The 144,179-nt window shown below is 40.6% G+C and overlaps 1 protein-coding gene, 1 long non-coding RNA gene and 2 other non-coding genes across 7 annotated transcripts; 2 read left to right on the forward strand and 2 right to left on the reverse strand.

Annotated features, from left to right (window-relative positions):
* Positions 1–1,946: 1,946 nt before the first annotated feature.
* Positions 1,947–111,929, reverse strand: LOC135493212 (uncharacterized). Of its 4 annotated transcripts, none has more exons than XM_064780305.1 (19): positions 111,786–111,929; positions 110,937–111,191; positions 65,299–65,431; positions 49,016–49,049; positions 37,412–37,509; positions 20,111–20,381; positions 19,661–19,725; positions 19,238–19,312; positions 18,922–19,001; positions 18,608–18,722; positions 15,968–16,059; positions 15,040–15,289; positions 14,658–14,684; positions 12,927–13,128; positions 12,640–12,704; positions 12,380–12,487; positions 10,289–10,465; positions 9,913–10,140; positions 1,947–9,771 (listed from the first exon to the last, which is right to left on the reverse strand). In XM_064780305.1, the coding sequence occupies exons 5-19, from the start codon at positions 37,479–37,481 to the stop codon at positions 9,524–9,526; spliced, it is 2,073 nt and encodes a 690-aa protein (XP_064636375.1). In that variant the 5' UTR covers positions 37,482–37,509; positions 49,016–49,049; positions 65,299–65,431; positions 110,937–111,191; positions 111,786–111,929; the 3' UTR covers positions 1,947–9,523. The 4 variants fall into 4 exon arrangements, with proteins under 4 accessions (XP_064636375.1, XP_064636373.1, XP_064636376.1 ...); XM_064780303.1 differs by having other exon boundaries at positions 18,584–18,722; XM_064780306.1 differs by lacking the exon at positions 14,658–14,684 and having other exon boundaries at positions 18,584–18,722.
* Positions 108,284–109,519, forward strand: LOC135493864 (uncharacterized). Its single transcript, XR_010448306.1, has 3 exons — positions 108,284–108,365; positions 108,666–108,731; positions 109,143–109,519. It is a non-coding gene; the product is annotated as an uncharacterized LOC135493864 (long non-coding RNA).
* On the forward strand, positions 110,429–110,500 carry Trnap-ugg (transfer RNA proline (anticodon UGG)). Its single transcript has one exon. It is a non-coding gene; the product is annotated as a tRNA-Pro (tRNA).
* Positions 111,930–136,973: 25,044 nt separating the features above from the next.
* On the reverse strand, positions 136,974–137,046 carry Trnat-ugu (transfer RNA threonine (anticodon UGU)). The gene has a single exon. It is a non-coding gene; the product is annotated as a tRNA-Thr (tRNA).
* Positions 137,047–144,179: the final 7,133 nt, after the last annotated feature.

Below are 144,179 nucleotides of genomic sequence, written 5' to 3' on the forward strand. Positions count from 1 at the left end.
TGCTACGGTACTGGTCAAAGGAGCAATTTATTATCGATGGAATATCCTGTCTCGAAATTGGGAATACACACACAATATCAAAATATTGAGCTGATTTTTTAAGTTTTTATAAGGTAGACCGATGTGATGTTATTAGCGTGTGTATTCTTCATCGAAAGCTTTGATAAACAGCAACCGCTATGGGCTGTAACCCTAAAGCCCATTAAGAATATTTTATGGGCATATATCGCGCTAATTAGTTGATCCACATTATAAAGTTATTGTGGAATGCTTATAACACTTACAGCATGAACACATCAATAGAAAGTTGTGAATATGTCAATCGGAGTGGGCCATATCGTGATGGGAGACATCGAGAATCAATCGGATATATTTCCAATATAGCGTGGTCAGTGTTATCATACTGGAGTGTTAACTGTCAGAAATCGATCCCCGTTTTTTTTAGTTGTCACCAATTCGCCCTCATATCCGTAGAATCGACTGCCGTGAGCGCCTCATGTCAGATGTTGTTTGGCATGGCTTTGGCATCATCACAATACACCACCATTACAGTCCGTGGCAACTTCTCTCACGAGAATATCCTATGTGCAGTGGCCAAGTCATAAAGAGTAAACCACCTTTCCGTATGCATTAATTATATCAAAACATCGTAGGTCAAGATGCCAGGCGAGAAGCTGCTCTAACTCTATATATGGAGTCTCTAGATAGCTGTAATCCCACCCGTCTAGACTATATCTCAATACTTACATCATTGTCAATATGGTTCAAAGGTTTACACTCTTTGTGTTCTTTGAGCCCAGCTACATGTGGTTTGAAATATACTCCGCCTCTCGATTTTGTATACGATGTAGGAGTGAGCATCAAAAACCTGTATCTCCGGATGCTTATCCAAGGGATAGATCAGAACGGACGCGAAGGAGGTTAATAAAAGTGGCCTAACTAACCCATTCAGACTCCTGAGTTCTTTACATGTGAAAGAAATGTATTGGTCGTTTCAAGGAAGAACACTTACTACGAAATATCAGCATTTAATGACCTTACCATCACTTTTTCATCACTGACTGTTTTCTTCGGCTGAGCTCTCTCGCCACAGCTAACACGTTAGAGAGTCGTAACTGACAATAAGGCCAGACCTCAACTTAAAATTTTTAACACCGGATAAAAACATGATCAATTGGCCTTCAGCGTTAACTTTCACTAGCCAATTAAACTGGAAAAGCGTGTAATATTGCAAAACCACCTTGCCAAGATATCAAAATAATTTAAATACCCCATGTACACATGCTCATGCACATGCATATATCGGCACACGATTACTACACTGTCTGCAACTACTTGTTACGAATAAAATCTATATATAAAAGTTCCTTTGAACTGTTAAAAGGTTTTTGCAAAATCTTGTTTTTGTTTTGGAATTTTGCTTTATTCCGTTACGTGGTTTAAAGTTTTGGTTATTAATATTAAGGGCAAGTGCAAATTAAAAGGTTTTAACGATTATCCGATCAATTACCTTCCCTGTTTGAAAACATGCAAGTTACTCTCGACGCTTTTCCTATTCCGTGATTCCGGGCCTGCCTGGGATGGAGATGGGTGCCTACGGTAACATGGGACTTTCTCCTTACGTTTCTTCAGCATTGACGTATTCTTTAGATTCGTTATATCAAGCGGAGAAAGCACGTCCATTGCTGTCGATGCCAAGAACCCATAGACAGATCAAGGTGCATTTTTACAGAAGCCAAGATTATATTGACAGATCAAAGTGCATGGGTAAAGATACCAACAACCCATCGACAGATCAAGGAGCATGGTTATCGAGGTTAAGAACCCATTAACAGATCAAGGTGCATGACTATAGGAACCAACAAGCCCTTGACTGATTGAGGTGCCTTGCATCGCAGATCGACTCCCCGCTTTCCCCAAGAACAACAATGAAAGCAACTACGATATTCAACAAAGTTTCTTTTATTTCGTTCTTTTATAAAATATGCGACATATCATACATCCTATGATTGTATGCGTTTTGAATGAGTATATCGACAGCCCCCATAGTACATTTTAAGTAAACCTATCAATATTTCGCTATTATTTTCAGAAGTTTATCCATTCTCACACAATCAATTTTTCTTGTTTGCCTTCATCGGATGGACGATCACTTTACCCAGGTTTTTCTACCAGAAATATATGTTTCTCAGGGAAATCAAAAGCCCTTCGAGGGTTTTCACTAGGTCAGAAACTTTTAATGGTTTTCCATTTTCCTGAAAGATACTTTGGGATGCATACATATGTCTGCGTTGGCTGAAAAACCCTAACAGGCTTTTAAACGCTCCGAACCCCTTACTCTTCAGAGTGTAATGTTTTCTGCTACTTGAAACGTCCCACCCAATATCAAATGCGAATCTTTTTTTTTTCACCAAATAATACATTATATAGACCTCGGAGGGATCTAACATTACTGAACAATTACATAACTGCATGCGCACATTTGATTTGCAGTCTTTAGTTTACATTGTGTGACGTTATAATATGTGCAGGAATATATAATGAATCTTTCACATTTCATGCTGGGACATACCGAGCCTTTCCCCCGAAGCATTTCCCATCCAACCTCGTTCAACTGGAGCACGGCATTATTCCAACACAAATTGTTACATCCCAGGAGAGTGGACCGTGACGACATCAGAGCCGAGGAACTACGATGCATGTAAATACTATTGGCATTATTATATGGTATGAACTCAAAAAGAATGATGATATCATCACGTTACCTCCTCTCTGAATGTACACCCCAAGCAAACGAAGTATTAAGCTAGATGTACATGTACATGTAAGTGTATGTCATATTCAATACATAAGAACAGAAGACATTTTAGTTATTTACAGTTGACCAAAATGGCCAAAGTTATCTCTGTACAAAACCGTAGATTATTTGATGCTGTTATGGACTTCAACTTCCATATAAAATCATGGGCTATTGTACAAATTTCGCCTGCAAATTCATCGGACAAAATCTCGAACTAAGTGGTTGAATGTTATCAACAAAGAGGCTGTGGTGCTGTCTATCAGTTGTTCGAAATGACTTCTAAAGAATATAATATTTCGAATTGGTGACAATGAACATGAAATATCACACATATATAACTTGTATGCGGCTGATTACCCTGCAAAGGAATCGATTTATACAGTTTTACAGACGGATACAATATATAATGATAAGATTGGGAAGCAAATTCTGTATAGGTATCTAGTCTTTATCCATGTTATTGAAACTGGCATTGCTATAGATCTGTCCTCAAGTCATCCATTCATGGATTTCAAAGAGCAGAATTTTGAGGCTACTTCCGGTGAATTTGCTAACCAAATTGCCGAAATTTGCATCTCCGGTGATATTGTCCGATCAAATTGCCTAATTTTAGAGCTATCGGAAATCGGTGGATATCATATAAAAAGTTGATCTTTCTCCGACAATACAGAGGTTTAGTAACGTATTACGTTACGAACCATAGGGCGGTTCTTTCGATCTTTTGTATACAAAATGACAATAAAATCATAGTCAGTGAAGAAGAATACCGGTTCTCAGCGCAAACGAACGTCAACATAGTTTGGAGTAGATATTAGGAAGGTAAACCTCTCCATTCCTAATGACGAAAAATGGATATCATAAGAGCTATGATTTGGCGGCGTAGTACTTAGTTTGAAACCTACTTTATCAACCTCCAACAGCAGGCATTTGTATCGTTCTTAGAATCCAAAGGCTTACTATGAGAGGATGTATCCACATATATAAAACTTATTTACGAACTACATGTGAGCATGTACAAAGGTAAGTTACACTACAATGTACACAAAATTGATAGGTAGAAGAAATGTATGTTCATTTTCCAAACGTTGAGAAGGTGTCGATGTCTTCTTCGGGACTACTCAAATGAACTCATCAGTGTAACATCTTTAGTTGTCCCTATATTTCAGTGTTTCAGTACAATAGAAAACTAGAGAGACCGTGACTTTCCAAAGGAGGAAATGGCAGAAAAACGTGCCAATCTACGTTTCGGTGTTTCCAAACAATAAGGAGAGACACTGAGAAACGGAATCACTTAAAAAAGTTGCAACTGTCTGATTTAACATTTGAGTAGGAGAAATATATAACATTCATGTACGAGTCCGACTAAGATGAATATTTACATAATTTTGGCCATAATTATTGTAACACTCAACACAATTCCAAACCGTGTCCCCAAAGTTCTATAAAAGACTGAATAGATTTTTTGAGTAAAGTATTGGGGGAAGAAGACGCTATTGAGCCTTGGGGACCAGGTTACCGTGCTTATTTAGCGCCTATAAATTCAAGAACCAATCAGCAGGCAGCCAGCCGGGTAACTGGTGTCCAATAATCGGCAAATGTAACCGTGTGGCAATAGAATGTGACCGTCCAAAACTCCCCCTAGTACTAGAGTTTTGAACTGACACGTAAAGACGATTCATTGTAAATCGGCATGGAAAACAGACGTTACATGTAATTGCTGCGGAACAGTGTCGAAACAATACCAATATGTTCGAAGTTCGAAGTCAGATGGACTAAAAAGACAATTTTCATATTTGGAGTATCTTCAATTGGTAATATCGTCATACCTCTTACTGTGTATCATTTAGTGGCAGAAAAGTGACTTAGGGTAAATTGTGGCAAGTCTGATTCAATTGCGGCAAAAGCAGCATTTCAAACGGTTACGATAAAAGAAAATTCATATACTCATTATACACAGTAAATACCATATAATGTAATTATGACATACAGGATGCATCAGAAAATGCTAACTACTTCAACCTTGGAATAGATCAAAGTGAAGAACATTTTGAGGAACATTTACGCGAAGGTGTGGTGATTGATATATGAGTGTACAAAGACACCTATGTTGCAGCATTGTTCTTGATGCCTCCTGTATATCAATAGAAAATCACGGCTTCATCAACGCAAAAAAACGTACGATTGAACTAATGATACTGTATATCCCAGGCGCCCAGGAAGGATATCTCAATGTAAAATCACTAAAAAAAGCCACGAAAATAAACCCACACATACCATTCAATAAGACCGCCACGTTTTAATTTGTATCAGCTGGAAGTATAAAATTTATGCACAACTTTAGGCGCTTTTGGTTGTTTTGAATGTAAATGCATAAGCCTCGTTCTGGTTGCATGATTGTATATGTGTAACGGCTTGAGTTGAAATAAAATGCTAATCTTCATTAGCAATATCTGTTAAACACTAATTTTATCACGCGATATATTCGGAGTAGAAATCGATATTTCGATATTCGTTTTCTACAAAACACCGTTAGGAGGAGCTGTTACTTCACTGAAAACTTCAGCAAAGCGCTTTTGATTTGGTTTCATTTTAGTGCCACTCTTGTGACCAACCAAAACCGCCAATTTTGAATTTCAATTTTTGATAAAAAACGAACTGATAACGATGGTTTTGCTGAGAAAACGTAAGACGACGAAATGCTATTCGTACTTTTCCTGATAACTTAGTATCATCAAGACTTATCTCAGATAATTCATAAAATTGGCTGAACTATGCTTGTCCCTTTTACAATGTAGCAAGTCCTGAGTTAAAAGTGACACAAATTCGAACAGAAACAACGAGCAAGTGGATGATGAAATGACAGTTTAGCCGGTCAGAGATGTCAGTTTTAAAAATCAAAACCCAAAGTAAACAATTTATTTACGGATTTAAAGTAAAAGATTAAGCAACTCCATTCTCATTGAAAGTGACAAAATTTTATCGCCTTTCGACCCAATATATTGTTATCTAATAAATGTTATGTCATTTAAGACAGAAGTATCACGTATCCGGAAGAAGAGACACCCAGATGGGGTGTTGCAGTTTAAATAAAGAATGCTGTAAATATGGTCAGGGGCCGTTGTGGTGTTGTCGCCTTAAAAGTTTCGACAGGTCCTGGCCAATTCCACAGCCGTAGTAGCATCGATTGGTCTCCACACAAATTACAGTAATATACAGATTATATAACATAAATATAAAAAACGGAATAAATACAATCTACGAACACGTGCTGTACTCTTTGCTCCACCAGTAAGCAATCCATCCTAACTTCATGCCAAGACATGCAAACTTTCTCTACAGTCGAGTGCACATGTCTTGGGTCAAGTAGAATATCACAAAGCCAACATTTCGTTGCCCGATTTTAGCTAATCGACCAATGGAGCGTAAATAAGGGATACTGTTAGTACAACTATGTTTTCTTGTTTTTACTTATAAATACATTCTTTTAGCTAGTTATGGTATTTCTAAATTAAGTATGCCTCATAGTCTATTGGCTTTTGAAACTAGTTTTAAATGTGACTAAGTCAGTGTATCTACATTGTGTTTTGTGATGCGGGAAGTAGTGCCAATAAAATATTTTGTGATTCTAAAGTTCGGAAATAAATGCAGAGATATTTTTTTCGAATAATCACCCGACGATTAAGTGGTTGCTGATAGAAGATTTTGGAGTGTAAATATTTACTAGGCTCCTTGCGTCGCCTGCATAGAAAATGTCCGTATCATGTTTTAATGCAGCAGTAAATCCATTGCGTATAAACACCAAATAAACGAATCATGAGCCGATACGAACTATAACTGAATTGGCAATATAGACGTACATTGTACTTGTATTTACGACATCGTATTCCCACAGACTCTTCTTTTAGCAGTTTCTCTTAGTTCCGTGTTTTCTTGTGATGCGCTACAGACAATGCAAGCAATGCCACAAGTCCACAAGGAATAGCCAATGGACGCGCCGCTTCACAGAAAGTGCGAAAGTGGATCATGCTCCGGACCGATTCACAGTATCAACACACTTTTGTTTAGAAAAAGAAATAGACAGCGCAATAAAAGATAGCTGAAATATTTCAACGAAATGCTCCACCCGTTTTCGGAGTTCCAAATAACAGAAACTGCCAGTGCGATTAGGAATATATCATTTAAAAAACAAATAGTTTTGGTAATGATAATGTATATATATATCAATACTTCCCACACTCATTTGAATTCCTTCACTTCTGAGGTAATCAACACAATTCTAGGCTAACTATATAGGGCTATAACGGCAGCTTAAAGAAAGAAATTATGACAATGGAAAGCCCACGTCGGGGTCGACGTTATAAAGATTTGCCCTGAACCCATTGATAAGACAAAAGAACAATGGAACTTTAGATCAGGTGTGAGCGGGCTTTGTTTAAAGACAATAAACGGTGCATTGAACTCGGCCTGAAGACCATGATGATTTAAGGCATTATCGTGCGTCAGTGTTTTATATAAGGGAAGGTACCCTATATGTGCATTAATGTATACCTTTAGCTACAGCTGTACTGCGGCTGTACTAGGGCTCTATTAACTGTACTTTACCTTATCTAGAGTACACACACAAGATTTTCGGTGGCGGCGAATTTCGATTTGTTGTCATCATGACACAAGAACAAACTCAAAAATAGTCAGTGTTTTGAAAAGTAAAGGCGTCTTCAAAGTCAAGACTCAAACAGTTTTACATAATATCATTTCGGAACATTACAACCCATAGAAAATATTTACCAAGCAGTATGATCTGTGCAGAAGCGTAATCTGTGCTCTGAAAATACAGTAAAAGGGCTTTATGGGTTCTGTAATATTCAGCGCCATTCGCACATCATAGTAGCCTTATTGATATAAACTCAGTACACATAACACACTGGACAATACTGGACTACTAGTTTCAAAAGGTCTCAATAGGCCTACTAAAGTCCAAATGCGTTATCATCCAAACCAAAAGTCCAAAATATCCGACACTCATTTTCAGAAACTAATAATTTGTTTCCATTGTTTTTATTGATTTACAATCATTGTAAAAACGATCAGTTATTACATAGTTTACAAAAGATTATGTGGCAAACTGTTAGTCGCCTTTCACAGATTTATAAACAAGAGAGTTAGTTCTATTCTACGTACTTGACACCGACATCAAATCTACATTTCAAGTTCAGCAGTGAGTGACTAGCAAACCACATTTCGAAATGTCAAGGGACAAGCAGGGCGTGAGAATTCTTCATTTTCCCTACCCGATGGTTTCCAGTAGACAGGAACACTGAAAAGATATGAAACTGCGCCAAACAGTAGGCCTGCCGCCAATTTATTTCCAAATCCAACTCACAGACACTTGTTACAGCTTTGCCAAGGCCTCGCTAGAGTATTTTAAAATTATAATACAAGCAGCACCGCCTAGTGGCCTTTTGGGTTATTACTTATTATCCTCCAACGAAATAAATCCCACGCCCAAATTGTTCCTTTAAAGTATGTTCACCATATTAATATGATTGGATTTCACGTGCAGTCAGAGTGAACATGTGTGCTTTACTCCGTACACATTATACACTTCGGAGTTTAAATCAATCTGAAATGGTTCACACATCGGAGTCGAGTTGCCTTGGCAGTTTTCTGGGGTACCATTTCCCGACTTTACGAGCGTGACGTCATCATGACGTCACGGTCAATCACGTGACACTGTTAATTGATTCATGAATCACATGACCATAAGACACACATTACATATATCAATTGTCATTGGAGATACCTTTGCTGTTTTTATGCATTGATTAGCAATTAATACGATTAACTTGGAACAGAATGTTCGCACATTGTGCTACGTAACAACTTAAGCTCGGAGCACACAGAGAAAACATCCGTGAGATTGTGTCACAGAGGTCTTTAAAATCCCTTAAGATCGTGGTGCCTATGGTCAACCCAGAATAACATTTCTGAGACATGATATCGCCGACATTTTACCTCTGTGTGCTTCAAGCTTTAGGCCGAACTATGTCTATTCTTGCCTTTACATAACAGACAGCAATAGCACTGTGGCCTAACTTCAGACTGAGTATTTTATCAAAATTCACAGGATCCTTATTGAATCCCAGTGGACGCGATCTCAGCAGCAATCCTGTAGTTCCGAGAACCTTTGTCATTCTGCATCAGTCTTGTTCCTCATTCACTGACCACCGAAACCCGTCCCAACTCGGGTATTCTACTGCTCTGCAGACACTTGTCCTGTCCATGTGCCATGTGATGCCAGCTTAAAGCTACACGAAGCACAACCAACCCAATACCGAGAATAAAGCGGCAAGCTTCATCGAATATATCCTTGAATAACCGTTCATTCTCTGACCGCTTTACGTCCGTTAGTCTACTGAGCATTGGGAATGCATGCCAGTGGCGACTTTCTTGCTTAGTCTTTCAAGAAAATGTTAAGACTGCAAGCATGACCAAGTCTGGGAAACAAGTCTGCATATATCATGATATCCGAATTTCTAAATGATGTCCACTTTTAACCCATGAATGTGGTCCCACAGTTTGCTTCTCCGTACTTCTGCTTACATGTACCAACGCGTCACATTGCAATGGTGTCATGGAAACATGTGGCTCCCTCTCTAGGCTTTCAGTTGTTCCGAACGATAGTTAATTAATAGTCCATGAGCTCATGCATAGGTGTCACTACTATCAATGTGCCGCCATTTTTGTAAGAATTGCTAAAAATACTACTAAGATTACGTTTACTTGTACACTACTCGCAGAAGTTCGAACAGATCCTGGTTTTTGCACGTCATTTTTACCGTCAGTACCAGTTCTGCTTTGGTCCTTGGGCTCCTTGCTCATGTCATCCTTACCAAATGGTTTGGTGTTTTTAGACGAGGGCGTCGTTGCTACTGCTTCGGTTGTTTTTTCAAAGCACGTTTGAGTTCTCTTATCTGGAAAGGAGAAACAGATCACGTAAGGAATAAATGATCGTTAATAAATACAGAATTAATTAGTCAGACAAACAAGACCCCCTTTGGCCATGTGGAAAAATTTGCATTCGTGTTTTGATCTCGTATTTCGTTTAACCTTACCTTCAAATAACTGATAGGTGGCAGCAGGAGGTTTTTTCGTCGTGACTAAACTAGATGTGTCGGGGTCACACTGCGGCGAGGGCATCTTGTAAATGACCTTGCTGCCATCGCCATTTCTATGGATAATCCAGCAGTTAAACACTTCACTATTATTCTTTGATTGTGTGAATAAGTAGGAATCTGAATTTGCGTCTCCTTTCGGATTTATTCGAGCAATGCACGTATATTCTGAAAAGGGGAATACAAATTTGATTAGTATTAGGTTTTCGCTGGCAGACTTTCGTATTTCAGAATGCACAATTATTGACATGAGAAATTATGCGAACCATTTTCACGAAGAAAAGACAATGGAAAAAGAAACACTTGGGCTACTCACCTTCAGATCGCTTCAGTTTTGGGCACTGGTTCAGCGTTACTGTGAGTTCACTTCCCTTGTTGCATTTAAATGGGTCCCAATCAGATATGCTTCCTTTACATGATGTATCGCCGACGCTCGCCGTGACGGGTGTGACGCCGTATATGTTGCAGTTGGTGTTTTTAATCTTGCTGCGAGCTGTGGGATTACAGAATGAAGTTGTTAGAAGGAATGTGATTATAATGTTAGCAGGAACAAAGGACTTCATATTTACCGATCACTTACTATAGTATATATACTGAAATGAATTGCTTCTTTTAAACAGCCTTCTACGACCATACTCCTTAGAGGACTAATGCTGCTACAACGTCGTTGAAAGAGTACTACTGGATCATTAAAAGCACCCACGCTACTTCGATGTTACATCTACCAGCTGGGAGCAAGTTTCAAAACAGCAATGCATGTGCAAGTACACGTACATGTACAATGTTCCCAACGATGTTCTCAACATCGTAACGATGTTTTCAACAACGTACCGGTAACGCAATAGCAGGAAATCAAAATTGTTTTCGATTTGTCACTACGACACTTTGGATTTCCTCTTGCGTTGTGTTTTTGTAATGTTTCTTGTTAGAATATAAAATTAAAACTGTATGTGTCGTTTAAGTTGTTTAGTTTGGTTTCCTTTCTTCCTGTTTGATTTCTGTTCTGGATAGTAACAATTGAGAGCATGATCGCTATACGCTTTAGAAACTTTTAAATTCCAAATTGATTTTGAGCATGCTTTTATTTAATTTTTTAAAAGTGTAGATGAAAAGGGAGAGCGGAAGTGATGCAGGTAGGGGGTAAATTGGGGAAAAGGGTCAAAGCAAATAGCGTCTGACAAGTTTGCTTGATGACTTGATAATCATTTTGTAACGCCATAGTCACTTTCAGAGAGCATTGGTATCGGTGTTACTTTGCGTACTGTTAGTTTATGTAAAGCTGAAGCTAGCGTTGGAGGGGTTGGAAAAGCTAACAGCTGTTAGTATGGAAAGTACTGCTTAAACGTTCTATGAACTATGACAACATTCTATATATATATTCTAGACGATAGGAGTTCAACTTTGTAAATATCAGATATTCAGTTATTTCTTTGAAGGTGGTTCCGGGGCATAGACTACATTGATAAGACAATGAGTGAATTGTGGTACGGGTATCAACCTTTTATTCAATGCGCTTCGAAACGAATGAAGCAACGTAAATACCTCTATAAGACTAGTTAATGGTGAAGCATCACATATTTGGCTATAATTTCGGATAACAGATAAATTTCGGATAACTGACAATGAAAGGCAGTAAAAACATGATTTCGGAAAAGTGTGAATACGTGCAAAAACTAAGTTTGGATTTTTGATCTGTTTTTTTCTCTTTTGATGTTTTTTTGGGAATTAAGAGAATCAGTCTAAGTATGAACAAATAAAAAAGGACGTCTCTGAAAGTGACATGACAAAGGTATTTATGTAAGGTAATTTTACCCGGAACAAGGTGATACTTGCTCTCCGGTGAGTTAGCAGGGTGGAATGAAAAAGCAACTGAAAGAACAAGTCAGTTATAGTTTGTGTGTATCAGACTATTCAAATTTGACTTCAATGAACTGGTTTACTTAAACGTTTTGTTGGCATCTTGAAGAACTGTGCGATAAGCTTTATGAAAGTGTGCAGGATTTTAAAAATCTTCTGGGGTGTCAAAGTTGGTGTAAGCGGTGCTCTGATAAATAATTCCATAATAGGTATGTTAACTTTAATTAGTAATTTAAGAAAAAGCTAAAGAAGGTTATTGTCGTTGATTCAGAGAAGATAAACCACCGTTGCTGTCGTATGACCCGTCGTGTGCTTTGTGCTTGAGGGTGGTGTGATCTTGGGGGTGGTTTGGGGTTCCACCTCCGTCGTCCCCATTTAAAACGCCCTGGCGAGCCAGCAATCAAACTTGTTGCATTTGATTTGTGGTGACGTTTCAAAACTACCACTGAGTGGACTTGATTTTCACGCACTTTTTCTTAGTGTGAGTTGTTAAAAAAGAAAACGAACAAGTCCAACTCGGCAGTAAAACGATTACTCGAACAATACTCACTGACTAAGGTTTTCATGTGTTTTCCTCTGAACATGTCACCGAGTGGTTCTGGGTCGTCCTTAAACACACAGAGTTTCTTGAAGTGGGTGTCCATCTTATGACTCTCAGCTGAAACAAGGAGGTTAATAGTCGTTTATAAAGAAAGTAGTCCTGACCAGTAATTATTGGTTATGACCCGTTCTGCATATTCGCGACCACAACTAATTTTCAATCCTGTAAAAAAGAAGAGGTATTTCCAAAATATCAGATCGGGTACTTACATAGTCTGTACTGCAACAAGTTGTCTGAAGGAGTGGCGAATTCCATGCACGTATACCTTGGGCGGCTGCAAAGGGAGAGCATTGATCAGTACAAGCAAGAACTCTACTTTTGCAGTTTTTTGCCAAAATCTAAGTCAACAACATGTTGTTCGGGGTCATCTAAGAGGCATCGCTTTACCATCTCTAGCTACGGTTTCAACTGCTATCCCGGTCAGATGGATTTTAAGATACATATGACCACAGGCAGAGATATAGACGTAAACAAAGAAACAGATATATAGACTTACCATCCATTGAAGTAAGTGGCAAGTACCTTGTACTTGGCCTCAGCGTAGTCCTTACTCTTGCATACGAACTTTCCAAGTGTCGTAAAGAAGACGTGCCTCTCTGTGAAGGCTACGTCCTCCACTCTGTCTTTCTGGTAGAGCTTCCAGCCTCCCTGATATTCCTTGGGGAAGAGGCATTCGGCCTGGCCGGAGGGGTCGTTCTCTGTAATGGAATTGATCATGAAAATAATGAATTATCGGTTCAGATTAAAGGTAAGGCGAGCTACCCGAGTCAATTCTGTTATCAGTATGACCATGCTTTGATGCCAATGGTATAGGCTCATATAAGGTACGTTCGAAGATGGAATCGGACTAAAGTAGGGATGTGACAATCATTATTAGTGTAATGGTCGGTAGAGTGATGAACGGAAGCAAAACTTTTTAATGGTAGAGATGGATAATCTTGGCTGTTTACTTATAAAGTGTTTTTTCTAATGGCATTTATCATAGGTTATGTTATACTGGTCGACACTCACAACCTCAGCTTATATTTTTTCTCACTTGTCAAGTTTGACTTCGTGGCTGTCCATGAAAATGTTGAAGTTCTAGTCGGTTAAACACCCGAAGGAGTGTTCACTTCACAGAAAGAACGTTCAAGTACCGGTATTTTTCATTCGAAATTTATAACATTCTTATAACAGACTGTACTAGTCTATCTCGTGCGTGTGACTTATCGTAAAGCTATTTGCGTGATATAGCCATGCGATAAAGGTTTTTGTGTCAGTTTTTGTATTTTAGAACAAGACAAGATTGAAACTGCACGTCTCATGCAACTGTTATTGCAGATACAGAGAAAAAAAATTCAAAAACCAATTAACATAGCAAAATATCAATGAAGTTAAATTTCAATGTGTTATAACTTGTTTTTTGTCTTGGAGCATTCATGTTGTAGGTATGACATACACACACCATATACATGTGTAACAGCCGTTCATGCAAGTGCAGTAGAAGATAAAAGCCAATAGTATTAAAAGCTACATTTCCATGGAACCTGGAATGCTTCAAAGAATCGCTGACGAGGTTCTTGAGAACTGTCGTTTTTTTGTATCATTGACATAGTTCAGAGATTTATCGCGATCGATGCACTTTTTCTACTTTTCACTCGATTATGTTGACCAGCAAGTAAGGTGCTGTGGTTCATTCATAGCTCCTGTACACCTATACACTATGTATGCTTTTATGTGTGCTGCCAACTCTGGTTTTCACTGTAGGAGTTATGATTGTACCGATGCTACACTACTTCACCAATTCACCTTAACTACTTTTGCAAGCAACTCTACTCTCCAAGCGATCAAAGGCAAAAAACTATTTTCCGCAAAAAGAAAGCAAAAACGTACTTCGACTATGCAATACATGTAGGTTATATGGGTGGGTTTGCATCAAATATATACCGCCACACCCAAAGCATTGGTGAGGTTAGGATAAAACGGGTTGACTTAAAACCGGCCTTTCATATCGTTATGGGGCATTTGGGAGATTGGGAGTCACATGTGTGTGTGCACGAAAAAGCACGCTTGGAATTGGATGTTGGTAATTTAGCACCGAGGAACCAGACCTGCTTTGGAATTGCTTTGCCGCAATATTCTAGTAAAAGCATTCTGTAAAGCAAGAGGCATAAAGGCATAGGACGTGCCGTTATTTCTGGCAAATCTGCACTCATCTGGGAAACTTTACAAAAATGTCTCGGTTTACCTACTGAGATAGATGCGCCGTTTCTGTCTGAAATTGACAACATTAGTTATGCAAATGTGCAATGAGTAGATGCAAGGACGTAAGAAGGGGAAGGTACATTTAGGCAGGGGGCACGGGTTCATGCCGACTGGTAAACGTGTTTTTCATGCAGGTTATATGCCTTTTAAAGGTAAAAAACAGGTGTTCCGCCCCCTCCGCAAAAAACCCACTGGCTATGGGCCTGAGATGCTATACGTAGCCTAGCATCCACTTGGCCTACAACCGTATGGCATATCGGGGGCCTGTTCACAACCTTAGCTTCTTCGAATGGGTGGCCAGTTCGAAATGAGGGACATCATCTTAAAAGCGGGGTTCAAATAGGCTTTGAAATTACTAAACCTACCACATATTCTGCACGATCTCTTGCAATACTGTGCGTATTCATAGCGAGGACGGCTGGTACAATAGCCTGCTCGGGCGAATTCTTGACACTTGTCACTCTCATCCGTACACAGGGCAGAATCAGATCGCTTCATGCTCATCTTGAAGTGTTTGACACCATCTGGGGGCCTTCCGTCAGAAGCCGTGGGTGCGACCAGTCCTTTGTAGAGGAACACATCTTGGTTAGAGCCGCCCAAAATAAGGGGTAGACGCTGAAAAAAGCAAAGGGGAAGTAGAACTGACATGATATTTAGACGCCAGCTGCAGGTTTTTCATCAGAAGCTTGGGCGCCAGGTGTTGGAGTTCAAGAGTTGGAGCCGTCAGAAACGAAAGGCTGACGCTGTAAAGATAATGAATTTGTGGATATGATGTTGCTTAGCTAGGATATTCTACGTCAGAAAGAATGAATGATAGAGGTTGCACAATGTCCCTTTGGCCCTTGTTATCTTGTCAGAATATCGACATGCTAGAATATGATGGATTAACCAAGTCCATGGGTCGAATGTCTGATCAATACACCAATACTTCACTAAGTCGTGTTTGGACTTTTTTGTATTTTTCTTTCTGTTGCCTGGCTTTGACAACTCCAAAGCTTGACCCACCCTACTGACAACGTGGCTAGAGGGATAAATGGGTCAAAGAAAAAAACTGTATTATGTTGAACTCTCATGAGACCGTCAAAATTGAGCTTTGGAAAGAAACTGGCTGTACTTGTGACCGAATCAAGCATCTGTACGAAAAGGGAACAAAGGTTAAGTGTGTTATCTGGAGCACGCTACAGTTCAAATGGTAAAAACAGTGATAGTTAAGAACGTTTGGTCGTCGTCCAGACATCGAATGACTGTAGGGGAATCAAGACCTCAACGAGGAAGCGTATTTTATCAACTTACCATCGAATATTTTGGAAATTCGCCTGGGATGTTCAACATGACGTATTTGAAGCCATTTTCCTCCCAATTACCATAGCAGAAAAGCCGAGTTGCTGAAAGGTACAAGCGAAGAAATGAATGGCGGGGTAATTGGGCGCCATCGTGGTTAGTATGTCTTCGATGAGATGGCGCTCGAGGTGACGAGAATATGGCTACAGTATATATATATAGTGATGCAAAAAGGAATTGTAACTAGTTCGAGTTTCTTATTGGGAAGTTTGGCACGCGCTTGCCTGTGAATTCATCCGGAGGTATGGGTTTGAAATACAATAGAATATGATTTAAGGATCAGTAAACGTGTCTTAATGCTTAGAAAATGACTATGTATCGTTAGATCCTTAACGAAATGATGGAAACTGGTATATTAACAGAAGTTTATTAGAAAACTCGATGGATCTAAACAGTTGATATCAGATTGTGTTGGAGTATTTTATTTTCTTGTTGACTGTGTTCTGATGTTGTGTTTTTGTAAATTTGTTGACTGTGATATGCTAAGCTGATGGCACGATATGTATTGATGAATAAGGAAAATTGTCGAGGAATGGAATGCACATGCATGTAATAAGTTTGAATTTCGTTTGTGTTATAGTTAGTTAGAACTCAAAACGTTAGTGGTAAGACCTGCTGCATTGTAGTAGATGATTAGAAGAGAATTCGATACTATGATCAGTAAATTGATAATACTGCAAATCAATGCACATTAACATACTAGTAGTACGGCTTTGGAGGGAACTGAATACATTTAGAGAGAACAGTCAAGAAAATAGAGCCACTCATTTTGTTAGGAAACAAAAAATCAAATCATATTATATATATTTCGGTCTGTATTCTTGAAAAAATAGAGAATTTTTTCTATATCAAACGTATTGACCAGTGGTGCTTCGGACTTTTAAAAGGTCATAACATTATGAAATTGAAAACGAGCTGTCGATCATGCATTCCGATAATCAATCCATCATGATATTTTTCGGTAATGTATAGTTCCGTATTTCGATGTGATCGAGAAAACTGCGTGGAAGTGACACCAGTGAGACTGAAATCACTGGGTGATTTGGAAAGAGATCCAACACCAGGAAAGGGAATCTTTGGGCTCTGCGACATTTATTGTGGTCATTGGGCGGGAATCTTTGGGAACTGGTAGGTTGTTTCCCTTCTGATACTTTTCATTTCTTATATAACTAACCCAACTCTGCCTATCGCCGGCAGAGCTCGGCAGGTGATCCTGTAACTCTCAACACGATCCCATCAAGTTCCCATCACTTCCCGTCATTTCCAGTAAAGTTGCCCTCAAAGACGCCATCGCGAAGACTCGCGTAGACAAAGTTGACGGGAGCTTGTCGGGAGGCTTAATACCAGTGTGACGGGCATGTGTTGGGAAGGTATCACGAAGCGGTTGATCCCCAGACGCCTATTTTCTGTCGGGGAATGTGACGGCAACGTGGTCGGGAACTTGACGGAAAGCCAGTGGATCACCAGCACTTCAACCACAAGTCATCTGCGAGATGATCTAACAGCAATGATATAGTTCTTTTGATGGGACTCGTAGGGATCTTTAACTTTCAATCAAGCATCAATAAGGAAACAACCTGTGACAGCTATCCTGCGAGTGGCAACAAAAATCCCATTCTGTTCGTCAAGGAGAAACGATACTATCAAAAGAATATGCGGGAGCTTGGGGGTGATAAGCTATCCACCAAGGAAGCACCCTTGTCAGGTCTGGATGTTTGGCTTTTCCAATACGATGCTCCTTGGAGTATGTCTTGAGGTCAGTGGATGGTAAAATACTACTATGATTGTGTGATTGTTGATGCCACTTGCACACAAAAGAAAGGATGTTGTTTAGTATCAAGAAGATTCAACATATTATAGGCATATCATACCAGGGTTTTCATCAACATTTCATGCATTTTTGGGTCAGCCTACCACATGTAACAAGGACATGACGGAGACGGTCAAATTGAAAGAATTCATTGATTTCACCGAGCAGCCGCCATGTTGGTTGCCTCGTTGAAGAGACAACAGTGTGTACATTTCCCTGCACAATTCTGTGTATGTCAGCATCAAATTTCTACCAGGTTCTGTTGAAACCAAGATGGCGGCAATATTCATATCCCGCTTTGGATTCAATGTGTTGTAAAAAGCTTTGTTGGTTTCAACCCCGGTACGATATCTCAACAAATCGATAGTTGGAAATGGTTAATGGTAAGAGAGAGAATGTATCCAGCTTCTGATATCTGGGACAGGAATCTTAGGTTGGTTAGAGATTAGAGACCATGGGAAGATCATGCGACTGTGGCCCTTAGAGATCCTGGTTGAGGGATGTCCTCATTGGCGAGGCCATCCGAAGTTGTGCTCGCTGCACTGACATGATCCCAGTCGGGAGGTTGCTTGAGATCAGGATCCTCAACACCCAGGCCCGGCCACAGTGATGATGTCCCCATGGTTATACCTACTACCTAGGCATGCAACGGCCCTCCACCGTGAGGTTTAGCAAAGGCAGTTAGGTGTTAGTCCTTTTCAGCAGAGCTCATGCAGCAGGCGGATAGCTTTGGAAGTTCATAAAAAAATCTCTCTTACAATTTTCGGGGGAATCAGACATACTTTCTGTTTCCCAGAACGGGTTGCACCCCGTATCAGGAAACATGAACTCCATTCCTTCTCCTTTCATGCAGTCGATCTCGACTCGGGATAAACGCCATTCCGAGGGGCAGATGTCCTGGAAATGGAAATGTGGAAAGGTCAGCTCAGTAGGTTTCTCATAGACAACTATCTGAAATACCTAATCATTTATCAACCGATTTTCAAGTCGAATTACTTAATGCATGCAGTGAAAGAACATAGGCGAAGGCGAGGGTGATTCAGGGATGCGAGCTACCTCTCTTTCAATAAAAAAACAGCATCGTTTATGGACTTACCTCCTGAGTAGCATAGCTGAATGTGTGGAATTCGAAACCTCCAACGAGGGGACAGAAAGTCCATTCCTTGTGGTCCTGGGCTGTAAAGAGAAAATGTGTGCTATAGTGGCTTTTATATCATTCCGAATCAACAGCAAAGGAGTGTAGAGTACTTGAATTTGGTCAGGATGCGCATCCGAACCATTACAATTTAAAAACTATCATCATGTCAAACGTCTCCATGTCTCCCGGCAACAACGTCTTTAGCTGCACGTCCATTTCGCAAGACGGAGATGTCATGTAAAAAGTTAATAAATGAAAAACTAAATATACTTACAAACCCAAGGCCATTCGTCTCTATTCAGTTTACTTTCGATACATAATGAGTCGTCCATCAGAGAGCTGGTCGGACCTACACGGCAGAAAGAATAAAATATCAAGTATGGTCCTATATTTGGTGAAATTTGGCTACGACCCATGCGTTACGGCCTGACCGCGACGAAGCCTGACTTCCCGTTGACTCCATCTGGAGCACAGGTCGTCCGCGGTCTTCCGCAATCTCCTACGATCTGGTGCTGCTGCCACATCTCGCAATGACACCTGCAGGAAGGACCGGGACACGCGGTAGGGGAAATGGAAATGTGCTTGTTTTAGCATCTACCCTGAAGTAACCTAGCCTGAGAAAATACTATCAGAGAACTCGGTAGTAGTTCAACAGGCAAAGCACAGATAGCGCAAAGAGACGTGATGCTAAACTTACCATATTTTACTTGTAAAACGTTCTTAGTCTTGGACGAAACGTGCATACAAAGATATTGCTCCCCTCTGCAAACAAAGATAACAGTTTAGAAAACAGTTAGACAGGATACTTCAAAGGTTTAGTGAGCCGCAGTAGTGTAGTTGCTTGGCTCTTTGACTGGCGAACACGAGGTCCCTGGTTCCATCGCCACTGTCGGGGTTGGGCTCGAGGTGGGTCTCCTCGCCAAACCTATCTTATCAGGTGTATGTCCGTGAATTGGTACCGGTTAGAACGGCACAGGCTGTAGCGCTGGCAGATATTTGCAGCAGATCTGAATTCCACTGAAAGGTTTCGGGAAGTGCGAAGTCCGATGATAACCTCTCCCGTTGTCCATATCAGATTATATACCCAAACTTTCAACTTTTGTGCATGGAAGTTTAAGTCCACAATATATGGATATCAATGACTCACCGTCCTGTCTGTTCATGCTTGACAAGGTACCTCCCCTGTCCCATATTTTTCACACAACTCCTCTTATACATTGGCAGCACCCTCTCGCACGCCTGAATGTCATCTTCGCACTGCTTCTCCACCTTCTCGTAGGTCATGCTCTGTTCTTCCACCATCACGTGTATCTGTTCACGCCAGTAGTTGGCTGATGTGTAATAGTCTCTTTTGGTGATCCAGCCTTTCTTACTTGGTGTTTGTAACCATTCGGGGAAGGTGCATTGGCCGGCTATATCTGTGAAGATAAAGGAGAGAAACCTGGTTAGTGAAAGCTGGATACTCGAATCAACAGTGGATGATCGCTGGCACTGATGGAGAATTAGAAGAATCACGTCGGAAATGCTGGGAAGAAACCTTCAACGACAGTTTACAAACATTTGTTTATGTCTGCAGGGTCCACGTTGTCGGTTTCGCAGAATGCCTCAGTAAGATGCTTACGTACCTTAACCAAGTATTTTGTAAGAGAGGCATTAAGCTGGCGTACATTGTACACTGTATCTTTGGACGAAGCAAAATGTTTAATTTGATAGGGCTCGCGGGATGGATACGACAATGTCAACCTAAAGTGTTAAATTTGCCAGGAGCAAGCTTTTCTTCAGTCGTTGATAAGCAGATGTGACGGAAAAAAACTCTCATGACGGATGGGTATACTTCGTCCATATAAGAAAGTAGGGGTTGGGAATGTATTGTACGTTTAGTGATAAAAAACGTTCCAGCGATCATCCACTGATAGATGGTCAGGCCGTAATGGACTTAGCCTTTGAGGTGTCACTCGCACTGAATCTATCAATGTATCAGGACGAAAAAAAGGCAGTGCATTCTGCTATTCTGTTGATTTGGAGGTGTCTGGCTCTGGCAAAAGAAGCTTGGTTGGAGGTAGGGCTTATAGACCAACCTAAATCCACAAATTTATACGGTTTTGCGGGATATGTGGGTTTTTGCGAGACTATAGACAAGAGTCAGGGGTCCGAATTATAGTCTCCAGGTCTAAAATGCACAGATAGTTAACTGTGGCTGGTCACCAGACTAAGTAATCTGGTGAAAGAACTACCAATCGCTACCCAAGCGAAAACCATGTCTCTCAGCGCAATGTGACAAATCGCAAAAGTACTCTGTTAACACGATAAGCTAGACCAAAAAGATGCAATGTTAGAAAGGTAACAAGAGTACGGCGAGCTCTTTGAAGTTCAATACCTTCCTACACATCATTACGGTAGACAGATATCTCTCTGTAGAACCCCCCAGTAACCTGGTTGTCATTGTTCTAGTTTTTTCCATTACCGCCACATCTATATAAGCTTACCTCGATAAAACATTTTCGTTCATAGTGTATAAAACTTGAGTCAGCCACGTGGGAGTTTATCACTCCGCGATATTAAAAGACTTTCTTCTTTTTTTGTTAGCTTTGAAGATTAACTAGAAATATCTCGGGAGTGTTTCACGTAAAGACATGTTTTGTCTACAGGATTTTTACAAGCAACACCTTGCCTCTGCAGAATCTTTGCTGCTGCACTAACCTAGACAGCTATAGTCATTTCGTTTACGTTTTGTCCGCATTGTTTTGGGCTCTGGGGCGCGAACTACTGTTTGGATTTCTTAGTTGAAGTTATTCGTAACGTAAAAACCAACAACACTTTTTGATGTAATAATCCTAAAAGCAGCTATTTCACCCTGTATATAGCTGAGCGATTAGATTCACTAGCTGGGCTGACGGATTAACCTAGGCGACCTTGTCCACCTTATGACCACTTGACCCAAGCAGTCCAATAACTCCGGACTAAACGCGAATTATCCCTTGCTGGCTACGGTTTCATCTATCTTCTATCTCATTATCAGTGATTAAGAGAGTAGCTAGGGTCATCAATGTTGCTAATCTAGCTCGGATGATCGTAGCGCCGAGGTTATACGGGGATCAATGTGGCTCTCTGGGCCTTCCTCTTGTACAGCAACGGTGAAATGAAGTACATGTATTCGCCAGATGGAGTTTTTCACTGCCACCCCGTTGCAGAAAGCAACGACATCAAAAACTGAAGAATCATGTAGACATGGTAAAGTTTCTTCAACTTCCTTCATGAAGTGTCATTACGTTCCCCGAAGTTAAAATAAATCAGGCTTAGCCCAATATAATACGCGGTCTATTGTCTTTAAACAAAGCCAGCTCGCGCAATGGCCAGAACTCCCATTACGAGACAGCTTTCTTGGGGGTCGATATCGCAAATAGACGTAGAGATCATTACATGTGACTGCTGCTTTTACAAGCCGGCAATAAAGAGTTAACAACACTCTGGTGTACACTACAACATCGAGCGAGAAAAACAACGGAATAATTTCCGGGGAAATTGAGATGCAATCAATCTCGTCGTCAACAAGCTTGTTGGAGCGATCAAATCAGATCACTGATGTGATGATATGTAACCTATCATGTTTGTATCAGTGGCCAATCAACCTCGCAGTGTGGGGGATATCGATATAGTGTGGGGTGGTCGGTGGAATCAAGTTGCGACGAGACGCGCGGGGACAGATATTGGTGACGGCTTGTCCTGTTTTTAGGCGAGAGCTACCGGAGATGGAAACTGGAATCAACGTCAGGAGCCAATCAACCTCTTAGTGCGAGGGGTATCGACACTAGAATTGGATGATTGGTGGGTTATTTTTGCATGCAGATCAAAATGCAGCAGATATTGGTGACAACGTGTTGAGTTACGTCTTGTTTTCTGGGCAAGGCTAGCATTGTTACTGATCGCGGCTTGGGAAAAAGACACTAGAAACATCGTAACTAGGAATAAAACGATTTAGACTCCTTGTTTTTTCCCATTTCGTGTTCATTTATTACCAAACAACCTCCACAGAATGCACTTTTACACACAGCTTCCTCATCACAAGCCTGTGGATACATGGATAAATTCCGCTCATCTGATTACTAATCACATAAAATAGATTCTATATGATTGAATAGTAGACTCTTCCACATGGCCAACATTCAATTTTCTGTGTTCATCATGAGCCCTAAGCGAATCATAGTGAAAACTGAATCAGTGTTTTGTCTAACCAAGTGGACATTTATCAGATCGTCTATTTAAGATCTCGATTTATAAAGTTTATTACTGCTCTATAGTCCATTTCAAGAGAAAATAACACTCGGAGTTTGTGGAGAAAGTGCAGCAGATGGACACTATTTCATCTTCATCTGAAACTTCCGAGGTACCTCCTCCACACTGGTTTATGATCGTACAAGCCCCAACGTATTGACGCCGGAACCGTTTCGCTTTCTTAACCTCTCAGTTGCTACACACAGATGTTTCTCCAGCGCAGGCGTATTTTCCCGATTCAGTAACACGCGCCTATCACTTAATCCTCATCGAGTTTCCTCCACAACAAGATCTCACCGAATCCAATTGTCCGCCTTATCGTGTCATATAAACGACACTTGTCAATTATGTAAAAATCCTTGCCGGCAACCGCGTCACCTCGTTGGTTCGAGTGAGCAAATCTGCTGCAGCTTGCGGTGATTAAAAGCTCTTGCCCTCTACTTGGACACCCCAATCCATCTTCTATTTTCTGTACCGAAATCGAATGACTTTATCTAATGGAGCCCGATTCGATTTGGTTTTGGCTAAAGCTCGCTTTATCATGGCATACTGAAGAAAATACAGCCCAACTCCAGGCCAGCTCTAAATAATCGCAATTTTTTTTCCAATATTTTCTTTAACCAAATGAATGTTTCTCTTATCCATTTGCATATCACTATTCTTTGAGCAAAATACGGGGAATCAAAGCAAGCGCATTGTTATTGCACTGTTTCTTTAAGTAAAACTCGGGCAAGGTTTACTTCGGTAATAGCCAAGGGGTTTTAGGCCGTCACCTTTACCCCCTATTATGGTAATGAACATGGTCCGATTCTATTGTTTTCCTTGTAAACCGGAAGAAAGTGGACCAACGACACGAATTACTCCACCGGTTTGTGCGAGCACTTCTTGTCAGCGTTGTAGCATTGTCTCTGGTCCGCTCAAGCCAACTACAAGAAGAAACTGCTATTGAGTGATGATTTGGTATTCTAGTTGTCGTTTTAATTCGGCAGCCAGTTGGCTCGTATTCCGCAGGGAATGTCCCTAGACGTCGTAACCAGCCCTGATTAAACTGTGCCGTGAAAACAGAAAGAGGTTTACGGGCCAGACATTGGCGGACTCTGCAGAGTGATGCTTCGAATTTGATATCTCTGGGTATGTGGGCTTCCAGAAAACAAGGAAAATGCTTTGGGGACTTCAAATGCATTACATCGTACCGAGTTTTTGGTTATGTGACAGGCCATATTAAGTCAGGTTGTTGTCAAAGAATGGTCAGTTCATCAACAAAAGCCAGAGTCATTATCAGCTATCCATATAATACACATATCGCACTTTTAAAATGTGTTTTTTTTCAGTCTCTACGGAGTTCAACTGTTGATTGGTTTCATACGTTTTTGCCATTTAGAATATATTATCTTCTAAAAGCTACTTTATGGGGCCAAAGCGGACCTGACTGGCCGCCAATTGCCTCCACCCCAGGCAAAAGATACCAAAATTGGGGAAGCAGAATCTGACAGCGGTATTGCCAAGGGAGCGGTTCCGGCTAACACGTAATTAGAAATCGATGCATAACTAGAAGGGTGTAATTACGCGGATTCTGCACGCCATTTGACGGGGCCTCCAAGGAATGACGATGAGCCGTTTGTTTATGCGCTTGAAATCAACAAGTCTGTTAGCCAGACTGGACTTGTTGCATATTACGATTGAATCAATCTATGAGTCAATGGCACAGTAATAGGTGTTGAGTAACGCTGCCTCACAAATTCTTCCACTTTCACGTAAAGATAGGCAATGAATAAAACGATATCAAAATGACATACATGTAGTGGTATTATCAAATTCAGCAATGTTGGCGTCAATTAGGTCGGCAATCTTAACCGCTATTACATCAGCATCACTCTCACAACATATTTTCCCCAAGCCTTTCTTGAGGCAATTCATGATTCATCTCCCGTACCATCATCGTAAGTATCTAATTCGCAAGAATGCTACATAATAAGGATATATCGCAGCAATGTTAGTATAAGTTTGGTCAATTAGGGCCGGCCTCTGGCACTTGCGCGTATTAATCACAGTGTTCCACTCTGTCTCCGATCATGTTATTGCCCCGGCGTAAGAGGTCGAGCGTGATTGGGTTAGAGTTACGCGGTGAGGTCTTATTGATAGCAGTTTCAGGAGATTGAATTAGAACCAAGATCGAGAAGTGAAGCCATAGATTAGGTGCGATCCTGCCCCGAGCATTTCATCTTTAAGAGAATCCACGACTACTTTACCTCCCTGTACATGTTAGTGTGTCTGATTTCGAAGTGTATGTAATTTACTTACTAAAAGCAATCATTCAATAAATTTTGTATTTGCTTATAGAATTGGATTTTATCCATTTTAGACCAATCGGGTAATTTGTCTGTTCGACTTGAGAATTGCGTTATGTTGAATGACGCTTTAGTTGCTGTATTTACCCAAGACAAGCTTGAGTTTGAATACATGCATGTAGGTGAACGTAGTTATGAATCTCACATTGCCCCATAAATCATGATAAGGATATTAAAGTATCTGATGCTGACGTGCATTCCCGCTTTTTGTGACAAACTGTACAAACAATTCACAACGAACTTGCCCATAAAACACACACCATTGAATCTATCCACAACATCACAACAGAAGCCATATCTCTGCAATCGCATGGAATGATATTATATTCTGATTAATCACAATACGACGCCATTTTTTCCACTCATCTGCAGACCGAAATCCCACGGAGGCCGGGGAACGCGGAGTTATTTGTCGTTTTGTGTTATCATAAAATAACATTATCAAAATTGGTCGCTTATTTTGTCGATTAGTCTTAGTTATGTTTTTTGATGAGGTATCAGTGCAGGGATTAATCTGCCCAGTCACGTAAATGACTCTGAGGACACCGATATCATATGGATTGGGCTCACGGGCGTACCCTGCATGAACTAATGTATATTTGCGCTGGAATGTCGTAGCATTCCGGGTTATTATCCTTGGTATGTCCTCATCAATAAATCAGGCTTGACATAACCATCGACACTCAATACCTGATCTACAGATCATCCTGTCAATGACATGATTCCTTTAGCTAATCCATGGCAGCTAATCATTCATGTCACCTATTATTTCACAGAATGTCCCCAAAATCCCTGACTGGATGAGCCATCAGCAGCCACGACTGGCATTCGATCTGGTAAGCAGCTCAGCGGACGCTAGCTTTCATTACAACATTTTACCTTTTACCATATCTTATGTCAGAAAGACTCATACAACTTTTCAACCACATCATTCTTGTTCATGTATTTTTGTGTATCGTTCAATAGAAAACGTTGAACAGCTTATAGATACATCTTCCTTAACTGGAAGTACAGCATGGCTTACGATAGAAATTCGCAACCGTCTCCTCGTTTATGAAGAAGATATTATACATTTTTATGAATGTTCGAATAGAAACAGACTCAGATTTCCAACTGTAATCAACAGGTATCTATGTTTCAAAAAACAAAACTAAATCCTTCTATTGTAAATATCCGCAACAAACTCCAACCACCATGAAAGCGAAGGACAAAAATCGTCTGAAATCACTCTGAATGAGTCATCCATTGTGACATAAGCCTCCGAAAATCCGCCAGCTACAAATGCCAAAGAGGAAGATGACTGTAATCTTGGTTATTATGGCAAGATTACCAACATCAGCCACACAAAATGCCCACACCGCGAGAAAAAGTCCGACACATCCTCCAATTACTTAGGAAGTCCATTACAGGGAAACCGCAATGCGGAAGACGTTAGCCACGAGTATCCTCTCGGCAGTGATTCCAGACTTACATGGTTGGAAAAGACGTACCTTGTCTGCATGCAATGTACATGTGATCTGATAGATTTCCGGCAAGGACGAACAAGAGGTATAGTGGTACATCAGCAACATAACAAGCAAAGGCATGATGGAGGTTATGGTGGGGAAATTGGTCGTTTATTAACGTTCCCAACTTCGTGCTTTGTGCATGTCTAGACTCTGTTGGCCATTTATAAGACTGAGTTACTTCGTAACGTGGTAACAACTTCATAAAATACTGGTTATAGATAGTCTTACCAATGTTTTACGGATATCACAAATTGATGACAGAGTTTCTCTGAAACATCATACGTTTACGAAGTAAGTGTTCTGCCTACAAATGAATTGCTTTGCCTGTCCATAGGGTGGCAGCTACAAAGTCACCGTTTTACTCATGTTGTCATTCTGACTGCCGTACCTTATTGAGGAAGTATCCAATCTAATAGCAATGATGTATCTTCTGAGACTCTACTTCATCCAAACGGCATTACCTAGCATTGAAGCAGTTGAGTTATGATCACTGGGAACACGCCGGGCGGGTGTTTGGCTCTGACTGGCTACGCTCAATTGATATTTGAGCCAAACAAATTTGCTTCACGTTTCGGGTAGATCATTAGCACGTTAGGGAATAGCATGCAGAATTATGAGGTTGGGCTGCGGAAGAGAATGACATAGAATTTCCGGCGATAACTGACACAACAACAGTTTTCCCTCTGTTTTAACTGTTTTTGAAAGAGTAGAATGGGACTAGAATCAATGGTGACAGATAGCTAAAGCTAGAACTATGTTTAAAACATGCTTCACCGGAAAGATGGCAATGGCTTGCACCTCGACAAGAAGTCATCATTTATTTGAAGTGGCGCTTTCACGTAAAGTGAGACGTATTCGCATTGACTCGCGATATAGTCAGCCAGCGGCTTCAGTGGTTGACGGAGCCAGCCACGTTCCAGGGGTTCCTTGCTCCACATGTGTTGACACAAGTATGCATATCTAGTACTTAATATGACCTCGGGGATGTTATAGCCTGATCTTCGATTCGGTGGAGGGATTCAGGGATAGGAATATGCCTTATGACTTATGCATGTGAATTATGTATGCATGTATAGGAGTTGGCGGCCAAAATGGAGCATGTATAGTTGGTGATAGATGTATCAATGGGTCAGGGTCGCATTGCCAGGTTTTTGATGGAATGATGTTGTTTCGTCTAGACTGTTCTTCGCTTTGATCCTACGGGGCTTATAGCACGCTATCATGTTTTGAGGTGATTGCTTAACTGCAAATCCTCGGTGATATGTGATCGGAAACAGAACCACGGAATCTAGTATTCACCAATGCAGTACAACGTTTAACGCGTTTTGGCTGTTGCATTTCCATCTACCGTTCAGGGCAAGTTGTCCTTACGGTGAAAGTTATCTATTGAGCAGATGGGAATCAAACGCTCAAAGCAAGAATATGCAATCCTTCGCCAAGTTCATTTCATATTGCACTGCGTTAACCTCTTATGTCGTACGCACTAATGAGCTGCACAACGAAGTAAGGAATCATCCCCACCAACATGACACATGCACATGGAACAAACTACAAATGACGTTTAACACTACAAAATACGTCACTCTAAAGATGGTTGCTTTTATCTGTCCTGACGTGTTACATGTCCCTAAAGACCTGTAGCGCTGTAATAGCTTTTTCAGTTGCCTAATTGGCATCTTGACTTATCTAGTCACAACTCATCTCATTTATTTCAATCATGCACGAGAGACGCCACAAAAACAGTCATTAAAAACAACCGTGGAATCTAATTAATATGCCATTCCGTAAAAATATTGATGAGTTTATTCATTAGTGAACTTGCAACTGTGCTGCTATATCCATAGCTGTCAAACGCGATAAATGGAGTTGAGTATGCAGAGGAATTTGTACTCAATTTTTGCAAGAACAACATCAAGGGCAGACAAGGTCATGAAAGTATAGAGATCATCTCTCTCAATTTTGCAGGGTCAAGGCCGGAGTACGCGTTATTTTATTGGACATAGCAATGCTCAGCTTCTGTTGTGCTTCTCGCCCGCAAGGCGGCGCTCATCAAAGCTTAATTCAACTCGACTAATCAGTGTAAACAATCAAGCAGAAAGTGAGTTCATGTACTCGAGTGAACATCACATTATGGCCCTCGGGAATTCAGATTATCATCCGTTGCAGAGTAGAGATGAGTCAACTAAACCGCTATGAATTAATCCGAAGAGACATCTCGTCACCAGAGGATCCGCCGCCATGTTGGAATCAACAGGAGCCCGTATGTCAACAAGTTGTCGTCTGCGTTCAGTTCGCGGCTTGAAGTGGGAAATGCAGCGCGAAATAAGATGCAAATTGTGGTCTTGATAGGAAGTCATCCTTTGAGAGTGAGCGGTGAGACAGTTCAAATCAATGATAATCGAATGGAATCCGATCAAACTGGTTGGTGTCCCAGTTAGTAAACACTCAAAAGATTATTGGAACGTCTGCTGTTTTCATCCGGGAACTCTAAGACACGTTGGTTGGAACTGTTGTTTGTTTTGGTTGGACTGTTCCAAAAAATGTCAATATGTTAGAGGCAGTGAACTTAATAAAAAGAAGAAAACTATGAAGATAGCAGGACGGGTCCTGTCATCATCACACACAATCACAAATTGTCACCTCTGGTCCAAGAGATGCATTATCCCTACTCCTTTCAAAAACCGATATCCAGATCAGTCAAATTTTGACCAGATAACGAAATTGGCGTTCAATTGCATATCCTGGAGCTCGATTCTCTTCTACAAAACCAATGTTCAGAAACCGAATGATTTTATGATTAACGAGATTTGACAGTCTCATCAACTATTGACTACATGTAGATCAGTGATGTAAATAGAGATGAACCACTCACCACGAATATTTGGAAATGACAACTTGTGAGGCACCTCGTTTTCCAGTCCTGGTTAACTTGACAAGACCGACGCAGTATCTTTTCTCAAAAGGTGGGTTGGAATAATAATGGATCATGTACTTTATTAAACAGGCTTATTCTTGCCGCTTTTCCTTCGCTGATGAACGGGTTTTGTCCTGTAGTCAAACCTATCTACAGATCAAGGTCCGGTATCAACCTACCGGCTCACCCCGGGACATCGAGGCGAGACGAGATATTGGCATTAAATCATTAAGTGAAGTCAATGCGATGCGCAGCAAGTACGTGACACCACTTTAACGGAATCAGTACGTCATCACGCTCAATACAAAGACCCCTCATTACAACCCGATGACACCTCTGATGAGTCTAGTGGGGTACCAGCAGATCTATCTCTGTCACAGCCTAGCGGTGATACCACCAATTTGCCTGTCCTTGTTGAGGATAATGGTGGTCCAATCATTCGCGTTGCCGGGGTATTGGTACCCACTGTGACAACCCATCTTATAGGATGAAGTAATTGTGGCTTTAAACCCACGGCTGGCTTACTGTGCACCGCAAGAGGTGAGACACTTCCAGCTGCATGACAACGGCTTGCAAATGATGACGAAGACTATTGGAGACATATTAGAGGTATTGAGGTCGTCATATCACTTACAAAATGTAGATCGTCCAAGTCTTCCATCAGAGCAAAGGTTAAATCATTTGGCCGTGACACCAAATTTGTACAAAACCTCGATTGCTGTAAATAAACGTGTCTCTAAAGATAAATGCTATCTCGTCAAAGTCAGCAGGCTACCGCTTCTGACTGCGCAGAATCAGGCTTTTGGGGACGGTTATGTAGTCACAATCCGCGGGGCAGTGAGAATGTCAACTTATCCAAAATCAATGTCCTTTCTCATCGAATCTCGATCCGGAAATGTCTCTTCAAAATCAATCAGTGGCGATCAATCCGCGATATTTGATTTTATTGATTTTTATTGAATGGTCATAGATTAGTATTTTTAACTGATTGCCCGAATTGTTGATTGGGTGGATGGGCTTCCATCAATATTCGGACGAAGTGCTGTCTCACAGCCGACCTTAGACATGTCAAGTTTATTTATTGTCAGTTAGTCTTGGAGTGGCTCTTGCTTGATTTGATTATGTGGGTGTAGGCGGCCAACGCGTAGGTAATTGGCAAACTCTATCTGGGATAGGCCAGCACGTACAGCGCATCTTCGATCTTTTGAAACATTCGCTGTTTGATCTTCTCTAATTTTCTCGAAAAGACCCCATCTTCCACAGTTTTGATGATCCCAATAAATGGTAGATTAAACAAGGGGCAGTTACGTGCTGGTTGATAAAGTTACATGGTAAAACTCATGATGGTTTAAGGTATTGGTAATGGTAATGGATAATCCTTGCTTTGATACCAAGGACGGTCTTGACCTGAAATCTGTTCGGGCCAATGCTTTTGTACACACGAATGACAGATTTTTCCATGACTGGAGACTTGTCCTCAGATTTTTAGTGTCGTACCAGTTTGAATCAATTAGTATTCAAAACTGGAATTTTATGACTCAGCGGAAAGCAACTGTTAACAATTGTTCTCAATTAAACACCGGGTTTTAAAAAATACACTCTCAATTGTAATAATTGGCACCCAATTTGCTTCCGAAAATTCTCACTAGCGGTTAATTGTAGCACTGCAGGTGATGGGTGCATCATTTTAAGGTGACTCACTAAAAGCATGGGAATGGTATTATTGTCAATTTGTACGATAATGGTCTTAATTGGTTTATTTTGAGAAAAACATCATGTTAATAAAACACGGCGGCGTCAGTGACGTCCGGGAGGAGCCTACTTGAAATGTGGAGCAGAGTCCGCCAATGACAACTATAACCAACGCGCCGTTGAGGCAAATATCCGCGTCTTACAGCGTACAATCATTGATTCTGCAGGAGACAACTTATAATTATGAGAAAATGAACTGTTTGAAGATTCTTTGAGAGAATCGAAGAATCCTTCTGGTGATGCTGCTCGGATACCACAAATCGACCCGATTAAGCCACCAAACTCCAACAATATGTCCTCAAGGAGCTTTCGCATCACAGTTATTGATTGACCTGAGGTAAACTATCCCTCACAAGAGCTAACAGATTGGCCAAAATCAAGCGGCCGAATTCCGGGCACGTCCGGACCATGTTCCAAGACTCAAGACAGACAGACAACATGATTAAATCATGTAATACACAGAGTAATCTAATTATTCATTGCAAGGGAATTGGTCGATAAAAACGGCATAATTTGGCCTGATCGATCCCCATCCGGCTGCAGCGGGACTTGGACTGATCCCTGGTTGTGCCATGGACTCGCGATATATCTACCTTCTGCCCAATTTGAGCGCTCCATCTTTTGCAAGGGCTGGCATGAATACCGGCCAAGCATTACAACTGATGTCATTCTGTTCCTTTTTTTGCATCAAAATCTCTTAAAAACTCAGCAAAGTCATGAGGCTGAGAACTTAAGGTCAGTTCCATTACAGAGGCAAGAACGGAGCCCCCATTGAGTTTGTCTGGCCTTGCTCGTTTAGGCCTATCGACTGTTTCGCGGGGTCAATGTTATCAAGATTTGCCCTAAGACAGTTAAACACTGGAATTTCGTCCCAGGTGCGAGCGGGCTTTGTATAAAGACAACAGGCCTTAATTCTTTTAATTGATGTGTAAACCTGGTGGTGCAGCCTGGGCGACCTCTCGTTGAGTTCTACCAGAAAAACGTTTCTTCGGATTTTTCTGCATTCCTTTACATCTACATTCAAAAGAGGCAGCAGCTCCATATAATAGTCTTAAGGTTTACCTCATTTCCTTCTTATAAAGGTTACCATATTTCCTTCTCTGTAGCTGTTTTGTCCTATTTAAGAGACAGCAATTTTTAACTGTGTCATTCTGTATCGGATCAGCTACTACAAAGCCGCGTAACCGAAATAAGCACTTTGTAACATTCACCATTAGATAACCATTGAGAATGCCAGCAGCTTCCATTCATACGGTACAAATGCAACATGAGATTCTGCACATCGAGTCATAGCGGTAACAAAGCAGCCATTCTCTCTCGAGATACGCATCAGTCTCGTCAACTCCCCAGATAGCGACTGAGAAAAGTATCAGCTATTTGTAGATAGCATCAACTAGAATATGATGTAATCAAATTCCACTTTATATAACCAAACCGTTGTCTTGTCGACAATTTTGACGTCGCTCTTTAATCAAATTTAGAATTACGTTCTATTCCATTGAGAGCAATAGCGAACGGATTATATGGTATCATATGATGAGTTCGATTGATTAGACCGGAGGCTTGAATTTGAATGGCTGCATCTACGAGGAGATATTGTCCGTAGTTGCATAAAGTACGGATAGTAATTCAAGGCCAGAGACATCCATAATTAGTGTCCTTCAATGTTAGTTGATACTTGCAACTATGTAGAGAAATTAGGGCGCAATGATATCATTTTCCCATTCTTTTTAGAGGATTGTTTGGTGTGTTTGATTTCATGCTTCATCTCGGGCAGAAGCAGCAGTAGGCCCCAAAAACAATGTTGATGCTTCAAATGCAGCGTCTGCAAAACCTCAGTGCGACAACGTGGCAGCGACCTCGTCGTCCCGACGCCTGTGTACTTTATCATTTCACAGTGAAATAGTATCTCGATCGTTATTTTAGAACGACCTTGAAGAATGGCATAATTGCGCATCGCCCCATCCTCTGCCGCCAATAGGCCCATCAAGGCGCCACGCCCGACAATCCCGCGATAACTGGCGCGCGTGAGCCTTGTTAGCCAAAAGGCAGGCTATACCGCCCCGCGCGGATTCAGAGACGTCACGGCAAGGATGGAAATTGGTTTATGACCGACTCTTAGATCATTATCTCTTTGGATGATTTGCAGGCAATGTTGGTAAAATATTGCTCTGATAAAGCGATCTGTTTGGATGAGAGTTGATTGTCGCTGGATGTAGCGGCACAAACACACGCATCGTTAATTGCACAGCGACTTCGGGTGAGGACGGTGTACTAATGATATAATGCCGAAAGGAAACAACCTAAGTTCGAGCTGGGACATTTCTTTTGAGCAGCGACTTGGGTGGGGACGGTGTATGTACCAAAAGGAGACATCCATAGCTCTGGCGGGGACCTTTCTCTGAGTGCTTTCACTATAGACTTGGGAGGCTGAATGCTTGAACCCGCGGAGCCTGGGGACTACTTAAATCCTGAGTGACTCATCTTGGACATACCATGACAAAAATACGACATTACATACACTGTTCTGTAAAGGTTTCTTCACATAAAGGGTCATTAAATCAACATGAAATTTAATTACAACTTCATGTAATAAATAAGTGTCAAGATAGTGTGTCAAATCTAATCTATCCTAAAAGTCTTAAAATTGCGAAAACAAAAACTGCCCCATCCGACATTAGTACAAGAGTATTTTCCGCATTAGAATCCTGAATCAGGTTCATTATTTTCCTCTTTGTGACGAGGTGGTTCTAATTATTAGCTAGAGTATACAATGACCAGTCAGTATAGAAATTATTAATGTTGTCGACAGCGGGTGGGAATCACTAATTAAAGACTATTCATTAGATGTGTGGTTCTTATAAGTCTTCCTACGCAGCGATTCTAAGAGTTGGCTATTTTCGACCGAATATCGCCAATTAGGTCTCATTGATTCGAATGAACTTGCATGACCCGGGGATAAATCTCATTAAGAACACATTGACGAAGATGTGTCGTGGTTAGCTAGGCTAGGCAGTTGAGGTAGGGATGGGCGTAAGGCTGATGTCAAATTTACGTTTATCCTTTCCAAATTCGCTTTGATTCCAAATTGATAGTAAGAAAGCGAGGCTCAGCTGAGCTTTCATTGGCCATGATTGCCACTAACTAAGCTATGATGAGCGCCTTCTCTCAGGCGCTTCAAGCAAACAATACGGCCCTTCAAATAGGGTGTTGCTAACTTCTGCTGGCCATTCACGTCATCAGTCCTTGATGGCTGAAAAGGTCCATCGAAGAGACATCTCTAAAGGACTGTGTTTTCCGCTTTAAAGTGAGCAACAGAGGCAACAGAAAGAGCATCTCTTACATCATTTCCGGGAGCCCTGTCAGTGTGTAGAATTTTCGTCTTTACCTAGACAGTTCACCAATACCCTCTCCCCCTTCCACCACACCGCCTCCGCCACACAGCTACTTAAAAGTATACGCAGCCGATTGATACGGTAGCTACGTGTTCCTCACTTCATTAGTTAACTATCTGACCGTGTAATCTTTAAAAGACTGATGTTCCTCTAATTGGTCGTTAATGATACTTTGGATGTTCGCTGGACCGCACGATGGCCATAGACAACGCAGGGAGACCTTTTTACCATGTTATCAGAAGTAATTACTTTGGAAAATAAACGACAGAGAAGATACTGTAGCCTAGATAGAGCAAGTCACAGTCTTTTGTGATGCTGTACTGTTGAAATTACGATACTTCAGTGCAACGCGATTGTAGCTCGACTGCACTAAGATGGCATGCAATGAGAGCGTAGGGAGACCTTCTTTATATAATGATATATTACTTCGGAAAAAAAGAAATGACCGTCTATAGATAAAGCAACCGAGATAGAGCAAGTCTGTCGTTATCTTGGCATGATGAAGTTACGATGATTTGGCTGAATGTGCAATTGGGCTGTGTTTTTAGACCGTGTTGCTTCGAAGCAGATCTTGAGATAAGACCGTTGATTCATTATTGACTGTTCGGCCATCACATACTAGCAGGTCGACACGTCTGCAAACTCATTATCGATATTGCCCTTATGTCGCACTTAAACAACGGATTGAGAGACAAGAAGTGTTTCAATGGCTTATGCCATGAGAACATTAGTTAGCAATGCCTTATATCTAAGTAGATTTGCAGTTCTTAAAAGTTTCATATACATTGCTTTTTCTCTTCATTATTACTTCTTAAATGATTGATTATTTGACAATGCACAATTTCTTAACACTTAGTAATACAGTGCACCTTTAATACCTTTATAAAAAATGTCTCGTTTTACATTGCACATGATTTTTCCCCTCTAGGCTCTTAGTCCCCTCACAAAATGATTGACACAACAAAACAAAATAAAATTCCGATACCAGTAGGCTTTTCAAAGTGTCAAATGTTAGAAAATGATCAGTAAACATTGAATTATTGACGAATATCCATTAAATTGGCAAAAAAAACAGTTCAACTCTTTTCCTATTTACAGCAATTATCGGAATTTGGGATGAAAACGAACATTCTAGCATTTCAGATTTAAACATGTGATTGAACTAACAAATGGTAAAGTGACGGTATGCCATTTGAAGTATACGCAAATACTGTTGTACGGAAAACATTATTCAACTTTGCCTTTTTATTTCATTTTGTTATTTATTTAGAAACTATCAAAGCTTCCTACCAAGCTTGTAACCCACGTACGTCTGGTTTTCACAGTTTAGCAGAGAAATATCGTGCAGTTTACATCACCAGAAATCAGGCTATGTAGCCGACTATCGCTGGGCTACATGTTCCATTCCACAGCAGATGCCAAACTACATGAGGTCCACCAAAAAAGATGCACTGCCAAATTAAAGTAGACATCAAGCTGATTGGCCAAACCAAAGTATGCCAAACAGATATACGCAATAACCACTGAGCGCTACCATCTTTCAAAGATCTCCCTTTCCCAATATTTATCAAAGATGTAGCACTGATTAGGATAGAGGCAAAATAACCTGAAACAAAAGGTCTAGCTGTCCTTTGGTACCCTCACAACCAGTTACTCCATTACGTTCAGAACCTAGCGTAAAAAGCCAAGCATCAATAATTAAACATGAACAAACATCGAGATAGACTTATGTCATGCTAAACTCTCGTCTTAATTATGCAGCAACGCCTGAAACAAAAGCGCACTTCGCTTTCAAATGCCTTTTCACACCATACGTCGAAGCCTTGAGTGGCGTCCCATCCTTACAGCGTGCTGGTCGATTACCCGAGGAGCGCTCACGGAGCTCTCTGATCGATACATACTTGCGAGATGATCAAATATTAACGGAAAATCCATCGCTAGGTTAACCAAGGCGTGAAACCTTTGGGCTGATCAAGTCGCTCCGTGGTGTTCAAAGCAGAAAGTTGGAACACTAAGAGTGACATTTATGCCTTACTTTACTTCATTATCAAAAGAAAAAGTTAAATATCTCGGATATCCTCGTGTTCACTACATCCGCTCCGGTGAAACAGCCCTGAGCGCTTCTGATTGGTCCACTCCTATTTACTGCACCGGTGATGCAGGATTAAATGCTCCTGACGGGTTCTTTTTTAATCACTGTCACGTCTCAGTGATCAGATTGAGCGCTTTTGATTATAGATAATAGTTGGAGAGTCTTACCTTTTACTAATCCGAGGACGAAGACTAAACATATCACTTTTTGATACTGTATCCAACTCGAGGACGCCATCTTGGAATTATGACGTCACAACGTTATCCTAAAAGAACAAAATGAAGACAAATGTACAAATGACACACATTGTTTGAAGATTGTCGAAAGAACTTGAGATAGAATGTTGCTCAAGATTGAGATCTCGGCCGAAACAGGAATCTTACTCTAAATCAAAAATGGGAGTTTGTGATTATCAATGGTAGCCACGTCGTCTATGTTCTGAGAGTTGTTTTGAATCCAAGACATTTCGACGCTTCCATGTTACATATGCGTTGCCCAGTGCAACAGTCAAGTCGCAGCACCACGTAACCTGGCGATAAAGTGGCTAAAATATGCTATAAATGACCATTCACTCGGCGATATTCACGGTGCGCTGGAAGAATGGACATTAGCGAAAATTGCGGTCAGGGTTCGGGTTAAAACAATGCTGTATCATTGGATGAGGAGATTGTGAACATCCGCCAGGCATCACAAGGTCGTCCGCAGCCTGAACGGGAAGCCAAGAACAAACCCAGTTAATAGTCTTGAATGTCTCTCTGCAAAAACTGTCCATCCCTATCGTATGGTGATGAATTAAGGGGTGGTTCTGTCAATGACCAATACCTCAGTGATTAAAAGCGCATAATAGAAAACCGTCTCTCTGTGGGCGAAATTTTATGAATCTGTGCAGCAACAAGTCATAATGCATCCGTATTTCTGTTGGTTATGCCATTGGCGGACGCCACGGGCGAAGCGACGACATCAACGAAAGTAACCTTTCTTAGACGACGAGCATTCCGCTCAGGTTACAAGTTGACTAACTCAAAGGCTAGAGAAAGAAACTTTGCCTATAAGGATATCCGGTAGCGGCCGCTCATTCAGGGAGTAAGATGCGAGTTCGAATGGATCATCAAACTCATTCACGTGGGCGAGAATCCTTTGATCTGCTGCAGTATACTTTTTAGTATATCGATGTCTTATATCTATGCAGGTTTTCTGCACTGACATTCAATTATCCAGAACAAAGTCATATACTTCGGTTGTGAAAATGCAAAAAAATAACTTCTTTAATGTGAGTACCGAACTTCACCACAGTTGGCGTGGGTGATTTTACTACAAGGATACAGACCGCCATTTATATACATGCTCTGAACAAAAAAGGTTCTTTCTTAGTCTACGTATTGCAGTTATCTGATACCATTGAATCTCTGATGCTTGATTCGCAACAGCAGACTTTACCTTAACATCTACTGTATGCTTCTGGCCACCTCTTCTCAAAGTGTAACATCTTAGATGTGACAAAATAACGTTGTCGTTTTACTCATGGACAGAACTATACATTGACAGCAGACCTTTCTATTAACTAGTCCATTTACTTATCCAAACCCTGCCTCTCAGATGGACAGTTGTACAAGAAAACCAAACGCATATCAACAGTGCATTACGTGTATTTGATATCGCGTTACGAGTTAATGTAATAAACGGTTCTTGTCAGCCGCCAGTAGTCATACGGTTATTCCAGTGGGCGGAAAGCCTGGTGAACACGATCTTCACGCATCGACTGACTTGTGGCGTTAATTCATAGCCCGCTGGTTTCGTGTAACAGTTGTCGCAAGGGTCTCATTATTTACCAATCGCAAAATTCCTAAGCAATAAAATCCGACGTTTTCATTATCACGTGACAACAGGTCAAGGGATGTTGTATCAAACAGCGGCCATTTTGTTTGTCATGTGATTGCGTGCTTCTTTAGATCATTGGTTCTTTGGAAGCAAGTCACGTAGTGTGATCACCTAGACGAGGATTACATGCCATTGGGGAGGTTAACCCGTAGATAGAGTTTACAATCTCAAGCTTACAGAAGCCATACACGAGAAATTTAGGTGATTTGTAGTCGAAGTCTTGCTTCCCATACCTGTTGGTTGTGGGTAAAGCCAGCAATAAATTGTAGTGAAATAGTGGAGTCTGCCAATGATCCTGAAAGTTGAAATGGGGGAATCATGGCACCATGTTTGTTTACGTTGAACTTGTTGGAGACTCCCAGGATTGTGCAAGTTCAAATCGGAGAATATTGGAAGGACAGCAACCCAAAAAAATTAAAAGTCCTCTCACCAGACTCTCGAAAGCTAACCAGTTTATAACGATACTGATCCAGCGTGACCTCTCAAAGCATGTAAAAACAGGGAATTCGCGGAAACAATTTACCACCTTAATAGGCAGAGAGCGTCCGCCGTTCTCTTAAAAATGACTTCTCTCACGCGACCCTTCCCATGCTAGACCAATAGAAGCAAGCAACAACAACTTTAAATCGTTGGGTTTCGTGTCGGGAAATCTTCGACCAGCGCTTCTTGGTGATGAGCCAAGAAGTTCTCACAGTGGTCATCAACGGGCCCCGAGACCGTGTTGGCTATTCTACGCCTGTACAGTTCCAATACGGAATCATGGTTGGCCTCATAATCCCCACCGTAACAGCTCCCAGTGGACAAGGCTAATGTCCATTACTCCTCAGATGCACAACAGGTGTAACAGAGCTTAGATATTTTCCGACATTTTAATGATTTTTTACCAAAGCACGATATTTTGCTTTTGACTGGTATTGCTCTCAATACAAACAGTTCAATCAGTCCAGGCAAGTCAAGCACGCCAGATGGGTTTTGGAGATGCAAGTCCGGATTGGCCCGGACTGCTCGACATATCAAAAAGCGATTTACACCATTAGCAGTCGTGTTCAGTGAAATATTAGATACATTTAACATATTCTCTTGGGAGAATGGCGAAAGTCTGAATGGGTACTGTAATTAATGTTTTAGCATTTGTATATGGGCCTCGCTAATTAGATTGGACTACTGGGGTTAAACAATGAGAGTCTGTCATGAAGGCTGCTAATGCTTCTGGTTGCATTGTACATTAGCCTCGTAACTTTTTGTTTAATGACTGTTTTCGAAATTACTTTGACCCACTTAATTCGCATAGTGAGAGTTATGTGATCGACTAACTAGAAGGCCCTACACCAGTTAAGATGGCTTGGCTCTTGGCTCTTAGTTTAGGGTGACCCCTTCTGGGCTATCAATTCGATGAATTTACGGCCTAGTACTTATTTATTGGAGAAACCATTGAAAGCGATCAATTCGCTCGCAATACAGCCGAGAGCATGTAAGTAGGTTGTACTTGTTGGAGTGTGTCAAGCCCTGTCATCACCTTATCCGCCTTGATAATCACAAGAAAGAACTCAAGAATGGCGAAACATACTACCAACCGCTCAGAGTCAACGAAGTATCAATTTGTTTGGTATACCAGCCATTTAAAGCCAATCAATTGAAAAGCAATTGGTGTAGCGGTAAGAATAAGATGGATGGCTTCGTTTCCAGCACTAATGGCTCCTCAAGCGTGATTTATTGCGAAACTTCTTCAAATGTTTGTATTTCAAATGGAGGATTTAAAATGGTAGTGATTGTGGTTTATTGCGAGAATTGAGATAAATCCATTTGAAGCGAGAAGGCAATTCATTGAAATGCGTAGGATTGGTCACGACCTGACAAACCTAAGGGAGAAATTTTCATTTCGTAGGCAATCTGCAATATGAGAGATGTTTTACTTTGTCTGCAGGCACTTGTTGGCCAGTGCTTTATAAAGAAAATTCACCCTGATAGCCATTTTTAACAGAATATCACGCGTGATTACATTGGTGTACATGGCTAGATACATTCTGTACATAATGCATGCCCTAATATTGCAACATAATTGGCAGATGTGACGAAGCAGCTTGATGAGACCATGTGCATCAATGTACCATCGCCATGTACAATGATTTAATGCCCCTATCAGGTTATCCAATTCTTGACTGATACATGTAAAAGGAACATGAGGTTATGATGTAAATGTGCAAAATTCGACACCGCACGTTTGAGTCTGAATACCAGTTTTACCACTGTTTCGCTGAACGATTTTTGTGACACATTCTTCTTGCATAGTTCCTTGACTCTTTGTACGAACAGCCATCTTGACCTTCACCGTAAAAATCATATCATGACAACTGTCACTTTTGAAATGGTATATCCAACATGAAATAGGGATTGTTGACAAATCCTTACAAAGACATCATACGATATAACATTTGAGATAAGCCTTCCGTATTCAAGGTCGGCCTTTTGCTTGCCTTTGCAAGTAGCTTTGTATGTAAACATCGCAGTCGACTTTGAAGCTCGGCGTCAAAGAATACTACGAAGAGTTGATGTCGTACACACGTTATTGGTTAAGATGGTATAGACGTCTGATGTAAGTAAAAGTTACTACAAACACCTGCATTTGTTGAGGGATAGCTAGAGACCGAATGAAGAATCATTGAGTAGAAACGCCGCAGCTTCTCATATATGTGGACAGTTTGTTATAGACGAGGCGGTGCGCGAGAGACAAACCACCAGTCACGATGATGGAGGTCACCGTAACCCAAAAACATTTCAAAATCACAAAATCTCTCTGAATACTTACACTGGTGATGCTGGCGCGAACCAACAAGATCTCATGGTGACAGCATATAATGTTTTTCGCTGTCCCTTTCAACGTGACATCATATCGTGACATCAATTTTTGCCGCACTAGTAGAAGTTTCCTTCTCGAGCGCCCAACACAACCCTGTCAAACTTTTGAAATAACAAACACTGAGCAAATGTGACCCAACCATACGTTATTCGGAAAAGGATTTGTGAAAGACGTTCAGACATTGAGGAGATCGTAATGTCACGTCTCCTCCACGTCCTATCGGCGCCTCCGTGTGTGCAGGATACTGATTACCCGCGCCGGCCGCTGGGGAATGTCCCTTGGTCGCGACCCCAGATAGATTTATCAACCCTGTCGGGATGTCAACAGCTAACGTGTCATAATGAAGCTCAGCTTATGACAGTTCATTACTGCATCAAACGTGAGGGGTCGTAGTAGCAAAAGCGAGTGTGGAAAAGTCGATGGGATTGACTTGTGGAGGCGTTCTCATCAACAAGTCACTGCTCATGACCAGACAGTTTTTAACTGAAAGCTCTTAAAGGGCACGGGTAAACTGTTTAGACGAAGACCGAATCATCGTGCCATGGATTGCTACAGCTCGAACTACCTCCTTGAGTGAGTGGGGAAGAAGCGCCACGCCTTGCATCACAGGGCTTGAATCCATACGATTCCACACGATATGTAGAGAATGCATGGTGGTCAAAAGTAACAAAAGGGTAGGTGCAGGCGAGTCCAGTTTCATCCACCCTAGCAGTGATCTGTCCCCCGGGGAACCAAAGGAGTGGAATGGATAGTTTTTGAAAGGATGGAGAGGTGCTTAATATTGAGGTGAATACAATGGGACGAAATGTCACTATAATGCCAAGGGAGATTGGCGATCAGATGAGTAAATATGAATTTGTTTACATGAACCAAGAACTGTAATGTCATAGCCGAAGAGAAAGGATGGAAAAATTACCTTTATATCCCCATCTATACGAAGTGAGCGCTCATTAAGTATGAAGAGAATCGCACGACATTAAACTATTAAAGATAACAGCACTCATTTAAACCACGTAACATTTGACCTTAACATCCTGAATAGTTGGGAGTTAGTAATTTTCCACCGGGGTTTAGTCATCAATGACACATTGTCGCAATTAGCCTTACAAGTATACCGGTACAAGGTATCATGCCTGTAAACGATTTTCCCTTGTTCTTAAATACCGTTGTATACCAATTGACGAGTGATTTACGTAAAATCGCTGGCACACCACAGAGCGGCAGATTTTGGGTTTAGGCAAATGTGCCCAGTAAAAGGACTCGGTCCCAGGTTGTCGTATCCAAGCCGGGTATGATAGGCTTCCAACCATCCACTCCGTGGGGAAATTTCCTTCATGTTGAACGAAGCAATTTCAACTGAGAGACCGTCATGCATCGACTGCTGTCACCAAATGCATGAAGAGTTTCTGCGTTTCGGTGGCACGTATGTGTCGCTCGACAAATGTGTACAAGACAGCGTTTGCAACGGGAGTTTGTATAAAAACCCATAACATGCCCTTGATCCTGTTATCCAGTCTCCCTTGGTGTTTCTTTCAATATATCTTTGCCAATATTCATCTGACGACATCATTTCCAACCAACAGCCACCATGCTACAACACTACAAAACATCGTCAGCTATAGCAGATTTGGTTTCCATACTGAGTTCGTATTAAGAACAAAAATGGCCTTTTCTTACCCATTTCTAATCGCAATTCCGCCTGATGGACATTTCATTAAACAGAAATCAAGAACCGATAAATAAGACATAAATTCATAAAACCAGACAAATGGAGGATATGAATCACTAAAACATGGTGATATTTCATTCTGTTGCCACTACTTGAGTGAGTTGTAGACAAACTTCAATCAAACTGGCGTAAATACGAGAATTATTGTAACACGTGGATTGAATGCATTCTACGCCCTGCGATGTTGTTCAAAGGATGCCAATTCGTCGGTTTTACTATCGCTACACAAAATATGTTGAAGGCGTGAATAGTAAATGAAAAGCTGTCTGGATACGATATTTCTAAGCATATTTTACAATTTCAGTGAAAAGCGAAACTCGTAGTGGACGCAAAGGTGAAGATGACCACATATACAGAAAGAGATATATCCTGCATCGAGACTGATTGTTCGGAGGCATTTCGAAGAAGAATGTCCTTGTCATTAAAAAAAAGGTGTGAAATGGCAATTTCCAAACGTACAATTATTACTCAACATGCTATAACGTGCTTAGAGACTAATTTAAGTGGAAAAGCCATGCAGGTATAATTTAATGCATCAACTGTTAAACCCCACACGGGCTTGATACACTTTGCCTTGGGTTTCGCTAGATATACCTTACTTCTACAATCCTACTAGAAAATGCCATTCGTAGTGCGGCCTCTAAGCTCTTCCAATTCAAAACTAACGCATTTACAAATCAACATTTGTTAAAGTGGTTAGGCTATGTAAAACATTTGAATATACCGAAAAATAATATTTGTTCAAGGGATATATAAGTTATTATACAGGCAATTTGGTGAAAACCACGTCCATGCTGTTCTTCACGTCGTCGGTGTGTCAAATCGTTACCTATGTGTATGTTCTGTCCCTACTGTGTTACTCACAGTATGGTAAGCAACATACGTCTTCTTCAAGCATTTAGTAAGGAACACTTAAACATGTTCAACATGACTTGACCCGTATCTTAACTAGATCTCAAATGAAAACCAGTCAAACATGTTTATGTAACTGTGTACCAGCTTAAAACTATTATCTTCATGGTATCAGTGGACATTACAGGTAATTGCTATTGGTAAAATGAGTCGTTTAGTTTCTCCAAAGGTTAGCAGAGTAATCTTTTAGAATGTCAAATTGTTACGCTATTTGCCAGTTACCACATGACGCCAAACCATATTGCTTAACGAACTCAAAGTGCAACACATCCGAAAGTCTCCTCCAAACATATTCACTGTCAAAAGTCATTTTTGTCATTTTCAATTGCTTGTCATTCAGAGCTAATGCAGGTATTTTAGCATTTATACCAACAACAGAAGAATTATTATATCAATCCAATTCGTGTGCCCTGGTGTGATTTTACACACAAATAACAAGCGCTTAATATCGGCAACAATATATTAAATACATAATACAGGATTGACCAACAACTGTCGCCAACTACTTGTAAGTTCTTGACTTGTTGGTGACACGTTTTTAATATTAAGGGTAAAAATGATTGTTTGAGTTAAGTACATAAACCTACTGTCGAGTCGGTTTAGCATTGGGTTAATGTCTCATTGGTACCATCGGTGTGAAGTTCAAACTCGTAAGATCATTCATCAGGGCTAAGAAGGTTTTAAAAGATTGCCGGATAGCTCCCTGTGGTGTTTTTATTTAAGAACCAACCAAACGCGTTTACAATATGTACATGTAGTGCATTTTACGCAAATGACCAGTATATTGAAATTGGGTGATTTTCATTGTCACCTCCAGCCGAAAGGTTCCTTGAGTGGGAGTGCAGGTCCGCTTATACCACTTCCAGTGAATACTCTTGCTGCCAAGTATCTTCACTGGTATTTCTCTGCCCTTCTACACACCATCCTCTCACAAAATGCATCATGCGGTGACCGTGATAATTTTGTACATCAGCCAAAGCAGCTCGCCTCGTCGGCTCCAGCGACGTGTTAAGCTTATAAGGGCTTTACGATTTACTGACATGCCATGTACTTCTCAAAAGATGAAGGAATCATAACTCTACACCTTTTGACACTACCAATCCCCAGGCTCCCCATAACATGCCATTCATGAACATCTCAAAATCCAGACGCCTGCCACCAACAATAGATTTAATCCCTTCTCCGCCGCATCCAATATTTTCCTTCTCGCCAGCTCACGCAGGATCCTCAAATGACGCAAATACGTTAAAAATATTTTAATGTCATCTAAAAGCTTACAGCGGCCTTTATTTCGGACTCAGCCCGCTGCGTCATCACCTCCGAAGGTCGCCCACGGGAATAGGACCTTGGCTTTATCAAACTCGCTCTTTTTTCACGTTTTCCGAGATGAGATTGTGCCAAGAGACTGCGAGGACATCCAGCGTAATAATCCTTGTTATCTCAGTCGCCTTGAAAGAAACCATAACAATACGCGGAAATGTCAGTGACCAGGCACGTACGTTTCCTGGCTTACTACGCAGCTAATCTCGTCAGGGCTGCATTCGATGCCCTACTTTTAGCACGAGAGATGCAAAGGATTACATGTAGTTACCAAAACCGTCAAGATGTTGACCATTGTTACATGGCTAGCCCCTTAGCCTGTACAGTAATGCCGAAGGAAACTTAGGATGTCGAATACCGGGGTATAAGAGAAGTCTTCATTCGTTTCCGGGTCTCCATCAAATTACATGTAGCGATGTCTCCTCGCATAAATTGTTTAACATTCATCAATGACATCATTGATATCAAAAGGTCAGTTACAATTGGTAAGCCAAAATACTCTACCCTTGTTTGTACAACTGCCCCCCTTTTTATTTCAACATACGCATGGCAGTGAATCCCCGCCGACAGCACCTACCCACCCTGATCAACGACCCCCCCCCCCCCTGGTCAACGCACTGCAAGATACCATCCTTCAAATTACTGTTGTTAGTCGTGGGTAGAATCGTATCATCATTTGACAATGAAGCCTGAAGCAATAAGGACCAGGTTGAAAGCTATTTTCCATCCTGTCTCACTTCTCACCCTACGAGAACATGACGAAGACATCAATGAAAAGTTGAAGAATTTTGCGCGAAAACCTGTTTCTCATCTTGAGGACGATCCAACCCAAAGAAAGGGCCAAAAAATACAAGTACGGGTATTAAGAATATTGTGCGGGGGACAAAGTAATATTACTCACCAAGTTGCTCGAAAATTTATCCACAGGGGCTGGTAATCCGTGAAAGCTATCCGCGAGATCCTCCCAAAGTTTCAACCGATCGCCTAAGTCACTCGATATCAAGTGTCCTCGTGGCGCAATTACACCTACGCTCAGTGTGTATGAAACCGTACTACGGCTTTCATTATCACGGTCACAATAGCCAATGGCATTCCGAAAGCCATTCCACAATGCCAGTATGAATGGTCAACACTGCGAGGGATGTTTTAAATTGCTTTCCATGGCCTTTCGCCATAAAAATGGGGGACAGTGACATAAAGTTACGCAGTGAAAAAGCAAGAAATCTAATTTTAGAGTAATCCAATTAGTACAAATATCATGAAATAACTGGAGTTCAACTTAACTAAATGTACCGATATAGTGTAGTTTCTTCACATGGCCGACTAGACTCTTCATCCTTTTGATTTTTCAAAAGTTTTCTTTCGCAAAAGAGAGAAAAAAACTTTTTTTTCTCGTCATTTACTTTTTTATTGCTACACGAGCAGGCACATTGAGGCGAATGTATGCATTTACATCCCGGTCACCTAGTCACCCAAGTTGCCCTCAAAATCACAGTGAGCGATATCAATACGATAAACTATCCCAGCCATTCTACTACACAACATAAAAGAGAAGATTGTGAAAAACAGAAACGAAATGTGTGTCATTCCCACGATTCTGTAACAGTTAAAAAACAATGCAACGTTTTTTTCTCTTTATAAACTTCATTATTGAGTTTAATTACGTTAGTTGTCATTCGAATATGTTTTATTGTCTTCATTGAAAAAAGTTCCACCAAATTGTCGGGACACCGTTGACATTTAGTGTCGTGTTGGGTTTACTAATTCGAATTTAATTTAGCTCAGCGGTATTCAAATCGTGAGATGAATCACTTAACGAGACAAATTAGACCGATTAGTTTAGTAAAGCGTTCCTACCAACCTTGCCTGATCATGAACAGGCCTACCTTCGCAGAATCAGGGATGAGAAGTTTTCTAGGGGTTGGCTCAATTTCTCATGACAAGGAAGGCACTGAAAAAGCTCGTAACTGGTCCCTCTTATTTGTTTATTACGGCCATGTATCTCAGAGCACGAGCCCAGGAGCACGAGCTGTACTATGTCTTGGACACACTTTGAAAGCTTGTTGGGGGACCTATACTCGGATCCCGGATTTTTTCGAATATGACTTTCTTCAAGGTGATTCATCGTTAATCACAATAAATGGCGGTACTTGGAGCAAAGTGCAATCCAAACAGGACATTGATTCTAAAACAAGCCCTCCATACAACAAAAACAAGGATCTGGCCTCCCCCATACCATTAAAACACTGACCCCCTGGTTGTGACAAAATATGTGTCCTCACTTGACCTTACTTCAAATTATGATTCTTAATTCTTTTGTCCGGATCTCGAGGGTACTTCCTTTAGAATATCGAATTATTGCTTTTTTTCGATTCAAAAATACAATGTAGTCAACTTGTTGAACCCCATGCATTTTACAAGTACACGTGTTTGAATTATGCTTTTGCACATTCACTAAAGTCGAATCCTTTCAAATGACATCAAGGAGCTGTCTCAGTGGTTTTCTCGCACATTCGTCAGTGTCAAGACCATAACATCTTCAAATGCTTCTCATAAAAATCCTGAGATTTATCATGAATCACTTAATAAATTGCAACTTCACCCAGTCAGTCACCTTGGCGCATGTATGAACTGGCAAAAAAACCACAAGCCGGATGGCACTTTTTTGTAAAAACCGATGACATACACGTAAATACTTCTGAATAAATATCATACATTGAAACATGACACCGTCGAATTAACTTGCTCAAACATCGATATGAATGAAAATAACGGCTCTTTTCTTGGCTCGATTCAACATGTTGACAGTAATAATGGGGTACTCCGGTGATAACCGCGCGTTCTGTTTACGGACCCCAACGCATGTTTTTCGAAGATTGAGAAGAAAGGGGTATTGCACGCTTTCATTGGCAAACTTACGGTCAACGATTTGTACCTTGAAATGTTTGCTCATTTACGTATCAAGCAGTGGGTATAAAACTCCCTCGTACTACACTTCCTGGGGTGTACATTATCTTGCCGTAAAAACGTACGCCTTTCAACCTCCAAAATGGGCGTTGGTAAAAAATTACTTACCAAGTAACTAAGTGATTGATATCAGTCGATCAGTCTGTAAAGAGAGAAATTGAAAACTTGTAACTACAAGACAAAATACACCGACATACTGGTAACACGAATGAACTTCAATGACACTTTGTAAGAAATGCATGATAAAGTTTACTTTTTGAAAATAAAATGACTGCTACCAATGTACGTTTGTTGATAAACATTCAGAATAAATTATGTGATTTATCAAAATTGTTTGCTTCTTTTTTCCCTGAAGACCTGACCCAGCAGTTTCCACGTCCTGATGCCACGTGAGATGCGTAAATCGTTTCGTTAAAAACAACAATTTATTACCAACCAACACTAGCTAATTATATTATCAATTTTCTTTTGTAAATATTTCTGGTTTGTGTAACTTCGATTTGTAAAGCTAAGACGTGTTGTCGTGATGAAAATGATATCGTTTGACAACTCAAATGAATCGTCCGTGTCTATATTTAGTGTGACTACCTAGAGGCGGTGGAGACTGAGTCTTACGCAGAATTCTATGCTTATCGACACTACCAATCAACGTCATCAAAATATCATCATCATTTTAGTATCTCGAGCCTTTGCCAAAGTAGCATAAGGCCAATACCTTTCTTCACCAGGAAGCCGTTATCCACAGGGAAAGGGGTCTTTTTGCTCCTCAAACCCCACATTTTCTTTAGCAGAGATTTGCCTATTTCTCCAACACCCTGTACAACAAACAGATTTACTCTATCAAACCATTCAATAAATAATTGCTTTTATCTAACTACATCAAAAACTAGAATGCTAACAAATTCCGATATCGATGAGACGCTCGATTCTCGATTCAACCGGCGATATTTGATGGGATGTGATGCGATCTGGAAGATAGATGATGGATTATGATTGTGTGACCCTGTCACCTACTGCCAGAAGCTGGATGCAAAGATAGCGCGGAGAATGTTACACTAGAGTTGTATCTACTATGATATTGTTCCCGTCGGTTCGTCAAAGGAAACTAATCAAGAAACGCTTTTAAAACGGGGAGTTTTGAACGGCTCGGTCAAAATCCTCATAATTTCCTCATAATTCTAGTCTTTGTTCTGCAACTAATAATTAACTGTCCACCCTAAGGATCTGACTGTGCTCTGAACCCCGGATATAAAAGATATCACACGGCGACAGATGCCGGCTGAGAAAATTAAAAGTAACTATCACCTTTGACAAACTCGGATTTCTAAAAGATTCTGTCATGTCATTAACTTCGGTAATATGAGAAACCCAGTGACGAACGCTGGCAGCTTTGACCATCGATCTCAAGGTCCGCGGCGCCAATTTCATCACTAAACATCGCGTGCAACGCCAAGCTTCCGGATAATCCTGAAACGGGTCCTTTTGATGATAGGGTTTAGATGAATTTGACTCCTTGACCGGTGGTATTGCGATGACCAACATGCGATATTGTAATGGATATTGCGAGATAATCTCCGGGAGCGATATTTGAAATTTCAGGGTTGATAGTAATCCTCATTACCTAGCATTTTGGCACACAAGGCACCGAGATAGCAAGATTACTTGATGAGAGACTTGGCTTTAGTCCGGCACGCCCCTGCTGGTACAGTCATTTAAGGTTACATCAATGACTACGTTTACCTTTACAGTTGCTCCTACCAAGGAATTGAATGGCTTTAGATGGATGTATCCTCACAAATCGACAGAAGATCACCTCAACAAACTAAACACCACTTTGCTGGCACCTGAGATCTCTAAGGCAAGTTATCAACTATGATATGACCAGTTAAATATGTATATATACATGTGTATGATATGCTAAATGTCAGCACAATAGCTGACCTTATTTGAGCAAACTGACAATTTCAATCAAATTAATATTGAACTAATATGCGTTAAACTTCAAATGTCTCTATTATCACCTAAGACGACTTTTCTTCAAGTTACCTGATGATGAATGTTCTTTATCGTAACACTTATTAAACCATTCCACATGAATTACTAAATGTTCGTGACAAAGTGCAGAATATTGACAAAAGTGAGGCATGTGTCAGTTCCCTTGGGCATCCAACATGATTTGGTGTCGAATAATATACGTCGAATGAAAGGCGGAAATAATTGATATGTTTGATATGGTCCAATGGATCAGTTTGATATCTAGAAACATGTTAACCAACTATTCGATATCAAGCAAAACTTATCTCTGGTCGTCACATTTTGAGGTTGGATGGGACTTGTCAGGCTCCATTAGGATGAGACTTGTCAAGAAGGGTGCTTTGGTCACAAAAGGATTGCAAGTACATGTAGTACCAAACAAAATACTTGTAATCATGTAATGAGAATACACATAGTCAATGCATAGTAGTACGCACACGACCTACATGTACATCAGTAGCGATTTTCGTGGCTTATTACCTATCTCCATTTAAGGGTGGTATCCGTAGTGTCCATTGTCAGTCCGACAAAAGATCACACATGTTTACATCACATGATGAGCAAATATATAATTTGAGGAATTTTAATCTGCTTTTGACTTGGAAAGGTGTTCCATTTTGTTACGTATGGTTGCACACAGAAGTACTATGACTGTATTAGATACGCTAGTTGACTTTACGAACTCCATTCAACGTTTAAACGATGAAGAATCTATGCCTAGGAGATAAATGTCTTCCAAACTTTAGGTCACCTGGGACCCTTTTACGCTCTAATTACAGCGCTTCGTGTTGCCAAAGACATTCAAAACGTTTTAAATGTCTTCGATGATGATCTGGACATTATAGATTCAGTCCAATGCTTCTTGCAAGTGTAATTGCTTTGTGCTCTGCTCACTGGTCGAAGAATGCAATGCTAGTATGGTCGGTGCAGTACAAACAGTCACCATTCCTGAAGCTACTACGCGCGGGACGGAGCACTCATTTTTATGGGACAGCCCCTTTTAGAAACTAATGACGCAGAGCCAAACAGTAAATATGCTACAACCCAAACATGTCGAACATCCTGAAGTCACTTCAGATTATCTAATATCTCCATTAGAAGTCTCGCTCACAAACCAAGACCAGAAAGTACTTGAAAATAAGAAGATGCTGAGAAATTTGCGTAAGAGTGTGTAAATGGTTTCGGACGTGCCACTAGATCGTCTCCCGTGTTTGCTCTCTAAATATCACGAAGCCCCTGTGAGTTTCGATCGATAAAACCCAAGCACCATTCATCACCGTTACAATCTCAATTTGTCACTTTCTCCCCGGTTGGTGATTTGTCAGTGCACATTTCTTTTGGTTATGCTAAGGTCCATATCATTTCTGCCATGATTTACTTAACCCATTGGTTTTGAGGTCTGACCAAGGACAAATTGACGCATATCCGAAAATCACCCCGACGATGTCGACGTTCGATGATCTACAAGCACAATGCCTCTGAGCAATGCGAAGTACATAGGTGTACACGTGAATGGCAAAGTCCAATATTCTAATCTACTAACTAAAACTGCTCCGAGAAAACAACTTTAATTTGATACCCAACGCTGCCCAAAGTGTTTGTATTTGAGTAAGCTCAACCAGTGACCAATGCATTGGGCAGGACAGTGTATATCATGGTGAAACAAAACTCTACTATACGACATGTCTTAAGCACTAACCAATGATTTAAACCTCCTCAAATACAAGAAAACGCAAACTAATACTTCTATATATCGTTCAGTTACCAAACGTTTGGGTGTGGGTTACTTGTTGGTTGATTTGTACTGCTTCAGGCACCTCGTGGTGGAGTAAACATCACGTCATTGGTTGCTGGTGATGAATCAACCTTTTTACGAGGATGTGCCTCGATAAGCAAGCTTGCCGAAGTCACGCTTTGACAGCATCATCAGTATAGCAATCAGGCCACGTGGCCGACGACAAGCTCCGTTGAGCAATGCAGCCTTGCACCGCACTCGAAAAATCTTCAAAAGAATATCATAGTCAAATCAACTATACCTTAGATTGGAACTATCATCCCAAGATGACTTGTTACTCATGGGAGTCGGCGTTCAGACCTTGTTTCTTCCCAATATGACAAACTAATCTATGGTGACGACGCCTGTAAAGCGATTACTGCAGCCAAGTACTGACTTGGGAATGGCGAATGAGAACTCCTACAAAGCCCAAATGGCCTGGCACCTCAGGGAGATGCTCAGACGCTTTAAAAAGTATTGTAGTCAAGTATTAGCGACTGTGATTTGCAAAAGAATACTCCTACAGAAGCCCAAATGGCCAGGGACCACGGGGAAAGGGGTCAGACGCTTCAGAACACATATTGCAGCCAAGTATTTGGGATTGAAAAGAACAGACCTCTTCATGGGATTAACGGAAGAAAACTCCTTCATGAGCCCAAGTGGCCAACGGTATCGAGGAAAAGCAGCGTATTCACGAAGCGTTCCGATCGTAAGAAGTTATTGATTTTGTGCTGCTGCTTCACGGCATGAAACAAATCACATTTTCTGTCGCCGTGGGATGATACATTTCTCGCTCGTTACCACAAAAATGGAACTCGTGTTGTGATTATCATGAGACTGTTTTGAGAGTAAATAGTAGCCGAGTAGTTACTGTAAACCTTAACAATTCGGATTGAGACATAAACTTGGTGTTAACTTTCACATGGTATAAGATTTATTTGGGCTCAATTGAAGGAGATATACAGTACATGTACATGTAAAACCAAAGTTGAAGTCACAACTGGAAATAGTTGTGCCAGGATTGCACAGTAAATTGCCATAGCTAAAAACGTCATGAAGGTAGTTTGGCGCATGATGTGGGTCTACCAAATCAGATATTGAACACCAATCAATATACTAATAATACATATCCACTCGCTCCACGCTGTTATCTCTGACATTTCTTTATCAAATAAATATCGTGTGTATAAATTCAATACTAGATTTTTTTCCAATAGAGGATAAATGCATTTCCTCATAAATTGACGCTTATTTCATGTGCATTGACCATTAAAAATTGTTAACAAGGGATGAAAAAGCTTGGTTGAAACATATTCCGTTGTACAATACGAATGTGATTTCAACCCAACTGGGCAGTATTTGTCATGTTTTATGTATAAAATATCATTGATAGTTCAATTATACTTATTTTGGAACTTCCATGCGCCATGATCCTATGATATTTCCGTATCAGCGGTATAGACTACATCCTTTGGAAATCTGATCTACCCCTCATTAAAACCAATTATCACTTAATCGCCAGTAGCTATATATTAAATCAATATTCTTCATACAGGCTCTGTATGAGTTAAATTTGTCAGGTTACAGATGGAAACCCTGACCGAGGAATACTAGGTTCTTTTAAGAAAGGGCAGAATATGGGGGACGGCGAATGGTCTTTTTCGGGACGCCAGGGTGAACTAAAAGACAGATAGATTGATAGACCGCGATGTTACATGTAAAGCTACAGTAACACCAATAGAAGGCTTTTTCCGACTTCTCAATGGTTTCTCTAACATTTGCCTGATTAATCCAACAAAAGTCCTACCTTGTCTGACTTTGCCCTGAAAGGTCGGATTTCTTGAAAACCTGTGAAAATAATAGGGCTTCCCAAAATAGGGCATAAAAGATCAAAGGCCTATGTTGAATGGTGACCTAATTGAGTGAGCGAATCGGTGTTGACACTTAGGGTCACTCTGACTGTTTGGCTCACACCTCATCGACCCCATTCAACAATGGCCTTTGATCTTTATTGTCCTATTTTTGGAAGCCCTGATATTTTCCTGAGGTTTTAAATCCGATCTTTCAGGGAAAAGTCGGACAATGTCGGAATTTTGTCGGATTAGTCAGGAAAACGTTAGAGAAACCGTTAAGAAGTCGGATAAAGCCTCCTACTAGAGTACAGACCAAGCACCAATATCCATTCTAGAGTTCATATTACAGGATGGGCAGTACTTTGATGGACGAAATCGCATGACAAAAACTAAACAAACACAAAACAATCTAAGGACGACCTTCCAATGATGTACACACCATTTCGCCCAGGGCTTTTTCTATTTCTATTTATACAAATCAAAGGATTGTTATGACCAGTTCATCGTACATAAACCGTTGTTTCTTTCAAGATCACAAGGCAAAATATAAAGCATTATTATGTGTATCCATAATCTTTATTGATTTGACGTAAGATTATTGTCAAAGGTCACTCCCCTTTACTATGCTAAGGAATGGCATTTGGCATTTCTCAGTCACATCGTTTACTTAAACCAAAGCAATCGAAAGTGCACTAATCACTTAGAACGTGATGGCACTAATTAGTGACTGAATCATACGATCATGGCGATGATTGTAGGTTTCAGTAAATCAGCAGACAAAATTGCCCTTCGACTTTGATTGAGAGAGAGTTCAGTGTCCTTAGCTGCCTTCAATGAATAACATGTGATTGTTGTTGTTGCTGTTTCAAGTTTTGCTGTGGAAAACAGCAGGTTGTTATTAAAGTTGTTGCTCTCTCTTTTCCACAAACCGATAGTTCGCCAATGGACTGCTCAGAGAAGTCGTGATGATTAAGTTCAATCCAGCAGCAACAAGGTGCTGTTCCGTCAAACATTTTTAAAAGACTCAAAATAAGAGACCAAATTCAAAGTGGGAGTTATTATAACGTTGATAGTACTAATAATCATTTATTATACATGTAGCTAAACAGTCATTAGAAAAGATGCGCATTTTGAGGCATCATCGATCGCCCTGCGTTCCTTCACTCGGCACCCACTATAGGCCATTAGCAGCAGGCAACTAAAAGCTTTAATTGATAACCGATACAGCTCTTCGGCGGGAGACTGAGCGCTGGGATTTACTCGAGGAGATATTCGAATTGCCAGACTGATGGGTTCTCAGCCGATGTCTTAATTGTTTCTCTTTTTATGGGCCCGATGCGTCAGTGGCGAAACGTAAGCGACAGCTCAGCTCCTTTGGGGAAGTTTGCCAATCTCACTATTCACCACGTGGAGAAAGGCCTTACGATACACAGAAGAACTCCTACGACAAATACCAGAACATATTTATGCAAGAGATAGGAAGATGGAATCTAATAAGAGTCTTGATCTACTGTTCTAGTATTTCTACGTTCTGATTTACAGATTAAGGATGTAACTGTCAGACAATAAGTTTTGGCATGAAGGATACGTCAATGGTATTTCTTCATAATTTTTTACCAATTAATTTCATAAACACCCACATGACTCGAATTACATGTTGTTTAAATAAAAGATGACAAAAGAACACGACGATGAAAGCGGATCTCAGATGGAGACTAAATCTATAACTATGTAATGACTCAAAGTATGTGTATATTTAATCACTTTTGTCGTGATGTTTATAACAAGTGCGATAGGCGACAAGCTTATTCCTTCAGAGACCCGACAGCTGCTCTGGGCCCCCTCCGAAGCAGTCTGTCGCGTTAATTACTTCGCACCGTACAGGATTGGGAAACACAGCAGCAGTTTGTCTAACGGCTCCCACCGGTTGATCCATCAAGCTCCCCCGATTCCGGAGGAGCAGCCAATTGACGGACTCAACCGATAAATGGAATCAACGAAATTTGGCACTACATGTAGGTCATTTTTGGTATCACGGATAGCATTCCCTTAAATTCGCAAACAGTAGAATGGATCATCGACTTGTACAAAATGATTTGGATGCAGGCCAGTGGACAGGAATCCTTCCAAAAGCTTGGGTGATAAGTTAATCTAAACATATAAATAAGTATTGGCAAAGGCACTGGCATAAGTATGGAATATTTCATCAAATCCCTGAAGAATCCGTCCAATCGTTCAGTCCGTCAATTTCATTTGGTCAGACCAGTCGAGGCTGATCGTTCATTCGGGTTGTATCGGAACGCTCTCAGCCGCCAGTCACTCGGTGATCAGTCCATCAGCAGCTCGCATTAGTCACATAAGGGTAACCAGGCGCGGATATTGGAAGCAAATGATACCAACATACGCTATTGATCATCTTAGCTCAGCTTAATTAGGGCTTGTTGCCACAGAGGTTTTTATGCGCTGACTAATAATAACCGGATTGGAAGATACTTTTTTTGCGATACTGAGAAAAATGTTACAACCCAGTGGTCTAGGCAACGTTAATGAATACGATGTACTTCTTGATTATGGTGGGTCTCGCTCATTGACACGAATGATGGGGTTTTGGCAAATAGACGATATCATAGCGCATTTGCGTCAGGTCAGCGTGCGACAAGACCTGAATGTTGTGATGGAATACAGCTCAGCATTTGAGGTAATATCTGGGAAGCGACCGAAAAGAAATTATCTAAATGAGAATCTGGTGAACTCCATCAGCTCATGAATGAATAATTTCTATCATGTTTTCTGTCGTCAAAATGCTGTACTGAAAGAGATAAATGGGCATGCCGGTGTACGTATCTGTCATATCTGTGAGTGTTTCTTCGTACCAGTGCTTCCCCTTCTAATAGCATACCAAAAACTGATGGCCCGAACCTTTCACATAATCATTCATTAATACACCGTTTTCAAACAATTTGCTTGAGCAGGGTCATTAGGGATGGGTCCTAATTTAGTCATAGGCCTACAACTTTGGCACACCTTCTACATTGCAGTTGGCAACAGGAACCGACAGGAAACTATGACTAATTTAAGCCTATTTATTTACGCCTCTTTAAAGATAAAAAGCCCAAACACGAAGTCAACTCCAAATACTATAATTACTCGCTAAATCCAAAGGAATCAGGAAATAGAACAATCAACGGTGGAAACCTGGATGTTTTCACTGTTTTTACAAAAGTCATTTCCTTAATGCATTCCCAGTTTAATAGTTCTAAGGCATTAAACAGTGTCTATGACATTGGTTTCAGCACGGGGGTGACAATTAGAGTAATTTTGCCTCTCCATTCTTTCTCCCACCATGAACAAATAGGTTTGTGTTAAGTCGTCCTTGTTTATTCATTGGATCAGTGTTGACCTTTTGGTTGCGATTTTGTATATGGCTCCTTTTTATTCTTTCGGCCTAGTTCTCCCTTTCAACACATCCTGCAGTAGTTAGTGACTGTTGCTGAAAGAAGAAGTAAATCCTGCTACTACTGCACTTTAAGTGAACCCATCCCTGCATTCTGGTTGTGACTCTGTCCTTAGGCTGTTCTTTGGAAATCAAAGTACAGACTCCCACCATTGAAATTGGCATTCACGTCGTTCTGACTGCTTAAGGATTTTAAATTCTGGTCGAAAGGTTGGTGCTATGGTCAACCCTTAACTTGTCCACTAAAACCAGTTTAATGCTATCAGTGTCCTATTAATGGGTTAATTTACGCATTTACACAGTTGTTGCCGCTTGGTGATGATGGCCTCATAAAGTATATAGGCCTAATCATTATACATGTATCAATGACTAACAACTACCATATAAGTGACAAAATCTTACATATTGTAAAATTCCAACTAGCCAACCCTCATTTGAATTTGTAACAAATTCCATGATGTAATGTTACAGATTTACAATGCATATACATGTGCGTCAAAGTCACCTCATTGAAAGAAAAAAGGGTTATATACGTCTGTAATGAAGGCGTTGCTAGCTGAAGGACTGAATATTATTTTCCGTCGGTTACATGGTTGCAACACTAAAGATGAGGGCAAGTGATACCGATAATGGGAACGCGGTGAAAATGCGCCTTATTGCGCTTTGGTTTCCAGTGTCTATACGCCTTAATACCCTAGTGACTGCAAGCGCTGCCTAGCGAGATTGCTCTCGGCGAATCGTGTAATATTTTCGAGTCAAGACGAAAGAGACCGACACTCTATCGACCACCCAAATATCACGAGATCTCGCAGGGAGGCATGTAGTTTTACCAGTCTGCGACAAGCATAATCATGCCTCTCCCTCTTGAAAAGTCATGGCCTCTCTTCCTGTAGTGTATATCGCATGGAAACGCTAACAGATGGAAACAACCAAAAACGTTACACTGGGTACGCAACTTGTCTCTTGAGGTAGAACAAATGCTTACAACTAAAACTACCGAGTATACACAGATAGACATGCACAAGCTCGTAAAAAAAGGCCGCTATTAACACACTTAGAAGGTTCAGCTGCGAGTGACAAGTCCAAAATAAGGGCTGAGGGAGGTGTAACAGGAGGCTCTCCTACCGATCGAGGCCATGGAACGGATAATGTACACCACGGTAGATGGCAACGCCGAGTATATTTACCAGACATTACCCCGGCCCGTGTGATGGTATCTCACGCGACTGTCATTACAGAGTCCGCGCTATCCTCTCCTTGTGATCTTGATAGCAAACGACACCCTTAACAGTATTAATCCCAGTGATTTTGATTTTATGTCCCATCCCTTGGGCTAGCTGATACAGATCTCTAGACGTGCCCTAATCCTTCGCATCTCTGAGGGATCATAAGCAGGATTAGTCTATGTCCGACCTGACTAAGCGTATTGAATGAACGTGGTCAATACTTACAACTGGCTGTGTCAAGAATAATTTGCCGTATTCCTTTCTTCACGTCGTCGGAATGATGGAAGCTCAGCCTCTCCCAAGCCATCGGCGGCACGCCCCCATGAAACTCGGAGTGCGGCCAAGAGCAAGGACAAGGGCATTGGTGGTCGGAATGACAGAACTGCCTTTTGGTATCTGAGGAAGGCTTAGACGCCGCGCGCTTACTTTTCTATTTCTGACCACACTCTGCTTAGATCAGAGTCTACGCTCTCGTGATTTTTATCGCGGCGGCTGGTCCATTTATTGTTTTAAAGCAATAATCTCAGTTACATCTTCACGTTTCAGTGCTATGGACCAAATCGACAACGGGATGGATCATCAGGACAAATGAACTCTCAGACGGCCCAAAGCAAAACTGTATTAGCTCAAGCTTGCTGTACAGGCAGATGGCTATCAAATAAGGAAGTCAAATAATCGAGCATGCTCTATATCAACCAGTCCAAGAAACATGCTAAGCAAGCGAGGCACAGCAAACATGCAATGTTAGTTCACAGTCTCTTGCCCGATTTGAAATGTTCCGGCACGAGACATCAATATCGCACACGTGTCACCAGCGCTGACAAAAATGTCAATCTAGGCATAGAAAGAGTGACTGATTTGAGTAGCTGATTTGATGCAGCTTCAACAACTGCTAACAAGTAATAAGCTTGATAGAAACTGGCAGAAACATCCATAAAAAATCGTATATCAATCAGACACTCAACGGAGAAAACGACACGCCCCAGGCAGCCGGAGAACCCGCTGGTTCTTTGGCATATCTTGTTGTATTGGCTAACGTGACAATTGCGTTGATTCTGCGGTCGCGGACAGCTTCACATTAGGTTGTTTTATTCCCGATTTGTTCTTGATTAGTGCGAGTGTATGAGATCTTTGTCTTGGAGGGTTGCGAGTGTATTGAAAGTGACGTCTAAACGCTTTGCACTGGATGACGCCTTTGGAGTGATTGTAGGGCGATTACTGGCGTTGTTCGACCAAGGAAGCGGGATGGGGCGAGGAAAGCCTCGACAATTTTGTCCCTTTATGTAGTGGTATAATACGTAAACTATCGGTTATTTGCGATGAGTCAGTCACTTACAATATTGTTATAGGAAAACGGGAAATCATGGAGGGGTGGACAATCATCAATTTCACTTTGACTTCCAATTTGAGTACGCAGAACGCACATAGGGCGATGCCCTACGGGATGAACATGTAGGAATAGTGTCTCCGTCCCCATGATCTAGAATCGTGCAAGGGCTTTTCATTCCTTCGGGAGATTTTCGCCAACGGGCATTCGTTGACTTGAAGTTTCCCTGTAGGAATGCTTATACAGTGGAACCTCCCTTCGCTGTATCTTCAAGCGATGAGTACAAACATTGCAGCAAGTACCGAGGACACTTGAATACGATGGTTTGTTTACATTCGGAATTCGGGGTAGCAGAAGACATCGAATAAAAGTAGCAGACGATGAACATATATGAACCAGGCATCCATCAAGAGATGTACAATATCCCTGAGTAAACACGTCCAAGAGTGTTGTGCCTTGCGTGTTGGCGGTTGTTGAAATTCTCCGCGTATGTCTTGTCAATATACGGTGTGCATTTTTTAATTGCTTGGTACTAAAGTTGGAGAATGAAAAGCATTAAAAAGAAGGCGTTCGGATCACTACCACTGTGAATGGTTTCGAGACTCTCGCGTCACAGGAAAGCTTCCATAGAAAGAGCATCTTCATTCAGCAAGTAAGTCAACGATTATACTCAATACGTCATGTATTTATACCACATATTTCTTTGAAAGGTTCTATGTGGTGTTACACCCAATATGGTACATGGAATTATACCATCTAAAGAGACTGGGTTACAGAATCACTCCGGATCTATTCTATTTCATAAGTATCGACTTTGTCAATTACTTTTTCATTAAGTGGCGCAAACGAATGAAAGCAAAATAGAGATGAGCGAGTATTTAGTGGAATGCACTCACTTCTTGACCTGGAATTTAATTCACTGATGACGAACAAGAACTTGAAGTGCGAAATGCAAGGTCATTATATTTCAGAAGCCGATAATTGAAGCTTTAAACAAATAAACGCCAAAACGATGATTATGGTGTTCATCCAATTTGTGTATTTGTCATTTCGTCTCGAAGTGAATATTAGTCACTATCGTTTTGCTAATCCGATATATAAGCCGCAGCTTCCTCCATTGCTAATGGAATGAAAGGTACATAACGCACGCTAACGCGCATGCCGGGCACCGCGTCAAGGACTAAACGCCTGCACGGCCGCGGGGTCAAGGACAGAAGTTGAAAGATACGGCGCCGAAGCGCACGCAGAAATTACTCAACACGAGTTGGCAGCTTTTGTAATGGGCGGATTGGGTAGGATTATGGGGTTGGGTGCGGATAATGACAAGGGACTGGCATATGACATCGTCTCCTTGCCCCAAGCTTTTCTCTTATTTACTATTTATAAGAAGTGAAGCCAAGGTTCTTGCTACCGGGGGCCTTGGCTCAGTATCAAAATCGCTCGCCTTATATATTTTTGGTATCACCACTAACTCTCATTTTGTACACTGGAGGTATTCTGAAATATACGACCTTGACCAGATAGGCCTATACTTTGAAAGTCATTATGCACCAGCATGCGCTCTCGGTGTCATTGCGACAGATGTGGACATGATTTAATAATTGAATTTCAAATGTCGTAGATCGTACATGTATGTAGTCGAAACGTACAGATAATCGTCAAATCGGTGTCTGGCTTCAGCAAAAACCAGAGCTTCCCTCCTCATGTAATGACATTTAAAATGCATACGAGGTTACAGCATTGCCCCGGGCGTAAACGGCTGACTTACATATTGTTTCACACTGATAGACATGAAGAAGCGTCGCTTATTTCGTAAGCATGTATGAATGCTTGCTAATTGGGTTTCATTGGTGTAAGCTACATGCTAAACTAGCGTATCTTAGTAACCGAAGTGTCCGGCTGCAATGATGGTATCGCAATGGGATTGATATAATTGATATAATGTCAAATGACCCGTGAAAAAAGACTTTTTGGTGCAAATAATTAACCAAAAAATATTAATTTGCGTATGTTTGAATGCCACATTCTCCATCTGTATGATATTTCAAAAACAACAGTCTCCATATTTAGCGCCCAATTCTTTGGTTGTTTTTTTTTCTTTTCGAAGTTTTTCCCGGCCCTCTCCCACAGGAACGAAGTCGTGAAGAAAGAATTTCAGCCAGTGGCCGTGGCGGTCCTCAGACCGTCTGCTCTCATTTCGTGACCCGACTGTATTTTTAAGAGGACATCCCCTTGAGGGAAGTACACGCCCTCAATGGAATTATTTTTACTTTGATCCGTTTTGAGAATCTCATATTTTAATAGAATGGACCTGGCGTGTTTTGGAATGCCCGGGAGGTCATTGTTAAAAATTCCATGTTTGGCCAATTAATGGAGTTAGGTCAAATGCGGAATACTCAATAGGGTTCGTTTGGTTTGAGATTCTGATGGATTTCTGAACACACGCAGCTGTGTATGGAGTGTAATGAATACGGCTAAGTTGACACTGAAATCGACTCATAAATACACCAGCTATTGCCCTACTGGGTCCATTAACCCTTGATGAAGGAGGCTGTGACAGGAAATCCAAACTTCACCCACCTGCGTAGTAACTCATTCTGAAGTACATGTAAAGGTCTTCAGCTGTAACTGATATGGCTGAAGTTGACAAACAGACCGGTGGACTCGTGGGTACACCAACCGCATCTGCAGCCCTTCGTAATCGATCACCGGGCTGTTCAACCGTATAAGGATGTCGAATGACACCACTGTGACCAATGTTTGCAATTCAGATGTACAACACTTGGGGTGAAATTACACGATATGATTGCATGGCTTGTGTGGTGTCACTGATGTTGGAACGACACTGGATTTCGTCTCAGAAAAGAAGTATCAGTATATATGATGGGAAGACCGAGAAATGAAAGTATTCCCTTGATCACCATTTGATCAAGTGCGAACAAATGAGCAGTAATTACTGTTACATTCTTACTTGAAGTAGGCGGCAGACTTAAGACTAACCATAATGTGATTGGGCCTCCTCTCAACACAACTTGAACCTTTGAGATAGGTCACAATAAACTATTTCAATAAGCATGAGTACCATTTATCAGATTTAATCATCGTTTGAAGTCTGGGAATAAAATGAAAATTTCTTCTTATCAGTGATTTTAACACATGAACATCCTATTAACATGACCTGTCCTTTTTCAAAATTGAAAAACCATATCTTTTCAAATGGAAATTTTCTAAGATTTTTCAATCGGACACGAAGGCCATTGAAGCAGTCAGCATTCTTCCTTTTGATTTATCACAGGGAGGATTGACCAGATTTCTGCATTATCCCGATTTCGGCCCGGAGTTCCGCACACCATTGTCAGGCAAATGGACCAACTCATCCTTTTGTGATACAACAGTAACCGCCGTATCCTATTATTAGAAAGTAGTTAAAACGGTCGATTTTCAGTCAACTGGCGTCCTTTATGACTTAGCGACATGAATCTTATAATCTTGTTAGATACCTTGTAATTTCCTTATGCTCCCTGTCTGACCCCTAACTCGCCCCTCAGGACCTGGGGGAGATTTGCTGACCACTATGGCACTTGGTCAACGCCTAAGGTATTTGACCACCTGACACACCGCATACTGTTGTGGTATGGTATCTTAGTATAGAAGAAAAGTTGAGAAAAATAGAAATTGCGCATAAAACGACCGTGAAACGAATCATGACTCGTTTGATAAGCACACTGAGAAACCAGTGTTAAAAAACACACCGACACCAACACAGTTGATACCCCAGAGATACTGCAGGTACATGCAATTACGAATTAACGTTAAGGCGAGGTGCAACGAAAGAAATAAAGTTTACCGCAAAAAATGAAGATATTTTTATTGATCGTCAGGTATCGCAGTGTTTGTTTACGTTCCTTGTGTGGCTAACACTATATTTCGTTTAGCCTAATAAATTTTTTGACACATTTCTGCGACACACTGTATACACGAAAGAACAGATTTAGTAAATGTAAGCAAATTGATGTAACTCAAGGTGTAGCAGGCAATGGTATGTTTAGGTCCTTCTGATGAGTTTGTTTACTTGCATTGGTGTTCACAGTATACAAAATGGTATGCATTAGGCTTACCTGTAAAACACTAGACCCTTGTAGAGAGTTATGCATAAACTTACGCATTTAAAAAAAGAGAATGTAGGCCAACTAAATATTTTTTATAGAAAAAGATTTTAGGCCTGAACATACTTAAGATCCTACCATCATGTAATTCGTTAATTACTTTAATAGTCATTTGATGAATGATATTATTTTTCATTAGACCTATCAGTAGGTTCAACGTATCAACTCGTATACATCAGTACCAACCTTAAAGGACTTTGGAATTCCCGTTCTCGTAAACGCAAAGCAATTCAGACTGAAACTCAGCTTTCAAAAGTTATGATTTGACAACAATATCTCCGTCATAAACTTTTTTCAAATGTGAAAGACCATTGAAATGCCATTCAATATTAGTACGTCTCCATGGATATTCATCAGAACTCTCAGTCTCGCTTGAGACATAAAAACACTTCAAGGGACATATTAACGCCTGGTTTATACAAGTTGCCTCGCATTATATCTACAAAAAAATTTTTTTACATGTACCAAAACTTAAAATACGCGTAGTGATAATGAACTCGTATCCCGTATCCATAGGAGCGAAAAAAGGGTGTGATATGAATATGAAAATAACTTACCAGTACGACGAGGAAGGGTCCAGAGTATATACTTTGTAGAAGAATCCGACTAATATCCACAAAAAGTCCGACCAATGTTCCTATAAAAGTGTCCACTTCGGCAACTCAATCCTTAGTGATCGATCGAGGTATCCTAGAACGAAAGATTAGAAGGGCACATTACAACTCATGGACTTGTTAATGGCAGACGACTCTAATTGCACTGCAGTGATCAAGGCATATTCATCGCGCTCAGCACGAGAGCGAGGTGTGACGTCACTACTGGCAACTCTCGTCGCGACAGCTGGGAGAGCGAAGACTCGGAAGTGTGACAGAGATGCCTGCTGGACGCTCATGCGCACCATGGGATACAATCTCGCTCAATGGCTACAATGGTGTCCGGCTTGGAGGGTGCGGGTCATGGGTCAGAACAATTGGAGTGGGTAATCTAAAGGAAAAAAAACATCTTTGATCCGGGAAGAGTTCATGTACATGTATACATTCCCTTGATCTTTTCTTCGGGGGGATGCTCAAAGCTTACAGCTTGACCTTCGGTCTATTTTGTGTTTAGAATGAACAGCCTCGAAATAGTTGTCGACCAACGACAGCACCATGACTGCAACATTTGCGCCAGACTACGAGCCATCGGAGCCGCACAGAAAGCACTGGATGGGTTGCCCGTCCATCACGGACCAAGGGAGAAAATCATAACACCATTCAAAATAAAACCTTGCTTTCTTCGCTTTTTTACATTCCCGATCTGATATCCAGATGGCATCCTCCATTAAAGTGATATAAACCAAGCGATAAACCTATGTTATGGCCAGTGTGTACATTTTATTGAATTAAATGCCGCCGGAAAATTCACCCGTTGGGATTAGGCGGCAGTGTCTAAAATGAATTGGGAGTTTGAAGGCGTATTTGGTAAATACATCGTTTATGAAGTTATGAATAAATTGGATATTATTGTTAAGGTTTGGTTGAGCCAAAGTTGCGGGTTTGTGTAGAAGAAGCTGGCAGATGCTGTGCATCCTTCGTGAGAGTGAAAAATCATCCGCCTGCTTTAATACTAGTATTAATGCTAGATAAATACTTTATTCATTCTTGCTAACCGTGCATGGTCAACGTATCCTTGTCAGTTCAGGGAAGATTCATGAATTCTCCCTGGTGCGGGTCAAATTGCTAAAGTATGTATATGGCAAAGGCATATTTTGTAGTTGCGGTAAGTTCCTCTGGGTCAATGAGTTCATGTTGTGCATAAGAATATAAGATCTCCTAATTCAGCTCCAAATCATCCCTCCCCAACCAACCGCTCCATCCGTTTTCAAACTTGAAGTCAACGAGCTCTCGTGTATTCATCTGTGCACATGCATAATGCATTACCATTCACATTGCCTTTGTGGAATGATGGCCGCGACCCACGTGACGACCTACACTCAGGACAGATTGAGGACACTTCAAGGTAGCTTTCATTGACCAGTTTTGTTTGAGATGTATGGCCTTGTAGCAATGGAATTACGTGTATACATGATATCCCAGAAAAATATTAGCTGTTGGCTTATCCTCAAGGCTTCATTAAATTATTAGCCAAGACAAACTCCTTTTATGGGGGTGCGATGTTGATCACAGCATCAAGGTTCGGGGGAACATCATGAGTCCCGTCGTGCGAAGGCGGCTGGGTGTTATCATTTAATCTGACATTAATGTGGGTCAGGAACTGTGAAGCCCCTTGCTGTGCCAGGTTGTACACTCACATAACACAATCGTCATGTGCCGTACACAATAATAATATGCGTTTGCAATAGCAAATGAGTGTATCGAATTGTCCTTACTCGATTGATTGGGCATCAGTAAGATTAGTCCATTCAATTTGAAGACTTTGATAGGCATTAAAGCATGTCAGAGGTTTCCGAGAAGGATATCTTGTTGGTTTTGTTGTAATAAAAACTTCATTTGGCGGAAAACTTTAAAATAGGACGAAATGTCGCTAGTATAATAAGGTCAGTGCAGCAGTAATAAGATATGAAGGATTTTATTCGACTAATTAAGGGAGCGGTGACATAAAGTTGTTGGTAATTGTTTTGTAGGAGAAGACCACAGGTCAAGGATATCTAAACACTCTTATTAAAAATGCTTTTAAGCTTCCGGTTCTGATAGCAGTAGTAGACGTAGTAGTCATGGTAATAAGAACAACATTGAAGCAAAAATCCCGTTAAAATCAAAAATAATTAATATCAAGAGGGTACGTGGTGCAAATTACAAAAGAGTAATTAAATAGTAATGCATTTTGAAGAGGCTAGGAAATTGGAAGGAAGTGAACAAGTTCGACTTTCAACTAGCTTCCGGCCATTAGTATGAGTATGCGTGCATATTTGTGACGAATGAAGTTGTTTAATTGTGTTTTACAGCGATCTATTGATAAAGTCGAATGATGTAAAATCCCGTGAAAACAGCTTTTTCGCATCATCAACAAAATTATAAATCGATGTTATAGAATCCACGTAGAACCTCAGTGAAGTGACCTCGCACTTGAACAAACAGGGAGCTGACGCGTTAACATTACTGTTGTCTTAAGTTGCACATTCCAAAGGTAACATAGCTTCTTACAGTTACACCAGTTACATGAAATGCCGTAATATCAATTTGCATCAATCAGCGCCTATGCATCTTTCATTACTTGAACTTTATATTACGCCTTGATGCCCAGAGGTCAAATCTCAATACCTTACGGACAGAGCAATACCAACAACCTTTTGTAGTGGGCTGTTCAGACCCAGTTAGCAACTACTACCAATATTTGGCTTATTTCTCTGAAGTAAAGTGCTGTAAAAACAGCCTTGGATAAGCTAGACTTGGCTTTTCACGGAACGTTTGCTCAGTGAATAATGTTTTTATTCGCAGCTAGCTTCGGTGGTCTTCCTTCGGGCGGGGGTGAAATGCTCGGTATGTATGGGGTGGGGCAATACTGGTAATGTATTGCTGGTTGATCAATATTGGTATTGTTATATCGTCTGCATCGACGTTTGACCAATACACAACGCATGCATTAACCCACACACTGTTAGGTCGGAAAGAAAAAGTAAAGTCTCATAAACTCTAAGGAATTGAAATTGCAAAATAATATGGTACGCGGGCCTACTTTCAAATCAGTTAAATGGGCTTTTTCAAGGGTGGTTAAAGGTGATTTCGCCCGACCTGCGCTTTAAACTACTTTTGTCGTATTTCCATTCCCGAGAAGATGTACCCCCTCACCAAAGAGAGACCGGCGACTGCGCCCGCACCTAGCCCGACACTAAAATAAGAACGGCAAATCTCTTACGCTTACTAGTTTTTTAAGCCAATTAGATATTCCGTCGAATGAGAGAGCTCATAGGCAGAGACATGTTGAAATGTACCCTACCTTCAAATTAGAAGAGATATCCGAAGCACCATTTGAATCCGACTGGAGCAACGCGCTGATACACCCTTTCCCAAAGAAAGCAAAGCGGAATGGCGTAATCACTGACCCACTCAATCACCGGGGCTCACAAAATATTGTCACGAAGGATATGTGTGGGTTTGACCATTACCACGGCAAATCAAACGAAGACCCTTGACCATTCTTTCAGAAGACAAAGCCTTTCAAAGCCGAGCATTCTTAACTTTTTACCTTTGTGTATCTTAATCAGAATGGAAAATAACTAAAATTGGTGGTATCACGTCTCAGTGGTCGGGAGTCGCAAAATTACAAACATGTGCCGTGCGTAGCCAGCAGTATTATGGGACAAGAATAGTCTCATCGACTGCCATGATTGGAACTACTCTACCCGAAAAAAAGGCCTTGCGTAGAATTATGGTCCGCACTTAAACGACATTTTGCCTTACAAGGCTTCATGTAAACTTGAGTCTAATCTTTAAAAAAAAATTTATATGTAAATCCGTCGTGTCTTAAGTAGAAACGAATGTACATTTAAGCCAATCATAGTGATTTGAAGGTGTAACTTTCTGTCATACTGTCTGTGTGACCCTTCTTGTTATGTCACTGATGTTCATACTAACTTTGTTTGCATCTTACTCTATGTATATAAAGGGTTAAGTCACCTAGATTTTTTTTCTTATGACTAAGAAAGTCACGACAAACGCCATTCACCAATAATTGCAATGCACTAACCGTTAATTACCATAGAAATAGTCTTGAATACATCAGAAGATACAAAATGCACATAATTCTGTGCAGCAGTTTGACGTGTCTCTCTGTCAATGACATCGAAACAACAAGACACAAGGCATAATTGCTGCAAATGATAGGTTCATGTAAAATTGTACCTAATTAGCATTGTGCATGGCCGTTTTATCACGGTGCTTTGAACAAAAGCTCCAGCCAGTCGTGTAATAGCAGTGTCATCATGTCGGTAGTGGTCACTGCCGCCATAATCGGATGAACAGAGATTGTCATGTTGTTAAAACCTTGGAAGGTCATCATCAGCAGGGACTGGTGGTAAAGAAATATCTTTGAATGACCTCATAAAGTTCTGGGACCTTTTGATTATCAGTAGTTTTCATACCTTCACGACCTGTTGCATATTTCTGTCCTGTAACTTTATGTCAATGCACGGTGTATAAAAAAACAATTGGGGTTATTGATATTACGACGAAAATATGAGGGAGAGAGATCGTTGGTGATTTACATCGTTGGTTGGCGTTCCGCATCAGCGAGACTGGGACACATATTTGTAATCGTGCTAAAATGTTCAGCATGGCGACATAATAACACGTACGTACTAACCCCACTGTGAAAAACTATTTTGTTAAACCACCCTGAGTGTCAGAATGCAGGTTTAAGGACAAAGTTACCAATTAGGCCCACATATTTGTAGCTGTGACAGAATATGAGGAATGTAATAATTGGATTCTGGGTGTTGCTGTAAAAGGTTTGCCTAGAGAACAAAACAAATTAATAATGGGACCGATTGCCTCCAATAATGGTAATAACCGCATCCGGCGACCTATCTAATGAGTGCATCATTTATCTTGTCTTCAGGACCGTGTTGCATGGATACTCAATGCGACAACCACGGCCGAACTACGAATCCAATTGGAGTTTGCTTAACTTCAACCCCCGACTTCAACCAGCTTATTTCATTTGACTCCAAACACCAATAGTCAGCTGCCACATGTGACTCTTTCAAATCTCAACAATAACACGACACACGCCAAGTTGATTTTTATATCGTATTGGTGTATTCATCTTCCCTTTCAACTACTTCGTCGGCAAAGACATCCTTTGTACGCGTTGAATACCATCAACGTGCGTTCAACGCAGCAGCTCTCACCGCTTACAAAAGCATCCCATATCTAAGGAAAACAGGAATAGTAGAGGCTTAGAAAAAAGTCATTGCTGTACATTGCTACTCAATAAAGGGCTATTGAAGTCTTCTCTCAATAGTAATCGCTTTCTATCTCATGACATTGAGGGAACTTAAGTTTAGTGCCTGCAACCTGACTCCGATCACATCAATAGATAACTCAGTGGTTGCTTTAATCCTCTTGAAGGTGGCTTCTTTTGCTTGAAGGCAAAGGCATCAGCTGTTATCTATACATCTTTTGAATTCTCATTTGAAAATTGACCATGAAGCTACTTCGTACATGTAGGTTACCTATTAAATGATTTCAAAGGGAGCCAATTAAACTCGCCATTTAGACTAGCTGTCTTCCTCGTTTGGTTTCAAAAGTCTTTAAACGGCTAAGAAGATCACATCCAAATGGAAACTTCAAGAGACCCTTCCCGTACGATCCAAAGATACGAAAGTGAGAAAGAGCAAAAGAGCAAAAGAGAACGAAGAGCAAACTCAGAAATTGTCTGTGATTGCTTCTGACCAAGGTTGGATACAATTAAACGCAGCATAAAAACCTACCATTTGCATTATGGCAGAAATAATTTGCCTACCTTGTGCGAAGAACAAATAAAGGTCATGTAATCCACAAATAGCGGCTATCACAAACGGAGCGAGGTCAATTTACGCCATCAATAACTACTGTACAAAGTGATTAAACAGCCGCCGCGAGCGAGGCTGGCACTGAGATGAAATGACACGATGTCCCTTAACTGAGCGGACTGTGAAATACAATTACAAATGCTGCGGCCATTACGAATGTTACAGCCATTACAAATGTTACACATTGAGATAATTACGACCAATGGAAAGTCATTTCGTTGAGGAGTCCAGCTTGTTATATCACCGCGATCTGTTGACTCAGGCATTGCCGCAGCGCCGGTTCCTTTGATGCAAGGGTCAATATATTAGGGGGTTTTATGTTAGTCGAGGGGTCAAGGCGAACAAACCTCTGACTCCTACGACCCAAAAGATCTTATCTTCAAGGGTTTGCATATAAGAAAGCCCAAAGGAACATATATCTTCATCATCGGCATTTATACTTCAGAGTGCGAGAGATTGGGTTCTTCACAATGAATGGCCACGTTCGCTTTTCTTCGCATGTGGGTTGGGTGATACTGAAAGGCAAAACATTGAAAGCATCACTCTACAGTCCCCTGTTCAATTAGTTTGGATGTTCTATTCAAGTCAAGCATCGCTCCATCAACATTTGAAATGTTGAAAAAAATATAATGTTTATACGTATTGAATAAACATTTCACTTACGACTGTTCAGCTGGGACCATGAAAAATTTCATCACGCTCGCGTGATAAATTACTGCACTCCGGCCGTGGTTAATTCTGATCATTAGGTTTGCATGATGTAAATAGAGGACCCGAACGAAACACGCCTTTAGGGCGAAACTATTATCAATGTATTCCATTAAAGCCTACAATTTGGTGAAAAACATGGTTTAACCCCAAGCATATATCTATGAATTGGGCATCTAAGTCACCACGCACACTTTCCTTCAGGACAGATGTCAAGCGAGAGTGCATCAACTTCCATGTTGACACCACCTGCAAGCGACAAGTTACATCAGTGACTCACGACCTGCTATGTTACAATAATTGTCTCTCTTACTTTTTGTACCCCCGTCACGACATCATCCATGTCTAGGCTAATTGTTCTATCTTCTAGGGACATCCTAAGAAAAGTTATTAGCAGTTTGGTGCAGCTGACGCATGCCCGAAGAGACCAGTGCATTGTATGCTGAAACCATGCACAAATGTATAGAGCATGGTGAGCAAACCACGGTTGGAACTCTTGCCCTACCAGTTCGAATACTATTACACATCAAACTTCGGGCGCGGATGATTCTTTTTTGTTACCGGAAAGTGATATGATTCGGAAAGGCAATCAACCCATCATTTGTCTTCCGGTGCGTGTTTCACAACGTTATCGGTTACAATCAAAAGATGCTTCCGTATATTGAAAAGGTAGAGCCAGTGTCGGTTTGGTTATACAGCCCCAAGGAAATTTTGTAAAAATGTAGCTTAAAAAGCTATATTTTGTGCTTGAAATGTAGTTTAAAAAGGTATATTTTAATTTTCACGAATTTGGATTATTTTCTACGTGGCCAGTGACTAATGATGAAAGGGTAACAACCATCCTATCCATCAGGTGACAACTTTATTTAAAGTCTTGAACAGGCATGGCGAAGAAGCATGCGGATGACTCTTTCTGTATGTGAAAATCGGCAGCAATGAGTCAATTACATATTAATGTACATTTGGAAAGGGCATTGGCAATGTCTACTATGCGTGTAGAGGTAATTTGCCTTCAGTTTGCAACATTTCAACATAAGCCATAAATTCAAATACACGATCACTTTATCCATACTGTCAGGTAAGATACACACGTATCATTTAATCACTGGGACATCCATTATACATTTGCCAGTTACATTTAACGGGAGCTGCTCATCAACAACAAATGCAACGGTAACTGTACTTTCTGTACAAAAGTATAAATTATGGCAATAGCTGGTAATGAAGAACATTCGATGCCCTGCGTGATAAATGGCATAAGGCATGGGACGATGTAACTCATATTATGAAAGCGGCCATAATGGTAGAAATGGCCATTAATGGTTTCTTATAATACTAGCTGTAACAACTAGATTTGGAAATGTTAACTTCCCTGATAGACTACTAGGCAGGAAGCGTCACCAATTACGCCGCGCGTTCTTCCTTTGGAGACAATCTGTGTGGCGACCGCGTGATTATATCATAACGATTACAAGAATTGCCGATGACGAATTGAAGATGACAAATGCCTTCTAGTGGAAGAGTTGCGTAATTGAACAAGTGCGTTTGTCAGGAGTCAAGTTGTCTTTCTTCATTCGCTGTGGCCGGAATGGTCTTGTCTTTGATGGGATCATGACCAATGCGTGATTTGATGAGATAGAAATCAGCGCGGGTCGTAGAGACCTTATCTTCGGACGATGCTGATGCTGGGGTAACTTTGAACTTCAGCTGTTCAGCCAACACGCCCTGTAGCTGCTCTTCTTAGTCTCCGTCTTCTGTGTTCCCTCCTGCCTGCATAACTCTCCAAGAATCACTCTCCAAGGAGCACTGGTTTTTCAGCGTCAGTACCAGTGAGCGGTTGGACGATTGCAGGTTTTATCAGCCAAGTGACTCGGTCTTCGCCAAGCCTCGTCGTCCGATCTTATGCTTTATTGTATGGTATGTTCCTAGACTTGCACGGACTGAGATACTGACTGGCAATATTCCTTTATTGATCTTTCTAGAGAAACACCTGTCACCATGCGATACTCGGAGCCCTTGGGATGTTCAACTTCCAGACTCAACTCAAAACAGCCGACCATGTCCAAGACATAAGTGACTCAACTAAAACCCATGGCCAAGATTATATTTTAACCTGGTCTGTCGTGCTTGCTGAAGAAGTGACAGGGCGAAGATGAAAAGCAAGCCACAGGAGCGATGACGACCGGACTACCGGAAACGGTTTGCATAAGCAAGCGGAAGCAGCGTAATTGTGTGTTCTGGAATCATTCGACCAAGGATGACGCATCCATGTTTTAATCGTGCTGATGCGTATTTTATGAGTAAACGACTGGAGATTGTGCTGCATGACAGTAGACAAGTAGACAGTAGTAAATCATGATAATTCTTCGGCGGGGGTATTTGGAACTAGAGTGTATTGAAAGTTCCTGATAGCGGATGCGGACCTTGGTTATACTTGGTCATCTCGAAGTCTCTCATTATGATTCCTCGGGCTACTACTCCTCCCAGAAGGCTTTACATGATGTCCCTTCCTGATCTCAAGCTGCGAACTTTGCGTGTTCACAATTACACATGGGGCAATAAAGTTAGCCAGAATCATATTTAGACGAGCTGACCGGAGTTAAGCACCCCCGAGAGATGTGGACATGTAATTACCGACACGGAAATAATCCACAGACGTGTAGGGTGCGGTTTGCATACATAGATGGCCAGGCCAATGATGGGCCCAGACGCTTTACATCCCTTGTAAAAGCTTAAGAATGATTTTTTCAATCCTTGGTCGAAATGGACGTCCCCTTTGTTTATCATTAAAATAGGCAATAAGTTTAAGTGAGAAAAGACATAAAGCAATTAATCGGTTCAATATATCATTTTAAATTATACATACTTACCCTATTTTCATTCAAAAGTCATATCTGGTCATGTAATCACCGAAATCGTGATTGATTATACCCATTAGACTTTTAAGAAGTTTCTCCTACCAAACCATTCTTCATCCCTAATACTCTAAAAGTGAAGCTACGGTTGATAGATCAGTCCTTAAACAGTCTCTTCAGGCAGCATCGAAAATAAATGTGTTTTCAAAGATAAGATGCATATTCATGTCTCATTTATAGTACGATTCATTAGATTTTGAATTTAATTGCGAATACTAGGATTGGCTAATTGTTGTTCTTGTCTCATAGCCATCAGGCCACGGAGTGTCTCAGAAAAGCTTAGACGGTCCTCTTAGGGCATAGTCCATTACCGTATGTCAGAAACACTTCAACTATTCTCGTTTACTTAAGAAATAGTCGTTCAGGGCCAAAGTTCCCTAATCAGCCTTAAAGACAAACGCCAACATTATCTCACGTGTTATCCAAGCGTTATCTCCTTATATCAGTAATTTCCATTTACGATAGTAGCTTTAGCATTTGACTTCAACGTTACCGCTATGATGCTGATTTAACAACCGGGCTCAGAACGTAAACGTACTGCAATGTCAGACTCAAGACCAGCAAGCTAAGTGCAAAATGAGCATGTCTTGTTTTTACTTAATTGTCTGCACTAATAGGAATGTGGTTTCGCCCAGGTCTCATCAGATACGTGATTGCTTTCTTGCATGTCAAAATACATGCGAATACACCAAACATATGAACGCTAAATCGCCTTCAAATCACCTGGGACTTTGAGCAATTTTCCTAATGGTTCCGTGAACAACACTGAATTTTAATTCAGTAATTCAAGCGGCCTTGGTGGAGCTTGATGTATCTTTTGAGGGTCGTTACAGAGTTCGATATTCGCTACAAAGCCATTTTCATTTTTCGTAAGGATACAAATTTGTTTGAAGTGTCATTGACAGAAAATTATGTGAACACTGAAAATTAAGAAGCAAAATAAATAGTGTATTTCATTTGAATACCGAAAAATACCAGTAGTACACAAAAGGAATAGGAAAAACATGTCACACTAAAAGACGATACTTTTATATGTATACGTGATGTCTAAGGCCAACACTGGCTTTTTTATACATGAATGAAGCGTTTCATCATTATCACAAGGCGGGCCACTAGTCAAAACAGTAAACTACACACGGCAATTCATGATATTGACCATGCTGTAGGCAAAGCGGTCTGGAACTGACTACATGGTATAGTACAAATCATGACAGTTCCGGTTACAAAGAGGAACTTCAATTTCAGATCACACTCCTCCATATTCTACAGGGAGTCAATAATTGATAACTGAATACACCATATGCCGTATCTCCCTATGCGATCCTTCATGAAACATTAACTCCACAAGCTTTGGCGTTGGTTGAGGATGATACCCATACTTATCTGCACTTGGAGCGTAAATGAACGCCATTTTTGGAAATATCATTGGGCACAATCAACATGCCGCTCCTATATTTTGTGAACTATTCATAACACAGTAAAGAGTTGTTCTGCTTTAAAAAGTCACACTGGGGTAGTAAGAGTCGTGATTTTATCGTGTGGATGCCGATTTGGCTATTTCATTAGCAGCTGGTAATCTCCCGGCACAATTTCCACTATCTCTCTCTCAAGGGAATATTCATTATTCCGCCCAATACACCTATTGGAGAAATAAACCTTGGCAAACTCGAGAAAACCAGTATGAATTGGTAAAAAAAGCAAGAAAGTCGTCACCTGCAGTGATGAGTCGTCACAACACAAGAAGTCAAAACCTCCAGCCTTCAACCTATGGACCGAATGGACGGAAACTCAGTGAGATATTTTTCTAGCTGAAAATGAATAATTGCGTTTCATCAGTGCATCATGCCTATTTTTGTCTATTTTCTGCCTCCAGGGTCATCACTCCTTCTAACACTTGGAATCTTCAGAAATTCGATTTCCTCGGTTGCCTATTGACACGAGAGTGCTTAAAGACGAGTTCAACATTCTTACGCTCTCGATCATAAGTTCATTTTTGAAATAGGAACCCAGGTTTACATCGTCATTCAAGATAAAGTTAAGGAGGATTAGTCATCCAACGTAATAAGATCAATTGGAAAAAAATAATGTCTTCATCAAGGAATGCTAGCTGCGGTTGCATTAGATTAGAAAAGTTCCCACATCATTTTTGCGTTTCAGGTTAAGCTTACATAAAATGTGTTGTATCAAATGCATTGATGTACGCATGCTTATGTGATTTCTGTTCTTTATATTATCGGATTGCTTGTAAATTTTCAATGATGAGATTGAGAAATTTGAACTCTTACTTGGGATGTTGTGGTTGGGTCAGAAGTACAGGATTTCACTTCTTACATTCACATTGCCTTCAATAAAGTTGGAGTTTCTAAGAGAAGAAGGCAGAGAGAGACAGATTTTTGTCAACCACAGTATATTTGGAAGTAATCAAGGAGTTGTTTCTGCCGTACTACTCACATCGACGAAATATTCCAATACCGACCCTACATGTCCATATCGTCACCTTCCGTCCACTTAGCGGCTCTGACAGGTTCCCATTTCCGCGTGGCTTTCTAGCGAGTTCATCAGTTCAGAAATCGAACCAACAGCGATGGCATGGGAATGGATCCAACGTTATCAGTCTAGTCCAGTATGGAGCTGACAAGCATGCCCAGGCACGTGGGAAAGTTGTCGATCTTACTTTCTGAGGTAGATGCGCTTCTTCTCATTCAAATACAATGTACCACTTCCCTCAGTGCGGGTACACGAAGGTGTGTTTTCTGAGTATTCCTACATTTGAAATCTCTTTTAGCTCAAGAATGCAAAAGAATCCCCAACCAAGCAAAAACATCAATCATAATTCACAGCAGATGACAGCTTAGAAAATCATAAGAAAACAATTGCCAACAAAATGATTTGCTTCTTGATGCAATTTGAGAATCCCTCTCTCCAAGATTGCGCCAAGATCGAAGAATAAAAGATTTAGTCACCGCATTGATAAAAAATGCTTGCGGATTAGTGTGAGATTGTTCGATTCCCTTGACACCCGTCTTATCTTCCCAAACAATAATATATTTGATGTTTGTGAACCATTTTGCGAGGTCCCCTGTCGCCGGGTTTGTTTCATCGCCGCAGATAGAGCAATTATTTCAGAAAGATATCTGATGTGTGCCATCAACAGCCGTAAGCCTCGAAGGAGGTTTGGATATATTAGAATTATACATTAAATACCGCATGCATTCTGGATCAATTGGTAACTCTATCTTTGAAGTGACATGCCTTTGCTTGCGTATTCTCTCCTCTTTCAAAAACATACAGTGTCAGCGTAACTGCGTAGACATTTCTTTATGATTGTTTAAGATACTTGTAAATTAAATTAAACTAAAGACCCCACACATGGACTCGCAGTAAAAGAATACGGAGGTAAACATCTTTCGAAATTAGGGTAATTTGTGAGGCGGCCGCTGTACAGGACGTAGAGACTACAAAGAGGAGTTGGTTCACCACATCCAGTTGTGGGTTATTTCGTCGGGTGACTGACAGGAGCACTGGGTTCGATGCTCAGCCACACAGTTCAAGTTCAAAGCTCAATTCTTGTCCTCCATCCTAGATTAAAGTGACTGATCAACATGCGATGGATAATCATCTACGTCCTGGTAGTCAATACCGCTACCGAAAGCAAGGCACTTTTGAACTCACTACGCCTTGATGGGTCAGGAAACGTGCATATTTCGATCAGCAGTCGTTGCGGACTTCGTTGAGAGCAATATCAACAAAGCCGTCTTCGTGAACTCAATCGGGAGAGTTTCTGGCATCGTCTATACGGAAGGAGAGCTCGGTACTGCAATTGATAAACCGCTGAGCTCATATATACCTATATAGAACTCCAAACTGACTTCAGACGGAGTCCCAGGGGTGTACCAATCTGTAGGGACCAGGTTGGAGCCGGTTGGAGCTCGATCAGGAAACCAACGAAACAGACTTGACAAATCTCTCATCGCGAAGACGTTCAAGTGTACTTCTCATATCTGACTTGACGTTTTGTAGATAATCACAGGGTTGGAGTGTAGTCAAGAGGGGGGAGCGTCTTCGAACCAATACAATTCAAGGAAACCATTGATTGTGCTTGAAGAGATGCACATACACACTAGCAAGTTTACATATTGGAAGAAGATATGAGAAGTTGTGTTATGTTTGTTTGGAACGAAACGACATGTTAGACTTGAGGTATCTGAATTTCCTGAAAGTTGTCTGTAATTTACTCCGCTATCATACGTCAAATGTCAAAACTTGTCGGTGTTTCAACTTCCAGGGAAAGACACCGCAGGAAATACAATATCCTAACAAGATACCAATATAATTAACCTTGGCATATATAGTTGCCAAATAATTCGTGCATAATCCCGCTAGCGATTCCCCGCGGTACGTTTCAAGGTTAGCTCACTCTCACGACTGTGCCGCACCGCGGTCCTGCTCATGTTCATCATTCCTAGAAAACCATCCAATATCATCATACAAATTCGCAATCAAGTCAACAGTTGACAAATTACATTCTCCGCTTTCAATGATCTGTAGCAAAATGTGATTTGTCCGGCACTTCAGCTTGCACGATGCTTTGAGTGAGTCGGTGCAGGTCAGGGTGATCTAGCCATTGGCTGAGAAGCCGTTAAAAGCCGCGGTTTCGAATATGTGCCATTTATTAAATAGCGTGAAAATATGTCATTAGAAGTTGTGATAAGGTTATCACTTACTGAGCGAAGTAATAGCTACGGTAATCACGAAAATCCAGAATCCTTCTCTACGGCGATTATGAGTCCGGAGTCCCGAGCTGCCTTCTCAAAGGCGGTACGGCATCACCGACTCATTATCATTGCCTCGGGTAGGATCAACAACTTCACGCAATTTCGTTTACCCCGATCCCCCGAGGTAGGCGTACAGCTGAGGGTGAATGTCTCATGTTAGTAGGAGAGTCATTTGAGTACGATAATCGGATAACTGGGATTCCAGTCGAATCGCCTTTTTTGCGTGAAATAGTTAAGTCTCGGTGTCATATAACGCCGCATGAAATACATCGATGATGACTTTTTCGTTCCTTGGAGTCTTGATAGTAGCTTTAATTCTTTAAGGCGTTTTATCCACATAGCTCAGAAATATCATTACGCAAACGCCGGAAACCTTTATACCCTGATGACAGAGGCTCAGAGCAACAGTTCGTAATGATGGGTCTTTCTTTTAACTATCCCTTTCCAAAATCATAACTTTCGATACCCTTGTTCGGAAACAGTACATGGTCTTTCCAAGCAAGCGCAACATATCAAAAATATCAGAGCACCGTGTTTCATGTCTTTCAAAGACCGCCATCCAATCAATGCTCACTGGTCACCTTTGCTCGATAGACAGAAGGGAGCCAAGCCGTAGACAAAAGATCGAAGGCTTCAGCCACAAGACCCAATTATTGGATTTCTCTATTCTTTATAATGGCCTTGTCTTTCATCATGTTTAGGCAGATAAAATACATTTTTCATCAAAACTGTCATGTAGGTAAAAGGAAATAGTTATAAATAGACTAGTTTTATCATGTCTGAAGGATTAACTGAAGAAAGTTTGACAAGCAACGCCGAATTTCAAGCATTTGCATCGTCCACGATTTCGATATTCGCGAATGGTAAGCTTGTGATAGTGAAAGATATGCTCTAGCCTCTGGACATCAGATGGGAAGCCAACAATGCCCTTTCAGCTGATCACGAATGAAGCGCTGTATCTATTTTTCCCTTGTCTACAATTACATATGGCCTTCCCGATGATCAGCTTACATCTTATGGACATATTCTGTCATCACGAATAGCTCTTGTAGCCAGCTTAAGGCAACAAAAAGGAAGGTTAGTGACATATCGAACAGGATACGGAATTATTATTATCCTATACTGCGCTTGTTGACTGGTTGACCAGAAACTATTTTGTCTCTTATATCTGGCTTAGTAGACAAAGCGCCTTCAGAATCCTCACATTGTATAGTATTGTTAGCGGTTTCCATTGCTACGGCACCCACTTGTCACATTGAGTAGTAGGTTTATTAGTAAGGAAAGCTAATCGTGATATAAATTGAGTAACCGATACAATAATCGATGCTTTCTTTTCTCCCCAGCACTTTAACAACTGCCAAGTGTTAGCTTCAATTGTCAGTGGTACTAACAAAAGCACGAATGCTTTTGAAATAGGGATGATTTGTTAAGTGTTCTGCCACAAACTTTGAAAAGATTAACAGAGTAAGAAATGTCACTAAAACATGATACTTAGGAATAAAAATATCAACGAGGAGTAAAGTTTGCTGTCAATTATTATTTCACTTCTGGGTGTGCACTAGCTAAATTGCAAGTCTGAGTCAGTAATATTTTTTTTGCATAAATCAATTGGCATTTTGTATGAAAATAACAAGGTGTTTATATCGTGGTATCAAGTGCATAACGATATTCCAATAATTCGTTTTTCCAAAACATTTTTCTGACTCAACCTAAGAATTTCTGAAAAAAAGTATACTACGTTTTTAAAATTTGTTTTACGGCATTAGCTTTGCGAGACACAGCTCAAAAACGAAAGGTAGTCATCAATATTGGTTCCAAGACTGTACCAAACCCTTTGTTAACACGATAGCGCTGAGAGATGAGAAAACGAGTGTTTCCTTAAGTTTATCAGACAACAATAATTGATTAATCACGTGACCGAATTATCAACCAATCAATAGCCACTGTCGTGGTATGCCAATTTCCTCTCGCCTTCCTTGGTCACCTACCCGCCGAGGCAAGAAATTCGTCCGTTGTATATCCTATGGTCTCTGGGGGATAAACTTGCTCAATTTGCTATCAAATACACATCGTTCTCGGGAACAATGGATGTTGATACAGTTATTATTATATATGGTCACAATGACAAGATAATATCTACGGATTTATAGTGGGTTTATGGCAGATACCGGGTGTTTACTTGACAAATAGTACTGATAGAGGTACAGACACAATCAAAGAAAGACCCTCTTTTTTTCTGGATCTTGATGCTAGATTTTAGAACTTGGAGTATTGCAGCGCAAAGAAGGAACTGTTCTTAGCAAACCAGTGATCGCCTTCATATTCTGCAGTTGGATTATAGCGACAAACTTCAAAAGATACTACGAAAATCATCTGCTTTCGCTTAGGACTGTACATTCCGCAAGAGGTGCAATCCATCCTTCCGCGGTGACATGACAATTGCCTGAAATAGCGGCAAACAGGGCACAATTTCCTCGGATGAGTCAGAGGTGTTTTGTCCTTCAGATATATTTTGACGGTGAGGCAGGAAAAATAATGGTAATTGATGGCCATTGCATAAAAAAACCGGCATTTCTTCTATAATTTGGGAAGGTCATGTCACAAACAACTGCTTATTAGGAGTTGCATTGGCCAAATTATACTTCAATTATCAGCGCAGTATTGTTTGATAGATGCAGTATGATGCATACAAACTGAGTACTTTACAGTTTCTCTTTAAGATCCCATTAATAACATTCTCCGAAAAAATAATTCATTTAAAATTTAATTTTTTTATTTTTGATCACGAATTGTCTTGTGTTTTCGAATTTTCGTCTGGATAAATGAACCGATTTACCGGCAAAAGGTACGTGCTTACCGGTGGTAAACGGATACCTTTAACCAGTGCGATGACCAACTAAATGAAAGGAGAGGAAATTGCACTGCACCGAAGCCTGCCTCGGTCATTTCGATTTGGTCATTCTCAACACATTACATGTACGTTCTATGAATTCATTCTGTGCGAGATCTCGCCTCAAGTACATTTCAGGTTTACGTGACTGGTTCACCTATCAGTAATATAAGCAGCGGTTAAAACATTATTCATAAAACGACTTTCTGTACCGGTTTGACTTTATTTACAGATAATAGTGACAGTGTCTCTGTCCCTGGAGTCCAAGTCTGACGGCAGAATATGAAATGAATGTCGTGGCTACCTATTATACGTGCCAGCCTCAAGCCAAGTAAAAACTCGAATGCGGAAACCACATTATGGCCGATGCGCTTACCAGTAAATTATACCCCACAGGCATTGCTCAGTAACATGAAGTCCATTAAATATCTGTCCCCCGTGTAAAAACACCAATATACATCAGTATGATCATCAGGAAACCCATAAATAAGTATGAAAAACTGCTGCAACACCTTTAGATGGCTTCGTATTGACAAATGGTTCAGGCATGACTGGACAGCGAATCAGCATTCAATGATTGTTTTTCTGTCAGCAATGGTGAATCTGAAGAGAAAATTTCACTGGGGAAAGAGTAAAAAAGCATCATATGCGCTGAGCGGGATGACTTCAAGAAATGTCTATTCAAAAATAATTGGTGTATTTAAAGATACACCGCAAGCAACGACTGAACCAATCAACAAGTGGTAGCATCCCTCCACGTCACTCACAAACAATTTGTATCAAGTAGAATAAGCTCAGCCAATATCCTGTGAAAGTCTACATTGGGTCGGAAAGTCCAGGTTTCCCTTTAGAGAGTGAAGAATACTCCTGAGTCACCCAGCTGAAGCAGTTCTGACGGAATCCGTCACCCATCACACGTCGTACAAAATCAACAGGCGCTAGACCCGCTTTGATGTCAACGTTCTTGTCATGTCAGTACAACATTCGTGTCCCCATATGGTCATGGAGAAGCAGCACGTAGACGGACTCCGTAGCCCATTGCTCTTCACGAAACACCAATAAAGAGATGATGGGGTTTTGTGTCGGAACCTTCCTTTGGTGTCACTGAACCGTAATCTGTGTCCCCAGTGACTCTCTTCATCATGTTCGCAACATTCATTCACTCTAGAAATAACTATCATCATCCGCTCGAGGTGCTAATCCCACACAGACATACTCGGGGAATATCCGACGAAGCCACAATGGTAATTGGCCAAATTTGGAACAGACTTGTCTTGGAGGTTGGGGTCCATTGCACTATCTTTGTGTTACTTTCACGAGACGATTTCCTTTCGAATCTATAACTCAAAGTTTCCTGCTTTACTCAAGAAGTCAACGATTCTAGTGGACATTCTCCCTTAGCCGCTCTACTGAGGAGAAATGCAGTACAACTTGAGATATATACTTGTCAAGTAAGCGACGAGGAATTGACAGTTTCTTTCTCATGCTCATTTGAAACCTCGTAAGAATAGTACTTTCCGACCTCAGTGATACATCCACCACTAATACTTTCAAGACTGGTACTACTGCCAATTCAATAGGGGCACAGTGGCCCACTCCTCTCGCGTAGAGTCTTTTGATATTCATCCACCCTAGGGTAATCTTCGCTGTACCTTGCCAGAGAAGTAATCTTCAACCACACGTAGAAGAATATATTGGGGAATCGACGTGATGCTACCAATTGTAATTGGTCAATAGATCAGGGTGAAGGCCACCAGTCTTCTTCTATATGATACTGTTGTGCTATGCCAACAGCTGTCTCGTCTCCGATTACCATATACATGTACATGTACTATGTATGGCATGTGCATGTATCTTGCGATACCAGTCCCTCTGACTGCAAAACAGTAGACTTTTAAAGGAGTCTAAGTATTGAAGTTCTGTATAAGTCTTGAACAGTGAAATGGAAGCCGCCACTTACCTCCAAATTTAGCCACTTACTATTCCTGGCATTTCGATGAAATAGTCGATTTCCTGCGACCACGTCTGTCTCAGGATGAGCACCTTAAGGCATTGTCAGTTCACTCCAGGGCGATGAACGTGACCGAAATAGCTACTAGTGAGGCACAGTCAAATGCACATGGGTGCTAGTGTGTTATGAGTACAGTCCAGAATGTGACTGATTAATATGAACTCTCTTGAAACGTGGAACTTTACCAAGACAGCTAGAAAGGCATTCTATTGGCACAAGTCATGGAGGGAAACAGTATAGATTCTTTCACTGAGTCACTGAGAACTGAGGTCTCTCTCGAAAGATGGAACGTGCCACGCTACTTCTGAGACATCTTTTCCGTTCGTGTTCACCTTGGTTAGTGGCCACAGTCCCGAAATTTCACTGGGTTCCCGCTCAGAAAGATGACCTATCAGAGCTTCCGAAGTAGGATATCAGTGTGCTGTTTGCGATGGTGTCCTTGATGGCGACTTCCTCTCCGCGGTCAACAGGAACTGTCATCTCATTAGCAACAAGTACATGTATCAGGATCACATTAGTTGTAAACAACGATGTAATCAGCATGACCTCCTGCGATTATTACGTTCGTGGTTTTCAAAGTGCGGTGCCTTGGTGATCGAGTTAGCCAATGATTGATACACACCCCCGATTCCATAATAAGCTCACTGATCAAGTACTTGGTAAATATCTGGACGTGATGTAGGTGGAGTGATCCAAGGCCAGCACTGAAGTGGTCAGTGCTTACTTATCGAGAACAGCAACATCAACGCCAAGGAGTCCGTGAATGGTGCATGGTTGTGTGTATTGGAGGGAGTTCATTCTACGAGAAAATTCAATTCAAATATCAATACCCTGTGCAGGCCTTTGGAGCAAAGTCATGTAACTCAAAGCTCCTCCTCTTACAGAACGACCGAGCTCCCGACATATTCATTACCACGCCAACAAGTGGTAAATGCGGCCAGTCCACCACGTTTGTTGTCCAATACAAAGAAGGCCTAAGAGTAAGATGATGCATAAGTCCAGGTTTGAGAGGTTTCTAATGAGACGCCGGATCTAGTTCATCATCTAGTAAGCAGTAGGTTGCAGAACTCCAACTCAACTTCTTATCGTAATTTGCAATAGTTACTGATGCCAACAAGTAGCATTTGCAAGAGACTATAGGCACAAATGTCACTTTCGTCGCATTAAACAAGGCAGCATTGAGGGCTCTTACCCTAATGCATCCACATATCAGGAAGTTTGTTGTCAAGACACATCGAGATCAGCAAGTACAAAATATGGTTCATCAGTTGTAGACATGTTGGTGTTGGTCTCAAGAGAAGAATCAGCGCTCAGGTTACATCGAGGCTGACATACAATCCGGTAATCCCGATGGTGGAGCGAATTCTAAGACAGCACCGCGGGGACATGGGAAAGGGTCTTTTGCAGTGTTCATTACCGCATTCAGTTAACAATGGCAACATGGGGTGAGGAGCGGATGTGAACTCGAACGTATTTACCTCGAGGTTCTGAGCATTGGTGGGTTTGTGCCACAGGCCTTTCATGATCAATTGGAGTACATTTTGATGATCTTGGAAAATATCATTACGCATGTTGATAAAGCAGTTTACGCTTCCATAAGACATGTTCGAGATGGTACTCAAGCAGTTTTGGTGCTCAAACAGCTCTTTTTAGATCTTGACGATGTGCTCTGGTGCATCACTGACATGATTAAAACCGTATCAAATGCGGTTCAATAGCACGAAAAACGTGCTTGTGACATGATGTACCATCAGAATACTAAGATATAGCTGAACGATCCAATCCAAACACGACGTACTGCGATGTACTATACGTGAAACACACTCAACTTCATCAAGGACCCTTGTCGCTTTGTCATCCATTATGGCCGCCGGAAGGGTACAGGCAATCTTGCCACGTGACAGGAAACACTAGCACAAGCGTGAAAGCCTGCGCACTGATGGATGGGATTCTGTCGGAGAAGAAGTCTTGGAGGGTGATTTAAGTGTGTCTTGCTGACTTCATGCTAACGTGACACACGTTTGCTCACATCGCAGATCGGTTAGCTTACATCCTTTCATCAGCGAATGATTTGTGGTTCAGTACCAGCATTCATGAGAACATTACATATTCATTCTTTTCGCTCGGCAAATATCCAAGTCGCCATTTTTGTTTTATCGGCTTCGTTCCAGGAGGCTTACTTTCAGTGATTTCCAATGCTGGAGGCATGCAAAAACAACGCCTGTACCGTCATTGGTAGAAAAGGGTCAATGCGCGTGCGCACAAAACTAAGATGGCGCCCGTATGGAAATGATTAATAGATGGAGCGCTTTTCTTCGTTCGTGAGATAGTCTAATTATTTCATGATTGTGATGCATACCAATACCAAAAAAGGCATTCCCCTCCATGTACAGTAATGTTGTACATCGCAAAGAGCACATGCTGATGACGTCATACTGAGAAAATGATTGACGATCCCCTTTCATACCATACACCAATACTGTATGTATACAGGTGCAGTCCACAAGCCAGCACAAACCGGATTAAGCTTATCTAGTGTATCTACATAAATGACCAGTTATGTGCACAGAATGATTGGGAACATAAACCAAGCGATCGATCCTTGGAGGGGTGATATTTCAAACCACCATGGCCCTGCTGACATAGTTGATTGTAATTATGGACATTATCTGATTATTTTGCGGTCGTCGCCATGTGGAGATGATGCATTAGTCTGCCAATACGTTTTGCGTTACAGATCACGTATAACGTACATATGGAGGGAGTGACGTATAGTGATATATGTATTTATCGTATTATAGGAACCAGAAATATCAAATCCATCCGAGGACTTGAGATAAAGATGCCGAGATAAAGCAAGACCAAACATGATGAAGCGATTTAAACTTTGTCAGTTTAATTCGAACACGACGGTTATTTGTGGCTTATTAAACCATTCAGAGCAGCCTCGTCGGATACGTGTTTACATTTCGAAGGATGATAAATTTGAAGAATTTTTCAATTTGTTTAATCGATCTATTCGAAGACAAATTAGATTGGCGAGCGGTTTTTATGGTCGTTTTTCAGTTTCTTTTCGCAAATTTGTCGAGTACTGACAGTTTCTCAATATTAGGACAAGTGATTAAAGCTAGTGATTTCATTTACAGAGTGTTAGTCTATCCGTCGAATTTTTGATTTTTGCACTTGTAGTTGTATTCGAAAAGGCAAAAATTGTCGGATTATCATAAAGTGAGAAAGATCAGATAGATACAAAGATCGGCAAGGACCAAGAAATCTAGGATCACATTGATGAAGATGATGTGCCCTTTTGATTAGTGCTTAGTCAGCAGTTTCATTCGAGCACTGAATCTTAGGGTTCATTTCTGTGCCAAACTGTAAACCGTCATATTTTCGTGGATTTAACGAATAACCAAAACTGAAACTGCTCCACATTGAAACCCTTTTTTCCAGATTGCAATGCTTCAAAGTTTCTCTCTAAAGCTTTTGACGGGATAAGGGTATGTTCTATTTGATAATTTTAAAGTTATAAGTCCTTATACACGGATAATAGCCACCGAATTAAGTTGGCATATTAAGAATTTCTTCTATCATCATCTAAATTGGTGGCTTTTTCCAAAACCCCTTGGGTAATATCAGATAAGCGCGAGTTCGAGTACCAGATCCTGCATCAATTCCAATCCTTCCTTACAAGATTGCCTCGCAATCCTGAATACTAATTCTCCCATGTGTTATCAGTCTAGCAGTTTATCTAATTGCTACCAGCACCACCCGGTTACATCTAGTGTCCCACTTATCAAATAATGATGCAAATTTCCAGAAAATCCATTCGTCACGAAAAAACGATGTCGAATATTCTTCGATTTAACAAAATGCATTATATCCTAACCGCATTTGATTAATTTCATTTGTGAGATAGTGGTGCTGAATGATTCTTCCATATCACTGGCGGCCAGGCGTGATCGAAAATATGGTTAGATCTTGTTTTCTTGGGTTTAAGTTAGAGAAGTTGGCTATTGGTTAGAATTCTTCAACTAAACCACGTCTCGATAAAAATACTGGTCAACTTAGCAACTAAGGAGATCTGGACGTATTCAGTGCTCCGGACGAACAGTCATATTTTGCCGTCTCCGCTAGCCAGTTACCCATTACTCCTGAGTGGATAGAAGGAAGTAGGATCAAGTGCCTAGCACAAGGACACAAAGACAGTGGTGACCCTTTTGAGAGTCAAACCCACGACAATGAGCCAGTTGCTCTGACAACTAAGCCACTGATCTCCCAAAGCGTCTGTCCTCGAACTCCTCAGGGCGTACTGACGTCATTCCATGGATATGGCTGAAATGTCAGCATTTAGACTGTCTGCATGCACACCTTTAACTGAATACCCGACGATATGGCTCAATCATTGCCAATATTGATAATTTAAACAAGAAGATTGAACATTATTGGCGATATGACTGGTTGAATAAAGGAAATATGGCTCGTCGCGTTCAGATTGCCAGAAATAGATTTTTCAATTGGAGCGTTTAGAAAAGTTGAGGTCGATCAATTGGATGAAGTCCCCTCTCCTTTTCCATACACCTGAACCTTAATCGGAAAGACCTTTTGGCGATATATTCGAACGGTCGTAAAAAGCTGTTACAGCCCTGGACCTTTTCGCACCACTCCCTCATGCATTTGCTATACACGTACATGTATATCATACTTGTTCCACAGATCACAGCGACCCATATTCTTATAAAGAACAGTTAGGGTGACTGGACCTGTTTTTGTTGCCGAAAATCGCGGGGTCCTACCGAGACTTCTTACCGCTATTACAAAGAGAGGACTGTTGTTTGGGCCACAATATGATATACATAGTGCCTTCATTCTCAGAATTGTCATCAACTGTTGTAGTCAGAAAATCAAAAAATATTGTTGATGGATACTGCTTTGTTACAAAGACTCTTTATCCGATACCTACATCCTACGTAAGATCACCATTTCAAAGTTTCCGAAACAAAGCATGTAAAGAGACTCCCAAAAATGCCCGTAGTTATTTATCTCACAGTGCGGGAGGCCGGGTGCCAGTATCAGAGCTGTATTTTTACTTGCAGAGGAATTGTCCTTTGGTTCTACAATCATAAATCAGCTTTTTATGGGCAAAACAATAGATAATATTTCCGTTGTCCCTTGCGAAACACAAATGATAGTGAGAGCTTTTTGCTTAGTGCTTATTTTTACTAACAATTTCTACTTTGTCAAACTCTATAGATACTAAGATATAAGGATGACTTATAACGATGTCAGAATCAAAAATGATATTTCTAGACATCAGCCCCAAGGCATAGGAAATCGCAAAGTTCTCAAGGTAATTGTATACACAATCCCATACAAGACTAATTTTAACTCTAACCAAATAGTAAATAGCCCCCGGGTGGGAATTTTACAAAGCTTTCATCAAAATTGTGAAAGCTACCTCTGAGGACTAGTTAACTGAATGTGTCTTTGGATGTGTTTAAATCGATCTGAATCTCTCGTTATATTTGTATTCTGCGGAGGGATATATTGTATGTTCGTGTGCATTTCCAAGACTTGGACTGGTTAGTGGTTAAGTTCGACGTAGCGATGCAGAGGTAAACGCCATATTGGAACTCTTGGAACTCTATTTGAGAGTTGCATGCTGTCACAGGAAGAGCATACGTTTATCATAAACGTTCATCATACGTTCATCATACGTTCATCATACGTTCATCAGACATTGATCCCTCGGTGATCAGACACATAATCACACGTTTAATGAACTTGTGGAACTATTTGGAATTTCTTTATAGTTTGGTTTATTTGTTATTGAGGCTATGGTCTTCTAAACTTGAACTTGATTGCATCTCACTTTAGTAATAGCTGCCCCTTTGTCAACCAATAACGATGTGGATTCTTCTGCTATCTTCAAATAAAGTGATGTCACACTGAAAACAGAGGCCGTTGTGTGGGCAGACTAACTGGTCAGTAAAACATTTGGAATATGCTATCAAATGTGATAATTGATGGACAGAAAATAAATGTGATGACTAATTAGATGAATATACAGTGTTGTCAAGTCATGTTCCCTATGTGTGAGCATCAAGAGGAACTAACAGAACAGGTCATGAGGATCTTTTGAAATAAGACACACAAAAATCGATTGCTAAAATTATAACGCCACTGTTATCGATAGAAAACGTTAAAGGTTATTAAATGTCTGTGTGAACCATCATCAAGTGTAAATATTGATACGTTTCTTTGTAAATGAAGACTTATGGAAATCAATGACGAATAACATGGGTGGTTCTGGCGGTTAAAAGAGATCAGCATGACGTCATGCGCATGCGCAAGTCGAGGCGAGATCGTTTGAAACTGAAGCACTGCTGTAAACAGTGATCATTTCTATATGATTATTGATATCAATATCACGAGTGTCAATATCTAATTGAACTTAATAAAAATAACACAAACGCTTTATTAGTGAAAAGAAACGTCACAAATGCTATTTATATCCCCGTTTACCTGAGTTTGGCAGAGTATACTTTGATGACGTTCTTTACGGGAGTTTCTCACGCCAAATATAGGCATTGAAAGTTCAGAAAACACCTCAGTTAAGTCCATATTTAGCAATCAGATTGAAGAAAAAAACCTGTTTAGTTATAAATGTCATACATCATTGATTAAGTTATTGTTTTTGGATGCCTTTGTCCGTCTGAGTTCTTTTGTAAAACATTTACGGTTACAAATTTTTCGTAAGGGTTATAAATAGACTTACTGCTTCCCGAACACCAAAAATAGCAAATGCCCTGAAGATGTTGAGAGATTTAATAGACAATCCGTTTTGATGCGGCCATTTTTGTCCTATTATTTATGTGTAAAAGTAAGAAGGCTAAAATCAAACGAATTATATAACAAATATCTTTTTGCACAGTGGGTTACCTTCATCAATAATTGGCCTACTTCTTGTGCTTTTGTCAGCAAGATACTTTAATATTTTGCTGACAAGAGCAAGATGTTTTTCGGATCAGTCGGTTACAAAAAAACAAAAACAAAAACAAAAAAAACTCATACTCGACTTATCAAAAAAAATCAGCTTCATTCCAACAAGAGAGGGTTAATGGACTGAAATACAGAAGCGAAAATATAAGTTTTCCATATTACGTCGAGTCAACTGACGTTGGCCTTTACCATAAATCATAACAGAGTCTACATAATTAAGGACTATCAACCTGTCATAATTATCAAATTATCTATTTGTCCCCATCCTATTTTTTGTAGAAGTATGAATGATACTAATTAAGTGTTTAGAAAGCTCTTGCAGCTCATTTGCTCGTATAACGAAGGAAGACGTACCCAGTCTTTAGTCGATTTGGACAAAACCTAGCTCACAGGCACGATAAAGACCTTTGGAAAACCACGGTAACGGTTTATCGAAATATGTAAACGATAATCGAACAAACGGCAATGACAATGAAATAAATTTTCCAGAAAGCTTTGGCGAGTTTTCAATTTATACGCTGTTGCTGGAATGAAGACTAATTCCGATCTATTATGAATCCCCAATGGGTGTTGATTCCTAATAGAGCAATTTTCATAAAGATAATAAGATGATAGTTTAAGTTTTTGGAAACTCATCAAAGTCAGTTCGTTCAAACTTAAAGACTATGATGACGTATCAGATCGATGCTTTCTTTTAGGAAAAAACTACATAATTGACAGACCCATTAATGGTTTTCTTTTCAGATCACATCAACCATGTTTGTCCAGATTGCTAGCCTTTTAAGATTGTCTTTAATAATGATTGTGCCTTTCCTCGTGCAGATCAATTCTGATATGACCTTGTATTTTATCTTCTGAAGTACCCCCTGCAGTGCACATCCAATTTCTCGAATCAACAGGGTGCCTTCCCCAGAAGCAAAGAACTTTGCTTCAAAGGATGAACACGAGAGATCCGTATAATTACTTCCGAATATCAGTAATAAGAATACGATTCTCAAACAAAATTCTAACAGCTTTATTATATTCTAAGACAAGTATGAGTGATGATTGTCAGAGCATCTCTTTGATATCTTCTTCGTTACTCATAATTGTTTTTTGTGACAAGGAATCCAGTTGGTTTAACACTTTAAGGTGGTTTTATAACAAAATGGGTTTCATAGTTACTTGGAAGCGAAGGTGGCCTTTCCAATGTGTCGTGGTATCATTGACAACTTTCACACGGCGCATATAATCCGCTTAAGAAGTGAACTACAGCATAAAGTTTAGATACTTACCTACCAAAGAATATTACTTAATAGCTTGTCTACTATCAAAAGTTACTGAGGACAACATGACGTTGAGAAAACGTGTCCTAAAACTTCTAGGAGAACCACCAACTTATCAAACAGAATAGGAATGTACAGGCAAGCCATGTACATTACATGTGCAGGATAGTTTCTCTTCAATTCATTCACATTTTCTCATAAATTTTAACCATAAATGAACTTTTCAGAAGTATTCCTCTCATTAAACTTGTTGTACTTCAATCATCTTCTGTCTAGCACAGTTCCTTCAGACAACAGTTCATGTTTGTACCTTCCATTCTAATGATGGTTTGTAAATGGTTTGTTTTTAGGTTTACTTTGCTAGTAAATAGATGGTTAATTCTAAACATTTGTCTGCATGGGCATTAGAAAGATCAACAGAAACGTCTAGTCAGTAGCTAACTGTCTTTTGTTCATGTTTGTTTTACAATGATTCAACATCACCTTGTTCTTTACTTTTCAACAGAGCAAGTTGTTTATACATTACCTTTTAACGAAGTCTGCTGTTTATCATGTACTTTTTATCAACAGAGCAAGACGTTTATTCATTGCTTTTGAATATGTCTCTTGTTTATTTAGTACTTTTAAACGGGATCTGTTTTGGTTTATTCATTACGTGAAATGGCGTCTGGAGTCATTTGCAAGTTGGTATACGAGTTTAATAAGTGCCATGGGTCGCATTTCATCAACCAAGGATGTGGATTTTAGCAATTCTGAAGTTTCAATTAGGGCACTCCTCTCCTATACTTCATTCCATACTTGGTCAATTTACATTTAAATTGCATGTCAGACTGCTGTCTAATAGTGGTACAATTAGTCTCTTGTAATTAAAGAGATGATGTGTGATTTATTGCGGGCAATTGAGAAATGTATATACATTGTCGTTTTCTTCGAAGGAATGATGAGGGATAGACAAGGATGGGCTGTTATTATGTAGCTGGTTTACGTAGACTATCTTTTGCCATCATAATCTGTGTCTGACAAATGTAATGAGTGGAATGACAGGTAATTGTCTGCTGGTTCGAATACTTAAGGTTTGAGACAGTGTATGTGAAATTGTTGATCAAATATAGTATATACATCTGAACTTGCTTAATGCTCCTGACGAACATAATCTTCTCATTTCAAAATGGAATACTTCTAAACAAGTCTCTTGTCGTCTTCAAAAGCATACAATGCACGACACAGGAACTTTGACAGTTTTTTACACTACATTGCCTTCGATGGAGATGACACCCCTTTTTTACAGGCGAAGGCCAATGCAATCAACTGCTTCTTTCATCTCATGGTTAACGTGCCAGCAACCTGGCCAATTACAGCCGCAGCCTTGTATTAAGGTAATCACTACACTGTGTTCTCGACCACCGGGACTATGACTGACTTTGACTTTGACATCAAACAAGCATGGAATAGACAGTGCCTGCTTTATCAACGGCTACTTTTCATCGAACGAGCTGGCTAAATCCCAGTGGATGCAATGTATTAATAGCAGTGTCAATGCAATCTTCGACACGAGTGCAGCTCGTTTGGCAAAACATCGCGCAATGATTACGTATCGGGGAAAGAAATGGGAAAATGGCACTGACCACGTTTTTTTACCAATTTACGAAACGTGATAGAAACGTCCCCTGTAAAAGTTACCAAAGCTATGGAAAGGACGATGTCTTTGACCTTCTGAGACTACGGTGTGTGATATTCAGCAAAGAGGACGTGCCACTGAGTCATGACATCTTTTCCCAAGGCGGGGCATTCGTTAGCAGAGTTGATTTCTATTCAAGGCATTAATTTGACACGTTCGAGGGGACTATACATTCTAGCTCTAATTTTAGGAAGCGCTTATGAGCATGCTATAGAAAGGTATATGCGTTGTCCATTTGTTAACACAATAAATGTACGTCCTCCAACAAGCGCATAGTGCATACGGGGACGATATCGATACTAGGTTCATCAGCAACAACTCGTTCAGATGATGCTGCAAGCCTTTCCACCAAAGGCGACATGAACACATTTTGAATTTTGCCATTTAGCCCAGTACTCTACTCAACCAGGGCAACTCTTTCTGATTTAAAACCTTTTCCGGAGAACTTATAGAAGATGACATCCTACACTGTTGGTGTAAAAGAATTTCGACTACACCACAAGAATGGAAGTAGGAAAAGTGTTTCTGAGCAGACAAACCATCTAGACACACCTTGACTCACCTTCAAATAATATTCCCCTCACAGCATCTCGCATTCTGTCTGGCTCGTTAAGTAAGACTTGAAAGTGACAGGATTATAACGAGACGCCGGCTTTGAAGTTGGATTCACATTTTAATAAGAGCGATTGAACCCCTTTCCCCGTCTTCCAGCTCCCTCAAGACCTGCTTACATCTGGAGCGGAAATTCTACTCTTTTTTTTCTTCATAGTTGAGCTGGATTTTTTCTTATCATTGAATAATTAAGTTTCAGTTTTCGCTTTGAAGTTATGTAAAAAGCTGTATATTTAGTGATCAAACGACAGACTATACTCTTCGGAGGAAACCAAGTAAACATATACCTGGTGATGTAGCAATGTCAATTCTTCATCTGCACCAGGGCTTCATCTGGCTTCTTTCTTATTTGTCAGCCATCTTGAACAATAACTCTTCAACGCCAAAATTGCTCCAAAGACCTATGAACTAAAGGCGGCAATAGATAATCATATTTTCGTCAAAAGAAGGATGCCAAAAAACACAGCAGAGATATCCTAAAAGAAGAAAACCTGCTGAGTGACAGGCCCTGAAGCTCAGGATGTGACACCTGTTACCACACTTTCAAGGACTCTTCGATGGCGGAATATTGTGCCCAGTTAAAAATAGCAATGCCATCTTACATGTACAATTCTATCACAAAATACGCCCGACACTCGAGTGTTTCAAACGATGGGCAACGAGAATGCCAATAATCAAATAAAGATACTAATGACAGGAGCCATTGGCGATCCATTTAGTGGCTGTTCACCATGTCGAGGTTGAGCAGAAAATCTATAGAGAATCCATACACTTGGGCGAGATGAAGTGATGTCCACTTTGCGGACTAAACAAGAGCACCAGACCATTGTAATGTGTGTTTTGCGAAACGATGCGCGAGAACAGTCCCACAGCTGTATTGGACATTACCAGTCAGCGCTCAAAGCAGAGCATTACGTTATTCTGCCCTTTGTCTCGCAAATAAAAGAATTCCGGCCGAGCCCAATACTCGGTCTATTGTTTATTGTTTTCAAACAATGCCCGCTTAAATTTCTTGGCTTAAATTTCCATTGTTCAACAATCTTATCAGGGCAAATCTTGATACATGTAACACCGACCCTCAACGTAACACCTTTTAAGATGGTCATTAGGCCGAAACGGGCAAGGACAAGGAGACTATTGTTTCGCGGTTAGAACGCTGGCCAATTTCATTCAGTCTCCATTAATCTCTGTATGTATGGCGGGTTGGTCACAGACGAAAATCTCGTTGACCGTTCCTCTTGAAAGGCAGTGTCATCCGTAATGACCAGACTCCACCTCGAGCGGACTCCCGCATTTGGTCACGAAAATCTAATCTGTACCTGAATAGTCACCAATCTCACAATAAGAGGATATGAGCTGATATAACAATGAAGCCTATCTAATGATTTCACATACAAATTATTGCTATTTGCCAACATTGTGGTTTTATTTGCTTCATTTTGCAAGATGTGCATGTGCATGGAGCACGGGGATAACGAGATGACCACTTGATGCCCCGGGCATTGGCCGCAAGTGTCTGGGGAGGCAGATATCAATGTTGGGATCCGCGGTGATACAAATTGGATTCCTTAGCAAAGTAATTTGATGCTGGGTATTGCTACATTGGTGAAAGGGTCGTGTTAATACGATCTTGAAGTGACTAGACTGCAATTTCAGCACTTATTGGATGAAGAAGGGCATGTTTGGTGCATTTTTATAGCATGCAATTCCGAAATGTCGGGGGGTAATATCGACCAATTACGACAGGGTGAAGGCTTGCACTAAATTGAATGTCGGCTGGATGTTGCTTCAAATTAACCACATTTGTAAATGCCATGAACTCATGTCAAGGCTACTGTGCTCTCGGGATTCATTGCCCGGCCCGAGTCCCAGACCTACTCCACGACAAATATTCCCTTCATACCCATTTTCCGACCAAGCAAGACGACATCCTTCATAAACCATCTTGTAAAGAACCGGAGAGAAGAGAATCTGCCTCATTCTTCTATACAGATACCATCAAGGGAATCGTGCCAAGGCAAATATTGTCATCTTAAGCATATTTACCCATCATCCCAGGCGCACGAATATTTCACAGATGGATACAGCGTGTCAAATCAATAACCACAACGCTTCTCCTTACGTGCTATAACGAAAACCTCAGAAGCTCAGCGTTCGTCACGTAGTGTACGTGTAAGTACCCCTGTCCTTGTTCTTTTTCTGACGTCTGATTAATGATAATCATGAAGCTGACAATCTAAAGTCTCGAAATGATAAATCTATTGAATCCTTCCTTTCTTTGTTTCATTCGTCAAAGTATCTGCAGACAACCTTCGGACTGAATCTGTGCCATTCCAGGTCAGCGTTCGAACCTTTTTTACGAAATGCTATTCTCATGGTACAAATTGTGACGATGATAGTAAAGTCAACCTCGACCTAAACTCAGTCAGGACAGATACACGTACCGGCTTTTCGCCATTATCCTATCATTACCAAAACAACATACAACAGAAATGATAGATCATTAACCTGTGTATCAACCAATACATCTAGTACACAAAACAAAGTACGCTTCGTTCCAAGCACGTAAAATAGGTTTACACGTACGTGCAACACGGACAATGTATAGTAAAACTGATTCAAGTTATACCGGTAATTGGGGACACTTAGTAGACTTTGGGTTATATTACCTAAAATTATATCTCAATGAATCATAACTTATAGCCTCATTCGAGATGAAAATTGCTCACCGAAGAGTGACCTAAGTGATAATTTGATCCAACTCAGCAAAGTTCTGGATATAGTTCGTATCACTAGTCGTACAATCGAAAGACAGTCGCCTCATGTTGTGTTTATCCACCGTAGGCCTGAGTTTTATTTGTTAAGGTCCTGTTACTTCCATTAGCTTGAAGCTGTGGGCTTGCCATTAATGAAGTTGCTAACACAACTGTAGCAGAAGAAACAAGATGCATTAAGCCTTATTATCAAAGAAAATAATTCTTGTAGACCAATAGGTTTTATAACCAATCCAGCAGTCGCCATTTTAGCACTTAAGTCTAAACGAGAGCAGTAACCAAGTGCATTTACTCTGTAATGCATCCCTTAGGTGTCATTGAAAACCTTTGATGCTTAAGTAACATAGCATTAGGGACACTGGATTCAATTGACAAATTAGACTTAACTGCATATAAAGCAGAAATGGGCACAGAATGCATCTTTGTCCAACAACAGCTAAGATCCCCTGTGGCGAGTAGTCTTTGCATGTAGGGTAAATGACAATGTATGAAAGGAAAAGAAATGCCGAGCCGTATTGTGACTCGGGATGCATATTATTGGTAATTCGCTGTACTTTAAATAGTGTGATGCAAAAAAAGAATAATAATGATGATTTTCACCTGAATCCCCTGATTTCTTTCATCAGCAAGAGTGGCAACCCCTTACACGATCTCTTGTCACAGCAGATGAGAGCTCATCAGAATCCAACCGCGACTAACTGGAGTCTTTGTCATTCATTAGAAGGTGTCTGGTGAGAAGCTCAACAACTGTCACCTTCATTATCTATGACCCCTTTCCCGCAAATTTGTGCAGTGTCTTCAACAGGATTAGAGGTGGGTGTTAAAAGGGAATATTATTTCAATGACTAACTACTGTTAACGTACTGCTTCATATTCAATATTGATAAACTTTTTCTCGGTTTTTATCCGATAGCTGTATTAGATATAATGATGTTTTGTTCAACAACTTACTGGTCCTTTAGCGTCAAATTCATGCCCCGTTGAATCTAGAGAACAATCTTTCGTGATATTTGATGCCTTCTTCAAATAAATTTGGTATGAAGCCTTATAACAGCAACCCTGAAGATTATCAGAAGCCTTTTAGTGCAGCACCTCTACGTGCAATTAATGGCCCTGACGTGCCACAGGTCTTCTAGACACATCGGTATAAGTCACTGTAGCATACAAATGACTTGATAAATGGCATGGGGTGGTATGATAACCCTATGAAAAGGAGGACTATGATGTTTTGCATATTGACTTTACCAGAAGCTAGTAAGTATATTTTAGGTCTGAATATCGTGAGTGCGCTATTCGATCTAAACCACTGCAACATAAGTCAGTCCAAACGGCAGAACATTTGACTCCAGTTGTAAATGCCGTCTTTTTCCTGTCATCTTCGGCAAGTGGGTATTGCCAATATCCACTGCATAGATCAAGAAATCAACATTAACCTGGCTTGGCACTCAAACTGAATGTTCCAACCAAAACCCCTGCATAGATTCTGTGATTGAGATAATCAGGGTAAAAAAGGAGCCAAATCTCTCCCCGCATGTCATCACAATGCATGGAAATTCAATCGAGAAACTCTCCCAAAAACAATACACCCACACCTACTACATGTATGTATTTGATAATGCATCGGTTTCAAATCTCGCTAAAAACAGACTAAATTAGACTAGGGTGTACTTGATATAGCAATTAAAGATGTTTCAATAGGTATTTTATTGAAATCTGATGGACTTTAATGGTTGTTGTAATACACTTCGTTCGACCAACCATCCCAAAATCTATAATTACACCTACACGATTTGTATGCACCAAAGCTTGGCACTCCAGGTCAGAATAATTTTCTGTCCAAGTGAAGCAATTATTAATCTGTGTCCACATATTTCATCGTTAGTTAATGAGCATGAAGGCCATTGTAATATCTGAATGGACAAACTATCACTAAAATCGGAAATGCATTAACAAACTGATAGTTCAGCAATGCTTTCAAGAGCCACTGAAACCAGAACGGTTATTCCCAAACTCCTCATGTTTATTCCGAAACTCCTCGTGTTTGAAAACGCTTCCCCACTGTTCGATTAAACATCAGGCAGAGACAATCTCCGGTCCTCGAGTTTCAAGAGAAGTAGGCAATTGAGGCAGTATCAACTACAGATCCAGGCAATAGACAATACAGTGAACAGTACACGGTAATGAGAGGAAATAAGCAACATCAATAGTTATATGTAACCTATACTGTAATGATATGTTTGGTCATTGACTTTTTTCAACAAGTGATACATCGAGTTTCAAGTGTTTCTGCTTCTCTTATATACTGTAACTATGGTAAACATAGCATTGAATGTAAATCATTATATTAACCCTTATTTTTATTTTATTGTTTCCAGAAATTTTTGCGAATCAAATAAATAAAGAGGCATGAAAGGGTTAGGTTTAAATTCCTTTAAAATAGAAAATGTATTATTATTCTGCCGATGACATTGTATAAAAATAATTGTTATTGTTTGTACACGACCTATTGTACACCCTGACCTGGCTGACCTGAAATGTCCTCTCTGATATATTCCATGACACTCTTTATCAATCTAATGATTGGGTAAACAGTTCATGGCTTGGTCAAGATACGACCCGATGACACAGAAGTTCCTCTTCAAATATTCCCCGACGCCTTCTCTCTATTTGTTCCCTTCTTGTCATTGTCTTGTCTGCGATAACTGTTGGTACAAGATAGCTATCTGATCTAAATAATTGAAGGACTCGCGCCGGGACTGCGCTTGTAGAGGTGATGGCCAGTGGGCCCGGTTGTTAGAAAGCATGTTGGCTCTTAACATCATGCTGACATGTCGTTTCATGAACATCAATGCACATATTGTAACAACATGTCAACATGATGTTATGAGCAAAAATGCTTTCTAACAACCGAGCCCTGGACACGTATCATACATGTAGGTGAAATTCAGGCCAAATATTGGGAACTGAGATGCATCCCATGCATTTCAAAAGGAGCAACTCTGATCTCTATTTAAGGCTTTTTCCCATCCAAAAAAGCTGTTCTTGCGAGTGGCGTTGCTTATAAGGTTTGACCAGTTGACCAGTCAACACAGTTGTACTCATACATGTAACATGCTCTTTCCATATATGTTTTCCATTGCTTCCATTATGTTCTCAAGGACGACATGCAAGTACATTTCCATTAAGAAGTACACGTACTATGATCTGGCTTTGATGTAGGCACCAGAGACTTACACATTACTCAAAGTATGCCGTAAATGTGTTATTTGAGACTGAAAGCCTCGCCCAAGGCCACCAGGCCTCAAGGTCCCAAATCAATGTACCAGGAACCAGAACCCAAATATAAAGCTATCCCTTTTACCTAGATAGATGACTTGTACTCTACGTAACAACTGATTTACTCTTCAATCTCATTGATCGGATTTTTTAGGGACCACCACCCTAAAGGCTCCGTCAGGTCAATCAAATGCTATCCACTCCAATTATTGGAATTTCTGGTAAAACACCACCCTCCTACAAAAAGTATAAAAATGCGCAGAATGAAAATACGTTTGATGTGAAGCAAACTGACAGCTTTAGACATGATAAAAACTATATAACCTGGAGCAAATTTCAATAATTTTATATTAGGTATATAGAGTTAATATGAGATCATATAGATTGAAGAAGCCTGTCTCAATAGCTTCATTAGTCATATTGGAAAAGCCTTACGGGTGTTTGTGTTTGAAAATACTAAAACTGCTTTTTGGATCGTGTTTTTCAATCATATCTCGACTGTTTCAAAGCGGAGGACATTTTGAACGTATTTGAGTTCGATTCATCGCAAATAACAATGTGAAGGTGAATGGATGATGCTTTGATTCAAAAAGTTAACGGGACTAATTGACATTTTATGCGAGATGTCAATCAAACATATTACTTATCATTGCCAGGTCTTAAATGATCGAAAAAATATATCTTGATTGCTATTGAACTGATTCCGAATTTCCCGATGCAATTACTTAGTACTAATAGACGTCATTGCGGTGTAGTGATGAATTCAGGAAAAACTTGTCGAGATATAATAAATCTATTGAGAAAATGGTCAATTCAGTCATACACCGATGAAACCATTTCTTCTTTTGTGGCCTCATGGTATTTTGATATGGTCCCATAGACTTAGACTTAGATGCAGCCCGATACAAGGAAAGAGCTTGCTGTAGAACCTTATAACATGACATTGTAAACATAGCCTTGTTTAAAAAAATCCTATTAGTTACCGGAGAAATATTAACTAATAGTACCCTTAGCAAATCCTTTATCGCGGATAATCGATAGGATCTCGTTTTATTAAAAATAATCCATCTATTATTGATATATTTATAGATTTACATCCAAGGGTGTTTATTTACAATGATACAATTATTCATTCACAGACTAGTTTCTTTTGCACGATTTGATGTTTTACCTTGATTCGTGTATCTGATACCATCTTTCAAGTGAATTGCATTCTTTTAGTTGCTTTTACCGTATTCAGGCTGCTCATCACACTCCTGTAGGTGTATATCAATGAAAAGGGGGGAAAAAAAATCACATTTTGATTCCTTATAGCGAAACTTGTTTACTGCATCACTTGCAAATGTGTTGCTTTTGGTTTGATGAACATTACTCATTTCATAATCTCATCATAAACTTGCTGACGTCGAAACTGTTTTTAAGATATGAAACATTGGTAAAATGAATAAGGAATATTTTTGCTCCAGTCCGGAAAGCCTAGAGTACTAGAGTAATGCACATGAAGTTTTCGGTCGAACTATTTTGCTAGTCTTGATTCATATCATCCAATGTACTTTTGGTTTTTGACATGTACTGTACAGTGAACCAACAGGATCTATCGTATAGCCATGCATCGATCATTTAAAGTGGTACATAAAATACACGTTATTATTTGATGATAATTTCATTTAAGATGTACAACAGCCACTGTTTTCGAACTGCCAGTAGCTTGCACTCCCCATCAGACAAAAGTTAACGTTGTCTTACCCCTTGAAAAAATTGTTGCATACATTCCAATAAGGTTTGAAAATTCTACAATACAATGGGTTTAAGGTTTCTAAATTGTGTTAAGGCGACTGATGGCACATCGGGTTACCGTAAAGGGAACTTTGTACCGTAAAGGGAGCTCTGTCAGAAGCCCACATGCTGGTGTCAGTGTACAATGTAGTAAAGAAAGCACGCATATAAAAATAGTTATGATATTGTATAAACAGGTATACAAATGAAAATACTAAATGAAAATCATTGGAGTTTGTGTAAACTCCAAAGCAAACTTATGCCTTATCCAATCAAAGATACAGCGTAATGCTTTGTTTTCCATCGATTAAATGCCTTAACTGGCACTATTATGATTTGGGTCGATTTCATTCCTTTCTTTTTTGTATCACTCCGATTGACCAGTAGTCTGTTGATATATTATATGTCAGCTGAATGATAAATGTATACTTTTGCGTGAATTATTTATCATTTTCAAATAGTGTGTGTAGAAATTAATGTACATTTGTATGATAGATGTCTCCTTTCTGCATGTATCTCTATGTCACGTAGGAGAAAAGTACTGGTAATCATTATGTTTTCCACCAAGTGGGTTCAAATGAACACTGTACCAGGGTATAGAAATATTTATTTTCTGCACATTTCAACCCATTTACTGATTTTAAAAGAGAAAATAACACATAATATCAGCAAATATTGGTACTTTTGAAGTGTCTAGACGCCCACTTACTGAGTTACATTTGGTAATTCAGTGTTTAAGGCAAAGAGAGGCTCAGTTATCATACGATTAGTGCTAAGTGGACCAATCAGTGAAGTATCAGAGGGGATTAATTCGATATCGTGCTTATTTTGCTAACTGTTCAATAATAGCCCCAAGCAAAACATGCCGTAATTTTCCATTTGATGTTTTATTAGTTGAGTCAGGTAGCGTCGGGGTGAAGCAATTTTAACGAAAATTGAAAGAGAGAAAGGTTTGGTTTTGGTATCATAAAAAGGTTCAGCGTAGAGTCAGCTCAAGTCACCCTGCTAGAAAAGTGTTTGGTGCTTTTGGAATAGGCCCTCTGCATTTTCATCACACAATAAGATAAGATACTAGAAACACGTGATCCAAGGTTGCCAATAAATGCGCAGTTCCTGTCCTTTTTCTCCCCTGACCTTAATACAAGCTACGAGCTAACCACCGCCACACACCACATTATTGGCTCTCTCCCGCAACAAACTGTTAATCCCCGCCTTGATTCCGGAGCACACAATTCCCAATCCAGGCTCTCGTTGAGTAAACATACCGTCCCACGACAGTAACGATCATCGCACAAACTCCAATAATTGCCATCAATGCCCTCAAATTGTTATGTACCACAGCGCTTCCGAAGAAATTGCTTCATCTCATGAAAGTTTTCTATAATTTCGTCGAATCTTCCTCTAGTCGCGTGTTGTTTTTTTCTTCGGTTATTTGTATTCGGTTGTTTTCTGTTAGTTGCAGATCATCTATTTAGGAGACGAGTTGGAAGGAATGGAAAATCGTGCTGCTCGGAAGTTGGCTTTGTGGTGAACTGTTCATTCAACCTCCCTACGCGGCCATTTCTTTTCTTGTTTCTTCACCTTTCGTACTCTGCGTCCTCACCCTGGGTTTGAAATGTTAGGTCATTCCAGTGCTAGGAGATACAATTAAGAGGTAAGGCGCATCCTCTACACACCTATATCTTCAGCGCGGCTGTAGCGGGGACAGACAAAAGAGTATAACAAGGGGTATACGAAGCTTCAGGGGAAATTGGCCATGGCGTATAATAGTTCAGAATCCTTCGGTCGAACATTGGGTACTGGGGCGTTGCTTGAAATTGGCAAGTGAGAGTCAGCTCAGGCCGTTTGCCTACAGAACGAGACCACTCGTCGTTGACAGGGAGGGACGAATTCGAAGCTACAGCGTAAGCGCCAAGCATACGGTTATTCTGGGATAGTGCAACGGCGTTCAAGGAATCAGTCTCAAGGTGCTTGGACGCCCACAACAGACACAAATGCTCCGAAGACTACCGTCTACCCAAATGAGAATGTGCTAAGCTATAATATGCAATTATATACACTGAAATTGCAGAGACGGGAAGTGTTTGAGAAAAGAAATCAATTTGAAAATCTCAAGTACTTGCCACCAGAATTTTATGAAAAGGGAAATATGTCATCTCAGTGGGAGCGCTATCGCATCAGTCATATAACATACATGCAGTGCACTGGTTACATTTATTATTTAGGGTCGGGCATGCAGCTCCTACTGACATGCAATTAGACTAGAGGTCATGAATAGGAAACTCTCTTCGGCTGTACTTCTGAATTATTGCATGTTACATATTATGTTAGTCGCCTTGTCATTGAGCTTCCAATCTGGCATCCAATAACATAGGAAAAGTGTGTTAAATAATTTCGAATTTCTATATCATGATATGTGTCCTGGAGTTTTGAGAGACATTGGTGGTTGATTTAGGTTAAGGAGTAAATGACCAAATATTAGATAAAATCGACCAGGGACACCTAAGGACAGCCCTATCTGGTCATGTTGTTCACCAATTTATGTGTTTGAGATAATTCATCTAATATTACATTCGACTGTCTTTCTGTCTTAACTCAAGAATGTCACGGAAGAGATCCGTCTCAACCCACATAAAAATGCCAAATTAATCCAATGAGTCAACGTGTCAAAGGCCAACTATATCTGCAATTTCGCATATAAATGTTTTGTGATATGAACACCTATCAATGGTATTAGTATAACTGTAAACATCACTAAATAGTATGATAAACAGATATCGAGGACGACCGTGTTTGAGGACGTGAAAGTTAATAGCACAGTCATTTTTCGGCGCCACTGTAATTGGTGTAAGTTCCCGTTTCCAACTGTTATTGTAACAATCTTTGGCATAGTTTATGACAATGCTTCCAAATATCCAACTGAATTAACTATGCAATGCAGCTATTTGCACACAAATATCAACCATGGCTCAAAATGGGCAAAATACAATACCGGTATCGCAACCGTCAACTAACCCAAAGGAAACTAAACGACTTCTTCATGCAACTGGTTTGGCAAAGCCGTATTCAATGGTTCTTCACTGTCGACAAATTCATCACATAGTTAAGAAGGTATGATTGTTACCTCCAAACTTAATCGTGCCCGACTTCTCATCTAACATCGCCTGCCCCTCCCAAAGATCGATATTGGTTACCCGGGTTCGGTGAAGGGTAAACAAATGCTGTATTGGAAACTCGAGTCGACAGGGTCTGAAAGCTTTTCTATGTGAACGCAATGGTATCGTATTCTGACTTGGTTACGCAGACATGTGCAAGTGTGACGGTATGATTACCTAGCTAGGCTAGACAGGACTGCTTCATGGGGCTTCCCGATGATCGTGTGCTGCAATTGGCATTCGCTGAACAAAGAAACATTAACTAAAGTGGTTTCTTCAATGAGGCCAACATCTTATTGACAAACAAAGTCGTTTCTACGATAATACCGCGCACTGCTATTGAGATTGCAAGATATTAAAAATAGCTAAACATGTATTACTAACCATAAACAACAGATTTACAAAACGCGTAAACGATATCGCCCAGGACTTGATGACACTTTAGACTTTCGTACATACGTGTCGTACTTCGTCGCTCGCTATAGGGTCGCTAGACCCGCCTTTACAGTGACAACGCGTCGCCTTCCCCGGAACTCGGCGACTTGTTATCGACTGTAAGTATTTTCCAATGCGGATCTTAAACCACAATCATATCACATTCAGGGGCAATTCTAAAGTATCGATTTAAGGAAGATATTGATTGTTGTACTCTTTATTAGAAGTCGAGATATTTCTGACATAGATTTTGTCATTTGGGGCTATCCTGGCGCCACAATGTCAAGGGGCCTCTTCAATATTCGTGCCTAATTCAGTGTCAGCAAGCGCCGGACAGCAACATGTTTGGTCTAGACGCAAGGGCCCAACGCGCCGCGTAGCGGCAAAAAAGCGAAGCTGGCGAAACATTTATAACGGGTCACCGTCACTTATTATTGGACTTATAGCGCATTTACGGGGTTGCAACTATTTTGCTTTATAGTGTCACCAGGAAAGAAAAGCATGCGACCTAACGCCGATCTATTTGTATAAAGTGATAATTGGAAGGTATATAGTAGGAAATATCAATAAAATAATCATTCCATGTCGTCTTTTGAGGGCATTTTTGATTGTAAAAAATATATGTGTACGTCACCGTAGTCTCTGCAATGATAATTTTATCAGAGCAGTCTCGCGCAAGTAGAAGTTCTTTACCTATTACTTCTTCACTTATTAGTCTCAACGTCTGGCGCAAAGCCAGACGTTTTCCATTACGATTTCACTACGATGTTTGACAAGAAGGAGCATTGCGCGAGATATGCTAATGAGCAGACTTCCCTCGCTTGAGTTTCTGAAGAATGTTCCATATCGTGCTAAGCTCATCACTACTGATTATGACAGGCGTGCAACGGTAGGTATCTGCTCCCCAACTTCTACCCTAATACGGTACAATAAGTTACCATTTGATGGGAATGGGACAATGCCCTCGCTGTGTATGGAGTCATAGGGATAAGAAGACAATATTCATTAGTGTTGGTACAAGTGATTTTGCCCAAAAAGCATGCGCATTCGAAAAACAAAATATGCAAGGTATCACGTACATCATACTACATGACCATGACGACGTGCAGAAAGTGCACTGGCCAGTGCATACCCTATGGCTATGTACTAGTAAACATGGTAGGCCTAAACATGAACAACATCATTATTCATCGGCAGTTCATTTTACTCCGAGCTTTTCCTGAAACATATAGCCATGATGATTACTGCAGATTAGGCCTACCATGTACCATGACCAATAACAGCACTAGATCATGTGGATGTCAACAAGTTCACATGAACCGTATAATCCCGCATAGCGCATGTGGGGCATGCGTCTAAACCAAAGCCCCAAAATCACTTGTTTTGGTCTATTTCAGTTTCACTTGTGTTTCCCCCGTCTCCCAGTCCATAATACATTTACAGTTTACAATCCCCGATCATGGCCCAACAAAAGGTCATCGGTTGACTAAAGGAACACAACTGTTCAATGGATTTATAGTTGAATGCGATCAAACTACGTCTTTTCAATCGTGGATTGTAAATTTAACCCCATGGGCCTAGGGAAGGCCCTATAACAATACTTTCGACACAGTTATTATCTCCGGTGCCTCCACCATGTTACACACAGTGCTCACTGCTGATTCTAAAATGCGCCACCTAGTCAAAACAGGACATATGTTCTTCTAGGAATAGATCTCTTTCCAATATTTCGTCATTCCACTATCGTCATCACCTCATCATACTTTCATTGACATTACAGGCACACATCCACAGAGCACTCTTCAAATCATCTACACAGTGGTTATCCAACTAGGATTATAAAGGTAATTTCTTAGCCCCGCACAGTGGGTTTCAGTCTTGATAAAGGGGCACTATTGCTAGCAGCTAGGTAGGCAAGATAAAGTTAGACGAAGTAGCCGATAGGGGTCTCTCACCCCTCAAAGTCGGTCACAACTATTCAAGCTTGTACAAGGAATACATGCAGCGCTGACTCTAACAAGACCCAATGGGAATGTCGCACAGTCATCTGTCAAAAACAAGACCTATGTTGCAGTATGATCTCTTGCCAATATTTAATAATTGCACTATCGTCATCACCTCATCATACTTCATTGACATTACAGGCACACATTGACATTGACCACTGTTGCAGTCAACGACACAGTCGCTATCCAAGTAGCATTATAGAGGTAATTATCATTATCATACCTCATTAGCATGTGAACCAATCACGTCGCGTCCTTTGCGATCACGGCAAAGCCTCATGGAATAATGTCTTTCACCGTTGAATAATTTTTCATATTCCATGCCTACAAGTACAACTTCAATTTCTTCATATTCCATGGCTAGAAGTTCAATACTAATATAATATCCAAGATAAAGTTACAAGAAGTAGTCAATAGGGGTCTCTCACCTCTCACTGTATGTCCACACTATTCACGCTTGTACGAGGAATACATTCAATGCTGAATCTAACAACACCCAGTGCCCTTACTCTGTATATTAGTCACTGGAAGATGGCCCATTTCACTCCTTGCTTCTACTTCGCCTATAGTCTCATTGCAAACGCCTCAGTTCTATGATATCACATTCACTTTCAGCTGTCATGCAACGCAACAACTGTGCTATCTGCCATCGCACATCAACGAAGAAGTGCAGCCGCCCACATTCCACCTCACGTCTGTCCGACCAGCTGCAATCCTCGAGGACGCCCCACTGTACCACGATTTCACTACGATGTTTGACAAGAAGGAGCAGTGCGCGAGATAGGCTAATGAGCAGACTTCCCTCGCTTGAGTTTCGGAAGAATGTTCCATATCGCGCTAAGCTGACCACTGCTGACCATGACAGGCGTGCATTGGACTGGTACAGGTTGGAACTAAACATTGAATATGCTGGTGGTGACGCTTTCTGATGAGAAGTTGGTCGTGACTGATGCAGTATCCTTGGACTTGTCCACAGCATCGTTCAATCATTGCTCTCTGAGCTGCCTTGATTCTGTACTTACCCAAATACTAAGACCAAATGCCTGTTGACTGTGCTTTAAGAGAGACTGGCGCCATGCCTAGAGATATGACTGACCCCTATTGGCAAATTTGTATGACTTTATCTTGCCTACCTAGCTGCTGCCTATAGTCTCCCTTTAACTGCGGAACACTTCAAAGTCGATAAAATGCCATGTTCCACCTTTTAATGTGTTCAGACCGCCATTTTCAAAATAATCAAGTCAGGACACTGCCTTCTAGTCTCATAATAAATTTTGCTTTCCTCAATAATAACATTTCTTCTTCTTCAATGCTTTCATCATTCCAAACTTCTCCTCCACTGACTTTTACAGGGGTACAGTCATGGCAATCAAAACCCAAATACTGAGACCAAATGCCTGTTGACTGTGCTTTAAGAGAGACTGGCGCCATGCCTAGTCTCTCTTAAAGCACAGTCAACAGACACCAACCCCCTCAGACTCAGAAACCACAAACGCCCAACCCTTCCTGCTACCTTAATACTTCTGGATTCCTTAGCAGAGGCTACAAAATCTTATAGGAATTATGAAGTCATTTTATCAGATTGCGCTATCGAAGGTATCTTGTTAACGTTTATTTGATTAAACTGTTGGAATTAGCTTTACGTAACCTTTATTTGATAACTAGTATATGGCGTACTAATATTACATGGCTAACATGTACGTTATGCATTTAATTCAATTGAAAACTTATTTCAACGCGTGTTCGTCCACAAAAAACAAAGCTATACATGATTGTGTAACTTGCAAGCACAGCTCAGCATCTTTTAATTCTGCTGCCTCGATTTAACCTTTATTAGATCCACCATTGCGGTGTTTGGTGTGACTAGCAATAGTACCAGTTCAAGATGTCCCGTCAGATGTGGCTCAGTGGTCTAGAGGCATGATTCCCGCTTTGGGTGCGGGAGGTCCCGGGTTCAATTCCCGGCTGAGCCCATTATTTTTCCACAGTTTTACACCTTTTGTAGTTCAGCAGGTACTGCAAATGATGTCAATTGGTTCAGGTGTACAACGGTGATAAGATAACTGATTTTTATTGCCCTACATGATTTAATATATAAAGCATACACAAAGAAAGTACTTGCATGGAACCCTTCTTCAGTGACACATGCGTTAATAGGACATTTTTCTGTTAAATGACACCGGTTTTGGTCTGGAATTTTTTTCATTTTCATTCAATGTGACCTCTATAATCAGGACATCCTACTCTTAATGACACTATATGTCAGCCTCAATGGTCCTTAGAGAGGTTGCAAACATTGAAGAGTGACTTTTGCCAATTTGCTAAATTTAACCACTTTGTGAGATCGACACTGGATACTTTGACACGGGCAAGTCATATTTCAGATACATGTACCTTTGGCTGACTTACCTTATTCCAATTAGGGAAACATCCAATCCTTTCATACAAAACGAATTTGAACTCCAAGAATAATCTTTCTTAAAAATGTTTAATCCTGAAGTTCAGCGTAACGTTAAGACACGCGATGACACCAAGGTAGTATTCCTATGGTTTTAGGTTGATGAACTATCCACGATGTCACACTTAAAGAAAATATCCCAAAAGCTTATCCCTATCTGTCATGAAAGTTGAGTTCCTTACACGTCAGACGCATTCGAGAATACCCTGGAAATAAAGATGTGACAACGTGAATGAGATTGTGCTGTTGCCATGATGAGTTATCGAAAAAGTAATGACAGGACTATCTTGACACGTTTTGTCGACTTAATGATTCCTTCCCTTAGGTTTGGCGGCTATTGTTAAGTATCAAGGAAAAGAATCTGCCAAAACGTGTCATTTACTTATAAAACAAATTCCTGGATAAAAAAAGAAGAAGAGAAGTTGGCATATCCTTTCCAACGCTCCAATTAACCTACGTTGGTCATTGCCTTGTTTTATCAAGTAACATTGACCAAAGTGAATTCAAGAGCCAAAGAAATGAATGAAGCTGAATGACGGAAGGAGCAAAGCTGTATTACGAAATATTACGATTGAAATATTACGATATTGAGAAAATAAGAACAATTTCCAGTAAAGAAAGACAAGTATATGAGTGAACATTTTAGTACAGTTACAAAGTTTCTTAAATGCAGTAAAGGGAGTACAAGAAAGTGTAACGGAACGGGCACGACCCCAGCAATTATTTCCTAATTTGTTTCCATAACTGCAATTTGAAAGTTTTTTTCAAAACTAATTAACGAATCATATCAAATCACTTACAGTGCCACCAAGAACCAAGAGACAATAATGTCTACTTGTGGAATCCCAAGCAAATCCCAGCACGAAAGAATCCAAAGAACTTTCCTAGCAATCCTAATTAGCCGGTCGAAACACGAGGAGAACTGTCACAAACTGTGCCACTTCTCAGAGTGATCAGAGCGATCTGGCGTTCACTTCGATTCACACCGCGAGTACGGCAGGCGATATATCGACCAATGTGTCGTCTGCTTGTCATCCTCGCCACCAGGTTTTTGTTTACAACCGCTTGCTGCAGTTGCTGCGAGAGTATAACTGAGAAGAAGCTACATACCAATCGAATAAGTTCAAGAAAAGGGCTAAAATATTTGAATCGATGGTATAAGAAGCTATCATATGCACTATTTAACTCTTATATATCCATATCTTAAGATACTGACGCAGTGTCAGTTTCTGTGTAACCAGTACACCTATATTTGAATATTTGAATCGATGGTATAAGAAGCTATCATATGCACTATTTAACTCTTATATATCCATATCTTAAGATACTGACGCAGTGTCAGTTTCTGTGTTACCAGTGCACCTATTCAAATTCCCGTCTGTTCGTTAAATTTATTTTCAAAAACAATAGGTTGTCTATGATTTAATTCAAAAGGACGAAGGAAGATGATTTCGAACACCACAGTTAGGAGTTTAAGATAATTTTTCAATTCGCGTATACATGGTTCGACTGGAATAGGCCAAGGCTTCTGCAATCATGTACAGTATACTATCTGAGATTACTGTTGCTCTTGCTGTGACACAACCTTACAATACCACTTTCTCGACCATCGCATTCCTTTATATTACGTACGGTAAATGTTCATGTGCAATTATTATCATTATGAATGCCGAAACGAGCTACTGCGATATTGATGTGCATAATTCTATGCAAACTCCGTTACAAACCAATAAAAACATAGCGGTTAGTATAAGAATACGTTAACATATTTGCACAGTGCATGTTAAAGAACTAATAAATGCGATCTGAAGGTACTTCTATTGGCTAATCAACAATAATAAGATAAACAAATAAGTTGGATTTGTTCGTACTGATAAAGAGAACCATCCAGGAAGAAAATATCTACTTCTACACTGGTCAACACTGGGTGCAGTGCAGAAGACCCCAAAAGGGTAAACCGCAATGCTTTTTTCGACATCTCTCTAAGTTCGACTTTGCTATATTTGTGCTACTCCGATCTGCAAGTATAATTTCAAGGACACTACGTCTAATGTACATCTTCATTATATTCGGGTGTCTATAAACCGAAGACCAAAGACCGAAGACCGAAGATCGAAGATGGAAGACCCCCCCAAAACTATAAAACGAAGATCCCCCCAACTATAAAAGGAAGACCCTAATGTCAACTATAAAACGAAGATCCCCCCAACTATAAAAGGAAGACCCTGATGTCAACTATAAAACGAAGATCCCCCAACTATAAAAGGAAGACCCTAATGTCAACTATAAAACGAAGATCCCCCAACTATAAAAGGAAGACCCTGATGTCAACTATAAAACGAAGATCCCCCCAACTATAAAAGGAAGACCCTAATGTCAACTATAAAACGAAGATCCCCCAATCTATAAAAGGAAGACCCTAATGTCAACTATAAAACGAAGATCCCCCCAACTATAAAAGGAAGACCCTGATGTCAACTATAAAACGAAGATCCCCCCATCTATAAAAGGAAGACCCTAATGTCAACTATAAAACGAAGATCCCCCCAACTATAAAAGGAAGACCCTGATGTCAACTATAAAACGAAGATCCCCCCAACTATAAAAGGAAGACCCTAATGTCAACTATAAAACGAAGATCCCCCAATCTATAAAAGGAAGACCCTAATGTCAACTATAAAACGAAGATCCCCCCAACTAGAAAAGGAAGACCCTAATGTCAACTATAAAACGAAGATCCCCCCATCTATAAAAGGAAGACCCTGGTGGTTTTAGACCCTCAAGTTCAGTTACTGCAGACTTGCACGTCATAACATGTGACTGAGCATCTGTATTTCAACAAGCAAGCTAGCCTGAGTGCGGCGTAGTGACATAGGAGATCAGATCATTCAGGTAAATTCCGGATTTTCCTAACACTGCATTTAGGAGTTGGCGACCGACCTGCCAGTCTCGACCCATGATGGTGGAGGACCAATTCCATATTGGCCGTGTGATCAACTAACCTGCTGGGAGCCTATGACGATACACACACATGCACATAGAAACAGCTTCTGGACGAAGCTGAGGGCTGGCTATGATGAGTACAGTGAGAAACTAGGTCATATTGGAGCACGGCTGCATGGTAACAGGTACGGGGCTCCCCGCCTTATGTAAACTGTGCCACTAAGCTGCTAAGGCTAGACACGACTGGTGTATTACCCGGTACACTTACTTTCTCAAATCATTAATGTAGCATGGACCGAAAATGAAAACAAACTGTGCAGTAACTGAACATGAGAATGAAAACCATCAGGGTCTTCCTTTTATAGATGGGGGGATCTTCGTTTTATAGTTGACATTAGGGTCTTCCTTTTATAGTTGGGGGGATCTTCGTTTTATAGTTGACATCAGGGTCTTCCTTTTATAGTTGGGGGATCTTCGTTTTATAGTTGACATTAGGGTCTTCCTTTTATAGATGGGGGGATCTTCGTTTTATAGTTGACATTAGGGTCTTCCTTTTATAGATGGGGGGATCTTCGTTTTATAGTTGACATTAGGGTCTTCCTTTTATAGATGGGGGGATCTTCGTTTTATAGTTGACATTAGGGTCTTCCTTTTATAGTTGGGGGGATCTTCGTTTTATAGTTGACATTAGGGTCTTCCTTTTATTGTTGGGGGGATCTTCGTTTTATAGTTGACATTAGGGTCTTCCTTTTATAGATGGGGGGATCTTCGTTTTATAGTTGACATCAGGGTCTTCCTTTTATAGTTGGGGGGATCTTCGTTTTATAGTTGACATTAGGGTCTTCCTTTTCTAGTTGGGGGGATCTTCGTTTTATAGTTGACATCAGGGTCTTCCTTTTATAGTTGGGGATCTTCGTTTTATAGTTGACATCAGGGTCTTCCTTTTATAGTTGGGGGGATCTTCGTTTTATAGTTTTGGGGGGGTCTTCCATCTTCGATCTTCGGTCTTCGGTCTTTGGTCTTCGGTTTATAGACACCCCATTATATTCCGATCTTACAGATCTTAAAGACAATACTGACATCAATGAGACGTACTCAATGTGGTAATTGTCTATTAGTTTGTTAGTAAGCCCAAACGTCGATATCTAATGGTGATTTAGCCACGGAAGAGGCAGCATGAAGGATTGGGTACATTAGCCGAGAAATGTTTTTGCAACATCCGTGTCAATGGTCGGAAGTCAAGACACCAAGTACTATTGAGGAACATCAAGGCAATGGGACGTGGGACGACGCGTTTTTGCCAAAGAAGCTCGTGTTTAGTATTCCGGCTTTTTCTTTCTTGCTTCAAAAAGAAAGAAAGGTTCTCTAGTTTCTGGAGGTGGCGTGGTCTGGTGTAAAGTTATATCTTATTTCAACTTCACCATTTTTATCTTAATTTGACCACGAACATGTAAGTATCTTAGTGCGGCGTAAAGTGAGAAATATTAAATAACAATGATTTCAAATTGCTGGTGTATCTGTACGTCGTATTTCAGTAGAACATCCAACTTTCTTGTATCGCATGTGCACTACATTTTGTTTCATTCTTAAAAGTTTTTGAATGGTTTTAAATTGCAAATCTCGAGACTAATTCCAATTTTTCTGCTGGCAGTTGGCTCATGCTAACTCCAAGCAGTTTCAGTCATCAATTGGTTACAAAATCAAATCTTTTGAGACCAATTACCGGCAGCTATAGAAAAGCGACTACAAGTACATGTACATATTCATCTACATCTCGTCTCCTTGCGAATGGCCATAATTACCCTGTTGTTTCTTCGCTAATGAGGGAGGAACGATCTTGGTATCAACAGAGGGCATATTCAGCAGGCTGGAACAGGACACCAGCCTAATGTTACTTGAACCTCCAGTGTGTTACCATGGAAATAATGACTGTTTCTTAATTAATTTGCCACCTTTCCCGGCGCAACCGTGGGTATGCAGCCCGGCGTTAATGGAAGGTGGTGCAATTAAATCCGTGTTTCCTAATGGCTGAAAGGGTAAATAGCCCCAAAGGGTAAACGGGCGAAGGCCACCGCGGGAATATAGTGTACCTGACCAGTGCCCGATCCTTGTTAATGCCTAGGCCAAGGTAATAGCTGCCATAGAAATCTTGAAAGACCTTCGTCTGACATCATAACAATATTGGAGTCAACCATCTAGTGTCTTTCAATTGATTTTTTGCATATTGCCGACGACTGGAAATAGGAAATAAACAAGACCAAAAAGAAGTAATTACATAGACCAGTGCGATGAAACCTGGCATGTATATTGTACCTCTACACGCTTATTTAATTGGCCATTTGCAGCATCTTACACAAAGATGAACAAACTATTGAGAACTCGTGCTTACATTCTATATAGAGCCCTCAACATTACTGTCATAATCTTAGACCCCCTCGTCCTCTCACGATTCCGCTATTAAAAAGGTCATTAATTGCCCCATCCTCTTCACATCGAATCCGACCCTCTTGAACTTTTAAACCCTGTATCATACCAGGGTAAACGATTGGCAATTAGTTAATGTCGAGTATCATACAATATCTTGGATTGTGCACCCCTGAGAAAGCATGATTAGGGCAAGGGAATTATTATTTACTGGGAGTCCCTGTTTGCATTCTGTATCACGTTTGACAGGAGGCCCTGACTTAGTATATGACTGGTTTCTTGCCGTGTCATTCTCGAGTACAGTGTACACTGCAGACTTGGAAGACTTGTCGTTAAATATGCGAGTATCAGGGTTATGCATGTCCGGTTTAAATGAAGTTACGGTATTTAACTTCTGTGGTTGCTTGGCTATAGTGCTCCAGTCCCAAGACATAGGTGAAGAAGTAAAAACTGATGGGCATTTTGCTGTATCATGAAGAGTAATACGTAATCTGACATGAAAAAAGGCTTCTCTTCTTTCATCTAAGACGAATCCGGTGTTCCCAAGTGCGGAAATCTCAAGATAACAAAGTGTCCGTCTTTCCAGTTTCTGTATCAAAGTTCCTCTATCAAATTGGCGTCTCTTTATGTTGTCCTTCTATTATTGAATTCCATTACTCCACTTATTATGATCAAGCATTTCTTAAACCAAGACATCAGTGTCGCCATTTCCCCAACTTCTTTTAGGTTACATTCCAGCTGACGTCTTGTGACAAACTCGCTAACGCAAATCACATCAAAAACGATATATAATACCATCGATCAAAATGAGTCATTCCCCATTTGCCTGATTGTCTTAATATGCCATTTGTGCCTCCTTTGTAAAGGGGGTGATATTTCGCACTTTTATCTCAAAAATAACAGAGAGAATCAACCCCATTCATATCCTTGAAATACCACATTCACGACTTAAATTTTTCCACACATTCCATTAAAAGATCAGAGGATATTTCTAATTGCAAATAAGGCCACATGACTCAAGACTTTTGTGAGTCTATCGTAATGAAAGGACATTTAACTCCCTAAAACACGTTTACTGTGATGAAGGATCAAAGAGGTTTCCCTTTGAAATTCACTCAACTTGTCCAAATGTTACATTCTGTTTTTTGTACATGGTATTTTTACAAAGAAGACTTCTTTCTTTCATGTTGTTGTTCTTTTCTGTCACCTATCACCAATTAATTCATATTTCATTTGCGGTGAATTTGCCAATTTGTTGGAATAAAGATGCTGCACTCTTTGATGTCGCTGAGAAATGTTACCGGCCCGTGCTGGAGGACCCGCACGTCGCAATTGGGCGAAAAGGAGACATAGCGAGAAAAAAAATTATTTTAAATGTTGTGGAAAAGTATTTTTCTGACTTTCTTCAGTAACTGCAACTACATGTATATCCATTATCCACTGCTTTTGTCACAGTCGAAGAACACATTTCATTTCCACTTACGGCATCGAATGTATGCATGTTATATAAGAACGGAACATAAATGTGTTTATACAAAATGTATTCCCTTTTCTTGAAAGGACAATGGATGCTGTGAACTGAATATGCATGTATTTTGTCTCAGAAGATAACAATTGGATCTTTACACAGAATGAGAAATTTATTTCAGATAATGCATTACTAGTATCATGATTACGCTAAGTATCATTTGTCACAAAAAATTTCTCAGAACTGCTTATAAATACTGAGGTGTTGAGGATCTTGGGACTCACTTACCATGCCTTAACCCGCCACTATCTAATAGTGACGGGCACTTTTTCCCGCTGGAGATTTTAAACCGGTTGATCAGATGAAACTATAAAGACAAAACATCTTCACCGACAAATTCTCAAGGATTGGCAAATTCTATAAGCGACTTCAAATCAATATTTTACAAACCCGCAATGTCCAATCTATCCTCCTTCGAGTTGAACCCCTCGACGGCCCTGATACACATTCAGCCATCGTTTACCTGAAACTGTGACAGCGCCCGCGTACACGACGCACCAGTCCCAGTTCAATTACAAACAGGCAAAGCATCTCATACCAATCCAGAGATAAGAACAACAGTAAATTGAAAAGAAACCATCTTAGGGTTCTTAAGTGGTCGAGTGATGTTTTTAATTTAACGCACGGCCTCCCAAAGGTGTTTTCGTATTAAAGAGATGACAACGGACAGGTCGTGTTTCGACATGAGACTTCGGTTAAGAACGCGTAGCATACGCGACGTATTATTTGAGGTTCTTCCGAGAAGAAGATCATCAAGGTTACATGTATGCTTTTCCCTACATGGGTCCAAATAAGGTCACGACTATAGATGAAGCATCGAGTGCTTGTTCTCCCCAAAATCGCGGTGTTCTGAGATCCCTACTGCATGATAGACCCAGTAACATAAACCCAACCGTTAAGGCCATGCCTTATCGATCCTCGACTCTCTGAAAGAGAATCTCCTGCTAATTAAGACAGCATCGAGGACAGCACTCAGTAACAACTAATTGGTGTCAGTGCGCTAAGTAACTGTAGCTTTCGATATTGGGTTTATGGAGGTGGTGGATCGAATCTCACTGGAGGTAGGTTTGCCCTCCTCGGAATCAGCACTTGACACCAGGCGAACGAAATATCTCGATATTTTGGTTCCACACGTGTACCATAATCATTCTGTCAAAATGCAATGGGGCCGGACAGCTTTTCCATGGGAACCGTTTCTACTTCTACACCGGAACATAGAGAAGAGACAATAACAAAGACCCAGGTGTCCGCACGCCAAGCCAAAAGGTAATTAGTGGACTTGCTTTGGTGAGACATGGTCGGTAACATGTGTGCCGAGCAACGTGGATTTTTTTATAGAACAGACCAATATCTTCTTACAGAAAGCCAAATATCGAGCCTGCTATCAGCATTCGGTTTGAGATTGTAAAGCAACCTATAAAAGCATGGGGTCGAAACCAGCACCAATCTACCCCAATCAACCACCAACATCACTATGTCCAAATATTCTGACATCAAATTTCCGTGGTTTTATTGTTTCCATTCATTCAGAACGAATCTATCGTTTACGAATTGCTACTAAATGTTTGCTCAATCATTGGAATAAACAGCGATGTCAATAGTGCCAATAATTAGCAATGATTGCTTTTAGAGTTACGTACTTTTGTTGAGGTGTTGCAGATTTGAGAAGAAGAGAAAAAAGTAGAGTGAAACTGTGTCATATCGTGAGGGAATTGTATATTTTTCAGGTTAAATGTATTGTAGGGAACTCACCCATCGAGCATCCACCACCAAATTTGGATACGTAGTTATCAGGACAACACTCACAGCGAAAGGGTATATACATGAAGCAACGAAATATCGTCAGCAACTCCAAGTGAACACGCTAACTACTCATTTCGGTACACTGGTACAAGCGCATAATTATGCAGCGGGGGCCATAGACGTCGGACCAGCCCGTGATGAGGCCAGAAGAGACGAGTTGTAGGCGATACACTTGTTCAAACTACCATGTAAGTGACCTAAGGACAAGTTTGTTGTGGTGATGATAGTAATCCGATGATGAGTTAGGGAGTTCGCACATTCAGTGGGAAGAACTATGAGAACATCCATGTCCTGACAACTTGAATGTCTTTGGGTCAGTTCAGATTCCCGTTGCGTTGGGATTGTGTCATGTGTGTGGGATGGCTTGATGAATCAATATGTTTCGGAACGGGATCAAGCGAGAGACGTGGTGATTTGTGAGAGGGTATAAACACACAGACGGAAACAGGGCAGATGAATCGACGTCAATTACAGCGGAGAACATCAACACCATAATCGTCTTCTCAGTCGTTCAGTGCTTGCCCTGCACTTAGATGGGTGTCTATAAACCGAAGACCAAAGACCGAAGACCGAAGATCGAAGATGGAAGACCCCCCCAAAACTATAAAACGAAGATCCCCCCAACTATAAAAGGAAGACCCTAATGTCAACTATAAAACGAAGATCCCCCCAACTATAAAAGGAAGACCCTGATGTCAACTATAAAACGAAGATCCCCCAACTATAAAAGGAAGACCCTAATGTCAACTATAAAACGAAGATCCCCCAACTATAAAAGGAAGACCCTGATGTCAACTATAAAACGAAGATCCCCCCAACTATAAAAGGAAGACCCTAATGTCAACTATAAAACGAAGATCCCCCAATCTATAAAAGGAAGACCCTAATGTCAACTATAAAACGAAGATCCCCCCAACTATAAAAGGAAGACCCTGATGTCAACTATAAAACGAAGATCCCCCCATCTATAAAAGGAAGACCCTAATGTCAACTATAAAACGAAGATCCCCCCAACTATAAAAGGAAGACCCTGATGTCAACTATAAAACGAAGATCCCCCCAACTATAAAAGGAAGACCCTAATGTCAACTATAAAACGAAGATCCCCCAATCTATAAAAGGAAGACCCTAATGTCAACTATAAAACGAAGATCCCCCCAACTAGAAAAGGAAGACCCTAATGTCAACTATAAAACGAAGATCCCCCCATCTATAAAAGGAAGACCCTGGTGGTTTTAGACCCTCAAGTTCAGTTACTGCAGACTTGCACGTCATAACATGTGACTGAGCATCTGTATTTCAACAAGCAAGCTAGCCTGAGTGCGGCGTAGTGACATAGGAGATCAGATCATTCAGGTAAATTCCGGATTTTCCTAACACTGCATTTAGGAGTTGGCGACCGACCTGCCAGTCTCGACCCATGATGGTGGAGGACCAATTCCATATTGGCCGTGTGATCAACTAACCTGCTGGGAGCCTATGACGATACACACACATGCACATAGAAACAGCTTCTGGACGAAGCTGAGGGCTGGCTATGATGAGTACAGTGAGAAACTAGGTCATATTGGAGCACGGCTGCATGGTAACAGGTACGGGGCTCCCCGCCTTATGTAAACTGTGCCACTAAGCTGCTAAGGCTAGACACGACTGGTGTATTACCCGGTACACTTACTTTCTCAAATCATTAATGTAGCATGGACCGAAAATGAAAACAAACTGTGCAGTAACTGAACATGAGAATGAAAACCATCAGGGTCTTCCTTTTATAGATGGGGGGATCTTCGTTTTATAGTTGACATTAGGGTCTTCCTTTTATAGTTGGGGGGATCTTCGTTTTATAGTTGACATCAGGGTCTTCCTTTTATAGTTGGGGGATCTTCGTTTTATAGTTGACATTAGGGTCTTCCTTTTATAGATGGGGGATCTTCGTTTTATAGTTGACATTAGGGTCTTCCTTTTATAGATGGGGGGATCTTCGTTTTATAGTTGACATTAGGGTCTTCCTTTTATAGATGGGGGGATCTTCGTTTTATAGTTGACATTAGGGTCTTCCTTTTATAGTTGGGGGGATCTTCGTTTTATAGTTGACATTAGGGTCTTCCTTTTATTGTTGGGGGGATCTTCGTTTTATAGTTGACATTAGGGTCTTCCTTTTATAGATGGGGGGATCTTCGTTTTATAGTTGACATCAGGGTCTTCCTTTTATAGTTGGGGGGATCTTCGTTTTATAGTTGACATTAGGGTCTTCCTTTTCTAGTTGGGGGGATCTTCGTTTTATAGTTGACATCAGGGTCTTCCTTTTATAGTTGGGGATCTTCGTTTTATAGTTGACATCAGGGTCTTCCTTTTATAGTTGGGGGGATCTTCGTTTTATAGTTTTGGGGGGGTCTTCCATCTTCGATCTTCGGTCTTCGGTCTTTGGTCTTCGGTTTATAGACACCCTTCGGTCTTTGGTCTTCGGTTTATAGACACCCCATTATATTCCGATCTTACAGATCTTAAAGACAATACTGACATCAATGAGACGTACTCAATGTGGTAATTGTCTATTAGTTTGTTAGTAAGCCCAAACGTCGATATCTAATGGTGATTTAGCCACGGAAGAGGCAGCATGAAGGATTGGGTACATTAGCCGAGAAATGTTTTTGCAACATCCGTGTCAATGGTCGGAAGTCAAGACACCAAGTACTATTGAGGAACATCAAGGCAATGGGACGTGGGACGACGCGTTTTTGCCAAAGAAGCTCGTGTTTAGTATTCCGGCTTTTTCTTTCTTGCTTCAAAAAGAAAGAAAGGTTCTCTAGTTTCTGGAGGTGGCGTGGTCTGGTGTAAAGTTATATCTTATTTCAACTTCACCATTTTTATCTTAATTTGACCACGAACATGTAAGTATCTTAGTGCGGCGTAAAGTGAGAAATATTAAATAACAATGATTTCAAATTGCTGGTGTATCTGTACGTCGTATTTCAGTAGAACATCCAACTTTCTTGTATCGCATGTGCACTACATTTTGTTTCATTCTTAAAAGTTTTTGAATGGTTTTAAATTGCAAATCTCGAGACTAATTCCAATTTTTCTGCTGGCAGTTGGCTCATGCTAACTCCAAGCAGTTTCAGTCATCAATTGGTTACAAAATCAAATCTTTTGAGACCAATTACCGGCAGCTATAGAAAAGCGACTACAAGTACATGTACATATTCATCTACATCTCGTCTCCTTGCGAATGGCCATAATTACCCTGTTGTTTCTTCGCTAATGAGGGAGGAACGATCTTGGTATCAACAGAGGGCATATTCAGCAGGCTGGAACAGGACACCAGCCTAATGTTACTTGAACCTCCAGTGTGTTACCATGGAAATAATGACTGTTTCTTAATTAATTTGCCACCTTTCCCGGCGCAACCGTGGGTATGCAGCCCGGCGTTAATGGAAGGTGGTGCAATTAAATCCGTGTTTCCTAATGGCTGAAAGGGTAAATAGCCCCAAAGGGTAAACGGGCGAAGGCCACCGCGGGAATATAGTGTACCTGACCAGTGCCCGATCCTTGTTAATGCCTAGGCCAAGGTAATAGCTGCCATAGAAATCTTGAAAGACCTTCGTCTGACATCATAACAATATTGGAGTCAACCATCTAGTGTCTTTCAATTGATTTTTTGCATATTGCCGACGACTGGAAATAGGAAATAAACAAGACCAAAAAGAAGTAATTACATAGACCAGTGCGATGAAACCTGGCATGTATATTGTACCTCTACACGCTTATTTAATTGGCCATTTGCAGCATCTTACACAAAGATGAACAAACTATTGAGAACTCGTGCTTACATTCTATATAGAGCCCTCAACATTACTGTCATAATCTTAGACCCCCTCGTCCTCTCACGATTCCGCTATTAAAAAGGTCATTAATTGCCCCATCCTCTTCACATCGAATCCGACCCTCTTGAACTTTTAAACCCTGTATCATACCAGGGTAAACGATTGGCAATTAGTTAATGTCGAGTATCATACAATATCTTGGATTGTGCACCCCTGAGAAAGCATGATTAGGGCAAGGGAATTATTATTTACTGGGAGTCCCTGTTTGCATTCTGTATCACGTTTGACAGGAGGCCCTGACTTAGTATATGACTGGTTTCTTGCCGTGTCATTCTCGAGTACAGTGTACACTGCAGACTTGGAAGACTTGTCGTTAAATATGCGAGTATCAGGGTTATGCATGTCCGGTTTAAATGAAGTTACGGTATTTAACTTCTGTGGTTGCTTGGCTATAGTGCTCCAGTCCCAAGACATAGGTGAAGAAGTAAAAACTGATGGGCATTTTGCTGTATCATGAAGAGTAATACGTAATCTGACATGAAAAAAGGCTTCTCTTCTTTCATCTAAGACGAATCCGGGGTTCCCAAGTGCGGAAATCTCAAGATAACAAAGTGTCCGTCTTTCCAGTTTCTGTATCAAAGTTCCTCTATCAAATTGGCGTCTCTTTATGTTGTCCTTCTATTATTGAATTCCATTACTCCACTTATTATGATCAAGCATTTCTTAAACCAAGACATCAGTGTCGCCATTTCCCCAACTTCTTTTAGGTTACATTCCAGCTGACGTCTTGTGACAAACTCGCTAACGCAAATCACATCAAAAACGATATATAATACCATCGATCAAAATGAGTCATTCCCCATTTGCCTGATTGTCTTAATATGCCATTTGTGCCTCCTTTGTAAAGGGGGTGATATTTCGCACTTTTATCTCAAAAATAACAGAGAGAATCAACCCCATTCATATCCTTGAAATACCACATTCACGACTTAAATTTTTCCACACATTCCATTAAAAGATCAGAGGATATTTCTAATTGCAAATAAGGCCACATGACTCAAGACTTTTGTGAGTCTATCGTAATGAAAGGACATTTAACTCCCTAAAACACGTTTACTGTGATGAAGGATCAAAGAGGTTTCCCTTTGAAATTCACTCAACTTGTCCAAATGTTACATTCTGTTTTTTGTACATGGTATTTTTACAAAGAAGACTTCTTTCTTTCATGTTGTTGTTCTTTTCTGTCACCTATCACCAATTAATTCATATTTCATTTGCGGTGAATTTGCCAATTTGTTGGAATAAAGATGCTGCACTCTTTGATGTCGCTGAGAAATGTTACCGGCCCGTGCTGGAGGACCCGCACGTCGCAATTGGGCGAAAAGGAGACATAGCGAGAAAAAAAATTATTTTAAATGTTGTGGAAAAGTATTTTTCTGACTTTCTTCAGTAACTGCAACTACATGTATATCCATTATCCACTGCTTTTGTCACAGTCGAAGAACACATTTCATTTCCACTTACGGCATCGAATGTATGCATGTTATATAAGAACGGAACATAAATGTGTTTATACAAAATGTATTCCCTTTTCTTGAAAGGACAATGGATGCTGTGAACTGAATATGCATGTATTTTGTCTCAGAAGATAACAATTGGATCTTTACACAGAATGAGAAATTTATTTCAGATAATGCATTACTAGTATCATGATTACGCTAAGTATCATTTGTCACAAAAAATTTCTCAGAACTGCTTATAAATACTGAGGTGTTGAGGATCTTGGGACTCACTTACCATGCCTTAACCCGCCACTATCTAATAGTGACGGGCACTTTTTCCCGCTGGAGATTTTAAACCGGTTGATCAGATGAAACTATAAAGACAAAACATCTTCACCGACAAATTCTCAAGGATTGGCAAATTCTATAAGCGACTTCAAATCAATATTTTACAAACCCGCAATGTCCAATCTATCCTCCTTCGAGTTGAACCCCTCGACGGCCCTGATACACATTCAGCCATCGTTTACCTGAAACTGTGACAGCGCCCGCGTACACGACGCACCAGTCCCAGTTCAATTACAAACAGGCAAAGCATCTCATACCAATCCAGAGATAAGAACAACAGTAAATTGAAAAGAAACCATCTTAGGGTTCTTAAGTGGTCGAGTGATGTTTTTAATTTAACGCACGGCCTCCCAAAGGTGTTTTCGTATTAAAGAGATGACAACGGACAGGTCGTGTTTCGACATGAGACTTCGGTTAAGAACGCGTAGCATACGCGACGTATTATTTGAGGTTCTTCCGAGAAGAAGATCATCAAGGTTACATGTATGCTTTTCCCTACATGGGTCCAAATAAGGTCACGACTATAGATGAAGCATCGAGTGCTTGTTCTCCCCAAAATCGCGGTGTTCTGAGATCCCTACTGCATGATAGACCCAGTAACATAAACCCAACCGTTAAGGCCATGCCTTATCGATCCTCGACTCTCTGAAAGAGAATCTCCTGCTAATTAAGACAGCATCGAGGACAGCACTCAGTAACAACTAATTGGTGTCAGTGCGCTAAGTAACTGTAGCTTTCGATATTGGGTTTATGGAGGTGGTGGATCGAATCTCACTGGAGGTAGGTTTGCCCTCCTCGGAATCAGCACTTGACACCAGGCGAACGAAATATCTCGATATTTTGGTTCCACACGTGTACCATAATCATTCTGTCAAAATGCAATGGGGCCGGACAGCTTTTCCATGGGAACCGTTTCTACTTCTACACCGGAACATAGAGAAGAGACAATAACAAAGACCCAGGTGTCCGCACGCCAAGCCAAAAGGTAATTAGTGGACTTGCTTTGGTGAGACATGGTCGGTAACATGTGTGCCGAGCAACGTGGATTTTTTTATAGAACAGACCAATATCTTCTTACAGAAAGCCAAATATCGAGCCTGCTATCAGCATTCGGTTTGAGATTGTAAAGCAACCTATAAAAGCATGGGGTCGAAACCAGCACCAATCTACCCCAATCAACCACCAACATCACTATGTCCAAATATTCTGACATCAAATTTCCGTGGTTTTATTGTTTCCATTCATTCAGAACGAATCTATCGTTTACGAATTGCTACTAAATGTTTGCTCAATCATTGGAATAAACAGCGATGTCAATAGTGCCAATAATTAGCAATGATTGCTTTTAGAGTTACGTACTTTTGTTGAGGTGTTGCAGATTTGAGAAGAAGAGAAAAAAGTAGAGTGAAACTGTGTCATATCGTGAGGGAATTGTATATTTTTCAGGTTAAATGTATTGTAGGGAACTCACCCATCGAGCATCCACCACCAAATTTGGATACGTAGTTATCAGGACAACACTCACAGCGAAAGGGTATATACATGAAGCAACGAAATATCGTCAGCAACTCCAAGTGAACACGCTAACTACTCATTTCGGTACACTGGTACAAGCGCATAATTATGCAGCGGGGGCCATAGACGTCGGACCAGCCCGTGATGAGGCCAGAAGAGACGAGTTGTAGGCGATACACTTGTTCAAACTACCATGTAAGTGACCTAAGGACAAGTTTGTTGTGGTGATGATAGTAATCCGATGATGAGTTAGGGAGTTCGCACATTCAGTGGGAAGAACTATGAGAACATCCATGTCCTGACAACTTGAATGTCTTTGGGTCAGTTCAGATTCCCGTTGCGTTGGGATTGTGTCATGTGTGTGGGATGGCTTGATGAATCAATATGTTTCGGAACGGGATCAAGCGAGAGACGTGGTGATTTGTGAGAGGGTATAAACACACAGACGGAAACAGGGCAGATGAATCGACGTCAATTACAGCGGAGAACATCAACACCATAATCGTCTTCTCAGTCGTTCAGTGCTTGCCCTGCACTTAGATGGGCTATTCTCTATGGAGTGTTCCCCGGTCAAGGCGGGATGAGCATTATATGTTCCACTACTGTTTGGCGCAAGTTTAGTTTACTGTCCTGGTGACTGTGTCTTCAGCCAAAAACAGCATTACCCTTATTGGTTCTACCAGATAGTAAGAGGTTGAACTGTCTCTTAGTCTTAGTCTTCAAAGCCACACACCAAATCAAAAAAGCAACTGAGCTTTTTCCGATTATCACAGCTGCCGGTCCGAATTTTTTTTCCTAAGTCCAATCATTGTCTGGTTGGCGAGTGGGCAAAGACACGTTGTCAACTTCCAGCGACATAGACTTCCTGATAGGTTGTGTCCTTTGGGCAAACCTCGCAACAAAGTTGGTAATTTCGAAGGCGTCTACCATAATTGGTTTCAGAAAAACTTTCCTTTGTAACAGTGGGGCAGATGTCATTGGGGACTTTTGTCTACAATGGTGATTAAATAAAGTAACCATGTTAATCAGGAGCTACTGCAACTAATGTAGGCTACTACAGTACAGAAGCAATAACGACCTTAACCTTTAAAAGTAAAAGCTCAGGGTCATGAAACAAATTACTTACATCTATCAATACCTTGTCCAAATGACATTACTTACACGGTGAAGTGACGATGGCTGTTCCATTGCAGGGGTCACGGACTCCGATATGTACAACTTAGCCTTGCCTGGCCTCGACCTGGAAAGGCCAGGTGGTAAAAGGAGCTTGGCCATCGATTTGCTGAATGAAGATACAGTACTCTCTGTCATGTCGGATCTTGTCAGACCTAATTCCATGTGCACCCAGACTTTATATTGGCTCAACTAGACATGTGTTGCTTCGGTCACGAAAGGCAAATGCACCTGTGGTAGAGGAACTGTCAAATTGGCTTGGTGAATGGACCGATGCGCGGTGGAAGGTGTAGACATCTCAGCCAAAACTGCCAGGCCCTATTCGATTTTCACCTAGAGTAATTAGCCAAATTGGATTTAAGTTGCTCCGGTCATGGAGCGTACATTCATCTGGTGAAGGCAAATTATATGGTCAAAGTGGGATGAAGATGGAAATTGTCTGTCAGCTAAACATAGATTGCCTACTAGAACGAGAACCAACTTGCACTACAAGTCGACGTCTGCACCGCCTGTCCAGGTCCTTCCAAGTTCGCCCACCGAGATGGGAACGTGTATTAGGAAGGTCGGAAAGCAATTACAGGAATTCTACAAACTGTCAAGTCTGCCACATAGTATTCATTAATCGCCAAGCGTAGGATCCGCGATCGATAGATATGTCCAAACCTGTCACGTCAGATCGACAACTGACCGAAGACTGCCTACACGTGTACTCAGGTTATTTGATGCGAGGCTGGGGAGTCTAGGGACTGTCTACCCTGGGTATTGGCCAGGGCCGAGAAGTACGAGATGATCGATCTGTATGACCATTGGTTCTTACATGTACTTCAGGCAAACCTACGCTGGTGGTCGAAGAGAGTCGCACACTCTCTCGCATGGGTATATACCGGGATCGACCGGGCATCGAACCAGGGACCACATAGGTGAGAGGCGCTGATAATTCTGTGTCTGCACTGTGTCACTCCGATTTCGGTCCTGAACTACTGAATTGTAACCAGTAACGTAAACTTGCTGAGCAAAAACGTTTAATGCTTGCTGTTATTTTTCACCACGTTTGACATGTTTAACCAAGACTTTTACCGTCATCGTTTGATCTACGCCATTGTGTAATTTAAGCCTTGTTGTAAAAGAAACCTTTTTACGCCATGTCCTTGTATCATGTTTGCTGCGATTTTCTTCCTTGTGATTTTCCGACCTGTTTCTTGTGATATTACAGCATTATGCCATCACAAGCTAATCTGATTATAAGGTTCATAGGCTACAACCTTTTGATTTTGAGGCAAATACATACAAGTTACATACACTTTCTATCAATTACCATCTGATGATGCGGTGTCAGTATGCCGCAAGCTGCAGACGACAGTATCAAAACATGGCTGCGAAATCGCCATCTTTGCAAGTCTCGCTCAATGCAATGTTTGCCCTCTTCGAATTCTCTTCGACATTTTGCGCAGGAGCCTTGACATCGGAGGCGTTGCATGCAGTGTTACAGCCTTTGGCACCATCAGATTTATGAGACACTATGGTGAAGATTGGTGATGAAGATGAAGAGATAGGTTAATAGGAATTACTTTGCAGCCTGATGTTGTTATATGATGTAAAGTTTAACAGCATATCAATTTGTTAACATGTATCATATTTGTATGTCGTAGTATCATCGCAAGTAAGTTGTCATCCAAATACGATTGATCGCATGAGGACCTTGCGACGCTGCGCTAAAAGAACTTAAAAGTGAGAGCTCATTAACACTTTACATTCTACAGCACCATTATATTGGTTTCAGTAGAATCTCGTGTTTTTTTGTTTATACAATTCTCATTAGTCAAGAAACTCATCATTGGCGCATGCAGAGACATTTTAACTGCAAATTTGCGAGCCAGTAGCGATCGATTGAAAGTGCACTTCGTCGCCTTTAAACACCCTTTTTATTTTAAAAAATTCCATTACTTTTACATACGCATTAGCAGAAATGTTTCGGATATTTTTCTAAATCCTTATTCGATATTGCCCCTGGGGATGTTCAACTTGAAATGGATTATCAATAGCAAAAAATAACATGTAGAGCGAGAGGTACTTGACTGAACCAGGGTTTTTTAGCTAAATGTGTTTCCACCATTCACCTTCTAATCGCATGCAGTGTATTTTCATATGTCGTTGTAAGCACATACATGTAGTTGTAAGCTTATGGTTTTTAAGAAAAATATCCTCGACATCTTAGTAGTACGACTAAAGATTCATCGACGATATTTTTCAAGCAATAAAATATCACTACACTGTATGGCGTAACATAAAAAGGGAGTGTGTAGGCCTAATGCACTGAACGGAGATGTACACAAAATGTACATGTGAGCCACGTGCATTGGAACAAACGATTTCGCGGTCACTCAGCTTCCAATATTGTGATGTGACAACCTTGCTAACTTGGCAGAAGAGGACTTTCAGAAATATAAGATATCGATGATCCATTGGTTTAAAAAAGTCATCGAGTGTATTTGCCAAGATATGACGGAGTCATTTTGCGTGAAAATTAAATCTGACCAGCGATGTGCTAAGATACGTACAATAACTTGCACTTTAGTGAAAAATCATCCTGCTGCTCATTCATTTTCCAATAGTGTGACTTTACCACCTGGTTAACTTCTCAGCCTCATTAAATACCTAGTAGCCTGGAAAATATTGGCCATCTTCGAACAAGGGTAGAATGGGATCAATATAGTATTGAGCTCCTTAATGAGAGATTGCAGCACCGAGGTGACGAGGCATGGGCAATTAATTAGTAGGAGAGGGTTGTCAAGAATCACACCCAGCAACGATGGCTATCGAAGTTCACGGCTCATGAACACAACTGAGAGCATCATGCTGCCTGGCATTTAGTTGGTCTGGTATTACCATGATAACATGTAAACTGGCTATTGGTCCCGATATTGGCATAGTGTTTTTCATGATACTTATGCCAGGTATTGGTTCGGCCAATGTGAAAGTGTATTTAGACCCCCGTTTTTGATATTCCTGCCCAATTTTTTACTCTGATTGATCAGGGATTTATAACTAGATACGCAGTTCTTACCGTAACTTTCAGCCACCTTCATGTAATCAGGATTTGACGAACAGTTTCTTTAAAGTTCGTCGATACTAGAAACCACTTCAAGCAGTTCTATTAGGCTATGAGCTGCCATGCATATATATCAAGCATGCAAGTTACAGTGTCGCCTACAATATCTCATCATTACATGTCTGGAATACACGTAGAGGCCTCCAAGACATCCATCGCGACAGACATTTATTTAAAATTTCTTTTTATGAAATTCCGAAAGCCCATTGGGCATCCGTTTTAATTGGAATTTGACTTAATATAGTGCTAGGAGATGTAAAAAGAGTTCAGTTATCCCTACTGCTTGAGGGTAGGCACGATTTCTAGTTGACGCAGCCCCAGTTGCTGAGTTAGTGTATATACCAGTTGCAACCGTAAAAAGGCATACTAGTTGGTAAGGGAAGTATTTTCATGCCATTTGGATAAGATGGCGTAATGTGTAAAACATCAGTTTAAGTAAAGCTTGATTGAATACGCAGATAGCCACATTTTTTTTAAATTGCCGGTTTGATATTTACCTGATTTTTCGGACAGCTTTCGAACAACGTGATAAAAGGGGAAAAAATGTTCATATGCTGTTCATTTTCTCTCGCAGGACCAGAAAATGAACTACAAAGGTTTCTTTACCGTTTTAGCGTTGGTCCCTGATCGGTGGCCAGGGAAACGTAGCCCCGCTTTAGTCGCGGAATTCTCGTGAGATGTTCTCCTTGCGTCTCCTGACCGCGTAACGCCGCGACCATCACTCCCAAAGCAACTTTTGCGACATTAATTAGAGTTTGTACATGAACATTAACGACCATGCTTGCCAATTAAACGGCAACAATGCTCTCTGTGGCGCACAAAGCAAGCGAGATGCTGTGAGAGATGGTACAGAGCATTGTGCGGAGGTTTATCCCTGTGCTCTCTGGTGGGAGGTTATCATGAGATGATTCACGGCGAAGGCAATATCGGTCTTTATGCGTTTGCGTGACAGTAACAAGGTTTTCTTGAAAATATCAAGCAACTGTTAAGGAAGTACTGGCTTCAAGTCGCCTGCCGTTACATTGAAACTGACAAAATCAAGTTATTCATAACCGGCTGGTGACATTGTGTCAATCATTTTGAAGCATTATCCATCATCTGTCGAGTTTTTGATAGGTTTGGATTGACCTGCAGTAAGACAACTCTGACTGTCTGCTGCGTTACCAAAGTTACTTGACTTTCAGAATTCTTGTTCAGATATCGTATTCTACACCTATCACCTCCAGATATGGTGCTGTTCAACTTTTGCCAAAGAAAAAGGAAAATACAAATGTTCTCCAATCAATGACACCAGCATCGATGCCCTTCCTTCGATTCGTATGCAGGTATCGCCAGCCTCTGCTTCTCATCATCATCATCATCATCATCATCATCATCATCATCATCATCATCATCATCATCATCATCATCATCATCATCATAATTCATTCATTACGCTGTATGACGAAGACTATGGTTACTTGAAAGAAAACGTGGGCGTATTCAGCAGTGATTTTTCCAAGTTTTTTTCAGAGACAAAAAAAATCACCTAATTAGGCACGGAACTAAACAATGTCCGTTTCGTGATGTGCAAGGAGCATGATTATGAAATTCGCCTGGGGCCGGGTCTGGCCAATTTCTTTTAGTTTAGTAGCGGAATACATAAGCTTTAGGTAATGACATGACAAAAGAACGGCGGGGGTCATTATACCAGAGGCAGATGACAGGATAGAAAAAATGTGACTTTGGTTTGGTTTGTTTAGGTTTAATACCCAAGATGGTAATGTGTGGCTTCGTGGCTTTTGAAGTTTGTTCTTTTGTGTTTGTTCGACTTGAAGTCCTGTGTTCATTCTACAGATGAAACTGTCTGACTTTAAGGTGAATTGTTAACACGAGGTAGACGAGAGTATTGGGGACCATTATTATCGACACAATGGGGAATTGTATTTCTTGGTTTCCTTTTTGATATTGAAACTTGCGATACAAACGTGTCATTATCGAATGGGGACCATGTGTGTTGTAGATTTTATTTTTCTTTGAGAGAACAGACGAAGCCATATCTGCGGCGTTCTATAATTTGTATCGTTACCGAAAGGAGCGTCTACTTTGTTTCAACAGTGGCGTGTGGAATGATTTCACTGACTTCATTGCTATTCTTTCTTCTCTAATTACCAAAGACTATGGCTCAGTTGAGACGTGTAAAGCGGTAAAGGAGCTGAATTCGAGATCATGATACTGGGAAGACAACCAAGTACTCCAGTGGCCATGTTTTATTCATTCAGAAAAGTCATTTGAGAGAATAGAATATGGCGAAGTCCAAATCTGGGCAACTAGGTATGGGTTTATGACAAAGGCCCAAGTCAACCCCACTAAGCAAAAATGTTGATGATCATCATACGTACTTGGAATGTCTTAGATATACTTTGCAGAATAAGATGGACTTGAGACCGTCCAGGAATGAGTCATTTCAAGACCACGCAAATGAGAGATTCTGCCGTATGCAAAAATATACATGTACTGTGGAATATTGAATGAGACGAAAATCGCTAGTCTGCGTCAGGCTAAATATTACCTCTGCCATTTCACATCTACTACATTTAACAGATCCTGTACACTCCTGTATCAACCTGTCACAAATCTTCGAATTATACGGATGCAACCTTGGCGTATTTCGTTAGTCATAATCAAAGGTATCTCCTTAATATCCTGTCTCATAGAATGTACCTTAATTACGGTATTATCCTCAATGGGCGCCAGATTCAAACAGCGGAAGACAGGAACAATGCACGTAATTACTACGGCGCGATATAAGTAAACGCCTCTTTTAGAAGCTTCGGGAACACGACACCAAAAGGGGAAGAATTTCCTTGAAGGAAAATTTTGAAAGGAGATACGTTCCCCGCCTAGTTAGTCCGTTGTGAGATCTATCAATGATGTATTGGTGCTTCTCAAATAAGAAGCAGAAACGTGATTACTTAAGAGTAGGACATTCATTGGTAATAAAGGACGCAGATTATGAGGATACAGATACTTTGAAAAAGAAATTGGATTCTTTATACAAATGGGCAAACTCGGCTGAATGGTTCCCGGAATCGGAAAAGCTTCTATCTTGTGTTGTTTCGGAAATACGGATATTCCTTCAGGTTCTTTGTAGCTGTACTGAATGTTTACTAGTATTTGACAATAGACCCGCTGTAGATGACTATTTGTATTTGAGAGGATTGAGAGATTCAAACTAGTTTTACCCGCCTAACTGGCAATGAAGGTCTGCATCTCCTACAACAACGTTCTCTCCGTGATCTTCTCAGTCCACGCTTCTCCAGACGTCTCGACGCCGCCGGGGCCAATCACCCAGTTATTATGGCTTTGTTTTTTTTTCAACCATTCCAAATTCTTGTCATATATGAGAACTGAGGGAAATCGGCAGAATACGCTAGCCGTCTCCGCCCAAACGGCCCAGGAACTCTCCGCCGCTCCGCGTGCGATATCCCCTTTCGTGATCCTATCAGTTCACGCTACTCAAGACGGCTTGACACCAATCATCCGGTTCACCGTTTCTTTCTTTCTTCTCGCCCCAGACAAAGCTCTGGCTCATAATTCAATTGTTTCACTCATGAATATTAATTAATGAGATTAAGGTTAAGATAAGTGGGGTCCTGTCGATATGAAGGAGGTATTTATGTGACAATTTGATCGGATCGAAGTGAGTTAAGGAGAGGAAAAGTAAAGTAGCGAGTAAAGGGTGGAGATTGGTACAAAATAGGAAAACGGCAATCATTTCTACCATAGGGTTTGTAACATGGACTTTGCTCCTGGTTTGACTCTCTAATATCATTCGTCGTTGCCATTGTGACGAGGTCGAGCAGGTAAGCATGAACTATACCAATGGAACAAGCAGTATACCAATGGGACAAGCAATGGTACCAGTGGGACAAGCAACGTTACCACTAAATGTGACAAGCAGCAACGATACCAAATGGGACAAGCAACGGTAGTAATAAGACAAGCAACGATACAATAGGACAAGCCGGCTCCGCCGTCTCCGTATCCTGTCTGGCGCCTTCTTTCTCAACCGAAGCTTGCCAAGACAATCATTGATGCAGTTCAGTCTCATTGCCACTGGCAGCCAGCCTGCGAGCTAGTCTACGCCATTCATCCACCAACCCCACCCGGACACGCGTCTTAATAGACAGCCATAAAAGAAAACTAACAAGAACTCACAAATTGAATTGGCATTGATTTCCAATGCAGAATCAAACATCATGGTCATTCGAGTGTGGTGAAAATAGTTATTGAAGTACTTGATGACCTAGCCAGATACTTGATTGAAATATCAACGCGCATGACTGATAAGAGTTTGCTGCCAGCTTGTGGCGCTAGCGTGCTTCAGAGGTAAGATGAAGGCCATGGAGAAGGTGTATGGTATAATAGAAGCTACTGGAGAACAGGCATATTGACAGGGCTTGGATATCACAACAAAGTCATGTCTGTGCGATGGTAATTTTAAACCTGCTGTGGTAAGATGAATAGAAAAGAATTAAATCCTCGAGAAAACATGGACTATTTTAGCTTGCAAAGACCCGCATATAACGGAAAGAAAGTATTCCCAAATCGACAATCGCAGCATGAAGAAGGAGGTTTATACATTCTTGTTCCTCGCGCTATCAAGACTGCCTAAGGGGGTGTCTCCTTAACTTTAAAACGATCACGTCAAATTAAGTGAACAAGGGTCGAAGAAGAAAGCAGAACTTCATGAGTTGCCTTAAACGGCTCAAGAAGAATGTTTCACTCACGTTTCTCACTGTTCTTCTAATTACTTATCAACCACTCAAAGGCGCGGTGTCTCCTGAACGTCTCGGGCTACATTCAGAGGTGAGACAAGTGTCACGGTATTGATTCCGAGTCCTTTTACCTCCCTTTGAAACCCTACACGTCTCACACCGGTTATACCATGTAGGCGGTGATAAGTCATTAAGTGGAGAGCTTACCGAAAGACACCCGTTACCATCTTGGACACCTCAGGCAAGTACGGGGAATCAGCATCAGGCAAGCCTACATGTACCCACTCATTTAACCAGAGGAGTACAATTAACCCTCACTACCTAACTCATTAATACGGGCAAATGCTAACATCTTGAAATTAAACTTGGAGACTTGGAAAGTCTCAACACCTACTCATCTTACTCCGCAATTTAAAAGACAACTCAAAGATTTATGATTATTTTATTGCATCCAATCACGAAGTACAAATTGCAAAATTACCACCAAACTGATGTAGCAGCGTAGATTTGTCAAAGTAATGGATGATCTAGTCCTGGGTGTCGCAAATTGCACCTTTTATTTTTCAACGCGAAAAATGTCTTCGACAACGACAGCTATAATTGGTTTTGAATCGTTATTTTGCGGGTACCTTGAGAGTGACTCATTCGTTAGTGCAGTCCTACGCATTATTTCAACCTAAGTTTGCCGTAAAATACTCGATATGCACGTGTACATATGCACATGTATATCCGGCAAAAACCGGTGAAATGAAATGCTTCTCACGCGAAGTTTTAACCAATCACCGCTGAAACCCGTCGTATTTTTCATTTTTATCGTTCAATATTTCAACACTGATGTCACCCATTAACACCTTACAAATCCGTGAAATTGAGATAGTCAAGACAATTTTGGCATTGACCCAACCTTCCATGCATAGATCATTGCAAAGGATGACATCGGATTGGAATCATAAGTTAGCTCAACCCGATAAGTGACTTCGTCTCAAAAGATACGTGTTTTGAGATGTAAAAAAAATTCGTATGGCCAAATAAATTTCTTGACACTGTCTTAAAAAAATGAACAGCCCCCAGTGAGAATTGAACTCACGACCCCTGGTTTACAAGACCAGTGCTCTAACCCCTGAGCTATGGAGGCTCCTTGCCAAGGCACATAATACCAATAGTTTTAACAACCAAACGCAGGATTACGACGATTCCGAGACATAGATCCGATCTTCTTTTTCGAATTGTTTTTTAATTGCGCTATTGCAAAGGTCGTTTACATGCATGATTAATTTCTAGATGTCTTTCTTGCAACTCCGCGGGGTGACATTTTATTGCCAATCCATCACTCCGACAAATTAAAAAGATGAGTATTTGAATAATGACAATTTAAACAATGGAAACACTTCGCCGTGCAATTAGCAGTAGCCATTTTTTAATGACACACCCGCTGAGTGAAATTGTGTAGGTGATAAATGGCGACGGTGACACTTACATAGAACAATGGGTTGAATAGCATGACATTTTTAGTTATTTTTGGAATTTATAGCGTCCATGCAGTTAACCGGTACTAGTGATTTTATATCTATAATATTCCACTAAAAAAACATATAGCACTGTTTTGCATACACTAGTTCACTGCGAATCCAATTTCATTCATGAAATGCTTGAGGCAGTTTGAAAATTTCAATTCCTGCTTCGGTTTTATCAGAATATCAATTCCGGAAACATCAAAGTAACGTTTCAAAAGTTTATCCACAATCCTCGTTTTGTGTTATTTCACCTAGAAATTTAAATGACAGCTCAGTGTCAGATTATGAATTAGTTTTTTAATTACATTTTTTCAAAGTCTACAAATTCCGGCTTTAAATATACCAAGTTCAGTCTCCTCTGTATCGAATATGGATTTCATTTTTTTATTTTTGTGAAGTTGCCACTTTGATGAAGGCCCTGTGCCAGCAATATATTATAGTTCCAACTTTTAATCCGAAGGCAGAAATTGGATTTTGGATATACCGGCAAACTATAATCCCCAGGGAGTTCAGTCTTAATTATCAGGTAGATTATTTAATTTTTTCAACTAAACAGTTTTTTTCTTCAAATATGCATCGCGTGGGGTTATCTTCCAACACCTAACCGGCTTATTTTTCAAAGGCTGCAGTAGAATTGGAATAGGTCACACATTGATTTCAAGAGTTGCAGTCCAAATCCTTTTTCTCACCAAAAAAATCTCGGGTGTTCACTCAAAACATCATTCGCTCAGGGAATTGCAGTCCTTTTTTAACACGAACAATCTGAACATTTCATTTCGCGGTTCTACACCTATACTATTATGGCTAATGGATGTGGTGTGAGCGAATGTTTTTTATAAAATTCTTTGAATCATCGATAGCGTGGCAACAGTAGAATTCACGATTCAATCGCATCTTTAGTTTTTATAGGTTTCAGCGTGTCCGATCAGCGTGTTGGCGAGGTGTTTATAGCCCGATAGGCTAGCCAGTGTCTTTCTGTACATTCTTGGCGACCTTACCCTTTGGGTGGTTTTCAGACATCAACCGACTTTATCGGGTTTTCCAACACCTACATGATTTCCTAGCATGATTTTAACTATTTTACATTTATCATCAAAATCGACAAAATGAATCACCAAGATAAAAATCCGTCTCGTGGTTGTGAAAATGGAATAAACTGGGAGGGGGTCGCGGCGGGCGTTGGTGTCATATTGAATGCAGTTTATTAAAGACACGGAGAGTTCCTTGCCATTCATTTACACCTACTACAACAGTAGGAAAAACAGATACGGCTTTGATACCTAGAATTAAATCAGAAAACCAAGGCGGCGAATACATGCATACTGTGTTGGTGGGAGCGACCATTGATTTCTGATAAGACGAAACATTAAATACAGCAATACAACAAGTTGCAGTTGAATATCCAGTTTTTTAACTTGCTTAACGGTATCTTTTTACCAGAAAAATCAATTAAATTGCTTAAAGACTTAACCTCCAAAACAGAATCTCTTTACTTTTAACGAAAATGATTAATTGAACAAGACAATAATGATTGTAAACAAGTTGAATCATGCGATGCTGCTAACCAAATTACCAAAGGCAATTCAAGTATTTGGAATGTTTTATCAAATGAAAAAGACTATTTGCTCATTCGGCTGACAAACTTCTAATCAAATTAGTTGGTTAGGTTTGAGCGGAGCCAATTTGTAATCTTCTGTCTGATCGATACTTGTAAATCACGCGGGTTTGTTTTTACAAGTCGGATTAACTTCTATTGGCGATGTCTCTCGTCGTGGTTTCGCTGACTCGTCCGAGACAACGGTTTTGAAAAAAGGCTTTCCAAGTTTATCAGTATTCGATCGCTTTGGTTTCTCAATACTGTTCGATACAACATGCAGTAACATTACTTGCTATACGCTATGCGACATGACTCGAGTCAAGGCCGACAGCAATTGCAGTGCCGAAATAATTTAAGCGGTATCGAAAGTCTTGGGTCACTTCAAAGGAACCATGCACCAGGACAGTATTGACGGGGGCGTTAAAACTGTTACACCGGCTGCAGGAACGAACGCCTACATCATGCCAAAAAAAACTAACCACAAGGTGGAACTGTATCATGAAGGTAGCTCACTATAACATGCCACGCAATATTAGCTCAATAGCCGTAAAACAAGGCTAACGATGTTTATAAAAGCATACCAGTCAACAGAATGGCAAAGCAAATATGCTGCATGTTATACCTTGGGTATGATGGAGGTAGTCATTCCTTCAATTTGGGAAGGGCGAATGCAGAGCTAACTAGCATAACTAGAAAATGCATGGAGTGATGCGCAACGTCATACTATAAGTTTGAGCTGCAATAACCGCACTGTATAATTTCTAATAAAGAAGGACACCTACGCTGCCGCAGATTACATCCGGGCACTTTATTTCAGATGATGGTCGTTGGTTATAAAAACAAATAGAAAATGTCCAAAATACATTTTCAGTTACATGTACATGTATACTCAAATTCTGAAGCAATTATTTCACAAAATGGCAAAAACAGATGTAGCTCGTTTGACGATGACACTTATTGCCATGACCTTAGTTTCTAGCAAATTCTCTCTCCCACACGGCGTTTCAGTTTAGTTCTGAATGAATTACCGTTAGTTTGCAATTCTATGAATTTTAATTCTGTTCAAAGAACCAATTCCATTCACCGATATTTCATTGGTCGTGTCAGAAACCAATACCCGATACGGAGCAAATATAACAAAACCCGCATGGAACGTTCTAGCTGATTTATAAACAAACTTCAAAACGTGAAAAGGTGTAGGTTTTTCTGAAATATAGGGATCAGTTACGATACAACGACAACCGATGAAACAGAAAAGACGCTACTACATTGTACAGTAGCTAAAGACTACTATCGCACCCTCACCTTCGCCTTTGCACTTTACCACACTGTATAAAGCATCCCAGTTCAAAACGTTAAGGCGTATTTTGTGCTCTGCTGGATCCGGTTCAGTTCTATTGGTTGTCTCCGATACACAACCGCCTACGAATAGAGCCGATCAGTAGAATTGAACATGGATCTAGCAGAACACAAAATACGTCTATTGTTCTAAACGGGGAAGTTAGGCGATGTCATGTATCAAAAAGAACAGATGCTCTTGGTGAATCATAACGGAAGGTTCAGCAGAGACAATTGTTGGAACAGCATGGGGTGGATACACTTTATCTTGAATATGGCTGCATGTTTCCCCTTTCTGTTACGTTGCTCTGAGTACTGGGTTGACGCTGAGACGATCCGCGAATCTGCGCATGATCCCATGGCGCCAAGTTCTCGTTTCTGTATCGCAACAAACGTGGTAAGATGGATTTAGCCTTTCACCAAATGATTACTCATCCATAACCAACCTTTTCTTCAAAACCAAACTCCCCTTTCAAATCATCTAAACTGAACCCGAGTCTTAAATCAAATTCCTCGCCTGCGTCTCAGGTGGTGAGATACAATTTCACAAACCTTGCTAACCCAACGCGCTTTTGAAAATACGCTTCGATCGTCCACAAGAGATAATCCTCGTCGCGTAGAAATCAATAGGAAGAAACAAAGCAATTGAATACCCTCCCCCAGCCAATTACCATCGCATAAAAGCATATTGTAGGACAAAACTGCGATCGAAAATCGACAGAGCAATGGCGAGTCTTCACGCGATTTCCCATGGCGCTGCACCCCGGGACCTGCTTTGACGCCGCGTGGCGATGTTCCCGAGATGAGCAAGTTAGTAAAGTTATCTCTGTTTTGCCGATATGACTCGAGGCAAGGTGTCAGGATTGATGCCTTAATGGCGATAATGAGTTACAAACTATTCATTTGGTGTCCTGGTATCGCTTGTTACTAACCCATTGCGGATTGAGCAGACTACGGTCAGACTACAATCGAGTGTTTCCCGAGAGACTCTATCGCTAACTGAAATACTTGGCTTAGAGCTCTCAGTTGCTTTCTATATCGGCTTTGCTGTAACGTGTTCATTAATTCGACTTTACCCCCCTGACTCAGAGTTCGCAGACGAAGTTATGGAAGACGGTCGGGGCCATTACTGTATTGAGTTTCAGCTGAGGCGGTATGTCCTTCTAAATTATCAAGTATACGAACAGTATGCCAGTAGGGGAAAGGAACTGATCAACGTATATTTAACACGGACTAAAACTCCTCACAGAATCTTATTTATAGTCACATTTTTCAAAATAAGATTCTGCACCTAATGTCCTCTCCCAGCACAAATGGAGCAAATAATACGATATTATGATGAGTGAATACATCAAGTCGATATTGTGACTAATTAACCCCAACATTACCGTAACAATAATTAACACCCATTGACTAATTACCTAAATAGCAACCCCTGCTTGATTAGAATCGCGTAGCAGGAACATGCAATTGACGATCACGAGGAGGTTAACCCTCTATTAAGGATGGGTAGCAATCAATCAATCATTCAATCACTTCATCATCTGACATGCCTATCGGCTGGCGGATCACATGCAAAATGTGCACTTGTAGAGATCCCGATCTACTCCCTGTCACCTAGTGAGTGGATCTGGTAGCCTACCAAGCACTTGTGGAGACCTTTTATGTCAACCATTACTCCATCTTTGCATACTAGGCTTAATCGCATGCTCGTCCGCTCGGCCACATCTGCCATTCGCGCTAAAAAAACTTTTTTCAAGAAGTTTCTTGATTACTACTGCATTCTATCACAATTTTTCAATAAAATTTTTTGTGGAAAGATTTTGATTCTACCATAGCAAAGATATTGGGGTCTGGACAGTGTCCATCATCAAGAAAAAGCTCATCAACGAAAGCAGCAGCAGGTGCGTGATGGCCACACGTGCGAGGCGGAGGAATGTAAACGATTCAATGAATCAGAGCAGCACAGTGAGTAGTATTTGTTTAACATTGGACAATATTTTCTTTTCAATTAAGTGGAGAATCACCCATTATATGCCAAGATATTGTCGATGACAGACCTCGTGTAGAAATGTCTTACTTACGAACTACGATGTAGTTGAAATCAATTAGTCACCGTCAATTCAGAGGTTTTTTGCCCCGATATTCTCTATTCCGGAATGTTTTCAAATATTTCGTGTAAATATAATATGCTCTGGTCTATGTCTGGAATGTAATTTTTAGCTAAAGTGATGACAAATACACCATCTGTGCTCAATTGCTGTCTTCATCAGGAGCCAGCACTTTGTTAATCTACAAAGCTTATGGAAGAAGTAAACTGTTAATTTCACCAAGAATTCATAAAGACTAGTCTTTATGATTTCTTGATTTCACCAACCGTTGGGCGCAACACGGACAACTAGTATCAACAACAAAAAAACATAACTTCTTAATCAGAGTCGACAACTGAAAAACTCATATCATACCAATAATTATACACTAGGTGTGTGGCAATGCTTTGAAATTGATTAAAATGTATCCTCGGGCCCAACCTGTTCAAATTTGATGAGATATCCTTTCATTAATACGGTTATACCATTTTCAATAATGGAGTGTTAGAATAGGCCAATCAATGATCAATTTGATATTGATATTGAGCATACAAGTGATGTAGCTTTAGAATTCGATGGTATTTGCGAACCTGTCTCGTGCAAGATATTAACAAATCCTGCCGAGAGGTGTTATAGTGGAGCAAATATCTAATCTATGCTTGCAATGTACACAAGTATGAAGGTCATCAAGGTAGGGAGCAACGGAAGAAAACAATTTGGCCCAATTTGCTCCTCCGCCACGCGGCGAGTTGCTACATCATGAGGCTAGTTATTAGTCGATTACATTCCTGGCACGACTGGGGCATAAGTCATGTTCATGAAAATATCAAAATATGTTTACTCTGCCGGTGTAACGTCCTCTGATGCAACCTTCGTTCATGTGAAGCTTCGGAGAAGAAGTTCGCATGAGCGACGAATTTCTGATGCAATTTTTGCTGAATCAGCAAAAACAGCGCGAATGTCCTTGTCTACCCATCGCGGTGGCTGTGTAACAATATTGATCGACCAACACCTGCCGATTGACTATGTTCATCCATTAGAAAAACACACGCAGCTGAAAAACGACAATATCTCACATCGCAGACTCTCCGCTCATAAACCGAAGATCACCAACGATCGACCAAGCAAAGGAGAATACATCATAAAGTCTGGGTTGGAAGTTCAAATGGGTCAACAAACTATTACTTTGTTGGCCAGCTTAAATTATGTATTTATATGGAAGCCATTGATTTCGACGACCATCTTGGAAAAAACACCGCGTATGCAAATCGTGTACATGGGCACTGTACATTGCCACGTAGATCAGCCTTTTCTGACATAACAAGTCGAACACTTACTGCCGTATGGAGCGTGTTTTCATCACATCAGCAAAAAAGCAGACTAATGCCTATTAAATTCTAGATTTAGACAACTAAAAGCATATGCTTGAGGCATGTTTGATTTTTTTTAAGTATCCTTGGAAACCTGATGTCGGCACGGTGGTATCGGAGGATAGAAAAAGGGTGCCGCTGAACTAAAAAATCCAAAAATTGAACAATGTGAGCTTTGTCCAAGCAAATATAGATTATTTTGAAACCCTTTGCACAGATCCTTTATTCAATGAAACACCCATTTTTTCACTAAAGTTTTTGTCTTTTTTCAATTTGTAACTTGATGTTCACTGGAATTCAATCACGCTTTTGTGATAACTGCCAATAGTTTAAACTATTTCCTTTGTCGCTAATGCACA

The sequence above is a fragment of the Lineus longissimus genome, chromosome 9 (genome assembly GCF_910592395.1).
Source record: "Lineus longissimus chromosome 9, tnLinLong1.2, whole genome shotgun sequence".
Taxonomy (NCBI): domain Eukaryota; kingdom Metazoa; phylum Nemertea; class Pilidiophora; order Heteronemertea; family Lineidae; genus Lineus; species Lineus longissimus.

Excerpts from the sequence above, each read along its gene's own strand:
- LOC135493212 (XM_064780303.1), bottom strand. The coding sequence starts at position 37,481 with ATGGCGTCCTCGAGTTGGATACAGTATCAAAAAGTGATATGTTTAGTC. Across the intron at positions 20,382-37,411 it reads CGTCCTCGGATTAGTAAAAG|ATATAGCCGGCCAATGCACC; the intron begins GTAAGACTCTCC and ends TTATCTTCACAG. Across the intron at positions 16,060-18,583 it reads GTCTGATTCCCCCGAAAATT|CAACTCGGCTTTTCTGCTAT; the intron begins GTAAGAGAGATT and ends TGTACCTTTCAG.